The 122,272-nt window shown below is 39.5% G+C and overlaps 1 protein-coding gene across 1 annotated transcript; it reads right to left on the bottom strand.

Moving 5' to 3' along the window:
• Positions 1 to 12,563: 12,563 nt before the first annotated feature.
• LOC149210949 (uncharacterized) lies at positions 12,564 to 69,265 on the bottom strand. The gene is made up of 4 exons (XM_089399149.1): positions 69,247 to 69,265; positions 16,929 to 17,785; positions 14,778 to 16,793; positions 12,564 to 14,558 (listed from the first exon to the last, which is right to left on the bottom strand). Exons 1-4 carry the CDS (start codon positions 69,263 to 69,265, stop codon positions 12,564 to 12,566), a joined length of 4,887 nt encoding a protein of 1,628 aa, XP_089255275.1.
• Positions 69,266 to 122,272: the final 53,007 nt, after the last annotated feature.

The raw sequence follows: 122,272 nt of genomic DNA, 5'->3' as shown, positions 1-122,272 counted from the left end.
TGAGGGAACTCAATGATTTGCTCATCACCTTCGAACACCTACCAATTCGAGATGTTATCAAGCACAGATTGTCTGAAAATCAATTCAACGTAACATTTATTCTTGTTTAGTCTAAGATTAGGCAAAAGTTTTGTAGCCATACCAACCATCAGATCGGCATCTTGGTTTTGCCCTCGAGGTATGTATGTGAAATTAAAAGAATCAAAATTGTCAATTAAGCTCCATACCTCCTGTTGTTATCTTACCAGGTGTGGTGAATTGTAGTGTATCCTTTTCCTTACCTGGTCCACAATTATCTATGAGTCACCAAAAACTTTAAGATTTTTTACCTTCATATCAATGGCTTTTTTCAGGCCCTGCAACAAGCCTTCGTATTCTACCATGTTTTTGGTGCACGCGAACTCCAACCAGTTGGCCATCAGATGTTGGTTCCCTTGTGGGTCAATCAGAATGCTCCCAACACCTGCACCTTCAAGGCAGTTAGAGTGATCAAAGTAGAGTGTCCAGAAAATAGAATCTAATGTTACATTAAATGAACTACTTCCTACAAAATTGGGCTTATCATCTACTATATTACAGGGTGGCTCATTAGTTGGACTATGGGGGAGAGCTTCCAACTATGTGTTTGTCACAATTTCTTCAACTGTCTCTGCATGGAATTCTTCGAAACAAGTTTCGATGGCACAAATTCAAAACTATAATTCCCGAGGATAGAGTTGGTAAACATTATAGGTTCATTGGCGACATTTAGTTCCGTCACCACATACTTCATGTATCTTTCTCGATCAACTCTCAGCATATCACATTTTCCCTTCTGAGACAGTAAGAGATGGGACCAATCAGTTGAAAAATATCCATTCAGTTTTGCTGACCAGTCCCTACTAAGCAGCATTCCATAAGCCTCGGGCATTTCGACTACCACTATGTCAATGACTTGTGTGTACTATGGTTTGGTAGCCATCTGGCTTTTCACATCTTTAAATTCCCCAATTAATTTCACATTTTTTCTATCCAATTGCATAATTTGAGTTCCAATTTTCTCGGGTATCGCATGAAGTCTTTTAGAAACACCGTAAGGCATAACAATGGATGAGGCACCAGAATCTACCAAGGAAATGTGTACGTTCATGTTGAAGATTTCGAATGTGGTAAGGAAAGGTGGAGTCATGGATTTTGATTTCCTTCGTATCATGGCCACACTGACATCTTGGGGTGTTTGATTCATTTTTGACAAAGTGCCTTCCATAGCTGATGGTGTTTGGGCTGTACTGGGGGTACTAATAGGTCTGGATGCTGACTTCTTGGTTTGGTTTTTCAGAATGGTGGGAGATTTGCAATTCTTTTCATGCATAGCTTTCAAGAGAAAATCTCTTTGCTGCATTAATTTTCGCAAATCGAAGTATGTGATATTAGCTCGAGATTTCTTAAGATAATCCAGAATGTTGTAATCAATGTTATAAACAGGGTAGGGTAGAGTAAACATACCGGTTTTTCTCTTAGGTGGGAGTTTACCATTTTGAGTCGCCTTCATTGTAGTCGAATATGTATTATCTTTCTCTCGATAGTTCACAACTGGAGTACTCTTGGAATCACCACTAGGTCTACCCTTCTCAACAAGAATTTTGGGAGCAGTTTCCTTCAAAGGGCGAACATCTTTCTTTGCCTGGTCTACAGGTTTCATCATGCTCGCAAGTGGCCCTTTACCTCGTGTGTGGATTTCATTAGTGTGCGTTTCTACCATACTATCTCCTTCGTCGTCATCGTTCTCATTTGTATAGAAATGCCACAATACATTGATTTGAGATTCCTCATCCAAAGGCTCTTCTACTTGGTATTCTTCCTCATTTTCTTGTTCTGGCTCCAGCTCTACTAAAGGTTATTATTTGGTAAGGAGAGATTGGATAAGAGCCAACTCTTCCATATTTAAATTCCCTTCATTGGGTGGAGTAGGCAACTCAAGTTGACCATGACCACCTTCTGTCTTCTTACGATAGGAAGGTTTGAAGGGTTTTCTGTTGTTATAATCTCCTCCATTCCCATTTGTACTTTCTCCAGAGTTCCTTTTCATATCGATGACTTTGCTCATTAATTTCTTAATGATTCGATGCAAACCTTCCACATCCGTGGTATCCTTTTCTTTGATCTCAACCACTTTGTTATCACTCCCATTATTCTTCTTGGATGATTGAGAGGCTTTCTTTTCTTCGGTTGTATGATCACATGCTGTGAGACTGATCATTTCATTCTCGACTTTTACTGCTTCATCGATAGCACCCTGTAAGGTTTGTGCATTGCTCGTTTTTACCCACATCGCAGTAGGGATAGGGAGAGCAGTGATGTAGAATTCCATGAGCACCTCATCAGTAGGTCTAGCATTAGCCGGGATTCTGTTGAACAAAGTGTTGAACTGGATGTTAAAATCCTTGACCTTTTCTTTGCCTTGCATTTCTAAATGGGATAGTTCTAAAACTAAGGCTATAGGCATCTTATCATCGCTAAACTTGTCTAAGAAGGCCTGCTGAAAGGCACCCCATGAGGTGATCGATCCTATTCTCAAGATAAAGTATCATGTGGAGGTTGCACCAATCAGAGTAAAAGGGAATACGCGACATACTACATCTTCATCGATTACCCCCAACATGTGCACAACTAGGAAGAAAGAGTGAATATGGTTATCAACATTGTCTCGCCGCTCAGGGTCGAATTTAGGCACTACTCTTTCTGCATTCTTCGGTAAGGCATGCTGCTGCCCAGGTACCGCTATGGCATCCTGTGCAAGACAGGGAGGGAGACACTCCTGGAGGAGGGGGGGTTGATTCCCACCTGGAGGAGACGGTAGAGGTGGATTCCCACCTGGAGCAAGAACGTTAGCCATATTATGGATGGGGAGGTTTTGGTTGAAGGTTTTTGCGAGTCGTTCTTTGTTAGGATTTTCCAAATCAAGCCAGGGATTGCCTTTAGAGGGGGAATCCTCAGGAATTTCTTCCCAAGGAGTGTCGATACTTTACAAAGACTCTAGCACAATATCTTCAAGAGAAGGGGTTGCAGATGTCTCTGTGCTTATGGGCAAGACCCTTGGTTTTCTTTTAGATGTCAGAGGTAAAGAGTGAAAGATGGGGAGCTGAGAGAGGGAATGAGCGTAAGCCCGAGTAAGTACTCTGATTAGTTGTTCCTAAGTGATAGGATACTCCCACAGCCTCTCCTCATTGAGTGACCCAAACACGGGGCTTAGAGGGATCTCTGCTTCTTCGAAATGAGGTTCTTCCAAATGGGTAAAATGATATTTTCGTCCTTTACGATCCATACATTAATATTTTTGAATCTGTGCACGACATTTATAGATGAAATCGTGAAAAGCTATGGACAACAGTTTAGGACCTCCTTCTAGCACCAATTTGTTGACGTGGAAAATTTTCGCTATGCCAATGAGGGGAACCATCTCGATCATAGACCCCTATTAGATCTTCTTTCGTTTGGAATGGCTAGTTCCAACGGGTTTTAAACGACCCCGTAAACTATTATATGTGTTGAAAGATTGCTCCCAAGAGGAAGCATTCCATTAAATCAACAAAAGAAACAGCTAACCTATATGTATTAGATCCTATCTATATTGATTCTAACTACTTATGCTAGTCCTAACTATTCTAATCTATCTTGCAGGAGCATAACAAAAAGCGATTAAACATCATATATAGATTCCAAGACCAAATGAATCAATTACTGGTTCACAGATGAACAAGGCTATATTAAATCTTAACTGCAATCTAATTACTCATACAGGAATACACATTCCTTTCCATATAAATAAAACTTGCAGCTAATGTTTAACAAGGTTTTGAATCATCAACCGCTAATGAATTAACCATCGTAACGAATTGTCTGTTATTAATAGGCACAAAAACAAAACATATTTATATTTATGCCAACAAAAACACCCTGATTCTAAACACATGAAAGAAAAGGAAGATAAATCAATAAAAGGCTCCTTCTTGACTCAAACAGTATTGTTTATTAGCACAATAAATCCAAAAGCTATTTTGCCTAAAAAAAACTCCTCTACCCATCTCTGGAGGTAATACTTATGTAGAAAAGACTGACCCTCCATCTTCCCCCCTAGACTTTCCACCTTCTTTCTCTTTTCCATATACACATTAAAATATATAGACGTAGAATCGATCGGTGAAACAGCTGACACGTAGAGGGAATATCTACTGGAGCACTTCATTTCCTGGGGAAATGAATAGATGTTGATTAAAAGAGAATGATTGTGTGTCATCTCTTTGCACTTGTATTGAGTGGACGTTATTCCCTATTATTTCCTGAAGTAAACTGAAGACATTGTGCTCATCATCCCACATCTAGCATGATTGAATGTGTGTTTGGAGGTAATAGAATCTTGATGGATCATCGTTGTCATGAGTGCTTCCTCTTGACATAGACCATGCCTCCATTATGCACTATGGTGGTTCGTATCCCTTTCTTGCAGAGTATGTCTTTGCAATATCGACATCGGTGGTGTAGAGGTGTCATCTTGATATAAATTGCATTTATCCGTTACCGAGTCCACTCGAACTTGCCTTTCTTCTCTTGGTCCTCGCCTGTAGAAATAGTTCATATTAGTTATGATTATGAGAAATATGACAAACATGCCAACAAACAAACCGTGCATTCAGTCACAATTTCTATTTAATCTCACAACACAGAGAAACTATAATTACTAAACCACTAAACCTGTTGTAACATGTATTCTCACTGCCCATAATATTCATTTTATTCAAGAATCGCTTGACAAGGCTTCAAAAGTGGACCATTCACTCTATCGGATTTTATTTTAAAAACTTGGACCACAACACTTTATCGGAACACATGGGAATACACGGGAAAACCCGCAGCCAAACCATAAGGCCAGACTTCAAATTCTATACAGCCAGATCTGTGATTATCGTCGGTTCCACTCATTGCCCCTTCACATATCGCATGTCGCTTCACTTTCTCCAACTTCTGACTGTGATTTGCGATTGGCCATACCCAAAAATATATAAGTTATGTTTAATAGTCCCAGCGGGCCTGCCATATCGCATCACGCCTTATGTATAAACCTTGCGCTCCGCTGATTGCGATTTGCAATAGGCCAGACCCAAAAAATATATGCGCTGTGATTAATAATTCCGGTGGCTCTACCATATCGCATCATGCTTTATGTATAAACATTGAACTCTGCCAATTGTGATTTGTGATTGGAGAAGCAGACCCGAAAAATATGTGTGTTATGTTTAATAATCCTGGTGGGTCCAGTGTTCGCGGTGTGCCTTATGTATCAGCATTGAAAGTGCCAATGGCGATATATGATGCAATCGGAGACTTGATATCATCGCAGTAACTCATCGTAGATAGACGTTAGCCCGTTACCAATGTGAAAAGCGATATGCGATCGAGGAGTGGTCAAGCGATTGTGATAAGCGATAAAGGCATGCATCGAGAGATGTGCAAAGACCGAGGAAGCGTGAAAAGGGTAAGTTATGCATATTTGTATAGCATTTCTATTATCGAAGCATTGATATAGAAATAAGGACATGATAAAAGGTTTTGAGGATTGAGTCCATATACACCCATAGTAAAGAGTGGGGGTTGGTTATATGTGTGGGCATAGAGCACCATGAAGGCTTATGAGGATTGAAAAAGTCTCGATGAAGGATATGAACGAAGGGCTAGACTGGGTTATAAATGAATCATGCCGCAGAGATTTATTCAGGGGGTCTTAACCATTAAGAATTGAATATTTGACTCGGTGTTGTGGCTAGCAACAACCCCCCTTGTTATATAGTTTTATTACTAATACTAAATAAGTGGGGACCCTTGTTAAAAAAATTTTAAAAAATAAATTAGTGCTTGTATTCCCTTTTTGAATAAAACCTACTATCATAAACATAGGAGAATACCCGAAAAATTTAAAAAGAGTTGAGTTTTATGATAAGTTCGAACAAAATCGTTCCCTTAATAAAAAGCATCACATCGCAAAAAGGTAATGGATGCCTTCCTACAAGTGGAATCCTAAGATTGCGAAATCACGATGTGAAATCACGCATCAAAAGACCCTCATCGCATCACATGCCTCAAATATCACTTAAGCTGAAATGCCTCAAACCACCGATATGCGATGGCGCATCTCGCAAATCGCATTTCGCAGAAAACACATTGTAACAGATGATTGCCACATGCAACGAATTTGCGATATTGTGATCTGCGATATTGCAAAGCAAATTGCAAAATTGCCTTATCATAGATCTACAGGGCTTGTTGTTCGAAAAAGATTTTTCCATAAACCGATGCCCAATTATGCGCGTTAATGTTAATTAATGAGTTAGTTGGCAATCATTAATGAAATATGGTTTTGATCTGATCGAAGAGCCATTTCACGTAGGGTGATATATTTTATATGTTTTCGGAATTTAAAGCTTTCCCATCACCTTTTTCTTATAATTACTCTTGCCTCATTTGTAAACTGCAGGAGCGAAGACAAGAGAAGTGTACATACCAGTGTTCAAAATATTATGGGAAAGAAGGGTAAAGCTCCGAGTTCTGAAGATAAAGAGATGACGCCCTTATACACAGACACCACCTGTAACAAAGATGTCAGTATTACTACTTGGGAAGGCATGTATAGTCTACTCGAGGAAGAAACCCCAGAATAATGGAGGTTACATCCACTATTGGCTCACACAGGTCATCTAAGGCATCTATTATAGAACTAGCAAGTTCGTTCTTGCACCGGATAGCGGCGAGGCCCAAAATTCTTCCATACATGGACATGGTCAAATGGGTACTAGATAGTGCTGATATCATGAATAGATAGTTTAAGGCTTAGAGCAAAGAATGTATGAAGTCATTATTTCCACAAAATTTAATGTTTATATCCTCTAACAAAAGGCACGCAAGAGGCGAAAAATAGCACCAAGGAAGCCCAAATCGAGAAAAGGAGGTAGTTTCTGATGTGCGATTAGGAAGCCCAAATCGAGAAAAGGAGGTAGTTTCTGATGCACGATTAGTGTCTAATCGCACATTGCCAGGCAAAACCCTTCGAGAAGGAAATCCTCTAATCGCTCAATCTCCTGTAAGCCCGGAAATTTGTAGGAAAAAGTGCTAAAGGCGAAAGGCAAAACTTGAACTCAAAAACTAGTGGTATTTATCAGGGATATCCTCAAGTGGTATGTAAATATCTATCAAATGTACAGCATCCACAGACAAGCTGGAGACAGAAAGCTCAAGAAAATGCAGAGTCCATCAAAAGGTTAACCAAGTTGAATTGGGATTCTTACTGGACGTACTTGGTGAAGCCACACAGCCAGAGCATGACTCTCAAATGTACCATTAATTCTGCCAAGAAGATGGCGCCAGCTCTTAACGATTCTGTTTTCGCAGGACAGCTAATGTTGGAAGTCGGCTAGGCAACTCTCCTCAATCAAATGCTAAACGCTTGTGACTACAAGGAACAAATACATAGATAGTTAGTTGTTAGTTTTGGTTTTAGATTAAATTTTAGTTTTTGTTTTGTTTTATTTTTACCTAAAATGGGGACGGTCATTTAAACCGTATCCTACATTTTTGTAATAAATTATTTTTAGATTTAGCTAGTAGTATTTAAACCCTTCTCATGCATTTAGAGAAGGGTCCTGAAATTTCTCAAAAACTTGTCCTCAGAACATGCACTTTTTCACCCTCTGAGGAGGTTTTGATGAACGAATGGAACATGATTTATTGATATTTGTGTTTAACATTTACTACTGATGTTGCACTTTTGTACTCTTAGTAGATGTTGGATTAAGAAGAGATAGATAATTATTGCTAAAGCTCATGAGTAGAACTAGTTATAAATGGTACTTTTATCTCTTAACAATTTCTGCTTATGTGTTAAGGTGATATTCATGTTTAGTTATTTATATATGAATGCTTGAATGCTTGAGCTATCATTTGGCACTTCTGTATGGTGATATCTATTTATTTATGCTTTAATATGAGTAACTTATTATGCGATATGTTTTTTACAATTGTTTCGTCTAAAATTTTATACAAAATGGTTTATCTTTATTGAATTCTTTTCTCATAACAGTTGAATGATCTTTATTACCAATTGCCATTTGAAATCATTTTAGATCGCATAACTGAAAGATTAAATCCCAGGTTAGTTTTAGATTTAGATGTTTCTGTTCATTAGACTACAATTACATTATATTTAGAATAAAAGCATTTTACTTAGAAATCATTAGGAAATAAATATCAATTCTCAACACACACACACATAAATTGGGAAACTGGTCCCATATCCCCAGTCAGACCCACTATACCAAACGGAAAAGGAGTTGCTAACCAAGATCCAGACCGGGTGGGTATCCCCCTTGTTGTAGACCCGATTTGTGGGGCTTCAACATATTTGGCGCTAGAAGGAGGGCATCGAATGGTGAATGGAAAGTAAATCTAAATACCATTATGAGAGTAAATCACCCTCACCATCTCCCCCAACTTCCCCATCGCATTTAGAATCTTTAAATCTTGAGCAAGAAGTCGATAAAACAACAACCACTACCACAAACCCAAACATTTCAGAGAAATCTACTATAGAACCTCCTGAAGTCAAATCTTTGATCCATAAAATTCAACGATTTTCTATATCACCCCAAAGATCTAAAAAATCTCAAGGTAGTGTGACTTCGCAATATAACCCTGCTCATCCTCTTACCAGATTGAAGAGCGAAAAGTTTGGTATTGAACCAGCCGAGTTACCTCTACCTACAAGGAAGAGAGTAAGGAAATCACCTAAAGGGTCTGATAGTGAGACTCTTTCATCATCATCATCCATCTCAACCTCTGCATCGTGAAGTCAACCATCCACCCCTCCACTTCAGATAATTGTCCACCGGTCCAGTGGAACTTCCACATCTCCTTCTCAATCATCTGGAACTGTAATATCCTCATCTTCCCAACTGCAGGGATCATCTTCTGCGCTTTCCTCTGTTAGTAGTTCAAAAATGGCGCAAACTCCATGGAATAACCCAGGGGCAGTCTTAATGCCTGTGCCCTTGAGTCAAATACCAGCCCATCCTGAAAATGGCTGCCTAAGTTTAATCCTGAAGTAGGCATGCTAGTAGAAGAACATATTAACAACTTTATGTTATCTATAAATCTCAATGGGGTTACTAATGAAGATGCTGTTGTCCGGCTCTTTCCTTACACTTTGCAAGGAGCAGCCGGATCATGGTATTTCTCATTACCATCCGGATCTATTACTAGTTGGGATATTTTCCAAGAACAATTCTTGACTAAGTTCGGTGATGACAGGTCTACTGCGACATTGATCAATGACCTATCTAACCTTAGGGCTGAGTCAAAGGAACCTATCAAAGATTTTAACTCATGTTTCAATAAACTATTGAACAAAATTCCTACCACTTCCAAGCCTAGCGAAGAAGTTCGAAGTGAATGGTACATATCTGCTTTACCATCAAACATAGCAATCTTCATTGATAGGGCTAACAAAACAACTTTAGCTGACAATATGAAGGAAGCAATAGCAGTAGAGAAATGTATCATAGCCTTAGAAAAGAAAAACATTGTTGATGAACGAAAATCTAAGAAGGTTACTTTTAAAGAAGATCCAAAGAAAAAATCGAAAGACCCATTCAATTTAGAAGGATTGCAGAAAGTTCTGAAAGCCATGTCTAACGAAATGGTTGACATTAAGAAACAACTAGCAGAAACTTCTTCTAAAAATCCATACAAGCCTTATAGAAGAAATCCTTCAATTGATTCAAATCCTCCCAATGCTATTACAAATGCTGAATCAAAAGAAGAAGAGGAAATTGCTAACGAAGAGCCTACCGATGAAGAAGAAGTTGTAGAAGTACAAGGTATGTGGGATTTCATCCTACTAGATGAAGAGGATCAAGAGGCATCACCAGTCAGTACTAGAAGTGGAAATGAACTCGATCCTCCTCAACCTACTCCTAAGCTGAACAGCGTAAGCTCAATGACCAAGGATAAAGTCGCAACTAAGAAAACGTCAAGCAAAGCGACTCAAACAAGCCCAGTCCAAACAGATTCACCAACTCCATCTAAAACGTTGATTGTTTCTGATGAGATGGAGTATAATATCATAGAAGACATGAAGAAAACTAGGGCTAACATCACTTTTTATGAATTGAGCAAGTTAAAACACCAGCAAAAGATACTTTTGAAAGAGTTACACGTAGTACCAGTTGCACCTCTTCACGCCGCTGTAATCTCACAAGCTTCCCATGAGATGGGAATACCTCGAACTACTGTGACTAATAAAGTTGATCGAAACGATATCGCTTGAATTGGAGGAAGGTCAAGATCTCATACTCCCCCATTTCTTCTTACTTACAAAGTTTTCAACAAAAGTTTGCATAATTGTTTAGTGGATTCAGGAGCTTCATCTAATATCTTACCTAAATCAATATGTGCAAAGTTGAACAGTCAACCTCAAAATTTAGCAGTATGCATAGTTCAGTTGGACCGATCACAAGTTGAAGTGATTGGTGAATTAAATCAGGTTACCATAAGGCTGTCATCTAATCTGAAGGTATGTCAAGTTATCGACATTTTAGCTGCAGATATTCCAGAATTTTATGGCTTAATTCTTAGCAAAGATTGTTCTGAAAATCTTCATGGATATTTTGCAACTAATTGGTCGCATATGTGGCTCCCTTACAATGGTAAACCAAATCAAATAAAGGTTGAGTGAGAAAGACATCAAAAATACATAGTAACAGAATTGGAAGGAGAAAATGAACCTGTAGCATACAAAAACAACATAATTGGAAACTATTCTCTTGATTCCTTCTAAGGAAATTTTAATGCTCATAATTCACCTTACTTAGAACATTCTGTTTTATCTCAGGTGGAAAATTTTTCTCAAATAGATAGTTTTAAATGTATTTTTCTTTTGTAGGCTAAGATGGTGCTCATTCTATTACTTCGATCAAAAAGAACATTACATCAGTTCATAAAACAGTATCTGCCCGCCCTCTAGGGGAAACCGGGTCATATTTCCATCTGTAATTCTTAATAGCAGCCCAAAAAAAATATGTCCACAGTCTGATGGAATTTGCTAAATAAACTATGCAGTCCTGAAACTTACTAAAACTATTACAAAAGCTACTGCTTTGTATGATATGCATTCTCCTATCTTTGACAAAAACAAAGCTATAACCACAAAAATTTTTGCAAGTTCTAAACATATCTTGAGTTATTCATGGTCTTCCGCAGGTTGCTGCAACGCCTCTTCCGCTTGCTCCGGCTGGTCCCGAGTTAGCATTTGCTGGATGGTGTTCAGTTTCTCCTCCATCCTCATCATGGCTTCGTCCTGTTTCAGCATGGCTACTCGCAGAAAACTCAGTTCCCGACGGATGTCAGGGCCTCCCTTAGCCAAATTCACCATTTCCTTCGCCACTTGCAGCAACGCCTTGGCCAGGATTCCCTTCATCACCCAGTAGAGGTGAAGGGACTGTTTATATAAGGACATGCGTCCTCTGGTTTGACCCGGGTCGTGCAGCAGGAAAGTCCAGTCTTCTAATTCCTCATCTGACTGATCTTGGGTGGCTTCCTCTTCAAGCCTCTGCATTACCTTGCGAACCGCCTGGTTGGAAAGGCGAAGGAAAGCCTGTTCGGCTTTGCGCACACGGTCCGTAGCAGTCTCTTTCGGCTTCCTGTTCCTTCCCGGCCCCCGCCTGGAAGTTTCCCCAGCCTCCTTTCCATGCCCCTTTCGACCACGGGCTCTCTTGCTGGCCCGGTCATCTCCTTTGTCAGCAACGGTTCCGCGCTTCCTCAACCCATAACGCCGAATCATCATATCCTCAGCACCCGCAGGGTTCTCGATCACCTGCTCGGTTCCTTCCTCAACCAGGTGCTCGTGTTGACGTCCGCTGTCCTTAGCCGCGTCCGGGGCGATGTCTTCCTCCGAGTCGTCCTGTACCTCCCAAACAGAGAAGGAAGGCTCCTCCTGCATGAGGTTCTTGCCCTTTCTATCACTGGTTTCCTCCCCTACGCCCTGATGCTCCATCGCCTGTCGCTGCCTCTGCCTAGTCTCCATAATTCCCAGGGGATCGTCCCTCTTCAATCCCTGGTCTCCAGGACTGTTCGCTGCTGTTTTATGCCTCTCAATGGAGCCCGCCCCTCTTGCCCGGATGATGAACTCTCGCAATTCCTTCACCATCAACCCGCTTCGATTATATAGAGTATTCTTTGCCGCGGGGACGCAGAAGATACCGGTTATCGAATGCCGCCGGTCATTCTCCGGTGAACCACTCCTCCCTGCCATCTTATCATTACTCATTCCCTCTGCTGTGAATCCTGACGAGCCGCCTCCATCTCCAGTCATAGTTCGGGCATTTATAACCTTGCGTTGAGTGAACTTATTCCCAACCGCTTCACCTGCCACCGTAGTACTGTCGCCCCGATCTAAGTCCTTCGTCCTGCTGTCTGGCATGATGCTTTTGACAAATCCCGATTGCATCCTAATCTTACATCTGGCTCTCCACAACTCCCTATTAATCCGACCCGCTGGACCGCGCATTATCCTCCGTGGCTTGAACATGATCCACCTTGATGAGGTCTGCCAGCTCCTTCCACTCCTGATTACCTTCTATGGCTCTCCACTGGCTGTCAATTGAACTACCACGTCCATTGCAGCCCCAATTCGCCAACCAGTCTGCAGCCTGATTCCCTTTTCGACGCACATGGCTTATGATGCTGTAGTCTATACGTTTAATCAAGCTGGCTATTTCTTGGACAATGCCTGCGGTCCTCCAGCTTTTGGTTACTTTCTCCCAACCTTGCCCATTGTTGAGTCTCCTCAACATGTCCACAGCCAACTGCGAATCCCCTGTAATTTCTAGGTTGGTATAGCCATTCCTAATGGCAATTCGTAAACCTTGGTGCAGGGCCCAAAACTCAGCCTCATTATTGGTCATTTGTCCCCCCCATTCGGCATAGATCCACCTAACTTGATTATTACTGTCTCTAAAGATCCCCCCAAATCCAGCTTCTCCCGGGTTGCCCTTCGAGGCCCCGTCAAAGTTAAGCTTGATAAATTGGTCCCTCGGGTACGAGAATTTCTCTGGACTCTGAGTTCTCATATCATTGCTGGCCGAACATTTATAGTGAACCATCTCCAGTTTTAAATTAAGTTTGTTCAGGATTTCTTGTTCTTCTGGAGTAGTCTTCCAGTCATCACTTTCCCATTTATCAACTAGGATGGTCTCCCTCGTATACTCTACCACCTGCGCCCAAACTACATCTGGAGTTTTAGCCACATTCTGGAATATCCTCCTATTCCGTTCTTTCCAGACCGTCCAAAGAATGAAAGTAGATATCAGGTTCCAAGCCCTCTGGACAACCCGGCAATGGAAGGTTTCCTTATTCCACTGAAAAATTGTATCTTTAAATTCTCTAGTGTTGAACCCTGGCTTATTGAACAATCGTTTAGTTGATATCCATAGTCTCTCAGCATATGGACATCGAACCAGCAGATGATCTCTATCCTCCTCGTCATTGTTGCACAGATAGCATTGTGAGGGGCCATTGAAACCCTTCTTACGGATACGATCCCATGTCAAAATTTTATTCTTTGTGGCTAGCCAGACAAAAATAGACACCTTAGGCCACCAATTGGCTTCCCATATAGATTTCCATTCCCAATTCCTGTCTCCTCCATTTTGTGACCCCATTAGAAAATAGGCCTCTTTGGTAGAGAAAGTCCCCTTCATTGAACTCCCCCACCGAAGGATATCTTGCCCATGGCGAACTCTGAGTTTCCTTGATCCCATTTCTTTCCGGTATGCATCTTGGAGATCAGAATTAAGACCCTGATCCCATTCTGTCGGTTCCTCCCAGACCCTCCAACCTTCCGACAGATCATTTTCCTTCCAATAATCCTTTACCTTCGGTCTGTTCCCTGCAATTTTATCACGGACTTGGAGAAGGATTTGAATGCTGTTCAGCCTTTCTCGTTGTTGCCAGCTATCTTCCCAGAAGTTTGCCTCTGACCCTCCTCTGATTTCCCAGAAAGTGTGCTTGTCAATCAGATCTCTGTTTTGAGAGGCTAATTCCCAAATAGTGGAGCCTCGGGGAATTTCTTGTAGTCTTATGATATCAACCGGTGAGTTGGGCATTCTATATTTGGTCCTCCAAATAGTTTTCCATAGATCACTTCCTCCACTAAGCCATCTCCACCATAGCTTGGCTCCCAGGACCTTGTTTAGAATTTCCGGGTCCCTTAATCCCAACCCTCCTTGTTCTTTTCTTTCGGTTAGTTGATTCCATGAGACCAAAGCCCATTTTTTCTTTTGATCAGCTCCACTCCATATGAATTTTCGGATAATTTCTCTGATTTTTGCACAAACCCCAGCAGGGGCAGCCATAATCGATAAAGGATAGATAGGGATAGCCTGAAGAACCGACTTAGCAAGAATAACTCTTCCTGCAATATTCAGAACTCTGAACGTCCAATTGGCAATCTTGTTATTAAGCTTGTCCAGCACTCCCTGCCAGTTTTTCAACTTTTTAGAAGTGAAGTCAAGGATATTGCCCAGGTATTTGGTGGGTAATTCCCCCCTTTTGAATCCAAGAATTCTGATTAGATGGGATCTGACCTGTTCTATTGTGTTGAAGATGAAGATGCAGGATTTATCTTTGTTGATTTCTAACCCCGAGGCAGCTGAAAATAGATCAAGGATCCTCCTTAGATTTTGGACTTCTCTTACCGTTGGTTCCCCAAACAGCATAATATCATCAACAAATTGTTGATGGGTCAGGGGCAAGTTATTTCCCCAAATTTGCAATCCTTTAATTCTATTTGCTGCTCTTTCTTGTTTGATGAATCTCCCTAGTCCTTCAGCAGCTAGGATAAATAAAAAAGGGGACAAGGGATCACCTTGACGAATCCCTCTGGAGGCGTTGAAAGTTTTTGAAGGACTTCCATTAACCAGGATAGAGAAATGAGGAGTGGATATCAGATTGTAGATCCAAGCAATCCATCTTTGGTGAAAACCAAATCTTTCCAGGACTGCAACAAGGTATTTCCAATTTAGTCTATCATATGCTTTGGATAAATCTAATTTTATCATCATACCTCTTTGCTTTTTAGCTTTCAAGGAATGGATCACCTCCTGAGTTACAACAAGACCATCAAGGATCTGCCTGCCTTCAACGAAACCCGTTTGTTCAGCCGAGATTAAGTTGTCTAAGAGAGGTTTTAATCTTTTAGCAATCAAGGACGTGATTATTTTGTAAATGACATTACAAAGAGCTATAGGTCTAAAGCCATTAGCCTCCTCCAGGTTGTCTCCCTTCGGAATAAGAGCATAAAAGGTAGAGTTAAGAGCTGGCCATACCTTTTGATTTATTCTTGATTCCTCAACAAGATCCAGAATTTCTTGTCCCAAGAAGTGCCAACCAGCCTGGTAAAAGTCCACAGTGAAGCCGTCCGGTCCAGGGGCTGTCCCTTTCTTCATTGCCTTCACAACTTCTTCCAGCTCCGCTAAGGTCACGGCCCTCATGAGCGCTTTATTTTGATCCTCAGTGACCAGTCTAGGGATAGCAGAGCATATCTCTTGTATGGCTCTCGTCCTGTCAACTGGAGGTTCAGTTAAAATTTCCTTATGGTGATCTGTCAAAACTTGTTCAATTTCATTCTGTTCAACCACTCTTTCCCCATTTCTGTCCTTAATTGATAGGATTCTGTTTCCCTGCCTGTGCTTGACCATGGCCTGGTGAAAGAATTTAGTGTTTCGTTCTCCCTCCCTTAGCCATTTTATCCTAGATTTTTGGCGCCAGAGGATCTCCTCTTGCTTCCTCCTCTCTTCCAATCTGCCGAGGATTACCCCTTCCTTGAGAATGCTTTCCTCCGTTCTTCCTTCCAGAATTATCTTCTGTTGGAGATCAGCCATTTCCCCTTCCAGATTCTGTTTATCCTCCAAAATGTTGCCAAATTCCTCCTTGTTCCATTTCTTGATTTTGCCTTTCAGCTCTCTCAATTTTAACTGGAACGTTTGCATTCTGCATCTGCCCTGACTAGTACTTTGTTTCCACCAATTCTCAACTTTCTTGATGAACTCTGGGTCCCTTAACCAGAAGGCTTCAAATCGGAAAGGCCTTTTCCCCTGGATCTTTTTGATGTCAATCTCTAATCGAATCGGCCAGTGGTCAGATCCCAGAGATGGAATGATCTTGGCCTCCACAAAAACATCTTTATTCATTATGGCTTCAGACACTAAAAATCTATCTAATCTGGAAGCAATTTGGTTTTTTCCTCCCCTTCTATTGTTCCAAGTGTATATCCCGTTAATGGTCTGGATATCCACTAGCCGGAGCTCTTCTATCATCTCATTAAATCTGTCCATATAGTGATCCCTCCTCCTTATCCCTCCTTTTTTCTCTTCCAAGGATCTGATCAGGTTGAAATCTCCACCAATAATCCAAGCAGCTTCAGGATAAAGATTACGGACCGATTTAACACCGTTGATGAACTGTTCCTTATTCCCAGGGGTCGGAGGGCCATAAACTCCTGAAATAACCACCTGGTGTTTGGTTCCCACAACCCTTCCCAGCCCAGAAAGGATTCCACTCATACTCACCCAGTTATCTATAGTAATGTCATTTGGGTTCCACAGGATTGCGAGTCCTCCTGCAAAGCCTATTGCATCTTGCCCCATCACTTGGTATGGTAATCTACTTTTTTCTATGATTTCTTCAAGTTGTTGAATCAAAATCTTTGTTTCCTGTAAGATCAGAATACTAGGTTTTTCTTTTTTCAGCTTATCCTTCATATACCTTTGTTTACCTCTACTATTCAAACCCCTAATATTCCAACTGACAACTATCATTTAAAACTTTTTATATGAGGGGAAGAATACCTCCGACAGAGGTATCACCTTACCTGAGTTTATCAATATCTCTCCCACCGTCTGGATCGTTTCACTCATTGGTTTCCGGCCTCTTTTTCTGCTGTTTTTGCCCGAGGTGCCTGTTCCTTTATCTTCAGTCCCTTGCTCACTCTCTAACATTGCTGGTGCATCCGGGGGTTCTCCTTTTTTCTCTTTGTATTTCTGGAATACTTCCTTATATAGCTGCCTTTGATCTTCAGGTATGAATCTGCTGTCTAAATACTTCCACTCCTGGATCAGCCTTCTCATGATTTTCTCTTCTTCTGCTTCAGTTTCAGGCTGGTTTTCCACTTCCATCTGAGCCACTAATTCTGTTTCTGTTGCCTCTTCCTCTGTTTTTCCTTTGTTAGTTGTTCCTTTCCCTTTCTCCTCTCCTGAGATTTCCATTGGGATATTTTCTGGATCCGCATCATCTTCCAGATTTACTTCATATTCTTCATCTTCGCTCTGCAATACTTGATATTTGTTCTGATTTCTTGCTTGACTGGGTTGCTTTTGAGATTGAGTCTTTGGTCCTTCTTTATTCGGTCTTCTTTTCCTGACTACCTGTTGAAATCCTCTCTCTGGATCCTCCGCTCTCCCGGTGGTTCTCTGTTGATTCGCTTGACTTTTCCTGCTCTCTTCCTCTTTATTAAGAGGACATTGCCGATATAAATGGCCATACTCGTGACAGATTCGGCATCGGAAAGGGATATGTTCGTAATCAATTGGCTGTTTCCAGATTTCGTCATGGTACTCTACCTCAACATTTTCTGGGAGGGGATCAGCCAGGTTTATGTAAACGCAGATTCTCGCATAAGCATTATACTTACCTCTTTTCGTAGCCTCTGCAATTTTGACAAAGCTGCCAATCGAGTTGCCTATTCCTTCCAAGATTTCCGGATCCCAGAACTCATCAGGAAGCCCGATAGTTTTAAATGTATTAATTTTATAGATAGTCTGTAAATAAATCTTTATTTTGGAAGTTATTTTTTGACGGTTCTAAGTCTAACGAAGGAGCAGGAGTAGGATGCATATTAATCAGTCCAGAGGGAAACAAAACTATGCTAACTCTTAGACTCGAGTTTGATTGCACCGATAATACTGCAGAGTACGAGGCTTAAGTCCAAGGATTATAAAAAGCAATTGGATTAGATATAAAATATCTACAAGTCTTCGGATATTCTAAAATTGTTATCAGACAGGTACGAAATACTATACATTGTCTATCAGGTCATTTAAAGAATTATCAATCTTTAGTACAAGATCTGATTGAACATTTTATAGAATTCAATATTTCATCAATTCCCAAACTCTAAAATGCTACTGCTGACCTCTTGGCAAACGTAGCTTCCAAGCTCATTCTCTCATAAGACTTTAGCCCTGATAGATTTTCAATCGAATTAATCTTTAGACCTTCGATTCCTGATAACATTACAGATTGGAGAATTTTCAACGATGATCCTGATATTGTAAGCTTCCTCACATCATAGGGATCTTACACCAATCAAATAATTGATGAGGAGCAACATGACAAACAATTGCAACAAGATAGCACTAGTAATGCTATGCCAAATTCAGTAGTCAAATTAGAAGACCTATATGATTTAAAAGATCGATTCAAAAGATATACTATTTAAAAACTTCAAAGTTCAACTCTGAACTATTAGTAAATCTAGGGATTGATTCCAATCCACAGAATATCAATCTAGGTCTTGGCCTAGCCCCTGAAGAGAGATTAGCGTATGTTCGTCTCCTGAAACAATACAAAAATTTCTTTGCTTGGAACTACGATGAACTTAAGACTTATGACACTTCTATCATTTAGCATGCCATCCTAATGATAAATGATGAAAATCCAGTCTAGCAAAAGCTGAGAAAGATCCATCCTAACCTAGAAAACCAGATCAAATCTGACCTCAATAAGTTATTGAAAGCCAAAATCATTTTTCCTGTTCGACATTCTAAATGGGTTTCCAATATGGTTCCCGTTAGAAAGAAAAATGGAGACATTAGAATTTGCATTGACTTTTGAAATCTTAACAAAGCCTGCCAAAAGGATAATTTTCCTTTGCCTCCCATGGAGAAAATATTACAAGCAGTTGCAGGGTTAGAATTAATGTCCTTTTTAGATGGTTTCTCAAGCTACAACCAAGTTTTGGTCCATCCCGATGATCAATTAAAAACCATGTTCAGAACCAAATGGGGTACTTATGCATATCAAAAGATGCCTTTTGGTCTAATCAACGCTGGCGCCACATTTCAAAGGGCTATGGACATTGAATTTAAGGGATTAGTAAAAAAATCAGAAGTAATCTACTTGGATGATATAACTGTATATTCCAAGAAATGAGGTAATCATCTTAGAGATTTAAAATAGATCTTCCAACATTGTCTAAGGTATGGAATTTCACTTAACCCGAAAAAGTCCCTTTTTGCATTAAGTGAAGGAAAACTTCTTGGATTTATAGTGTCAAAATTTGGAATCCATATTGATCTTGACAGAATCAAGGAGATTTCTGAAATACCCTTACCTCACAACAAGAAAGCTATGCAATCCTTCCTTGGCCAGATTAATTTTGTAAAGAGATTTGTTCCTGACTTTTCAAGAATTGTATCTCCCTTACAAGCAATGATTAAAAAGAATTCAATATTCAAATGGGGCCGAGACAAATATGAAGCATTCAATCTGATTAAACAAGCAATTCTTAATGCCCCATCCTTAGTAACTCCAATTTTTTCTGACCCTTTCATTTTATATACATTTGCTTCTAATAAATCATATACTGCAATACTCACTCAAGCAAATCAAGACAAGGCGGAAGCCACAATTGCCTTTTTCAGTTCAAAACTACAAGGGGCTGAATTAAATTATTCAGACGCCGAGAAACAAGCTTATGCTATTTTCAAAGCGATCAAACATTTCAGACCCTTTCTTCTTAAAACCCATACAAAAATCATAGTACCGTTTCCAGCGGTGTTATAGACATTTTTGGGACCTACAACCCCCAAGCATGAAATGTCCATAAATCAATGGCTCCTAAGTCCCTAAAAGTGTTGTTCTAACCCCTAAAAGAACAAGGTCAACAGATTACAGCTTCTCCCAGAAGTTCTCCATGAGAAATTGCTCAGAATTGGTCAAAACAGGATCATTGCAACTGCTCCACTGGCTAAGTGCGTTGCATCCCACCTAAATACACTGTGTGGGTGCATTGCATTTCAAAAATCCCTTCTGTGGGGTGCGATGGGTGAGAAATGACAAATGGCAGTGTCATCCCGCAAGGTGGAGAGGCAATGGAAGCTTCCGGAATCTTCTCCTGTGACACTTGCCTCACTAAATTGGACCAAGGATGAGTAAGAGGCCATCAATCTCCAAGTGGAAGCAAGAACTATCAGACAGAAAACACTAATCAAATCACAAGCTGACTCATCCCCCTTACAAATATCTATATATGGATCCCTCATCCCAGAGATCCAGAGGCTGGAATTTTGCATATTATAAGGAATTGCTGTTGGTTTCTTGAGACAAACATCAGATTGTTGGCTGATCTAAGCTTTGTTTGAGGTGAAGAGGGGCTTCTTTGCTGGGAGGTTGATGCTGGGTCAGAACAACTGGTTGTAACTCCTCTTGGCTCTTTTCTTGTTTATCAATAAAAGCTATTTGAGTTTTCCTCCATGCTTTTGTGTCATTGATGCTTGCTACATTTGTATGGTCAATTTACATCTGATCCTAGATTGTTTATGATTATAGATCCATGTCTTTGTATAGTGCTATGCTTCTATGATCTTACAGGTACTTTATGAAGCTGGGCATGCAAGGGAGCAGGTAGCTGAGGACTATCAAAGAAGAGAGGGATCAAATCAGGAGATTAGCGCAAGAGAGAGGTTGGTCTTTCTATTCCTCTCTATCTATAATTCATAAAGGAAGAACGAAAGTAGCTTTTATCTGTTTGTTTCTAAGGTGGTTGTCACACCTTAGTGGGATAGAGCAGTTCTATATAGACACTTTTCCCTGTAACAAAATGGCGACTCCGCTGGGGACATAATTAGTTTGTTTGTTTATCATTCTTTGTTGTCTATTTCATAAACTTCCAAGTAGCATTCGAACAACATTTGCCATAGCAAATGCAAAGTAGATAACTGCTACTTCAATCCATCTACTGGATATGTTTATGATTTAAACAACTGATTCACAAACTATCTGATTGCCCTTGTGATAGCTCTTAGATCCTCCTTAGATCTACCCTTGATTGTTGCATTACTCATTGTTTTTTGCTCGGCCAAAACCCAAGAATTGAACTGCAAACTGTGACCCGGAACCCAAACAGAGTCTCGTTTCTGGTCCAGTGCAGGTACTGTTCAGAGATTCTGAATTTCAGTGCACTTCCCGAGTGGAAAACCTGCGCTGCATTTCAAATTCTCTGTGTTATAGGTGCGCTGATCAGACTAGCTCTGTGCAGTTGTGGCTTATGTGGTTCATTCTTTCCAGTTCTATTCTTGAATTTTGCTACCTGTGATCAGTATATTTCTGTTTGAAACACCTTTTCCTTGTTGTTATTCCGCCTCCTTTGTACAAAAGAACTGTAGATGTTTTTTTGTGTTTGTTGAGTCATTTACAGTTCTCCTTTGCAAAAGTAGCGTAATCATACTGTCGTTCTTTGATTTGAAACTGTCGCAAGTGTCGATTTCAATCGTAGGAAAGAGTTTGATTGTTGTTGATGGTCGATTATCCTGTTAATATTGTTTTTGGTCTGAATTTGTAAATTTTCTAGTGTCGAAAACACGTATTCAGTTCAAAATCGTAAAGTGTTGTGATCGTCTCCATTTTTTATTTTGAAAAGAAACTTGTTGATATTTGTCACTTGAAAAGAGATTCAGATTTGTGCATCAACTTTCTTTTTAGAATTCATATACTAAGAAAGTCGAAAACAAATACATGCATGTGCATTTGCATATAGACAGTCTGATTGGCTTGATTTAGGAAAGTGCATTTAGAGTGTGCTCTTTGCTCTTTGTGAAAAGATTCTGTCTTTCTTTTCCCTAGTAGCTAGGATTTTCATTGAATAAAGGAGATAAAAAGTTTGTTTATCATCTTAGATTGCATTTTAGGAATTACATCTACATCTCGTGGTGAACCCGAAAGGCAAACTTCATAAACAAGATCAACTTAAAATAAATTCAATGAATCTAACAACGCTTTGGAACTTAACGCACAACATTTAGAAGTCTAGGCTAGAGACGTATTCCGGCGTCGTAAAGCCTGGTAACTGTTGTTCTCACTGATGGTTGGGTGATTCCTCCACTTTGAGACGATAAGTGCTAGTACGGACTTGTGCTCCCATGTACCATCGAGTATATTTTGGGAGACCCCAATAGGCTTAATCCTTTATCCATAGGAATCCGTGTCTGCCGCCCTAGCAATCGCAATGCACTGAACACAGCATTCGGGAAGATTGATTGCCGTACCGTAAAAAGTATTCTGCAGTTTTGCGATTGGTTTGGTAATCCCTCTACCTAGATTTCCAGAGCAGTCCCTTTCGTTCCTTTTCAGACTCCTTAATGGAAAAGGTCCATCTGAGCACTTGTCACTTCAGGCTCATTAAAAATCGAAGGAGACTAGAGTCATCTTTTGTTTTTTCTCGACTCTTAAAAATTGAAAAAAAAAGTTGTGTCAAAGCGTCTAAAATTTATTTTAAACGGAATATTCATTACCCTTTCCTACGTTGATCTTGGGTTGAGAAAATGGAATCCACCAACCAAGGAATTCCCCTTGGAGGAAATCCTAGTCCCTTCTCCTCTTGGGGAGATGTTGGTGCACCCCATATGGCCACATTGTTGCTTCCAGGACTGACAATTGGTTTTCCTGTATGGCTCTTCTCAACCTCTGTCGTTCAGAGCACCACTATTCCTGAACAATTGAATCAGCAACTAGATGAGTCCATAGTTACCCACCAACCTTCTACTTCCTCTAATTCTTCCTCTCCTCCTTCCTCTTTGCTTGATGGGGCTGGTAAAGCCAAAAGTCAAGTACCTAAGGAGAATAAGGAAAAGAAGAAGAAAGAGAAGAAGAAGAAGGAGCCAAAAGCGAATGGGGGCAAACGAGTGTCGTCTAACGAAAAACCACACACTGCACCGACCAGGCCTAAATCGCCATGTGTCATTTGCAAAGGAGACCACTATCACAGAGATTGTCCTTGCATCCCTCGGATCGTAAGGGACTGGTCTCCTCGTTTGCACAACCCGGTGTCGTCAACCTCTGATGATCATGTTGAAAACACACCATCAACTAGTGAAAGTGAAGCCCCAGGACAAAAAGGATAATATAGATTTCCTTCTAAACTGTGCGAAGGCGATCATGCCGTCCACCGTTGTCCCTTCTTAGACGAAGCTAAAAGAGTTTTGGACAATCATCCGGTTTCACCGTTACGACTTCCTCCTGGATATAAAAAACTCTTGCCGAGTCCGTCACTAGCTGAAAATCCGGCTGGCCCGCTCAGGTGGTTGGCCAAAGCATCTATCATTGAAGATAAACCATCTGAACCCATACCAGATGAAATTCAAAAGTTCGAGGCGGCAGTTGACCCGATCTTGCGTTTAGAGGTTCCATCTTCAGATGATACAATCACTGAAGAGAACAAGGATGACACCGTCCAAATTCTTTTCATAAGCACAGACTCCAACGAACATGGGGGAAATCTACCCATTCCTTTACCATAGGAAGGAAGTTCATCAGAGTTGTACCCGGCTGTCTATTTGGTACCACCTCTAAGCAACCTAGTTGTCTCCTTCGACCGGAATCAACTAGGCAGACCCCGTTTACCAGCCAGTATACCATTCCGAATCATTGTTCAAATATATAGAATGGTTATGGTTGGTACCATCATAGATGAGGGGGCTTCTGTGAGTATCCTTTCCTCAACTGCTTGGAAAGCACTTGGTTCGCCATTGCTTTTGCCTGAGATGAGAAATCTAGCAGGCTTTGATAAAGGAACCAGTCGACCGTTAGGGATCCTTCCCAATGTGCCCATAACATTGAGAGGGAAAACTGTTCACATGAACGTGATGGTAGTTCAAGGACCCCTGGATTACAATATACTCCTTGGACAAGACTACATTTATTGCATGAGAGCCATTGTCTCATCACTCTTTAGAGTAATGTGTTTTCTGCACGAAGGAAGAGTGGTCAAGCTCATAGACCAGCTTTCATTTCCCAGATCATATAGAGAAAATAGTCATATACCATCCCTAAATGGTCTTTTCACGTAAGAAATGTATCAATCTCCAGTCTGTCCACCCGATGAGCGCGAGTGATTCGGAGGGACATGACTGGAACCCAAGGGGCATGCACGCTGGTCTGCTTCGGCAGGAAAACTTCGGGTATAGGGTAGGTTTCCGCGAGAGAATATGACTAGTCTATACTCCCGTCCGTGATTGGAAGAGGGGGTTATTCTAGAACAAGATTCTCTTGTCAAAGTTATGTGAGTGGAGTAGCCTCCTTCACTCACCTTTGTTTATCTTGGTGGACATCGCCGAAGAAGTGTTTTGTTTGCGCTGTGAATAGAACAATCTTTGGGTTACCTGTAAGAGGTAGGCCTCTCTCGGTAAAACAAATGTTTTAACGGAATAAAGAAGAGGTAACCTCGAAACTCTGTTTTATACCTGGAGGCATGCAAACCTTTTGGAGTGCAAGCAAAGAGTGATCATTTATCTGTTTTTTGGATTGGTCGTTTCCTAACTTGCATAAAGAAAGGATGTGGGGCAAAAATCTAAAAATTGTCGTTTTATATGAGACATTCTTATCACACGACTGGATTAATCGAGCAGTTTTAGCACATAGTTCAAGCTCGTTAAAAAATAAACATAAGACATGAGCAAATGTTCTCCTCTGCGTTTAAGCTCATTAAAAAATGAACTATTACCCAGTAAATAACCATCGTGAATGTAGTACTTCAGCCATTAAAGCCTTGGTCGTGTTTGCACCGTCACCTCCACTTTTTCATTGGCCGATCATTCACCCCCATTTGATTGTTTACCCATTTTGAGGAATAGCTGCGAAGAGTGATCTCACTAGCCATCCTTGTGACACTGCCGTCATTGGAAAATTCCAAACCTTTCCTGGAATCAGCTGCTACCCATATTATCACTTGTTCCTCAAAAGACAAGTCTCCTTTAAGCTCTTTTCAACTGACTCGTAAAATATGAAAAGATTGCTGAGCCATTGGCCTCTCCAGCTCATTAAAGGGACAGGAAGTGCTATCCCTCCTCTAGATTTTAATCTTTTTGGACCTGAGGGATTATTACACAAAACGATCGAGCGCTTGTTTTTTTCGACTCGTTAAAAGTATCGAAAATTCATCCCTTCTGTATTGTTTTAGAATTGGGTGGCAAAGAACCCAGCTTGCTCGAACAGAATATCAGACTTAAGGGATTAGATGATGAAAAAGGAATTTTGGAGTTACCTTTACGTTCCTTTTCAGACTCTCTAAAATTGAAAAAGACTGAGTTATCTTTGTCGTTAAACTCGTTAAAAGATTAATAGCGACAAACTTGTCTATAGACGAGAACGAGTTTCACTATCGCTAGGCTTGTTAAAACATAGCGATGGGTTTGCCCGAAGGGAAAATTATAGAACAAGCATATGTTATCCTCCTCAATCTTGACAAAAATAAAGAGGTACTGGTCAGCAATGACTGGGGAAAATTGGGAAGAAAACTTGAAGAACTTTGTCGGTAGCAAGTCGCTCTTGAACATGACACTTCCACTCCATGTCCGAGTCGGGTTGGGTTGTTTCATTCACCGGTCACATCACCATGGTCACGCCATACCATCCACATTTGGGGTTAATGCTACCAATCCATCACATCAGTGTCACCGATATGTTCAAGAGAAGTCATTCAGAGAATTCACCTGTGTCTCACCCACTACCATACATTTATGCTCCATTCTTTCATGATCGCCACCCTGAACCTTATATCACTAGATCGTTTTCACCTCCATTAAAATCATTTGCTCCGTTCCATGTCATTGATGTGGGATTCATTAAGGCCCTCCTGTGATGGATCACTTCTTGTCGACATCAGCTCATTATCCAAGAAGTTTATCTAGGAACACCTCATTCAGTACTTTGAAGCTTGCATGCCTCAATGGAAAGTTTCTCACTTCCGGCGACAGGTTTACATCAATGACCTTCGACCGAAAGATTTTGAGTGGTGTTTGATGCCAAGTCCTTTATTCACACCACGTGAATTGTATTGCAGTACCTTGAGGGTCATTATCATTATCGGTGATTCCTCTCGTGCTTGTTAACAGTTTACATCATTGACTGGTAATCAAGCGATGTCTTTCCATGTTCGACTTCAGAACATTTCTCACATGGATCGACTTATACTCCGAGTGAACATCGAACGAGATTGAAGACCCCGGATCTAGTTTCATCCATCCGGGCTGCGATATATATTCAGGGAAAATAAAGACATCAAATGTACATCATTTCTGCAGAGATAATCATCCAATCTAAAGGATGATGGCTCTATCAGAATCATCAGTCTACACTCAGACGATTGTCTATCCTATGTACATGAAAATGAATTTATAAAGTTGAGCATGGGAATGCCTGCCACAGCTAGATCATGAGAATATTATGAAGATAATGTATTGTATTGTATCTTATTACAGGTCTCCTCCCAGCATTGAAAGAACTTCAGATCCTCATAATAAAGCATTTCACCCGACATCAAAAGTTTAACGACCTCATGCTTTAGGGGGCAACTGTTATAGACATTTTTGGGCCCTACAACCCCCAAGCATGAAATGTCCATAAATCAAGGGCTCCTAAGTCCCTAAAAGTGTTGTTCTAACCCCTAAAGGAACAAGGTCAACAGATTACAGCTTCTCCCAAAAGTTCTCCATGAGAAACTACTCAGAATTGGTCAAAACAGGATCATTGCAGCTACTCCACTGGCTAAGTACATTGCATCCCACCTAAATACAATATGTGGGTGCATTGCATTTCAAAAATCTCTTCTGTGGGGTGCGATGGGCGAGAAATGACAAATGGCAGTGTCATTCCGCAAGGTGGAGAGGCAATGGAAGCTTCCAGAATCTTCTCCTGTGACACTTGCCTCACTAAATTCAACCAAGGATGAGTAAGAGGCCATCAGTCTCCAAGTGGAAGAAAGAACTATCAGAGAGAAGACACTAATCAAATCACAAGCTGACTCATCCCCCTTACAGATATCTATATATGGATCCCTCATCCCAGAGATCCAGAGGCTGGAATTTTGCATATTGTAAGGAATTGTTGTTGGTTTCTTGAGACAAACATCAGATTGTTGGGTGATCTAAGCTTTGTTTGAGGTGAAGAGGGGCTTCTTTGCTGGGAGGTTGATGCTGGGTCAGAACAACTGGTTGTAACGCCTCTTGGCTCTTTTCTCGTTTATCAATAAAAGCTATTTGAGTTTTCCTCCATGATTTTGTGTCATTGATGCTTGCTACATTTGTATGGTCAATTTACATCTGATCCTAGATTGTTTATGATTATAGATCCATGTCTTTGTATAGTGCTATGCTTCTGTGATCTTACAGGTACTTTGTGAAGCTGGGCGTGCAAGGGAGCAGGTAGCTGAGGACTATCAAAGAAGAGAGGGATCAAATCAGGAGATTAGCGCAAGACAGAGGTTGGTCTTTCTGTTCCTCTCTATCTATAATTCATAAAGGAAAAAAGAAATTAGCTTTTCTTTGTTTGTTTCTCAGGCAACTGTCACACCTTAGCGGGATAGAGTAGTTCTATATAGACACTTTTCCCTGTAACAAGCGGTAAGAAATCTCTTAGTACAGAAAGATGTGGATGAGAAAAGAGCCAATTGGGTTACTGCCTTACAAGAATACGAAACAAAAATTAAACCAGAAAATATTGTAAAAGGTCAAGGATTTTGTAAAATCTTGGTTGGAGCATCGCTTATTTCCGAAATACCATCTTCAGAAGTACAAATGTAAAAGGTAAGCCTTAACGATCTTGAATCATTATACACTGATATCATATTTTATCTAAAGAATGGATATGCTCCTTCAAACCTAGATTATACAAAGAAAAGAGCCCTAAGGTTGAAGGCTAAGCAATATCAGCTCGTGAACGATGTACTTTTTAGGATGAATTATGATTCTATTCTCCTTAGATGTCTTGAGAAATCTAAAGCTGAAAAAGTGTTGCAAGAACTCCACGATGGACTACCAGGTGGACATTATGCTGGAGATGCTACCGCACATAAAATCCTGCATGCAGGATATTATTGGCCTACACTATTCAAAGACACACATAGCTACGTAAGGAAATGTCAAGTTTGTCAAACTGCTGCTAGAAGACAAAAGAAACCATCATTGCCTTTGCAACCAGTCAACATTGAGCAGCCTTTTGATCAATGGGGATTGGATATAATAGGTGAGATCGTTCCTCACTCTTCTAAATAGCATAGGTATATCCTTACAGCTACAGATTATTTTACTAAATGGGTAGAAGCAGTTCCTCTCAAGATAGCTAATGCTAAACACATCATTGACTTCATAGATCAGTTCATAATCACCAGGTTTGGTTTACCCTCTGCTCTAATGTTTGATAATGCATCATATTTGTCTTGCAATACTATGACTGAATTTGCACTCAAAAGAGGTTTTAGACATAAATACTCTGCCAATTATTACCCACGGGGGAATGGATTAGCAGAATCAATGAAAAAAAACTTAGTCAGAATCATTAAGTGAACCATTGATCAAAATCATAAGAATTGGCACAAATCCTTAATATATGCTCTATGGGCAGACCGAATAACGCAGAAATCCTCCATTGGCACTTCTCCCTTTAATTTAGTTTATGGGAAATAAGTGGTCCTTCCAACTCATCTATCGATTCCCTCTTTGGCCTTAGTTCAATATATTGATGAAACACCAACCTCTTAATTACAACTAAGGCAGCTGTAAATCCTTAAGCTAGAAGAGCAATGAGAACAGGCTAAAATAACTCATGCTCATCACCAAGCATTAGTAAAAGCTTCTTTTGATTCAAACATGATATCCAGAAAGGACTTTCAGATTGGAGATCTAGTTTTAAAATGGGATAAGGCCCATGAGGAAAAGGGCAAACATACGAAATTTCAATGAATGTGGCTTGGCCCTTTCCAAATTGCAGAAATCATAGGTCCATCTACTTTTATGTTATAGGATTTAACAAGAAAAAGAGAATCTTTACCTGTTAACGGATAGATCCTCAAAAAATACTTTCCATAGGAGATCATTCTTCTATTTTTGTAAATTATTTTTTCCTTTATTTTGATAATAAAACTAGTTGTAAATGGTTACATTTGGAATTCACGAAAAAAACGAGTATTTCTCTTAGATTTTGTTTTTTCGCTTGTATAAATAGAACTGATTTAGAAAATTGGTCATTATTATCATAAGGTATAGTCAAAGTCTATAAGCCTAAAAATGATACTAGTTCCAACCTTGTAAATTTTGATAAAAAGCGACCTTTAGTTGGAATTTGTTTTATATCAGTCAAATGAAAGGTATCAATAACAAAAAAAAGATTCTCTGTAGAAAATCTCTTTCCAAAAACTCTACCATTGTCATCTAGAGCTATTCTTAAGGAAACAATGACTTCCTCCCCACCTACGGAATTACGAGCTTCAAGGAAAAGTCCAGCGATATACTTTAACTTAAAGAATAAGAGGTCTCATCATGAACCGACTTATCATGATCATAGATATTATAACTTACTGACTTTGCCAAAACTGCATACCACAACAGGGCAATGACTCGAGATTGTTGTAATCAAAAGACAAGGGGTCTCATCACGAGCCAGCTTGTTCAACAAAGTTATAAATCAAGTGAGTGGCACTGTCATAATTTGGCTACCAAACCAAGGCATCGTTCTTTAAGAATTAAAAGAAAATGAAAGCAATAAGTGTGGATATGGATTTCCCTTAGAAAATCGTACATTTCTCCAAGTAGGATATACGATCATTGTTGGGTAACAGGTAACCCTGTCAAGGCTATGAATGCCTACTGGCAGCAGAGGATCTAACTACAAAAAATGAGCATATTTAAAACTGATTTACATAGAAGCCTTTGTTTTTATCTTTATAAACTAAGTAGTGACTGATGTAGATACAATGGCTATCTCTAGGAAGTAAATAACCAAAGTTAACATAGAAGAAACGAACTATCATTGACAGCTGAAAGCATGGTATACTTTCTCTTTCTATAATAAAGTTTGATTTTCTGGAAAATTTCTGTTTTGGAAGTTTAGAAAATTCAAAAAAATAAGAGATAATTGGTTCTTCCAAGTGAATCGCCAATTGTTGTGGCCAGCAACAACCCCCCATCTTATTTAGTTTTATTACTAATACTAAATAAGTGGGGACCCTTATTCAAAAAAATTTAAAAAATAAATTAGTGCGTGTATTCCCTTTTTGAATAAAACCTACTATCATAAGCTTAGGAGAATACCCGAAAATTTTAATAAGACTTGAGTTTTATGATAAGTTCGAACAAAACTGTTCCCTCAATAAAAAGCGTCACATCACAAAAAGGTAATGGATGCCTTCCTACAAGCGGAATCCTAAGATTGCCAAATTGCGATGCGAAATTACACATCAAAAGACCCTCATTGCCTCGCATGCCTCAAATATCACTTAAGCTGAAATGCCTCAAACTGCCGATATGCGATGGCGCATCTCGCAAATCGCATTTTGCAGAAAACACATTGTAACGGATGATTGTCACACGCAACGAATTTGCAATATTGCGATTTGTGATATTACGATCTGCGATATTGTGAAGCAAATCGCAAAATCGCCTTATCGCAGATCTACAACGCTCGTTGTTCGAAAAAGCTTTTTCCATACACCGATGCCCAGTTATGCGCGTTAATGTTAATTAATGATTTAGTTGGCAATCATTAATGAAATATTGTTTTGATATGATCGAAGAGCCATTTCACGTAGGGTGATATATTTTATATGTTTTCAACATTTAAAGCTTTCCCGTCACCTTTTTCTTATCATTACTCTTGCCTCATTTGTAAACTGCAGGAGCGAAGAGCAGAGAAGTGTACATAGCAGTGTTCAGAATATTATGGGAAAGAAGGGTAAAGCTCCAAGTTCTGAAGATAAAGAAATGACGCCCTTATACACAGACACCACCTGTAACAAAGATGCTGGTATTACTACTTGGGAAGGCATGTATAGTCTACTCGAGGAAGAAAACCCCAGAATAATGGAGGTTACAACTACTGCTGGCTCACACGGGTCATCTGAGGCGTCTATTACAGAACTAGCATGTTCATTCTTGCACCGGATAGTGGCAAGGCCCAAAATTCTTCCATACACGGACATGGTCAAATAGGTATTGGATAGTGCTGATATCACGAATAGACAGTTTAAGACTTAGAGCAAAGAACATACGAAGTTGCTCTTTCCACAAAATTTAAGGTTTATATCCTATAATAAAAGGGGTGCAAGAGGCGAAAAATAGCACCAGAGAAGCCCAGATCGAGAAAAGGAGGTAGTTTCCGATGCGCAATTAGCACCTATCGCTAATCGTGCATTGCCAGGAAAAACCCCTCAAGAAGGAAAGCCTCTAATCGCTTAGTCACCTATAAGCCTGGAAATTTGTAGGAAAAAGTGCTAAAGGCGAAAGGAAAAACTTGAATTCAAAAACCAGTTGTTTTTATAAAGGATATCCTCAAGTGGTATGTAAATATCTACCAAATGTAGAACATCCACAGACAAGATGGAAATAGAAAGCTCAAGAAAAAGCAGACTCCATCAAAAGGTTAACCAAGTTGAATTGGGATTCTTACTAGACGTACTTGGTAAAACCACATAGCCAGTGCATGACTCTCAAATGTACCATTAATTCTACCGAGAAGATGGCGCCAGCTCTTTCCGATTCCGTTTTCGTAGGACAGCTAAAGTCAGAAGTCGGCCAGCCAACTCTCCTCAAGCAAATGTTGAATGCTTGCGACTGCAAGGAATAGATACATAGATAGTTATTTGTTAGTTTTGGTTTTAGATTCAGTTTTAGTTTTAGTTTTGCTTTATTTTTGCCTAAAATGGGGACGGTCATTAAACCGTATCCTACAATTTTGTAATAAATTATTTTTAGATTTAGCTAGTAGTATTTAAACCCTTCTCATGCATTTAGAGAAGGGTCCTGAAATTTGTCAAAAACTTGTCCTCAGAACATGCACTTTTGCACCCTCCAAGGAGGTTTTGATGAATGAATGGAATAGGATTTATTGATATCTGCGTTTAACATTTACTACTGATGTTGCACTTTTGTACTCTTAGTAGATGTTGGATTAAGAAGAGATAGACCATCATTGCTAAAGCTCATGAGTAGAACTAGTTATAAATGGTACTTTTATCTCTTAACTATTTCTGCTTATGTGTTAAGGTGATATTCATGTTCAGTTATTTATATATGAATGCTTGAATGCTTGAGCTATCATTTGGCACTTATGTACGGTGATAGATATTTATTTATGCTTTAATATATGAGTAACTTATTATGCGATATGTTTTTCATAATTGTTTCATCTAACTTTTTATAAGAAATGGTTTATCTTTATTGAATTCTTTTCTCATAGCAGTTGAATGATCTTTATTACCAATTTCCATTTGAAATCATTTTAGATCGCATAACTGAAAGATTAAATCCCAGGTTAGTTTTAGAATTAGATATTTCTGTTCATTAGAATACAATTACATTAGATTTAGAATAAAATCATTTTACTTAGAAATCATTAGGAAAGAAATATCAATTCTCAACACACACACACATAATTTGGGAAACTGGTCCCATATCCCCAGTTGGACCCACTATACCAAACGGAAAAGGAGCTTCTAACCAAGGTCCGGACCGGGTGGGTATCCCCCTTGTTGTAGACCTGATTTTCGGGGCTTCAACACTCGGTAGAGAGTTGAAATCCCTGGGATAAAAATAGATCATTCAGAGAGTTATCATTCGAAGAAATGAAAGATCAAACTTTAGGGGACCCATTCAAATTTTCTACGAGAGCAGGTTTTAATAGGGGGGTGGCTGTGGCCACAATAGGACCATGCACGATGTTTCCCATCCATCAAGGTCATGCTGGCTTCATGAATTATACCCTTCAGTATTTGATCCAGCTCCCACGGGGTCTCGCCTGAAAGCATTATGATTTCCTTAAATCTGATAATTGACTCTGTCTCTGATTTTGGCTTGCTAAATTCCCTGTTTAGTGCAGCCTGAATATCCACGATCCCTGCATTTGGATTATCATTGGAATGCTTAATGTACCACTTTGGTGTGCAATCCTATCTTCCAATGCTTCCAGTCTACGCACCAAACTCTGGAGTCCACACAATAGGTTTGTCGAGCCTACACCTTCCTTGACTATCTGCTAGCTTTGTGATCCACTCGTACAACTCAGAGGGGAAGGATGAAAAGAAAATTTCGTAGATATCTGTATATAATTAGAACTCTAACAACTCTTCCTTCAATACTCATGGACTCATGTTTTCCTGCACCATGAACTCATGAATCTTCCTATCCAGCCACTCTTCAATTCATTTCTTTCTTGGATTCTAATGATACGACATCATACATCTCTTATGCAGATTTGGGTCCCAACAACGGAACCATTTTTTGGCTTATTGGGGCTTGACCCAGGTTCAGAGGTGATTTAGCCAAACAAATCCTAGTACTATTGGCCCTTTCGACAAGAGTCCATTGAGCGTGGACTGAGGTCTCACCTGAAGTAGTATGGGAGGGTGTTAGAACCAGGCTTCCACACCCTGGAGATGTTTGATGAGTTCAAGTGGTCTGTGCACAAGTCGCTTTGTGCACTTTCCCATACCTCGCAGCCTGAGACACTGCCTTTGCGCAACCCTACTCAACGGCTGAACGTTGTGCTTGTGTGTTATTACCTAAGACTTTACTGATATTCCAATGTTAGTTTATTATCTTAGCCTACTTTCATGCTTTAAGTTATACTTAACAATATAAACCATTCATACTGGTGCGCGCAGTAAATAAATAGTATATTCGCAAATTATATCAAACATGCATTAACCCAAGAATAGATACATAGAATTATGATAAAACTTCTCTTTATTAATTCCTTCCTCAGTTACAGACTCGAATCTGCCCTATGCACTCAGTTGCAGGGTTCCATGCACTCAGCTGCTGACTATTAGGCCTCTGTGCACTCAGCTGCAGAACCTTCTCCTACTCTATGACCCAAAGGCACACTTTACACTTGGTCACTTAGGCTCTTGCTTCTCTACTATTTATTCTCTTTTACACTTAGAGCCTCGCCCTATTTATACAATCCCATGGTCCGCGGACCATGGGTAGGTTGTCATTACATTACAAAACTAAGGCGGACATCCTTGTGACTCTAACATACTTCTGCACCCGCAATTCGCAGATATTTACAACACAATTCGGTCAAAACTTGGGCTTTGAGCCCCAAAACATGCCTTGGGGGGGATTCTATGCCCAAAAAAGATTGACTTGAAGTCCAATTATCATGAGGTACTGATTGAGCCATCCAATGTGTGGAAGACTTCCTGCAAATCCAAGGAGGGCCTTTTCAAATGGCTAGTCATGCCTTTCGAGTTGATGAATTCCCCCGCAACCTTCATGATGCTAATGGGGGACATATTGTGACCATTCACCAGCTCATTCATTGTAGTTTATTTGGATGACATTTTGATCTTCAGCGAGAGTTGGGAAGAAGACCTCCACCATATTCAACAAGTCGTCCAAACCTTGCAGCAAGACATGTTGTGTGCCAATTTGGAGAAATGCACTTTAGGTATGACCCAGGTTCAATATTTTGAGTACATCATTGATGAGTGGGGTGTGCATGTGGACCCAGCCAAGATACAACTCATTTAGGATTGGCCAACCCCAACCACGTTAACATAGCTCTGCATCTTTTTGGGTCTTGCTGACTTCTACCATAGGTTCGTGTTGGGGCTCTCTCATATAACTTGGCTTTTGAGTAAATTCATTAAGGGAAGATTGAAGTTCTTTTGGTATGAATCCTAACCGAAGGAGTTCGCTAAGTTGAAGCATCGCCTCTACTCTGCACTAGTTCTCACATTAACAGACCTACAAAAACCATTTGAGATCGAGACAAAAGCCTCTTACTATGTTATTGGTGCAGTTATCCGGTGTCGAGCTATGGAAAAGGTATGAATTTGACATTTATTTCCTTATCTTTTTCCTTAATCATATCTCCTTTATATTCTAAGATGTTAATATATCAAATAATTATAGCAAAAACAAGGGATTTATTGGTTATTCCAATTTAGCTAATTATTGTCTTTTCTCATGCAGGAAAAAGATAAAATGGAAATTACCGTTCCGGGGAAAAAGACAAAGTGAAGTAACTGTTATTACTTTACCAGGAAGCCATATCCGAGAAGTAGGTCAATATTGGAGTGCACAGTTAAGGATAGGAACAGAGGAGATCATAGCATCAGTGCAAAAGACAAAGAGTTAACTAAAGTTATAAGATTGAGCGATTCCCTCAGGATCTCTTGATCCTGAGGGATCACTGTTACTAGTCTATCTATTATTCCTATTTTATCCACCTGGCCATTATAAAAGGGACAACGATTGTAAAGAATAGAGATTCATCATTATTCAAAAATCATTGTTGTACTTTTACTTTGATCATCGACTCTCGTTGATTAAAACAGAGTACGACTGGCTGTAACCATTTTTGCATATGATTAATACATAATCTGGTTGTTGTTCTTTCTTCTATACTGAAGTAGTCCAGTGGTGCTTCACTAGCGACTAAGGTCTCGACCCTGGTGGATTCACTTGCTGTTCTTGTACCATTACTTTACAATTTCTGTCGTGTGATGGTTTGGTTTGGTTTTTGGTCACATCGCTTTACTATTTCTTATTTCCATATTTAATGAATTTCTCTATTTTATATGATGTAACTGAATTTCATTGTTGTTCCTTCTCATCATAACAGGATTACTATTTTCTACAAATATATTGTTGTGATGTTCATTTCAATTACTAAGCTTCGTTGTTCATTCCAGTAACCTAGCTTTGCTGTTCATTGCTCTTATATAGATTTGTTGTTCATTTCTACTAAATAGCATTTTTGTTCATTTCCTTTCTGCAATCATTTGGTTTTTCCTTTCAGCATTGTTACAGTTAGAATAATTATCCCATTTCTATCAGCAACATTATTGATTTAATTCATTATCATTCCCAATCGGTTATTTAGTGTGGTGTGTGAGATCAACAAATGTAAAGGACATTGGCTATTACTGTCAAAGTTCTCATATTGAGGATCTTATTTATGTTTGATTTCATTTACATCAGTGAAAATAGGAAAGAGTTATTGCTACTATATCCTTGATTGATAATTGTTGTTAATTTCATGAGTGAATGGTTTAGCTTCAGAGCATTGAGTTTCTTTTAATTGCAAGTAAGTTTTATTTCAAGAATCTGTTTACTCTTGTATTTCAAAGCACTGTACTGCAATTTAGAAACATTACTTTTGAATAAATATCCGCCACAAACTGTGTACACTCTTGAAATAGAAAATCTTACCCGGATTGATAATTAATGTAGGATAAATAGGAGTTAAAAAGACACCTTTTATACCTCAACATTTTGGCACCATTGTCAGGGAGAGTGTAGCCATTTTTTTTAAAAGAGTAGTGTGCATCTGATGAGTGCCTATTAGGAGAGAATTGGGTATTAAAACGGAAGGTAAGAACCTATGTACGGAGCATGTAAAATCCCTACTCCCCTGCCCGCTTTCCAGTAGAATTGTTAAAGAACTTAGGGTAGAAATAAATATTTAAGTTGTGTGTATGACTAAGAAGAAAAAACTTGAAAACAATCCAAAACCACTACCCAAACCTGACAAAGCTAAGGGATCGGTGACCCTTGGTCGATCAACCTTCATAGACGATATCATTAAGAAAGTCGAATATCAGCCATCAATGGGCCGTAGAAAAGTTGCTTATAGACAACCTACTGGCTCCCTTCGGGCCACAGGCTCACCATCTGTATCCTTTCCTGAGGTGCACAACAAAACAAAAGAGACTGAGCAAGATTTTCAAGAAATTGAGAATTTTTTCCCAATTTCTTTACAAGAAGGGAATTCTAGTAATCTACGTGAAGGAGGAGGAGAAATAGAGGAAATAGAAGAGCCGAGATCCCCTCTCGAAATAGTTCAAACAGTCAGCAACCCAAATAAGGGGAGTGTTGTCAAGATCATCCAAAACAAAGAAGAAGAACATGAAGAGCCAAGATCCTCCCAAGTAGTAGTTCAGCAGGGAACACTCATTATCCCAGACCAGGGAAGTGTTGTTAAGCTCATTCCTACTCCTTCTAGTCATCGTAGGAATAACCCTTTGGAAATCCCAGAAGGGTATTAGCACATATTTAATCAAATGGCCCAAAACCAGCAAACACCTCAAACCTCCACACTGCAATATCCCATCATGGACACTGCAGTTAATGCACCTATGAAGGTCATTCCTCTCCAGAATATTCCTACATTCCATGGCCTAACATCAGAGGATCCAGATGCATTTCTGTTTGAGTTTGATGTATTATGCTGGGGGTATGACTATACCACTGATCCCCAAAAACTAAAATTATTTCCCGCCACATTAAATGGAGCAGCTTTACGATGGTTTATGGGGTTAGGTGGAGTTGTTATAAACGACTGGGATTAGATGAAAACTGGTTTTCTAAAGAAATATCAGGATTATTGTAGAAAGGATGAAATATTTCAAATGACAGCAAGACCTAGTGAAACACTGGAGGAACATGTATTATGCTTTCAATACAATCTCTAGAGATCTCCTTATGCATCTTTACACTTTCCTGACAATGTGTTAAAAGCTACACTAATTAAGGGGATGAAAGAACAATTGATTGATACATTAAACATTATGGGCAAAGGTGACATATATCGAGAAATGTTTTCTAACATCATTGATTTGTGTATCAAGAGTTCAAGAGGCAGCACAAGACTGAAGCTAGCAGAACGTGACATGATCACAAGGGATAACAAGATCTCTGATGGAGGTATAACCGAAGCAGAAATCGGCAATCTACTAGAAGATTTCAAAACTCATATTCTAGGGAATCTGACAACACAGTTCGAAATTATGCAAGCTAAACAAAAGCAAGCAAAAGCAGAACAAAATTTGGCGATATTCTGCCCTAGATGAGAAAGAAACATAGCCACAAAGAGTGCCTACTTGACACGGTCAAAATCTACGCTATTTGTATGAAAGATCACGCCACAGAATGCTGCCCATCACTCCCAGGACTAAAAGTAGTCTACAAAGAAGCAGAAGTAGAAACAGAACCAGATTACAGGTTATTACTGGGCTACTATCTTTAAAGATGTTAAAAAAAAATTTCAAGCCTGTGATAGTTGCCAGAGGGCGAGACACCCTGGACAATCTGATGAAATGCCTCTAAACCCGCAGTTAGTAATCAAACCATTTGAGCGATGGGTGCTTGATTTTGTTGGTCCTATTAACCCATCATCAAATCAGAAAACGTACATACTAGTTGTAACAGAGTATGTTACTAAATGGGTTGAAGCTGAGGCATTGCCAAGAGCTACAGAGGATTCAGTAATACATTTTCTTTTCCAATTATTTGTGTGATATGGCCTCCTGAGGGACATAATTATAGATGGAGGACCACATTTTGTAGGTAATAAGATTGCTACAACATTAAAAAATTACCACATTCTGCACAAAATTACAACTCCATACCACCCATAGGAAAATGGCCAAGTAGAAAGCACTAATAAGGTAATTGAGGAAATACCTACAAAAACAGTTGCATCACACAGACGTGACTGGGCTTCAAGATTGTGAGAAGCCTTGTGGGCATACCATACAACGTGGAGAAACACCATGGGATATTCACCATATCAATTGGTATTTGGTAAAGAACCCATCTTCCCAATCGAATTCGAGATTTAAACATCAAGAATAGCGCAGGAGGTGGGTTTGAATTTAAATGAAGCCCAGACCAATACATTACAACAAATCAATGAGTTATATGAAATCAGGCTCTCATCTCTTCAACACACAACATTAATTCAATAACAGAGGGTGAAGTGGCACGATGCCCTTATCAAAATGAAGATCTTCCATGAAGGAGATTGGGCACTCCTATACGATTCCAGGTTCTAGGATTTCCCCAAAAAACTCCAAATCAGATGGTTAGGACCTTATGAGATATAGAAAGTGCATGAAAATGGCACCATTACATTAGCAACCATTGATGGATCGGGATATCCTTTCAAAGCGAATGGTTATCGAGTGCGACTTTATCACAAACCGCTTACCAGGGAATCCTTTTACCAAAAGTTACAGGAAGATTCCACTATGAAAATTCTCGCTGAGGAAGATAACCCCTGCTCAGCATTAATTCACTGAACAATTCCTTTGTTTTTTAATTTTGTATATAAACTTTTCTCTTTAAATTTTCTTGTATGAACTGTTTTTTGTACAGCTTTTAGTGTTGTTCCATTTAAGGAACAATTGTTGTTCCTCTTAAGGAACAAAAGCCATCCCATTTAAGGAACAACATAGTTTTCTTTATTGAATTTTCGTGTTGTTCCTCTTAAGGAACAACAATCCTGTGTGCTCATATTTTTGTTTTTCCTCTTAAGGAATAGTAGTTGTTCCTCTTAAGGAACAGTAGTTGTTCCTCTTAAGGAACAGTAGTTGTTCCTCTTAAGGAATAGTAGTTGTTCCTCTTAAGGAACAACATCTTTGCATGTCCATATATTTTTTTTGTTCCTCTTAAGGAACAATTGCCGTTCCTCTTAAGGAACAACAGCCGTTCCTCTTAAGGAACAGTCGTTTTGCGTATGTTTTATTTTTTTGCTATTCCTCTTAAGGAACAGTTGTTGTTCCTCATAAGGAATAGCAGCGGTTCCTCTTAAGGAACAGCTGTTTGACACCTTATATTTTCTATTCCTCTTAAGGAACAACTACTATTCCTCTTAAGGATTAGTTGTTGTTCCTCTTAAGGAACAACAATCGTTCCTCTTAAGGAACAACACTTTCGTGTGTTTCTATTTTTGTTGTTCCTCTTAAGGAACAATTGTTGTTCCTCTTAAGGAACAGTTGTTGTTCCTCTTAAGGAACAGTTGTTGTTCCTCTTAAGGAACAGTTGTTGTTCCTCTTAAGGAACAGCAACCATTCCTCTGAAGGAATGACACTTTTGTGTGTTTCTATTTTTGTTGTTCCTCTTAAGGAATAACTGTTGTTCCACTTAAGGAACAACAACTGTCCCTCTTGAGGAACAACAACTCTGCGTATTCATATTTTGTTGCTTCTCTTAAGGAACAATAGCCTTGCATGCTCTTATATTTGTTGTACCTCTTAAGGAACAACGATCCGCGTGTATTCTATTTTGGCTATTCCATCTAAGGAACAGCTAATGTTCCTCTTAAGGAACAACAGTCATTCCATTTAAGGAACAACAATATCGCCTGCTTACATTTGTGTTGTTCCTCTTAAGGAACAACTGTCATTCCTTTTAAAGGAACAATAGTTTCATTTTTTTACTTTCTGTCATTCCTTCTAAGGAACAACAGTTTCGATTTGGAGTGTTTTTATGTTGTTCTGCTGAAGGATCAACGCTTTATTTTTCGTTTGTTTTACTTTATGTTCTGCTTAAGTAATAGCAGTTGTTCCATCTAAGGAACAACAGTTGTTCCATCTAAGGAACAACACTTTTTGAGTGCATTTTTTTGCTGTTCTTCTTAAAGAACAACACCTTTTTGAGAGTTTTTGTGAATAATGTTTCACTCTTCATGATCCTTTGAAGGCAAAGATACAAATATATGCAAGGACACAAAAATTAGAGGTTACCGAAATAAGCAAATCAAAGAAAAATTATCATCTTTAATGAGATTTCTTTGAATTGATAAGAAAAAGGAAAGGACACAACTATTGATATCACTTTGTTGTCCTTATCTTCACTAAACTCAAATTGATTGATTATTTTTATCATGTTGGTTCTTCCCTAATTCTCATAATTCTCTTTGATTATTATTATTGAATAAGAATAAGGTCATATTTTCTTCTATTGATATGTTCAAACTTTTTCCACCATCCCTACTCTTAAGGAGTGATGAGCCATCCTCTATATAGAAATAGGAAGTGCAAAATAAAAGAAAAGAAAAAGAAAGAAAGAAAAGAATATATATATATATATATATGATTACTAACAATTCTATCATTTGTCAGACGGAGGATAGGGGGTCTGTCCAAGAGCCAGCCTACCATTATCATCATGAAGCAGTGAAGTGGCATTCCCACTATGGCCACCACACCAGGGATATGATCCAATGGACACATCAGAAAAATAAAATTCCTTGGAACAGGAGGTCTCATCACGAGCCGGCCTATCCACCTTTCACTCCTTCCTGGTGAATGGCATTGTGATTCATCTGGTTACCAAGCCAGCACAATGGCCTCCATTATGACATCACAAGGAACTTTCCTAGGCATACATAAAGGATTATGGTTCCAAAGGGTGAAAAAGAAACTTTGTCAAGGTTATAAACACCTGTGGGCAACAGAGCTCTGTTGATGGTATTGGAGTCATATTTTTCAACATCAATAGTAATTATAAACCCTTTTCTTATTTCTTTATCTTTATTTCAAAAGAGATTATGTTCCCAATTCCTTTTGAACCTTTTATGCATGAAATATCGTTTAAAAATTCAATCATAACGGTTTAAGTGGAATAATGACCGCATAGCATTTTACCTACGTCAGCTGTCCTTTTCCCTTTTTCGCATCACTCCATAGCATCTCCATATCTATTCATGATTTTCATCTTAAGCCTCAATTTCAGCAACTCGATACTTTTTCTGATCTTGTCATGAATATGTACAACTTGCCCTTTTTACATTGTATGATTGTTGTCAAGTACGTCGCTCCTCCATTTAACCGGTCGAGAATGACCTATAATTTTTCAGGGGGCGCAGGTGACTTCCAAAATACTCCTGCATACATGTCAGTCTTTTATTTGGGTGTACTAGACTGCGTCAGATCCCTTAATAGCAAGTTTTAACAGTATTGATGTTAAAAAAAAGGGTATTATCTGATATGCATAGTTTTTTGTTCCATTGTTATCTCTATGTATTGATGTGTAAAAATAACATTGGGTAGAACTTAGACGAAATGGGAGGACGATCAATACATAGTGAGCCACAAGTACTAGCATTTTCTGATGCTGCACGAGAAATTTTAGTAAGGGCTAGATGGGTCACATATTTTACCTGACTGCAACAACCCCATGAAAATGTGGCTATCGAATTTTTGCAGAATTTGTAGGATGATCATTCCATAGTAAGAGGAAGACAAATAAAAGTGACAGATACAATAATAGCTGAGGTATCTAGACTACCGGCAGTCGGAGCCATATGGAGACATAAAAAATTGGGACTTCAAGACGCCATGGCCACCTCTCGGGACAAGGGACAGGACCTGATTATCAAAGGAAAAGGAGTCCAGCTTTCATCTCTAGGAGAACCATGGATAGAACTAGCTAGAGTAGTGAAAAGCTACATTACATGCGATGGAAGAAAGGACGTGGTAAGGCCATGCCCCCTCAAATTACTAGCAGTACTAAAACAAAAATGTGCCGTAAATTTTCCTGCATATTTAATTTTTTTTGCTGCATGATGCTGCTCAGAGCATAAAAAAAATCTCACCATATAGATACTATAGTGAGCCAACATTGTTTAATTCGATTGATAGTAAGTTATAGCCTTGCTCAGCAACAGACCAGTTGGGAAGAATTGGTGTTTTCTATAGACGGGGGATTAGCCTTACCTGCCCCAAAAAGAAAAAGAACCACCAGCACAACAAGCAGACCACAAAAATGTAGACACCCTTCCAGATTAAGAACAAGCAGGGGAACATCTGAGAACCTCTAGGGTAGCAACAACCAACCCTTAGAATTACCTAGCCCTGAAAATGAACAACCCTTACAGCTGGAAGGAAGAGACAACCAAGAATTAGAACTTGAGGAAGAAACAGAGCATACTAGCGAAGAAGAGAGGGAGGAAGCAGAACTTCCCTTAACCCCCAGCGCAAGTCCACCACAAAACCCATTACAGGAGGATGAATTGGCCTAGATTTTGGCCAATATGAGTGAATATATTCAGCCCCAAAGTCCGCTCAACCTTAATATTGAAGCAGAGAAATCACAAGAAAACTCTGCCCATAGCAAGAGTATATCAGAAGAAATAAGTGATGAAGTAGAAGCAAGAGCAGAAGCCACTTAGGAAGTGGCAGACCAAACTAGGGTTACCTCTCCAGAGGAACCTAGTCAGGATAATGTGAACACAGAAGATATGTTCCAAATAGAGGAAATGGAAGCTAGTCAGGGCAAAGACACAGCCCTTAGAGAACAAAACCCAACTAAGCAGCCGAGTCTAGAAAGAATAGAAACGGTTAAGGAAATAGTTGTTCCTCCCAAGAAGAAGAAAAGTGAAATTAAGAGGTTGTGAAAGGAACAACAAAAGTTGCAAAATTTAGTGAAACAACTCAGACAAAAGATAAGGGCACTAAAAAGGGGGAAAATCTCAAGAAGAACCCCGAAAATAGTGAATGCAGCTATTCAAACTAAATTCCATGATACAAGGGCCACGGAGACTCAAACCGAGCCCATACTCATTCAAAACGATAAGGAACAACATGCATCTATTACAGAAGCAGCTGCCCAAACAGAAAATGCACATTTCTGCAATATAGCTATTCAAACGGAGGCACTATCCTCCAACAATGCAGCCACCCATATAGAAAATCTGCTTGTCCATAATAAAACAATGCAGAACTCACGCATTCCATTCCATGATAAGTGGACGTAGACTATAGGCACTCAGTCTTTTAATAAAAGTACCCAGATAGATCTCCAAGCCAAAAATGTTTTGATAGGCAACAACCTTGATATAACAAAGCTCCAAGAGGACCTGGCACAGGCTCAGCTAACTATAGAGAAGCTTGAGGAAGAGAATATTCCTCAGCAGAGATACCAAGAATTACAGAAACAATTAAGGGACATCAACGCATAAGAAAACAAAGCCTTCGATAAATATCAAAGGGCAGAAGAAAAAGTCGAAAAGATAAAGAACAAACTGGAAACAGTCATGTGTCAGATGGATACTCTTTGTTCCCTTTACACATATGTTTTAACATGTAGGTCCCCTGCCAAGAACTATGCTTTATTTTTATTAGAAAGATATTTACAGTTAAAAATTAAGGCTGTTAGGGTAGGGTAACCCATATAAATAAAAACTGTTGAGGATTTTATAAATTGCTGTAAACACCATGGAGTAAAAGTTCAACCATTACTCTGTGAGTTTTATTTGCATAATTTTATATTCGAAGAAGAAATGGAGAAGAATTTGAGTCCTTTTGTGGGTGATGTACAGTTTCAAGCATTCATATCATTTGTTGTTAACCAGTTGAAGTGGCTCAAAGCCCATAACACTTTTCAGAGGCAAGAAAATGCGTTAGACCTTTAGGTTAGGGGTGAACCAGAAAACCCATTACAACTATTGGCTAAACATAAGAGTCTAATGCAAAAGGAGGGAGTAACCCAGACCTTGAGACCCATCCACAAAGGATTGTCTAAAAAGGGATAGAATATTTCCTCTCTATCAAAGACAATTCCTTCACAACAGCTAAATTCAAATGGAAGAATTCCAATCAGAATATATAGGACAAAGAGCCATTCAACTACAAAAACTTTAAATTAGCTGAAGATCGCTTGGTTACCGATAGTAACCTCATCTTGAGGGAAGGCCCGTATTGGCTAGGTTGTAGGTTTCGAAGCCCTATTATCTGGTATCCTGCAGAAGGGTATAAAGCTATATATGAATTTCCTGAAGGGCAGACAAGGCCCATCTTTGAAGTTTTGGCTAAAAATCATGGTTTTAGACCACCTCATGACATTCCCTCTCCAGCCTATTCTTTGACTACTTTGCACACAAACTACATGGTTTTCATGAGGGCATGAAAAAGGGTAAGCAGGGGAGTGTGTTGAGCTATGGAAAAGGTATGAATTTGACATTTATTTCCTTATCTTTTTCCTTAATCATATCTCCTTTATATTCTAAGATGTTAATATATCAAAGAATTATAGCAAAAACAAGGGAGTTATTGATTATTGAAATTTAGCTAATTGTTGTATATTCTCATGCAGGAAAAAGATAAAATGGAAATTACCGTTCCGGGGAAAAAGATAAAGTGAAGTAACTGTTTTTCCTTCACCAGGAAGCCGTATCCAGATAGCAGGTCAAGATTGGAGCACGCAGTTAAGGATAAGAACAGAGGAGATCACAACATCAGCACAAAATACAAAGAGTTATTTGAAGTTAGAAAATTGAGAAGATCCCTCAGGATCTCTTGATCCTAAGGGATCGTTGTTACTAGTCTATCTGCTATTCCTGTTTTATCTGCCTGGCCATTATAAAAGGGACAGCAATTGTAAGGAATAGAGATTCATCATTATTCAAAAATCATTGTTGTACTTTTACTTTGATCATCGACTCTCGTTGATTAAAATAGGGTACGACTGGTTGTAACCATTTTTGCATATGATTAATACATAATCTGGTTCCTGTTCTTTCTTCTATATTGAAGTAGTCCGGTGGTGCTTCACTAGCGGCTAAGGGCTCGACCTTGGTGGATTCACTTGTTATTCTTGTGCCATTCCTTTACGATTTCTGCCATGTGATGGTTTGGTTTGGCTTCTAGTCGCATCGCTTTACTATTTCTTACTTTCAGATTTACTGAATTGCTCTATTTTATATGTTGTAATTGAATTTCATTGTTGTTCCTTCTCATCATAACAAGATTACTATTTTCTGCAAATATATTGTTGTGCTATTCATTTCAACTACTAAGCTCTGCTGTTCATTCCAGTAATCTAACTTTGTTGTTCATTGCGATTATATAGATTTGTTGTTCATTTCTACTAAATAGCATTGTTGTTCATTTCCTTTCTGCAATCATTTGGGTTTTCCTTTCAGCGTTGTTACAGTTAGCATAATTATCCCATTTCTATCAGTAGAATTATTGATTTAATTCATTATCATTCCCAATCGGTTATTTAGTGTGGTGTGTGAGATCAACAACTGTAAAGGACATTGGCTATTACTGTCAGAGTTCTCATATTGAGGATCTTATTTATGTTTGATTTCACTTACATCAGTTAAAAGAGGAAAGAGTTATTGCTATTGTATCGTTGACTGATAATTGTTGTTAATTTCCTCAGTGAATGATTTAGTTTCAGAGCATTGAGTTTCTTTTAATTGCAAGTAAGTTTTATTTCATGCATCCGTTTACTCTTGTATTTGAAAGCATTGTACTGTAATTTAGAAACATTACTCTTGAATAAATAGCCACCACAAGCTGTGTACACTCTTTAATGTATGATAAATAGGAGTTAAAAACACACCTTTTATACCTCAACACCCGGGAGAGGCATCCAGTGGCATATCACAATGAGACAGTTTTAGACACATTCGGAAAGTATCCCACCTATGACAAAGAGATGTATTCCATTGTGTAGACCTACCGACAAAGGAAGCATTGCATTTTGGGGAATTAAATGATCATCCACACAGACCACCGACCCCTATAGTTCATGCAGACATAAGGGAAGTTGCATAACGATTGCCATCAGAAATGGTCCAAATACCTACAACAATTCCATTTGAACATTAAGTACAAGAAAGGAAACACCAACAATGTTACAGACTTCCTTAGCCGACCACCATTCATGGCGTTAACCATTGTGCTTGACTCTTGTGAGCACGACACTGTGGGGTGGACGCATCTTTACAAGAGTGATCTAGAATTCGGCAACACATACCAGATGCTCCTAGAAGGAAAGAAAGTTCCAAATTTTCACCTACAAGATGTACTGTTATGCCAACTGGGACACATTTGTGTTCCTTCAAACGAGCATCCCAAGATGATTTGGGAGGTGCACTATAGTTGGGTTTCTATACATTTAGTGGTAGATAAAATAGTAGCAGTGTTGCAGAATTATTTTTATTGGCAAAACCTTCGACAAGATGTTCGTAAATACATCGAATCTTGCACTTCCTGTGCCATTTCCAAATCGACCATCAAGAAGCAAGGCCTATATAACCCTCTTCCTACTCCTAGTGGACCTTGGGAATCCATCTCCATGGATTACATGGAGGGCCTTCCTTCTACTAAGCATGGAAATGACTGCATTTTCGTGGTTGTTGATAGATTCTCTAAGATGGCCATTTTGACGGCCTACAAGAGGAGTATCACAATAGAAGCCACTACTAAGATATTCTTTAAATGAGTGTGGGTACATTTTGGGATCCCACAGTCCATTATCTAAGATGAGGAAAACATGTTTCTAAGTACATTCTGGTCAAGTCTTTGGTCAATGTTGGATACCACTCTCACTAAGTTTGTGGCTTTCCACCCCAAAACTAATGTCCAAATAGAGGTCCTCAATAGCATGATCGTACACATTCTGCATATGTACAATTCAAAGCATCCATCCACATGGGATGAAAACCTACCCTATGTCCGTCACAACTACAATAGAGCTCTCCATAACTCAATTGGACATAGCCCCTTTCAGGTGAGGTTGGGATTCCAACCACTATGTCCCATTGATGTGCCCATGCAATTTGTAGCTACTCAAGCAAATTTGGCTCATGTCTAGTCTAAAGATGACAGGGCTAAAAAATTAATTGAGCGCATTCATCACATCTGCCAATAGGTCCATGACATATTGGACAAAGCCAATGCTAAGTACAAGCAACGTCATGATCAACATCGGGTGCCACACAAGTTCCAGGTGGGCAACAAAGTTTGGTTACATTTGCAGAAGGAGCACCTCGTTGGGCCCCACCACAAGCTTCACCCACTCTGATATGGGCCTTACACCATCACTAAGGATATAGGGGACAATGCTTTCGAGCTCAACATTCCACCATTCCTTGGTCTGCACCTAGTATTCAATGTGGACCGCCTTCGACCATACTTTCCACCATTACTGGACACATTAGACATGCAGAAAAACTCACACCAACAGAGTTAAACCCAAACTGCATGGAACAATCCACAATTGATCAGATCATGGATACATAGATCAAGAACACTTGCTACTAGAAGATCCAACTGTATCAGGTTGTTAAATTTGGTCAACTCCTGCACCAAGGCAAGTGGCTCACCAGGGACCAAGTTCAGCAAAAGTTTCCCCATCTCATGGAGGCACTCAACATAATGGGGACCATTGCTTCCTAAGGGGGGAGGACTGATCCAGGTGAATATTGGTGGCCACCTTCCTATTCCACTTGGACCCCCACCATTGTTTCTTTTTAGTTTCCTTAATTGTAGCAAAACTTACTATTTTTGGCAGTTTTTCAAGACCTAAACTTCTGGAGCCGTTTTAAGGGATTAAACATGTTTTTAGGGAAAATGGAGAGACCTGAATAGTCCCAAACCAATTTACTATTTTCTTTTTGGTCTCCTCTTTGAGATCTTTGAAACTAGGTATTATGATATCCAAACAGAGATCATATGCCAAAATTACAATCCCGTAACTTGATGTACCAATTTACCCAAATGGGGCCCATACTTTTGGCGCTTCATCTCTTATGGTTAGGTTTTTGGATGTTTATGGTTTTCAATTTCTTATAAATAATAAATAGGCCATTGAGCCTCATTGTAACACAATTGAGAGGCATGTGGCCTCCACATCTCTTCTCAGAGATAAGTTACCATCGCTCGAGCTAGTTTATTTCCATTTCTTTATGTAAGAATATTTCCATTCTTTGATATTAATGAAATGAAGTTTTATTTCTGCTGCATCTCTTTGTTTACATGTACATTTGTATTTTTTTACATTCTTGCATAAGTCTGGATCACTTAGTGTTCCCCATTTCATCCTGCAATCAATCATTGAAATGAGCCAAAAGGTGAGGGAAGGAAAGAATCAACACATAGCCCACCATGGCCTCATCAAGTTAATTGTGATGGATGCTTTGAGGCACTTAAGTAACCTTGTCCTATGGAATGATTTTTTGGATATGGATAGGAAGGTCTTTCTTGAAATCCAAGTGATGACACATGGAGAAACACCAGCCTCTAACATTGGAGGTAGGGGAGAAAAATAGAGGAAGATGAGGCAGGAAAAATAGAGGAAGAAGAAGCAGAGCTTAAGGAAGAAGAAGGAGAGAAACAAGTAAAAGAAAAATAAATCCCTAAGAAGACTTCTATGTGCCAAGGAAAACGGAAGAGAGGACAATGGACAAGTCTCTCTCCAGGGAATGCAAAGCAAGAAGTGGTTTCCACATTGGCCACATTAAGCACACATGTCAGGCCCAAAAGGAGGTAGTCAAGGAAAGGTCCCCTATATTTCAGAATAAGGAAGATTTCCAGGATTAGGGAACGGAAACCATAGCCTCCTTTAGAGGTCCCTATCACTATTGGGGAGTCACCTAGTAAAAAGGAAGAAGTGGGGATTAGTGAAGGAAAAATTGAAGAGATTACCTCTCCTAAGGGAAAAACCAAACCACCTGCCGCATACGAGAGAAGGCCCACCATCAGGGTAATGAACTTCAAGAAAATGTTAGGTCCCTATAATACTAGTGTATCCCCCTTATTCTTATTTTTGTTCCCATGTAGCCCCCATATTGTTATTTTTGTACCCCATAGAAGCCCACTATGGTTATTGTCGTTCCCTTACATTATTATTGTTATTGTTGTCTTCATAGGGGCTTTGAAAGATAACACCCAACATGATGTTTGCCTTTGGGAGGCTGATTCATTGTAGAATGCATTTAGGGTGGCAAGAAAATTTGAATGAAAAATTATGGCAACAAGAAAGTCTACCACTCACAACTATCAATATGGACGTGTTGATGCTCTTAATATTCCACAAACTACAAGGTTGACACCACCACAATTGGAGGAAAACAGAGAAAAATGGCTTTGTTACAGTTGTGATAGTAAATACAAAAGAGGTCATAAGTGTTCCCAGAAGAAATTATTCTACATAGATTATGAAGAGGAGGAAGAAAAGGAACAAGAAATATCAAAAGAGGAAGATATATACCAAGAACCAACCCAAGAGAAAGAAGAAATGAATCTGGCCATATATTATAATGCATTGGTAAGTATTATCACTCCTCGAACTCTTGAGATAGAAGGATATATCGAGAAAGAAAGGTGAGAGTGTTGATTGATTGAGGTAGTACCCATAATTGTATTCATTGTAAGATAGCTGAGGAATTTAATTGCTACTTATATCCAACAATAGAGTGTCAATTGATGGTTGCAAATGGAGGAACTATAAATTTCTATAGAAAGTGACATAATATCAAGCTAACCATGGGGGAATATGTCTTGAATAGTCCAATGCTTTCCATTCCAATGGGTGGTGTTGATGTTGTACTAGGAGTCCAATGGTTACAATCTTTGGGGATGATAGCTTTCAATTTTCAAGAACTTTTCTTAAAACGAATTGCAAAGGAAATGAAGTTGAAGTAAGGGGTATCGCAGGGAAACTAGGAAAGACAATCAGTTCTAATGTCATGAAAAAGATTCTAAAGAAATAACAATGCGGCGTAATTACATAATATGCTCACTAGGGATTCAAACATTGAAATCATTTATTTCTCTAGATCTCCAAAAAGTCTTGGACAATCATTCCAAGGTGTTTGAGACTCCCAAAGGCCTCCCACCTATTCGTGTTCAGGATCATGCAATTCACTTGATTCTAGCAAGTGTTCCTCCAAACATCAGACCTTACAAATATCCTTATGCCCAAAAGAGTGAGATTGAACGTATGGTTGCAAAAATGCTAGAGGTTGGTATAATTCAACTTAGTCAAAGTTCTTTCTTTTCTCCAGTAGTATTGGTGCACAAGAATGATGGATCATGGCGTATGTGTCCAGATTATAGGGAGCTCAACAAGCCCGCTATTAAAGATAAATTTCCCATTCCTATCATTGATGAATTGTTGGATGAATTACATGGAGCAATTTACTTCACCAAGCTGGATCTTCGTTTAGGATATCATCAAATTAGAATGAAGACTAAAAACATTCCAAGCATTTAGAACTCATGAGGGTCATTATGAGTTTTTGGTCATGCCTTTTGGCCTTACTAATGCACCTTCCACATTTCAAGGCTTGATGAATTCCATTTTCAAACTCTTCCTTAGAAAATTTGTGTTAGTATTTTTTGATGATATACTAATCTACAAGTCTTGGAAGGATCATGTTCAGCATGTTGGCAAGGTGTTGAAACTATTGGCGAAGAAACAATTATATGAAAAACCATCCAAATGTTTCTATGGAGTACATAATGTGGAATATTTGGGTCATATTTTATCTCATGAGGGTGTTAAGGTAGACCCTAACCAAATTACAGCCATTAAGGAATGGAAAATCCCCACAACCATAAAGAATCTTTGAGGATTTCTTGGGTTAACAAGATAATATCACAAGTTTGTTAAGAATTATGGGAGATTATCAGCACCTCTAACATTATTACTGAAGAAATACACATTTTCTTGGACTCCAGAAGCAACGAAGGCCTTTGAACATCTTAAAGTGGCAAATCTGTCAAGCACCAGTGTTAGCTACGCCAGACTCCACAAAAATTTTTATTGTGGATTGTGATGCTTCAGGAAATATAATTGGTGTTGTTTTAATGCAAGAAGGAAGATCCATTGTTCTTGAAAGTCATCCAATCAAAGGAAATTATTTACACAAACCTATTTATGAGAAGGAAATCTTCACAATACTACATGCACTAAAGCAATTGCAACCTTACTTAATGGGAAGACACTTCAAGGTAAAACATATTAGGAGTGTCTTAAATACTTTTTGGAACAAGTATTATCTTCAGAAGAGATGCAAAAATGGTTGACAAAGATGTTGGGTTATGAATTTGAAATCATCAAAAAAAAGGGAATAAAAATGTTGTTGCAGGTGCACTCTCAAGAAAGGATGAGGATGTGGAAACATTGCTTTGTTCCTTTTCTATTATCCAACCTAAGTCGATAACCAAATCAAGGGATGAATGGAAGAATGATGAAGAGGTGTGGTCACTCATTCAAAAGTTGCAGCAAGATCCAAGTATATATAATACATTTTGCTGGAAAAATGATTCATTATGGTACACAGATCACTTATATCTTTGTAAGAATTCCAAACTTAAATAGAATATTCTTTTGGAATTGCACACCTCTCCTTTAGGAGGGCACTCGAGATTTTTAAAAACTTACCATAGGGTTAAGAAGGAATTTTTTGGGATGGCCTTGAATATGATATTCAAAAATTTGTGGCAGAATGTTTGGCTTTCCAACAAAATAAAGTTGAGACAGTTAAGACGTTGGGTCTGCTACAACCTTTAGCCATTCCAAGTCAGCGTTGGGAAGAGGTATCAATGGATTTCATCACAGGTTTACCCAATTCTAAAGGAAAGAGTGTCATCATGGTGGTAGTTGATAGACTTACCAAGTATGCACACTTTTGTGCCTTATCTCATCCTTTTAAAGCCAACATAGTTGTTACTTCATTTATGGAAACAATTCAAAAGCTTCACGGAAATTCAAATATTATAGTAAGTGACATAGATCCAATTTTCAATGGAAATTTTTGGACGGAATTATTTTCTTGTCTTGGTACTCAATTAGCTCATAGCTCATCTTATCATCCTCAATATAATGGGAAAAATGAGATAGTGAAAAAATGTTTGGAAGGATATCTTCGTTGCTTTGTATCTGATAAACAAACAAAATGGGTCAAGTGGTTACTTCTAGCTAAATGGTGGTATAACACTTCCTTCCAAACTGCAACAAAAATGACCCCATTTATGGCACTTTATGGATATCATCCCAAATCCATCACATCATCTCTAAGAGAAAATTCTAAGGTTCAAGCAATGGAATATCACATCGAGCATCAACAACAAGTTCTCCATTTCTTAAAGGACAACCTCACTCTGGTACATAATCGAATGAAACAACATATAGATCAGCATCATAGTAAAATCATTTTTGATGTAGGTGAATATGAATTTTTACAGCTACGACCATACAAATAAATGTCTCTCAAGCAAGCTAAGAATGATAATAAATCATCACCCAAGTACTATGGTCCTTACTAGGTGTTGTAAAAGATTCGTACTATGGCATAGAAACTGGAGTTTCCTGCATCTTCTCGAGTACAACCAATTTTCCATGTTTCATGCTTAAAGAAGGTTATACATGACAAGCTTCCAGTTCAAACAATGTTTCCATAACTTGATGAAAAAGGAAAATTTGCATTTGAGCCTGAAGCAGCCATGAAAACAAGAACCCAACAGCTATAGAATCAATCAATTTCAAACCATCTCATTGTGGAGGAACATACCCACTAAAGATTCCACATGGAAGGATGAGAATTTTATACAAAATCATCCATAAATACTCAAGCATTAAGGAAAACACTTTTTTGAAGGAGAGGGGAATGTCAGGTCCCTATAATACTAGTGTATCACCCTTGTTCTTATTGTTGTGCCCATGTAGCCCCCATATTGTTATTGTTTTACCCTATAGAAGCCCATAATTGTGATTTTTATTCCCTTACATTATTAGTTTTATGTAGCCTCTGATTATATTGTGACCCCTTAGTCCCCTATATACAAAAGTGGTCTTGTCATTTGTATCATCCAAGAATTATTCATTTATGTAATGTAAATGAGGTTTCCCCCTCGAAGAGGATAATTTTAAGTCATTTATCTATCTATTTGTGAGTTGGTTTGATAATAGGAACCCAAGACACAAATTTCCCTTTATAAAGTAGAGAAAGACGAGCTATAAGAGAAAAGGGGTTGTTACAGGAGAAACAAGGGATGCTACAAGAGCATAAAAAGGAGCTATAAGAAGGAGAAGCGACTTGAAAAGAAGATGGAAAAGACCCCCAAGAGCTTCAAGAGCTTGATCCACAACCCAGTCTAGAATCCTACTACAATTTTGTTGAAGGAGGTAGGATTATACCCCAGAAGTTCGTCATCCCACTCTTCTTTGAATTAGAAAAGGAAAGAGGAAGGACACATAGAAGGATGAATATTTACAATTCCAAAAATGTAGAAGATGTGGGCCTAATGGAGGAAAAGATCAATGAAATGGGAAGGAGTTAAGTGACCTAAAACTAAGGGATTCAACCATGAGGGAGAAGCTACATGCAAAAAATACAAGACTGAAAGAATAACTGCAAGATAAGGAAACACAATTTCCCACTACGAAAAGTCTCGCTATGGAAGCCATATAATGTAGTGAGCCATCCAAATCCTATGCTATTTTCCTCAATGAGAAGTGACTACAATTTAAAATTAATACACTAGCACAATATGGGTCCTTTCCTTTCGAAGACTACAGGAAATTTATTGAGTTTTGAAAAAAGGTAAGTATGGAGGAGAGGGAAAAACTAGCTGAGTTTTATATGCATAATCTGATCCTAACATATCTAAAATTTTGGGACCCCAATTCAAGATTACAAAAAATGCAACTTATAGCATTAGCATCTTGATTAACACATGAGGAGATAAGGGCCATAGAGGTAAAGAAGGTAATGGCAAGGGAAGAGAATGAGCCCTTATACATCAGAGTAGAATTGGTAAGCCCTGCAATTGTCATCAACAATCACAACCTCATGTCATCTGATTCTGATTTAGCACCTAGGTACATAGCAACCCAAGAGAAATTGATCCTACATTTTTAGGACACTTTTAGGATGTTCGGAACAGAGTGTCTACAAGCTTGTAAGAGAAGGTGGCATACCTTACCCCACATTCTACAAATTAGAGAGTATCACTCTCTTGAAAGGCTAAGGAATGCCTTGGAGAGAACCTGATTGTACAAATGAATTATGAAAATACTAAAAATAAAATGAATAGGACTCAAACTCAATCCACCTTTGTTGTTGGGATTACAAGAAGAAAGAAACAAGGCAGAGGAACAAAAGGTATGAACAGAGATAGAGGCAAATGCAAGTTTTTATCCACAGGAGGGAAAACCATTTGACATGCCTTGGGATGTCAAAGAAGCCACTATGACCATGAATGAGCTGCATATGGGTGACTAAGTTTCTCAGAGGATGAGAAACACCTTCAGCTAGGGGGTGATGATGTGTCCCATTAATAGCTATCTTTTTAGGTTCATTATGTTATCCTTCAGCCCTTGGAATTGTCCTTTTCTCACATTAATTCTCTTTTTTAGTCATAATATGCTTAACAAGAAGATTGAAAGGTGTTTTTCATAGTGTGTGTCCTAATGTGATTAAGTTGCAGGAAAAAAAATAATTTTTGAGGGATTTACTATGAAGGAAATTGATGGAGACAACTAGGAGAGAATCTATGGAGGCTTGTATACCTCCTTAACTCTCTAACTTAGCTTGAGATCATCAAATCCTCACTCACAAGCTCGAATCCACTGCCATTTTAGTAACTCCAAGTGAAAGTGAATCTCAAGGAGGTCCAGATTCACAATTTTCAAGCTATTGGAGGGAACAACTCATATTTTCAAGGCAAATGCAATCCGCTACCTTTTCATCTAAATAAAATAGCTATCATGCTCATTAGGATTCAAAATTTTATTCAGCTAAGAGTAGCTAATGAGCCTAGGGCTTGACATTGTTATTGTTACCTTTAATATGATGTATGAGACTACTATTTTCTTCTAATGAGAAGCTTGTTATTGATTTGCATCTGAGCTAGTCCTAAAGGGCTGAAATCCTTTAGCTTGGGCCTAACCCAGAGGCTTTAATCCCTCTTCTGTATTTCTATCTTATTCTTGTTTCCAATCATTTCATGTCTTTCTTTTGTTGTAGTAGATGTTAAGCTATAAAAAATTGTGATCGCAAGCTTCCCTATCACCTCTCTTGTGGGAAGATTGACTGGAAGGATTTTCATTCTTGATCCAAAAACATTTGTTTCTTATTTCTTGGAAATAGATAGATGTTAGTTATCCTTTTGCATGATTACTTTCTGCAACTTATGAGTTAGTTTAGTGACCTGAATAGAATTTGGAAATAAAATAGATGTTAATCAATTTCAACTCATCTTTTCCATCATGTTTTTCTCACTGTGTTATTGATCATTTGATGCACGCATTTGGTGATTTGCGGGATTATGATTGATCTACAGGGGTGGGAACATCTTTTCATCTCCACTTGGACTTCTCCATCCCCTCCCCTTACCCTTGACATTTGTCTCAACTTTGTTTCCACAGTCATTTTGTTTAGGCATTTAAGGACACCATGGGCATCCACCTTGGTGTAAGACAAACCTCTGAGAGGTCTTAAAATTGGCTAAGAGGCTTCCCCAACCTCAATGAACTCCCTTCTACGTCCATCCATCTTCTCCTGCCCTCAAAACACCATCTCCACCCTCAAAAGATTCCTAGAACCCCACCCATAGTAATATAGGCCCTCTTCTAGTAATACATGACCTCCTATACTAGGCTGGTAGCACCATTTTCATCCACTTAATTTTCTCCCTCTTTCAACCCTAGCTTGTTTAAGATGAATAATGATCCCCAAACTGTGATTTTATTGTTAAGAGAAGCTCTTAGACCTATCCAACCTACTCTTTTTCTCACTGCAAAACAGAGTAGAATTAGTGTTTTTATTCAGAAGCATGTTGCAAGTTAGATTTCTGATTTGCAAGAAAATGTGAAGTACACCAATGATACATGCAAGTAGGTTATTGGTTTAATGAAATGTGAAAAAAATAGTATCTTCACTTCTGCACATAAACTAGCCCTTTCCCTCTCATGCAATGTTTATTAGCATCTACAAGTTGAATTAATGGAATTTTCACTTTCATAGTTAAAATTAGTTCCATCATGAGTTTTTACTGTAGTTAAGTTGGAGGAATGGTCTCTGAACACCTTGATATGTTTTCGTGACTGAGTGTGGCATGAGTAGAACCTAACCTACTGTGCATACTATTGGGTGTGACTTTCTACCTATTTTCGGCACTTTCTTTCCCTAGTTTTGATCCTCTTATCCTCTAGGCCCATGAAACTTCACACGATTAATCACCGTTTTTCTCATTTATACAACCTATTCAACTATCATATTATTTTTTCATGTTTTGTTGAATAAAAAAATACTATATTCCTTGTTGTGGCTAACTGGGGTGAAAATTGGAGGAGTATTTTGGAAGCTCTTCTCTCTTTTAGGTGTTTCTCGCGGGAACAAGGTTACAGAGTAAACATGCCGCACTAATCGGTTTCAGAGCAGGGTAGAGAAGTTTGTTGTTGCACCTTGTATGCTGTTACAGGTTGTTGTTGCACACTGAATGTTGTTACAGGCTGTTGTTACACCACGTGATGGCACAGAGGATCGTTGTTACACCAAGGGTGTTGTCGCAAGTAATTTCCATTACCTCCAAAACCCTTATTCGACCGCAGGATGCTGTTGCACCATAGTTGGAAAAGGTTTGGGTACTATTCCACACAATAGTTGTCGGGTGTTAGAAATTATTTATTTTAGAAGCAACAGACCTAAGTGGTTTCAATCTTAATGAATGTATCTGAGAAGTATTTGTATTTCGAAATAGGTTGTAACTACTTCTATTTTATGATCAACATGAGAAGCACAAGATTCTCATGAATGATATATTCCTAATTTTAAGCATGTAATAATTATAAAAGAAACTCGATTTCCCATGTACAAGGATGGCATATAGAAAAGCATTATTACTCTGCTCTTATAACTCAGGATTATTTTTAATATTAAAATCACTACATTGATGCTATTACTTCCCTTCATCTGATTTGTTAACTAATTTTGTGTTATTCCTGTGCCCCTGCTAGGGAGGAAAGGACCTCCTCTTTAGCAGGGACTACAGCGGTAGAAGTAGTGTACATTATTGTTTCTTTTATTTTCATATGGTTTTCTGTTGTTGCTGTATAAATTTAGAAATACATCCACTTATATTCCATATTATATTATGTTGTTACACTGTTTGATTAAACCGAATGATAGTGACCAGCTGGTGTAGTCATTAGTTTACTGTGTGGCACGCCCTTACTCTGGTAATTGCGAAGTGAAATTTCAATTATGTGGAGTGTTTTAATTTCTACAGGAATTATTTAATTTTTTCAATTGGTTCAATGACATATTTTACAGTTCTTCCTATTTTTCATTTTTGGCTATAGTGTATCGGCACAAATAGTGTGAACTCCATTGAAACAGCAAGACCTACCCTGGGTTAACAATTAAATGTTGTAGTCTCAGTCAATTAGGATTGATTAAAACAACACTAATTTTTGGCGTCATTGTCGGGGATTGCAGTTGACGATACAGCCAGCAAGGTTGTCTACATGATGAGAGAGTATTCTTAGTCCACAATCGTTGGGCGATAAAATGAGAGGTAAGAACCTGCACATCGCTCTAACACACCTGGGCGAGCTCACCGTTGTGATCACTAGGGAACTTAGGGTGTGGCATTTTAGTATTTTTTTTAGCATGTCTTTAACGCTTCAGTTGTTGGGCGCTGAGATGAGAGGTAAGAACCTATGCATCACTCTAACATACCTAAGTGGGCTCACCACTGTTGAAGACTGAGACACTTAGAGTGTGAATCAATACACCTAGGGTCCATGTCCGCAACTATAGGAACTATACAAATACCAAAACTAACCCCACTCTAATTAGTCACAGGAAAAATGGGTCATAAAAAGGAAAGGAAGAGTGTAGATTTGGGTAGGAAAACATTTATCCAAGAACTAATCTCCAAGGTAAAAAAAGAAAAATCAAGCTCTCAAAGGGATGCAAGGAAAACAGGGCCACAAAAAGTTGTTACTCCCATAAAAATGGCATAAACCTATGATTCCTCTATCTTAGGGTCATACCATTCTAAAGCTAGCTACCACACTCCCAAGAATAAGCATCCAATTTAGGAAAAAACAGGGGGAAGCTAATAGCCAGAACTTTAAGACCCAGGGAAAAGGGGAAACTAAGGGGGGACATCAAAAACCTGAGACAGGAGAGCATATGTTGGTTTATCAGTATCTAAATTCGGGTAGTGCGTTGAAACAACTAGCCCTAAAATTACCGAAGCCATAAAATCCTCCTACAAGAGAATCAGAAGAGAAGCTTGAAGAATTTCTATTACAACAAGGGTTAGAAGGATTATAAATGGGAGACAACAGTGAAAACAACGCTAAAACATATGATACTATCACCACCTTTGAGTTCCCAATTAGGGATACCAGAGGCAAAGCTCCCATGAAAAATATTCCTCTATCATCCTTACCATCCTTTCAAGGGATGATTGTGGAAGACCCAGACACCTTCTTATTTGACTTTGATGTCTTATACAGGAGCTATGACTATATCTTAGATGCTCAGAAACAAATTATTTCTTACTGCTTTAAAAGGAGCATCCTTGAGATGGTTCATGGCGTTGGGCTCCACTTCTATTCCAACATGGAGTGATATGAAGGAGACATTCTTATAAAAGTACCAAAACTATTGCAGAACTAGGGACTTGAGGAAAGAAGTATTCAGAATGCTACAGAAGGAGGATGAGAGCTTGGAGGACTATGTAGAGCAGTTCCATTATAATTTGCAGAGGTCTAAACACAGTGATTTAGACCATGAGATCTTGAAGACCATATTTATCAGGGGAATGAGGGACGTCTACCTTGATACTCTGACCCTACTAGGAAAAGGGCATATATCACAGGAACCATTCACTGAAATTGTAAAGATATTTCTAAGATGCTCTAGAGGATCATCTAAGGGGACAATTACAATTCGAGATTCCTCTCCCCAAATACAAAAATTTGCAGGTGGAGGAATAACCAGAGCAGAGATCGGGAATTTGTTCAAAAATTTCAAGACCGATATCCTTAGTATTGTATCTTCCCAGATAACAACAACACAGATCAAGAAAACACAAGCAGAAGCTAACACACCCCTAGCTTCAAAAGAAACATCCCTTCAGGGAATGAGAATTGAACAGCATCAACTTGTGCAATATTTGCGAGCTAGAACATTCAATAGGTTAACGTCTGGAGCTTCCTAGACTCAAGGCAGTACTTAGAGAGTCAAGCAAAGAAGTGGAGTCCTCTTATTTCATCACACCAAGGAGACCATGGCAGCCATTGTTAGGACCTCATATTTTTCCTTTTTGACCATACATTTTGCTATGATATCACCCTTTTCAACTTACATTTAAAAGTCTTTGTCAGTGTTTTAACCCAATTATCCCAAAGGTATGTAATGATTCTTCTTATCACAATACGTTTAATTGTTTATCATGTAATCACGATATATTCATAGTTAATCTTTGAATTATTAAGTGTTGAATAGTTAAAGAATGATGTGCAGTCCGTGTTGCTGAAACAGCCTAGAGTTTGCGAGACTATTTTTGCAGTTGCTGAAACAGTAAAAACAGCACGCGAATCTCAATGCTGAAACAGTTGAGATTTGCGTTCTAAATTTGACAGCAGCAAAGGAACCAGACTGATCACCGAGGAATCTGTTACATTTGATGTAACGCCTATAATCTAAAGACAATATTACTGTAACAACATTCTGTTGACGGGAAATTGATTTCCCTATTTTTGTACAATGGGTTAAAATAATGAAAATATTTTGTAATAGATGTCTCCTCTTTATAAAGAGGATACATCTACATTAGAGGGGAGGAACAGACTGTGGAAGAAGGCTCAGCTGAAGGAACAGGACTAGAATTCTTTTTGTAATATGACATATTGATGGATGAATAAAATTTTGTTCTGAACATCTTTTTCTAGTTCTTGTCTCCTAGGGAATCTTGTGAGAAGGACAGTGCCCATCTTCATCACAAGATTCACCCATTACATTTCTGCAGTGTGTTAAGTGTGTCTTTTATTCATGCCTTGTTAACAAGTACTGTTTGTTCAATATTGTTTATAATACCTTTGCTAAAACTCTGTTTCTTTCTCAATTGATTATTCTATGATTCAAAGTTAATTCATTAGTGTTTCACTGGTGATTAAGTTACAGAGTGAATTGGCACGCTAGCTAATCAGAGGCAAGTGCTGGAGATTCCCGCTCTAGGGATAGGGTCCTGACTCTCTGTTACAACACAACCATTGTTTTCCTTTGAAGGTTGATTCTTTTTCATTATATGACTCTTTGAGTGGAATTAAGCATTCTTTGATAGTTATCTGCAATAGAGTGTAATTGCTGTAATGCAGAGTGGAGCTTCAGTTTGTTAAATTAAGGCATGATTTGTTTGTACTACAACTTTTGTTGCTTGTAAAATTGAGTGCATATAGTATGCAGTTTCCTTTGAAATAACAAGACTTCCCTGGGTTGACAATTAATGTCACACTTTGTTGTTTAATTCAATAAGCAATTAAAGTGACCAACATTTTGGCACCATTGCCGGGGAAGGCAATTATAGATTTTAAAAGTACTGATGAATTTTTTGTAGATACGCAGGATGCATGAGAGGATGCAAGAAAACTAATCCTACAAGTGGCAAGGGTAAAGGAAGAGGAGGAAGAAAAACTTTCATCGATGAGATTATTTCAAAAGCTGAGACATCCCAGAGGCTAAGCTCTCAGAGGCCACAGACTCAGCACTCTCTCCAAACGGACTATCAAATAGAGGAAGTAGTGGGACCTGAAAGGGTTGTAGAAATAGTAGAACATACCGAGGAACCAGTGGATGAAGTTGAAGAACCAGTAGAAGATATTGAAGTTGAGGAACCAGTTCAGGACATTGAGAGTCCAACGAAAGACATAGAAGACTGGGCAAGTGCATCAGGAAAGCAACCAATGGATGGAAACAATGAAGGAATCTTTAGTGGAGGACATAGAGGTGAACGAAGAGGTGAGAATTCTCTCTCCACTTTGGAATTCCCTATTGAGGAACTTCCCAGAGGTACAACTCCTATGAAGAATATTCCACTCTCAGCCCTACCTAACTTCCATGGTTTATCCTTTGAAGACCCTGATGAGTTTCTTTTTGAGTTTGATATATTGTGCAGAAGTTATGATTATGTTAATAATGCTCAAAAGTTAAAGTTGTTTCCAGCAACACTAAAAGGAAATGCACTAAGATGGTTTATGAGCTTGGGAGGTCATGTGATCACAACATGGGATCAGATGAAGGAGAAATTTCTGGCCAAATACCAAGACTATTGCCGGACGAGAGAAAAAAGGGAGGAATTATTCAAGATGGTTCAGAAGGAGGATGAAAATCTGGAGGACTTTGTGGAAAGACTCCAGTATAATCTGCAGAGATCTGAGCACCCTGATGTAAGTAAAGATATTCTTAAAACAATATTATTGAAAGGGGTAAGGGATGATTGTTTAGATATGTTAAATATGCTTGGTAAAGGGGATATATCTAAAGAATCATATGATGAAATCGTTAACCTCTGCAAGAGGTGTTCAAGAGGAGCTACAAATAAATCAAAGAGTAGGGATAGTACTTATTCAAGGGTCCAGAAATCAGCCAGTGGAGGAGCAACAAGAGCTAAAATAGGTAATCTACTTGACGAATTCAAGACTGAAATGTTAATTTATTTTGCTTCACGGATTGATACCTTGCAGGTTAAAAAGAAGCAGGCAGAGGCAGAAGCTGCTTTGGACATTTTCTGCCCTAAATGCAGAGAAAAACACCCATTGAGGGAATGCCCACTAGACAAGGTACCAATCTGTACCATTCGTGAGAAGGACCATGAAACTCAACAATGCCCCTCTTTACCAGGGATAAAGGCAGCGTTACAACCAATTGAGGAGGAAGCTGAAGCAATTTATCTACTGACACAAAGGAGGCAATGGCAATCACGAGAACAAGGTACGAACTCTAGTATGCCATTTAATCGTTGGAATAATTATCCCTCTTTTAATCAAGCAAATTACCCGCTCTTTAACCAAATGCAATACCCACCCCTTAATCAAATGAATTTCCCACCCATGCAGCAAACAAACCCTCCCTTTATAGACTCTGCAATGTGGACTCCCTGGCTTCTACAACAATCCTATTTTAACCAATCAAACCCAAACTAGAGAGCTCAACAAACTCCATTCACAAACCAATTTCCTCAGTTCCAGCAACAACTTTCTCTCCCGTCAGGTACCCCACCGAATAATCAGACCATGAAGCCTCAACTGCCTATACAACCGAACCCTAACCCTAATAATAATAAAGATGTGCAAGTCATTGACATTCAGATACTGCCTACATCTCCTGTGCAGTGTAATGATATTCATTTACAATCTGGGAGAGTAGTTGAGCCAATTATTGATGATATTACCTCTTCCAACTCTGATAAAGAAGAGACAGAAAAGAATAAATCATCTAATAAGGATGTTGAAACAGTTAAGCCATCCTCTAATAAAACTGCTGAAACAACAAAGCCACCATTCCCTGAGCGTTTGTGTTATATACCTAGGGGGGATAATATGGGGTACCAAGGGAGGTACCCAAGGTAATAATGTAATAATGGATGGGCCATAGTAAAAAATAAGGTGGTTAACCCATATCATGTAAGGGACACAAGTAGTTATTAATAATATAATGGGCCCATGGTATTAGTTTTATGGTATGAGAGAACCATGGTAATGACCCATGGTATTATATGTATGAGGCCTATATAGAGGCTAGAGACTCCATGTCAAGGAATTGTATCAAGAATAGTCAAGGATTATTGTATGAACAGGCATATGGCTTGTGGAGTGTTCTCCTTCCTTAAGGAGTGAATGTATGGTGTTGCCCTACCTTAAGGGTTTGATCAATAAAGAAGCATTTCTATCTATTTCTATCTTGTTATTCTTGGGTTATTTCTATTATCATAATATCTTTGGGTTAGATCTATAACAAGTGGTATCAGAGCACTTTCTTAGGCCAAAAAGTGGAGAATTTTTTTTTTTATTTTTGCAAGATTTCGGGGGCGGCGAGTTTGTAAATCAGATCTGTATGTTTTGATGCAAGATCTGCAAAATCTACTTGCATATCTGGATTCTTTGTGAAAAAATAGCCGATTTCAAAAAAAATATCGGTTGAATCGGAGTCTGGATGAAGGAGATATCATTGATCTAAAAATCAGTGGGGTTGCAGACAATTTTCCAGGGCAGCGAGTTTGCGACGCAGATCTGGACGTCCTGGTGCAAGATCTGTCAAATCTAATGGTAGATCTGGAATCTTTGTGAAAAAATACCTAATTTCAAAAAAAAATCAGTCGAATCGGATTCCAGATGAGGGAGATATCGCTGATTTAAAATCAGCTCTTTTTGCTAGCCATTTGTGCTAGCCATTTGGCTCGATGAGAGCCATCAAATTTATACCAGTCCCTCAAACTCCAATCTTGGCCTGCAATAAAATAAAAAAAAAAAAAATGGCGAAAGTTTTAAATGGCCACAATTCTGTCAATATTGCTCAGAATTCGTATTATGACCTGTTTCCGGAAATGGAACAATCATTCTGCATCTGCCCATGTGATAGAAATCTTGATACAGGCATTATAATTTCAGATCTACGCTGCAACTCTCCCGCCGTCACCAAAATTTCTGCAAAAAGAGCCAATTTTAAATCAGTGATATCTCCCTCATCCGGAATCCGATTCGACTGATTTTTCTTTTGAAATTAGGTACTTTTTCACACAGAATCCAGATCTACAATTAGATTTTGTAGATCTTGCACCAAGATGTCTAGATATGTGCCGCAAATTCGCTGCCTCGAAAAATTGTCTGCAACCTCACTGATTTTTAAATCAGCAATATCTCCTTCATCCGGACTCCGATTCAGCCGATTTTTTTTTTGAATCACATAGAATCCAGATCTACAATTATATTTTTCAGATCTTGTACCAAAACATACAGATCATATCTGCAAACTCGCTGCCCCTGAAATCATGCAAAAAATTAAAAAAAAAAATTCTCCATTGTTTACCCAAGAAAGTGCTCCGATACCACTTGTTACAGCTCTGATACCACTTGTTATAGATCTAACCCAAGGATATTATGATAATAAAAATAACCCAAGAATAACAAGATAGAAATAGATAGAAATGCTTCTTTATTGATCAAACCCTTAAGGTAGGGCAACACCATACATTCACTCCTTAAGGAAGGAGAACACTCCACAAGGCATATGCTTGTTCATACAATATTCCTTGACACTCTTGATGAGGAGTCTCTAGCCTCTATATAGGCCTCATACATAAAATACCATGGGTCATTACCATGGTTCCCTCATACCATCAAACTAATACCATGGGCCGATTACATTATTACTAACTACTTGTGGTCCCTTACATGATATGAGTTAACCACCTTATTTATTACTATGACCCATCCCATTAATACATTATTACCTTGGGTACCTCCCTTGGTACCCCATATTATCCCCCCTAGGTATATAATAGTTTGGCTCTCACTAAGACGCCTGAGCCACCTGCTTTTAACCTTTTAGGGGAATTGCAAAATCTGTATGTTAAAATTCCACTTTTACAAGCACTCAGAGATGTGCCAATCTATGCCAGAACCATCAGAGACATTTGCATCAAGAAACCTAGTAGGAAGGCTAAAGATCCCCTTACAGTTCATGTGGTGGGTGATCTAGCTGCTTTAATGTCGGGAAAAGTCCCCCCTATAAAATATGGTGATCCTAGTCACCCCATGGTCACAGTACAAGTTGGAAAAACTATTGTTTCACGAGTTCTGGTAGACCTAGGTGCTGCTATAAATATTATGACCCTTGAAACTGCACAGTTGTTACAGTTGAAAAATGTAATTAGAGAGAAACCAACTATCCTGGAATTAGCTGATTGTTCCACAATCAAACCAGAGGGGGTTATTGAAGACCCGATCATTTTAGTTGAATCCTGGAATTACCTAGTTGATTTTGTTGTATTACAGACTAACGCAAAGTTGGGGGGGCATCCTCTGATTTTAGGGAGACCCTGGCTGGTTACAGCATATGCTTTTATCAGCTGTAGATCAGGTTCAATGACAATTTCTAATGGATGTGAAACTAAGCAACTTACGTTGTACCCTCATGCTACACCTATGATTAACAATGATGATTCTGTATGGTTAGACTATGAGGATAATGATACTCAACCCATTTTGACCATTGGGCAAGACTTAACTCTTAAAGATACCACAGAAGATTAAGTAATTAGTAATTTTATTTCTAAACCTTCCTTAGTTACTTCTGAAACATATAATCAGTTAACTGCAATCCTGGATCCTGAAACACAGCAAAAGCTTAAATCTAAAAATTTACCTCAAACATCAACTACTATCTCCTCTAAAAGCATAACAGTAGAAATTGAATTTGGCAAAGCATTGAACATAAACCCCAATTTATCAGATGCTGAAACACAACAACTAATGAAGTTGCTCCGTGAGAACAAGGAAGCATTCGCATGGGACTACACAGACATGAAGGGGATCTCTCCTGAATTATGTACTCATCGTATCTATATTAAGGAGGGGGCCCGACCAGTCTGTCAACCCCAGCGGTGAATGAATCCCAATTTGAGGGAAATTGTTAAGGAAGAACTTCAAAAGTTGCTTGATGCAGGGTTTATATACCCCATATCTGATAGTGAATGGGTTTCTCCGTTGGTAATAGTACCTAAGAAAAACGGGAAATGGAGAGTGTGTGTAGATTATAGAGCCTTAAATAAAGCTACCCAAAAAGATCATTTCCCCTTGCCATTTATTGATCAGGTGTTGGACAGCTTGTCAGGAAAGAAATTCTTTTCCTTTTTAGATGGCTTTAGTGGATATAACCAAATCAAAATTGCACCTCAAGATCAAGACAAAACCACTTTTACTAGTCCTTGGGGGACTTTTGCTTATATAGTTCTTCCATTTAGACTATGTAATGATCCAGCAAAATTTCAAAGAGCAGTGATAGGAATCTTTTCTGATCTTCTTAATGATTCTTTGGAGATATTTATGGATGATTTCACTCCCTATGGTGTGACTTTTGAAGATGCACTACAAAACCTTGAGAAAGTACTTAAACGATGCATACAAGCTAATCTTTCGTTGAGTACCGAAAAATTTCATATGATGATGAACGAAGGAATTGTACTAGGACACTTCATTTCATTCCTTGGGATTCAAGTGGATCCATCCAAAGTACAGGTAATTCAGACCCTTCCTATTCCTAAAACACAAATTGATGTAAGTTTTTTAGGACATGCTGGATATTACAGAAGATTTATCAAAAACATTTCTAAAATAGCTTCTCCTTTGTTTGTGTTACTTACGAAAAATGCTAAATTTAAGTGGACTGATGCCTGTCAGAAAGCATTTGATGAACTTAAGCATCAATTGTCTACAACTCCTATTCTGAGGGGAGCTGATTGGGCACTTCCCTTTCATATATCCTCTAATGCTTCGAATACTGCAATTGGAGCTATCTTGGGTCAAGAAGAAAACAATCTTCCTTATGTTATTTATTTCATTAGTAAGAATATGACCCATGCTAAGCTTAATTACACAGTTACCGAGAAAGAATTTTTAGCAATTATTTATGCTATTAATAAATTTCGACATTACATTATTGGTTATCCTACTTTTGTTCATACTGACCACTCGGCTATCAAGTATTTAATGAATAAATCTGTTACAAATGCTCGAGTTACCAGATGGTTATTATTACTACAGGAATTTGATATTACAATTGTGGATCAACCAGGTAAAGAAAATGTAGTTGCTGATTTCCTTTCTTGGATAAAAACTAATGATAATACTCCAGTAGATGATTCCTTTCCTGATGAATAATTGTTTGCAGTATCTGCTTGCTCACCATGGTATGCAGACATTGCCAATTATCTGGTTGAAGGGAAGCTACCATCACACCTATCACATCAGGAGAAAAGAAAGATCATTCAACAAAGTGCTAGGTATAGCTGGATAAGTGGGTGTATTTTTCATACAGGACTAGATCAGGAAATCCGAAGATGCATTAGAGAAGATGAGGCTTATGATATATTGAAGGCTTGTCATGAAGGCCCTTGTGGTGGGCATTTTGCTGATAAGAGAATAGCACATAAAATTCTTAGGATGGGTTATTATTGGCCCTCACTTTTCAAGGATGCAAAGAAATATGTCAGGGCCTGCGACAGTTGTCAGAGAATGGGCCAACCCAATCATAGAGATGAAATGCCACTGAACCCTCAGGTAATACTTGAACCCTTTTAAAGATGGGCTCTAGATTTCGTAGGGCCCATCAATCCTCCATCCAACCAAAAATTTTATATATTGGTTTGTACATATTATATGACTAAATGGGTGGAAGCTAAGGCACTTATTAAGGCTAATGAAGAATCTGTTTTAACCTTTTTATTTGAAGAAATTTTCGTTAGATTTGGGGTGCCTAGAGAACTAGTCACAGATGGAGGACCTCCTTTCAATTCTCATGGTTTTAAAGTTATTCTTCAAAAATATCATATCAATCATAAAATGACTACACCTTACCACCCCCAAGCTAATGGTCAGGTGGAAAGTACAAATAAAGTCATAAAAGCTATTTTAACAAAAACAGTAAAGGAGAATAGGAAAGATTGGTCTCAAAGATTGCTTGAGGCATTATGGGCTTACATAACTACTTGGAGAAACACTACAGGTTTTTCACCTTATGAATTGGTTTATGGTAAAAGTGTTGTTTTTCTTGTGGAATTTGAAATTAAAACATTAAGAACTGCTTTAGCTGTTAACCTTGATTTGACTGATGCACAGATAGCTAGGTTACAATAGCTGCAGGAATTGTATGAAAAAAGGTTGGATGCCATCCATCAAACAACTATGATTCAGCAACAAAGAATCGGGTGGCATGATAAAACTATTAAGCATAAGCAGTTCCAAAAAGGCAATTGGGCTTTATTATATGACTCCAGGTTTGAAAATTTTCAAGGGAAACTACGAACAAGGTGGCTGGGACCTTATGAGATAGATACTATTTTTCCCAATGGAACAGTAAGGCTCCTAACAATTGATGGTTCTAGAACTTCGTTGTTAGTAAATAGGTATCGGCTTCATCTGTACCAGCAACTAATTTCTAGGGAGCATTTTAAGGCCACCTGCATGGCATATTCACATTATATCTTTTTGGGGGAGCCTCTTGCCCCTCATTGCACTTAATCTCTGCATTATATATTCTTCTATTATTATTAGATTAGATTACTTAACTAATAGCCTTTGTCAAGGGCTGCCATATTACAATTTATTTTGTAGGTCTTAGATTCAAAGGCTAGTTGAAGGAACATTTTCATTACAAGAAGGATCAGGTTTAAGTTTGGGAAATATTTCCATTCCACTTCAATTCATAATCCATCCCCTCATACTACCCTTCAACAACATTTTCCTATTCTTCTTTAACAGCAGCATCTTTTTTTTCCTGTTGCTGAAACACCAGTTTCGACCGTTGTTGAAACACCAATCTTTGCCCATTTCCCCCGTTGCTGAAACACCAAATTTTCCCCATTCTCTCCATTGCTGAGACACCAATTTCTCCATTTCCGAAACACCAACTTTTTCCATCTTTCCGAAAAAGCATCAATTTTCCCATTTTTCCGTAATTGAGGCATCAATTCCTCTCAAAAACGACCAATACATATCATTTTCCATTGAGAGAATCAGCCATTCATCTTGATAATTGTGTTCCTTCACTACTACCTCTTGTGAATAGAGAAAGCCTTTCATATAAATACCCTCATACCTTACAACCCTTTCCCATAACCATTGGTAATCTATTAAATGACGAGATTATACTTTCAGCACAACGATCAAAGGTAAAATGTGAGGTATGCGTGTTTATGTGTAAATATTAAACTATAGTTAATGAGAAGATTCTGATATGATTACCGAAATCGTCGTACATTAAAAAATTATCATTTTAGCTGCAGTTTGGGGGAATATCAAAATTTTGCAATCATTACCCAATATGCCAATCACCGTCGTTTTTTATTACGATCGTGTCTCGTCACCCTATCCCTGCCTTATAATGTAATAACCTCATTTGCAATATCTTACTCTGTCTCGGTTGTGGTAACTCGGCTCTGTATTGTGCATTTTACTAAACCGGTAACTATGGGAGGTAACGCTATTCGAAATGAACCTGGTTCAACGGCTCTATTGGAATTACACCCAGAAGCATATCAAATTTTTCTGCAAGCAGGCTGGGTGGATTACTTCCGAAGGCTCCAGGAATTTGATTCTCAGCAAGTCCTGGAATTCGCACGTAATTTAAAGGAAGGTTATTCTACTGTTTGGGGAGTGCGAATTCCGGTAACAGAGGAAGATATAGTGCAGGTTTCAGGATTACTAGCCGATGGCATCTATTGGTTCAGCTGTAAACACATCATTCTGAACGCACAACAAGATTTTCTTCTACCTGGGGAGCGGGTCAAACCTAAAGGCAGGGGTGTGGCACTGCATTCATTACCACCTCCATGGCCAAAGGTTGCAGAGTTTTTCAAGCACTACCTCACCTGCGAAGGACGTTACCAGGTAGTGTACCAGCATGACTTTATATTGTTGAATCATTTAAGACATGGTCGTTTATTGAATATGCGATACTATCTGCTTGGGTGTCTAAAGAATATGTCACATTATTCCACGAATGCAAAGTACCCACTCCTCTCCCTCACTCACCATCGCCTGGTTCAGCTTTTAATCCTTAGGGGCTTTACCCTACAGAACCCTCCTCCCCTTAACAACCCACCCCAGGAAGCTGCTGAAATCCCTCAACCAGCAGCTGGAAACCCCTAGAAAGCTACTGAAGTTACTCAACCAACAGCTGAAAATCCTCAAGAAACTGCCGAAATTTCTCAAGCAGTAGCCGAAACTCCCCAAGTGAATGTTGAATCCCTAGCCATCCGTGATAGTTAGTCCAATTGACCCCGCCATTACATCGACCCCACCCCATAATTTACGTGGATCATCCACTCCCACTATCGATATCCCCAACGATGATTTAGATGACGACATTCCCCTGGCTATGCTAACAAGGAAAAGGAAAAGGCAAGAAATGGTTATGCCCCCATCAAAAAGACGAACAAGGGCCTCAATTAAAGAAGCTATTACTTCTGATGTCCCTCCTACCCGAAAGAAGGCCACCCATAAAATAAAAACCATTGTTTTTCCTGCCTCCTTACCTCAAAGATGAAGGAGGACGTCTTCTGAAGCAGCAACAGAGACCTCCACCCCAAATTCCCCACCCATTATCCTAAAACCCCATACCCACCGACCCCGAATCCTTACCTTCCTCACCCTCGGGTACCGAAATGCAAAATGTCCAGGATTTTGTGACATCATTCCTTTCAAAAGACGCAGCTTCTTCACAATAACCAACTGCTAATTTATCAAAAGTAGACACCCAAGACGATGTACAACATGTAGCTGTCCCACAAGAACAAGCTACTGACTCAACATGTGTCACACAAGAACCACTTGCTAAGAAGCAAAAGATAGATGACCTAGAGGTAGTTGTTACATAAGAACCAGCTACTAACTCAACAGGTGTTACACAAGAACCACTTGCTGAGGAGCAAAAGATAAACGACCTAGAGGTAGCTGCCCCACAAGAACCAGCTACTAGTCCAGCAGGTGCTACATAAGAACCACCTACTGATAATCATGATCAGGAAATAGATCAAGACGTAGTAGCTACTGACTCAGCAGGTGTTACACAAGAACCACTTGCTAATAAATAGGAAATAGATAATCAACATGTAGCTATCCCATAGGATCTAGTTACTAGCTTAGCAAGTGTCACACAAGAACCACCTACTGATGACCATGACAATAAAACAGATCAAGACTTGGCTGCTACTGGCTCAGCGGTTGATACACAAGAACCACTTGCTGATGACCATGACCAGAAAACAGACCAAGACTTGGCTGCTACTGACTCAGCGGCTAATACACAAGAACCACCTGCTGATGACCATGACTAGGAAACAGAACAAGACTTGACTGCTACTGACTCGGCGGTTGATACACAAGAGCCACCTGCTGATGAGCAAAGTGTAGATAACCAGGATACTACACAAACTATAGCTGTTTCAGAAGAACCAACCACTTTGTTGGCCGATATGCAAAAATTCACATGTTGAGGAGGATATAGTTGTTACAGAACTAGTTGATGACCAAGCAGTTGTCACACAAGAACCACCTGCTGGAGATATAAATAATGAAGCTGCCACCAAACAACCATCCTCCCATCCACTTGAACCAGCTACAAAGACTGCAACTCTATTATATACCTAGGGGGGATAATATGGGGTACCAAGGGAGGTACCCAAGGTAATAATGTAATAATGGGATGGGCCATAGTAATAAATAAGGTGGTTAACCCATGTCATGTAAGGGACCACAAGTAGTTAATGGGCCCATGGTATTAGTTGATGGTATGAGGGAACCATGGTATTGGGTGGCGAATTTGCAGATCATATCTGTACGTTTTGGTGAAAGATATACAAAATCTAATTAAATATCTGTATTATTTGACAAAAAATAGCCGATTTCAAAAAAAAAAACGGTTGAATCGGAGTCCGGATGAAGGAGATATCGCTGATTTAAAAATCAGTGGGGTTGCAGACAATTTTCAGGGCAGCGAGTTTGCAGCGCAAGTCTAGATGTCCTGGTGCAAGATATACAAAATCTAATTGTATATCTGAATTTTTTGAGCAAAATTACCAAATTTCAAAAAAAAAATCAGTCGAATCGGAGTCCGGATGAGGGAGATATCGCTGATTTAAAATCAGCTCTTTTTTGCAGAAATTTTGGTGACGGCGGGAGAGTTGCAGCACAGATATGGAATTCTAGTGCCTGGATCAGGATTTCTGTCACATGGGCAGATGCAGAATGGTCATTCCATTTCCGAAAACAGGTCATAATAAAGATTCTGAGCAATATTGACTAAACTGTGGCCACTTTAAATTTTCGCCAAGTGAGGAATTTTTCTCAAACCCTCTTCATGGAGATGCTATATTTTACAGGGAAAGATGATGGTCCTACTATTGAAGAATTCATACAGAGACACAAGTCCATACATGGGAGATATTGGAAGGTTTCAATGACGCTTAATCTGAGAGATGAGGCTGAAAATTGGTGGTCATCACTTGACCAAAAGCAGTTGACCAAACTTTCAGATGCAGAATTTGAAAAAGTCTTTTTGGACAAATGGTCTAGGGCTAGAAAAAAGGAGAATGCGACACATAAGGGATTATTTGCTACAGGTGTCTCCTTATTGCAGGTTCATGGATTGATTCAGAAAGAAAAGATCATTGTTTCTATAAATCCTATATGCAAGCATAATTTCATCAATGTTAATTTGGCAAAAAAATTGCAAGTTCCAGCAAAACAAATTGAAAATACATAGGTTGATGATGAGGCTATTCAAATTTATAAGGATTTGAAGCTTTCTATGGATAAGTATGTGTTGCATGGGGATTTTTACGCTTCAAATAAGGATAACATGGATGTTGTTTTGGGATACCCTTGGATGGAATCAGTGGGTACTATCAATATTAATGTACAGAAGAAATTCCTGAAGCTCTAGTATAAAAAGAAGAAAATTACATTACAGGATATTTCCATTAATAAACAGGTAGAGTCCAAGGAGGCTGAAGCAGAAGATGTTCTAGGGAATGACATATCAGATGATGAGCAGTTGATGGTCGACAATCAAACACAAACAAAGGCTGAAGACGAAAAGGTAACAGGTGCTGACACATCTGAGGAGGGCTCAGTGGTTGAAGTCATATTGAAAAAGAAGACACCACAATAGGGTGAAGTAAAGAAAAAGCCATCGTGGGTTAAAAATTCAACATATCATCACCCACATCACCCCGCAAGACAACCATCAAGATGGAAACCAAGTAGTCCCATGACGGATAGCGAGGAGAGAAGATCCACCCACTACACATCAACACAGAAGAGCTACCACGGTCAACTTCCATATCAAGCGAGCGAGGCAACAACGAGATCGAGGGTTCACCTTTCTCTTGGATGGCTAGATGCACGTGCATGGTATCAGTGGACTACGCTTTTGAGTAGATATTATTATTTGTGTTCTTCCCATGTTTCGGGGACGAAATATGCTTAGGGGGTGGAATGTTATATACCTAGGGGGGATAATATGGGGTACCAAGGGAGGTACCCAAGGTAATAATGTAATAATGGGATGGGCCATAGTAACAAATAAGGTGGTTAACCCATGTCATGTAAGGGACGACAAGTAGTTAATGGGCCCATGGTAATGACCCATGGTATTGTATGTATGAGACCTATATAAAGGCTAGAGACTCCACTTGGGAGATAGTCAAGGATTATTGTATGAACAAGCATATGGCTTGTGGAGTGTCCTCCTTCCTTAAGGAGTGAATGTATGGTGTTGCCCTACCTTAAGGGTTTGATCAATAAAGAGAATCATTTCTATCTATTTCAATCTTATTATTCTTGGGTTTATTTCTATTATCATAATATCTTTGGGTTAGATCTATAACAAAATGCTACAGAAGGCCCTGTCACGTTAGCCTCCCTTCAACAAGAAAATGAGTTTCTGAAAGCTGAGATTCAGGTTTATAAGCAGGAGTTAATGATGGCAAGGGAAGCTTATGAAAAAGAACTTAATCTGTATACTTTATCTCACATAGCATCTGCAGCAGAGAAAAGTGTAAAAAAGGATTGATACAATGAATACATGTGCAGCCAATGTGGTGATCTCTATTCTCAAGCTGGTTAGAGGACAATTGAATTCCCATTGCCTGGACCCACTCCGGCATTTACTCTTGTTATAGTTAAAAAGGAACGCCTTGCTGTTACATAAGAACTAACAGGGCCTTCAAAGATTTCTGAAGAAGAAGAGAAACTGCAAGTACCCCGACCTACCCTAGTTGTTAAAGCTGAAAATCCTACACCAAAGTCTGCAAAGACGGTGTTTACCCAGACTGAACCTCCGTGTGCAGAGACTGTTTTCACTCAGACCTTAAGCATTCAAGAACTCAGGAATATATGGAAGAAAGAGTATGCCCTGTCGCAAGAAAAGGAATTGCAGGAACATAAATCATTATGGCAAAATCATGTATATAGAAATTGGGCAGTCCTAGAACAATTCCATGCACAGCAGAAGGAAAATAAGGAGTTGAAAACTACACTGTCTCTTATATTTGAGTTAGTACAAAGACTTTTGGCCACCAGGAAACCATCCTTTAACTATTCTGTGTTTCTAGCAAAACGCCTAGCATTCCTCCAAGTAAAATCAGTCAGAGATGATGACCTTATGAGGTGTCTACACCCCAATAGTTTATTGAAACCTTTGCAGTGGCGTCAACCAGTGAATATAATCTATTATGTGAACTCTATCTCCATAATGAAGCCATGCCGGAGTATAGAAAGCTTAATTTGATTCATGTGGCTGGTGACATTCATATTAGAGCCTTTGTCTCTTTTATGGCCAATCAGCTCACATGGCAAAATGTTTTCCTGTCAGTGAAACATAACGAAGAAAATTGCCTTCTATGGATCCAAGCTGAACCACAAAATACTGTTGTTTTCATTGCTGAACATTATCAAGTTATAAGAGAACTAGGAATGACTGAGCATATCAGATAATTACAGGCAACAGTGTTAGAGGAATATCAATAGTATGTCAAAAAGAAAGGACCTCTTGCCATACAGGCAAACAATCTGTTCTGGGAACATTGCCCTAAGGAGAGAAGGGAATACCGTCCCTTTAACCCTCTTAATGTTCATGCAGCAATTTCATGAATGCCTAATTATGTTAAATGTGTTCAAAAGTGTGGTGAAAAATGGTTGGGTTATCATTTTCATTTCCCACTTCTCTGGTTGCCAGTACAGCAATATAACGCCTACTTCAAGGTGTCCAAAAAGGAGGAGCTTGCAGCATCGCAGAGATTACAGAGTGTCCAGGGATTCAGAGATTCGACTGATAGCACCTTCTATACTTACTGTATATGTAATTTGCACTGTACATCCCAGTACTCCAATTCAGACTCAGAGTAAATGTTGCATGGGGACATGCAACTGCTTCAGTTGGGGGGGATGTTAGGACCTCATATTATTCCTTTTTGACCATACATTTTGCTATGATATCATCCTTTTCAACTTACATTTAAAAGCCCTTGTTAGTGTTTTAACCCAATTATCCCAAAGGTATGTAATGATTCTTCTCATCACTATACATTTAATTATTTAGCATATAATCATGATATCTTCATAGTTAATCTTTGAATTATTAAGTGTTGAACAGTTAAAGAATGATGTGCAATCTGCGTTGCTGAAACAACCTAGAGTTTGCGAGAATATTTTTGCAGCTGTTGAAACAGTAAAAACGGCACGCAAATCTCGATGCTGAAATAGTTGAGATTTGCATTCTAAATTTGACAGCAGCAAAGGAACGAGACTAATCATCGAGGAAGCTGTTACATTGGATGTAACGCCTATAATCTAAAGACAATATTACTGTAACAACATTCTGTTGACGGGAAATTGATTTCCCTATTTTTGTATAATGGGTCAAAATAATGAAAATCTTTTGTAATAGATGTCTCCACTTTATAAAGAGGAGACATCTACATTAGAGGGGAGGAACAGACTATGGAAGAAGGCGCAGCTGAAGGAACATGACTAGAATTCTTTTTGTAATATGACATATTGATAGATGAATAAAATTTTGTTCTAAACATCTTTTTCTAGTTCTTGTCTCCTCGGAAATCTTGTGAGAAGGACAGGGCCCACCTTCATCACAAGATTCACCCATTACATTTCTGCAGTGTGTCAAGTGTGTCTTTTATTCATGCCTTGTTAACAAGTACTGTTTGTTGAATATTGTTTATAATACCTTTGTTGAAACTCTATTTCTTTCTCAATTGATTATTGTATGATTCAAAGTTAATTCATGAGTGTTTCACTAGTGATTAAGTTACAGAGTGAATTGGCAGGCTAGCTAATCAGAGGTAGGTGCTGGAGATTCCTGCTCTGGGGATAGAGTCCTGACTCTCTGTTATAGCACAACCATTGTTTTCCTTTGCAGATTGAATCTTTTTCATTATATGACTCTTTGAGTGGAATTAAGCATTCTTTGATAGTTATCTGCAATACAGTGTAATTGTTGTAATGAAGAGTGGAGCTTCAGTTTGTTAAATTAAGGCGTGATTTGTTTGTACTACAACTTTTGTTGCTTTTAAAATTGAGTGCATATAGTACGCAGTTGCCTTTGAAATAACAAGACTTCCCTGGGTTGACAATTAATGTCGCACTTTGTTGTTTAATTGAATAAGCAATTAAAGTGACCAACAACCATGACCTCCAGGTATGCCCCAAGATTTTTCTTCTTTCAATTCGTGAAACAATGCATATAATACTCAACAATATCCATGGAAATATCCTACTCCTTCTTTAGCAAAATTTCCTTCACCCTGGAACCAATGGCCCCCATTTCCCTCTATCGAGTATCCTCCATCTCAACCGTACCCTTGGAACCAGAACTAGAGAGGAAATTCCTAGAATATAGATTTACCTAGATTACCAATGCAGCAACAGCTACAATTACCTCCTTTCCAAACTCCTGCTCCTACACCGCTTGTGTGACCCCAACTACCTGTGCAACCTAACCCTAAACCGAACAATAAAGCAGCTCAGGGCATAGAGGCTCTGACTACCTTCTAGACCTACCTTATTAACCCCGTGGGGCTTAGTGAATTTTGAATTGCGGTCGAGTAAGATACTTAAAGCAAATCACTCCCATATCATTACTGAGGAGGAATGTGAACCTTCTAGAGGAGATACCGTAGGTCCTAAGGCGGCTACTGCACCTATAACATCTGATATAGAGAAAATTGTTACGTCTGTAATAGCCAACGTGCGAAGGACTATTACTCCTGTAACAGCCAACATAGTGAAGGTTGATACACCTATAACAACAAACTCGACTGCTATAGCTTAGAATCCTCTGTATCCTCAGTGATTCACTGATCCTAGAATCAGGGAAAATTTTAAGAACCCCCCCTAAATTTACATGTATAATAAATGGGCAAATCTCCATGGTATATAGGAAAAATGGAAGGCGATTTTATCAATAATATGATATGTATATATAATTTTTTGGCGAATCTCTCACCAAGCATGGCGAATATTTTACTCAATTATAAAATCTTGTGTTTATTGAATACACAAATCAAATCATTGCATTTCTTTAAAATATCTTTTGAAATCAAAATTACCAAAATTACATATCGATAACCTAGTGGTTGTAGGATAAAATTCACCTGTGCCATTCACAGAAAGCATGAGAAAAAAACTAATACTATATATAAAACCAAGAAAAATTCAAACTCATCACTTCTAGGGACCTCATAACCACCTTGCCAATACACAAGTATGTTCCTGTTTGCAATTAGAAAAATTACCCAAATTACAATCTCTTTACTCCAGCATATGTTGGAAAGTTATAGAAGGATGACTAGTGCAATCAATCCATTCCTTTTAGCCCTGGATTTGTTTCAGTTTAAAACAGAAATATACAAATATACTTGTCCAATGTCTATGCTTTAACCATTCACCTTAAGATGCTTTTAAAATATAATTTCCTAAGTCTATTTAATATCTTCATTATCAAAAAAACCAACCTATATCCATCTTAACTCCACATCTACCACTCTTAGGGGGATGAAATCTATTTATCCCTCTGAGCACTTGGTAGACCGAGAATTAAGATGGATCTAAGATGATAGAATTTCCCCTTTAAATAGTCTATGCTCACATGAATACCATGGTATTACCAGGGGTCAATACCATGGGTTATCATAAACCTGGAGCTTAAAAATTACTATTAGTAATTTATAAAAATTAATAAAATTAATAGTTGATTTTTATTTTATTTTTTATTTTAACAACCTAAAATGTTTAACATACATTAAATTACAACATCCATTTTTACTCTTGATCGGATCAAATATTTTTTCACTCTATGCTAGTTTGCATATCACAATATTTAATACCTCTCGGACATTAGTAGATCCAGAGTAAAGATGGATCTATGCTGGTTTAATTCCCCCATTTAAATACCATGGGTCAATACCATGTGCCATTCTGGTGAATACCATGGGTCAATACCATGTGCCATTTTTATTTTTATTAATACTAATATTAGGGTTAATAATGTTTTTTTGCATGGTATTAATAACAATCTAGTCCATGGTATTTGTCCCATAGTATTTTGCCCATAGATTTCACCTAAATATAACGCATTTTTGAGTGTCCTTAAATATAAGGTGACTTATGGAGTAAATATAAAAAAATGTTTTATTTGTTTACCATACCTCTTGTTTATTTATATTTTTATTAATTTACCATACCTCTTTTACAAATATGGTATTTGGCCCATAGGATTCACTTAAATAAAACCTCTTTCTTGAGCCTTCATAAATAGAACGAGGGTTATGGAAGAAATATAAAAAGAGGTTTTATTTATTTACCATGCATCTATTTTATTTATATTTTTATTTATTTACCATACCTTTTGAGTAAGTATAAAAATATTTTTTATTATTTATCATACCTCCACTTTACTTATATTTGTATTTGTTTACACCCTTGCATATATATAAGGTGACTTATGGAGTAAATATAAAAAATGGCTTATTATATTTACCATACCTCTCATTTATTTATATTTTTATTAATTTACCATACCTCTTTTATAAATATGGTATTTGGGCCTTTGGCCCATAGGATTCACTTAAATAAAACCTATTCTTGAAAATGGTCAAATGGAAGGTTGTAACTCCTAATTTCAAGGGCTAAATTTACCTTTTTTACCCTCTCCCTTAAAATAAGGTGGGATATTTGAGGTGATCTATAAAAATGTACTATGATACAAAATATTTGCCCACTAAAAATCTAAAACCCCTTAATTTCGCCAAAGGGCGAACATCCGCCCCTAAAATTTTCTATTTCCAGAATGGCCTCACAACCCAAATTTGATTTTCTTAGGGAGTTGCAAAATTTGCATGCACGAATCTATGACCAGAATGGCCTCACAACCCAAATTTGATTTTCTTAGGGAGTTGAAAAATTTGGATGCACGAATTCCTCTACTGCAAGCTCTTAAAGAAGTACCTATTTATGCTAAAACAGTGCAATACTTGTGCATCAAGAAACCTGGGAGGAAGTCTAAATACCTTGCTGCCATACATGTGATGGGGAAATTATCGGAAGTAATGTCTTTTCAGCCTCTTCTAACTAAGTATAATGATCCAGGAAACCCTATGGTTATTGTCTACATTAATGACCAGCCCATAAATAACACATTGATCGATCTTGGGGCTACCATTAATGTGATGACAAAGGACCTCTTTACCACCCTAGGGCTACATGGGCTTAGACATACTCCTACTGTACATGAATTAGCAGACAGATCTCATGTTAAACCCGAGGGGGTGTTAGAGGACATAGTAATCACAATAGCTTCCTAGAGGTATCCGGCTGACTTTCTTATCTTACAGCCCAAATCCAACTTGGGGGGACATCCTTTGATCTTAGGGAGACCTTGGCTGGCCACTGCAGATGCATTTATAGGATACAGATCTGGATCTATGGTGATATCGGATGGCCAGGCTACAAAGAATCTTAATCTTTACCCCCCAAAACTAAATGTGGATTTATATAACCCTCTATGGGATGCTTTGAGCTGGAATCGAATCTTTTCCTAACACTCCTCACTCTAGGAAATCCCAGTACTTCAAGGATGAGACAAAAGATGACATCAATAATGGTTTCATTAGTAACTCGTTTTCTGTCGCTTCCATTAAAAAATCGAATGAGGAAGAGGAGGTAGAAGATATAGATTTTGAACACATGAGAACCACTGAGAATATTAACAGCAATCCAATTGAAATATAACCAGGAATGATTTTGAACATTAACCCCAACTTGACTACTGAGAAAAACCAACTGTTGTTATAGCTGTTACAAAAATAGAAAATGGAATTTGCATGGGACTATATAGATATGAAAGGGATCAACCCTAACCTGTGAACTCACCATATTTATTTGAAGGATGGCTGAAAACCAATGGTACAACCATAGTGTTGCATGAACCCTGCACTAAAGGAGGTAGTGAAGGAAGAATTACAAAAACTCATGAGTGCTAACTTTATTTATCTGATATTCGACAATCAGTGGGTGTCTCCTCTTGTAATCATTCCTAAGAAGAATGGCGAGTGGATGGTTTGTGTGGATTATAGAAAACTCAATAAGGCCACTCAAAAGGACCATTTTCCTTTACCATTTATAGATCAGGTCCTTGACACCCTTTCTGGAAAAAAAATCTTTTCATTTCTAAATGGGTTTAGTGGCTACAACCAGATACAGATTGCCCCAGAGGATCAAGATAAAATGACCTTTACTTTCCCTTAGGGAACTTTTTCATATAGAGTACTCCCTTTTGGAATCTGCAGTGCACCAGCAACCGTTTAGAGGGCAATACTGGAAATTTTTTCTGATTTGTTGAATGACTGCCTTGAAATCTTCATGGACGATTTTACACCTTATGGAGATGCTTTTGAAACAACATTAGCTAATTTAGAAAAAGTATTGGAACGTTGTGTATAGACTAATGTTGCTCTGAGCACTGAAAGGTGTCACATGATGATGACTGAAGGGATCATGCTAGGACACTACATTTTTGCTGACGCGATCAAGGTTGACCATGCTAAAACAAAGGTAATTATAAGAATTCCGAATCCCAAGACGTAAAAAGAGGTACGTAGTTTCTTGAGGCATGTAGGGTAATATAGGAGATTTATAGAAAAAATTTCAAAAATTGCATCGCCATTATTTTTTTTTTCACATGAATGATGTCAACTTTTTGTGGACAGGAAAGTGTGAGCAAGCCTTTTTGAAGCTGAAATGTTGTGTATCAGAAGCTCTGGTTTTTACGAGGACCTAATTGGGAACTTTCATTTCACATAGCTATAGATGCATCTAATATTGCTTTAGGTGTTGTTTTGGGCCAACTGGAGGACAGGAAACCTTATGCTATTTACTACATAAGCAAAATTTTAACTCTGACTGAGCTCAATTACACAGTAACCGAGAAGGAACTATTAGCAGTTGTGCACGCCATCAATAAATTCCAACATTATATCATCGGGTATCAAGTATTTGTACACACTAACCACTCTACCAGTCATTTCTTAATCAATAAGCCACTTACCAATGGTAGAATTACACACTGATTATTGCTGTTATAGGAATTTGATATCAAAATTGTCGATAAACCTGGAAAAGATAATGTAGTAGCTGATTTTCTTTCTAGGTTGACTATTGATGAAAATTTCATTCCTACTGAGGATTCTCTCCCTAATGAATATCTCTTTGCTATTTCTACTTACTCACCTTGGTATGCATATATAGCCAATTATCTTGCTGCATGGAAGTTTCCACAGTATTTGCCCTTCAAGGAGAAGAGAAAGATCATACAATAAAGTGCTACCTATACCTCGATAGATGGGAATCTCTATCACACTGGACCAGATTTCCAAATCAAACTTTGTGTTAGAGAAGGTGAGGTCTTTGACATTCTTAAGGCCTGTCACGAGGAACCTTGTGGAGTGCACTTCGCAGACAATCGGACAAGGTACAAAGTCCTTTCGACAAGGTATTATTGGCCAAAAGTATTTTAGGATGCCAAGAAGTTTGTGAAAGGATGTGATAGTTCCTAAAGAATGGGCCAACCACTGCAATAAGATGATATATCATTACAACTCGAAATCATCTTAGAACCTTTTGAGAAATGGGCCCTAGATTTTGTGAGACCAATTAATCCTTCATCCATACATAAATATTACATCTTGGTCGGAACTAACTATGTCAAAAAATGGGTTGAGGCAAAGGCAATAACTAGAGCCATGGAGCAAGTTGTTTCAGACTTTCTATTTGAAGACATCTTTGTCCATTTTGGTATACCCAGGGAGATAATCATAGATGGATGGCCCTAGTTTACATCCCATATGATCTAGAAGTTGGTTGAAAAATATAAAATCCATCATAGAATCACAACACCTTATCATCCACAAGCAAATGGCCAAGTGGAAAGAACTAACAAAGTCATTGAGGGGATTATTACCAAGATCCTGGCCATTCGCCAAATAAATTGGGCCGACAAACTTCCAGAAGTGTTGTGGGCATATAGGACTACATGGAGGAATACCACGGGATTCTCACCATATGAACTTGTGTATGGATTTGTTTTTGGCTATGGCTCACAAACACCTTGGTCAATGAGTGGTCGCTACGTCCACGAAAAAATGTGGGCTGATCGACCCCGAAGGGAATCTAGTCCTGGGGCTCACTATCAAGGCCTAACCCCAAGGGCTTCGGGCATAATGGACCTTGTGACCTCTCGAACGATGAGGCACTGATTTTGACCAACTGAGCTAACCCTTGGGGCTTGAAATTGTGTATGGTAAAAGTCCCTTTTTCCATATTGAGTTCAAAATCAAGACACTAAGAACAACATTGGAGATAAATTTGTATTTGGCTACAACACAAAAGCAGAGATTGAACCAACTCAATGAATTGGAGGAAAAAAGGATAGCTTCTATCCAATAAACAAAGATTAACCAGTAGTAAAGAGCTAAGTAGAATGATAGATTCATCAAGAAGAAGAAGTTCCAGAAAGGAGATTGGGCTCTCTTATATGACTCAAGATTCAAAGACTTCAAGGGTAAGATCTGCACCAAATGGCTAGGTCCGTATGAGGTAGATGCAATCTTTGACAATGGGAATGTAAATTTGGTTACCATTGACAGTGCGAGGAAACCATTTCTTGCAAATGGGCACCATCTTCGGTTATATCACAAACCTGCTTCAAGAGATTCATTTGTCAACATTGTCACAAATTCAGATCTTCAGATTACAGGAACAGGGAAAGTCCCCTTGTGCTGCCAAATTATAATTTTTCAATAAGTGTAATAGCTGAAAACCAACCGTTGTTGGCATTTTTTACACCTTCAAACTCTTAAAAAAAAACATAATAAAACAATATGGCTATGAAAACCTTTTAAGGCGCAAACAGACAATTTTTGTAGTAGTTGAAAACCACTTTGTGGCGGTTCTTACACACTCTGTAAAAACATTTGTTATTTCAAGCATATTGTATGATAATGCTATTACATGACCTTTTTCTTCTTTTTTTTATCTTTTTTGAAAATTAATAATATATAACAGTCATCTTGGCTATTACATCTGTAACAACCGATGAATTCTAGATATAATCTGAGTAAATTATTTATTGCAACATACAACATGCATCATCATGGTTTGGAAAAAAGTTGCCTTGACTGCCAGAGTTAAGTTTGCACACATTGCCACCAACGTCTTCTCCCCACATCACCGAGGTGTGTCATACAAAGGTAATATTGTTATCTGCTTTTATTCAATATTTATGGCCGAGGTCGGTTATCACATTTAAGCTGGGTGGGGGGGGTGAATTATATGGTGACATGACCTTTGCATGACCTATGAATATTTAAAAACCACAATTAAAGCATGGTGATCTAGTAATCATTGTCACTTAATGATCGATCATACCAAAAAAGGGAATTGTACCTCTGACTAGACCTCCCATAACCTAGCATTAATAAGGTAACATTATTGCACAATACGAACCATGATTGAAAATATTAATTTGAAATTCTCACCTATGCCACCCTACCATTTACCCCTTGCTAGAGCATTGCATCCCCATTCAGAGTGCTCAGAGAAGTGGAAAATAATAGTTGCAAGCTAAAACAACTAAGTAGTGTGTCGACTGCTCCGGAACTTCTAAAGAAGGGAAATATTGAGGACAAAATAGAATTTGTGTAGCGATGGGTGGAGTAGAAATTCGGCATGAACCAGGGTCAACAAAGGCTTTAGAGAATTGCCCTGAAGCATTTCAAATTTTTAAGGATGTAGGCTGGTTTGAGTATTCAAGAGGCTAGAGGGATCAAACGAGGGAGTGGCCCTCGAGTTCACAAAGAATTTAAAGATAAATCAAATGGATTTTAAGAGATTATATCTAGAGGTTACGAAAGACGTGATTTCCCGAGTGACAACATTACGAGTGGAAGGAAAAAGGTGGTTTAACAATAAATTTAATGACCCCTCCTTGAAGGAGGATTTCCTCCAAGAGGAGGAACAACTGGTGAAGAAAGGGAGGGGGATTGATAGGTTTTCACTTCCCCAGCCATGGGATGATGTTTCCCTTTACCTCATCAAGTACATCACCTATGAGGGAAGGGAAACAATTGTGTTCAATTACCACTTTCCATTTCTAAACCACCTTCAGCATCGACAACTAATAAATCTTCCCTACTTTTGTGGGGAAACATCAAACATATGGCTGTGACCATAAAAGTATCTTCGCATCCAGAAAATTGTGTCACCAACCATGGCCTCATCAAGCTCATTGTGTTGGATGCCCTAAGTTTCCAGGGCAGGAGTTGGAAGGAATTCATGAGAAAGAAGGCCAAAAATACCCGCAGAAACAAACTGGGACATCTAAGGAAGCTCTGGCGGAAATGAAGGAGAAGCCCCAGCCTTCGAAAGTAAGGGTTGGCAAGAGGCTAGTTGAAAAGCCAATTGATGATAGATGGCCAAAGCAAAGAATAAGGGTTAGTGGGCACCCAGAGTCCCCATTCATGTCTAAGAAGAACGAGGAGGCAGTAGAGCAGAAGGACGAGGAGAAGACTCAGCCGAAGGAACCTTCCTCACTTGGTAAGAGTGAAAAAATAAAAAATTGAAAATTTGGAAAAAGAGAATAGAGAGCTAAGGAAAAAAATAGCAGAAGAGAAGCTAGAGGCAAGAGCCTCGAGGTTAGACACTTTGGCAGAGGTCGTAGACAAGGCCAGGAAGGAAGATGTCCCGGGTGTTGTATGCATGACCTGTGCTGAGAAGCTAGTGGCAATATGGTATGGAGTCTATGCAGCGGACACCATCTCGAGGGAAACACAAACCAAATCTTGGGAAGCTGACACAAAAAAACTCCTTGAAGACGTTGTTGTTACACAAGAACCAATAGCTGAGATGGTGCAATCCACAGAAAGTAATTTGGTAGTGGATACATAAGAGCCCTTGGTTGACACTGCTGTTACACAAGAACCAGTAGCGATGACAGAAGTTAGGCAAGGAAAGGAAGAAGAAGTTGATATCCATGAACCTGCGGTTGATAATGTTGTTACACAAGAACTACCAGTGGAGACAGAAGCCTACCAAGGGAAAAATGATACACAAAAACCTGTGGATGACACTATTGTTACACAAGAACCAACATTGGAAATGGAAGTTGATTAGGAAGAGAAATAAACTGTTACACAAAAATCCATTGATGACGCTATTGTTACACAAGAACCAGTAGCCGAAATGGAGTAGTTTCACCCTCAGGAGGTTGTTACACCCTCGATTGTTAATGAATGTGGGAGAACACCAGGTCTTGATGAAGGATGGTGTTCTGAAAAGATGTTGTTACTAGAGCTACAGAAATGGAAGCAGTAAGCGCTCTCTCTACAAGAGGGGGTGATCTTGCTCAAGGCACACAAAAGGATGATGGATTCCATCAGGGAAAAGTGGTTAAAGGAAGAATGGGAGAGAGAATGGGTAGCATGGAGACCTAAGGAAGACATGAAGAAAAAGGACGAAGAGCTGCAACTGTTACAGCGGAAGGTTGTGGATCTCACAAATGAAAAGACAAAGCTTCGTGATTTTGCCTTCAACCTGCTAGCACGAAGGCGGTCATCCCCATTGTATCCAGTGTTCCTCTCAAAAATAGATTATTTATTTAAGTTAAATTCAGTTTTTGAGAACACTTCTTATTTGGGTTCTTCTACCCTATTCGGCAGTGGATCCCCCCATAGCATGTTTTACGATCTTGAAGCCCGAATTTTGGTCAAGTGTAATGTAAAGACCGCGCGAAATGCTGGTGCAGAGCATGAGAGTCTAGGGCTGTCTGCCCTAAGATAATGTAATTTAATGTAAAGTGTGTCAGCCTACCCATGGTCCGCAGACCATCGGATTGTATAAAGAGAGCGAGGCTCTAAGTGTAAAGTCAGTCTTAGTTTTGAGAAGTACCAGATAGATGCGAGGGCATGGTTAGAAGATAGAGATGAATATGAAGTGTATTTGGTCATAGTAGTAGGTAGAGGCTCTACAGCTAAGTGCGCAGAGGGCTAGTAGAGTCCACAGCTGAGTGCAAGAACCCCTGCAGCTGAGTGCACAGGGCAGAGTCGGGTCTGTAACAAAACTTGAGTATTAATAAAGATAAGTTTGATTTAGATTATTGTGCATCTGTTTGTAGATCCTTATTTCTATGTTTTGGTTATCTTTATGCATTTATATTGTTTTCAAGTACTCGCGCTAATCTAGAAGTTGAATAAGTAATAAGAATATTGGGCCCGCACAAACTAAGTTAAGCACTAATATAATAACATAGTAAGGATCAAATCAGAATAATACGAAGGTGCACATGGGTTGTGAAGAATAGAAAGCTGCGAGGAGCAACGCACCGCGCAGATTAGGATCGTGAAATTCCAGAACCCTCATCAAGACATCCCTAGGGTGCGGAAACTTGATTTCAGCATCCTCCCATACTAGTTCAGGTGAGACCTCAGTCTGCACTCCACGGACTGCTGCTGAAAGGGCCATTAGTGTTATAGACATTTTTGTGCCTTACAGCATTGAGCATGAAATGTCCATAATCTAAGGGATCCAAATTCCCTAAACATGTTGTTCCTACCCCTAGAGGAACAAGGCATACAAACCACAGCAATTCACAGAAGTTCTCCACCAGAAACTGCTCAAAAACAAGTCAATTCAGGATCATTTCAGTGGCTACACTAGCTGTTTGCGCTGAATGTCAAAGCCAACACTGGCTACCTACGTTGAATGTCAAAGGGAACACTGGCTACCTGCGCTGAACGAGAGTGGACATGTGGCAAACTCATTTCTCAAGGTGTCAGAACCCAAGAAGCTTCCAAAATGACACTTTCCTCAGGGAATTCGACTGGTGATGAGTAAGAGGTTCCAAATCTCCAAGTGGAAGCAAGAACCTCCAAGTGGAATTAAGAACTGACAGAGGGAGAGGACACTAGTCAGATCTCAAGCTGACTCATCCTCTCTCCAAACATCTATATATGGATCTCTCCTCCATGAGATCTAGAGGCTGGAATTTTGTTATTGCAAAGAATTGTTGTTGGTTTGAGACTGTAATCATTGGGTGCTTAATGCTTTAAAGGGGGTGAAGATAGGAATTCCATTTGCTGTGAAGGAGATGCTGGATTGGAGCCCTCTGGGTTGTATCTCTTCCTGAACCTTGTTATTCATCAATAAAGCTATCTTGGTTTCTCCTATATACTGATGTATTTTTGATGTATGATTGCATTAGTATGTTTAGTTTATTTCTAATCCTGAACTAGTTATGAATATGAATCCATGTCTTGTGTAGTGTTCTCTTCTTGTGATCTTGCAGAAACCTCTTGAAGTTGGGCGAGCAAGAAGGCAAGTAGCTGGGAACCCTCAAAGAGAAGAGAGACTGGATCGAGGGACAAACGGAAGACAACAGTTAGTCCATCTATCTCTCTTCATTCTTAATTCATAAAGGAAGAATACTAGAATAGATGTCTCTGTTTGTTGCTAAGGCACTGTCACACCTTAGGTGGATAGGATCGTCCTGCATAGGCATTTTTCCCCACAACAAATTGGCGACTCCACTGGGGAAATTTGTTTAGTCATTTTATTTGTGTTTCCATCATTGTTTGTTTCATAGACTCGACAGCAACAAATCGAACTGCATCTGCTTTTCCCGGATGCAAAGTAGACAGTTGCTACTTTGATCCAATCACTGGACTTGTCTATGATCTGAACAATGGACTCACAAATGATTTGATGATCCTTTGTGATAGATCTTAGTACCCCCTCAAAGCATCCCTTTGATTGTACCTTGCTTGTTGCTTTTATTTGGCCCGAAACAATGAATTAAATATCAATCTGTGACCCAGAACCTGTGAGAAATGAGAGTTTCTCCTTCAGCGCAGACCCAGTGAAGGGATTCTGCATTTCAACGCAGGTCTCGTGAAGGCTACCTGCGCTGAATGTCAAAACCCCTGTGTTGAGGTTGCGCTGAACCAGTTTGCCCTTGTGCAGCTGGGGTTCTCTACTCTGTTTTGCCTTGTTTTGATCTCTGATTTTTGCAGCCTGTAACCAGCATAGGTACCAGTCTGATAACTCCTTTTCTCTGCTTAGATTCTGCCTCCTTTTGTACAAAAATACTGTGAGTGTTTTTATGTGTTTGTGGTGTCATTTACAGTTTTCCTTTGCATGAGTGAAATAGTCATCCTGTAGCCCTTGATTCAGATCTGTTGATTGTGATCTTAGAAGAGAGTTCATTGGCTGTTTGCAGATTGATTATACATTTGCTTTTGCTTATTGGTTTGAGTTTGTCTCTTTTAAGTGTCAAAACAAGTCTTCATTTCGAAAATCGTTAAGTGTTGTAATCTCTTCTACCCTCTCTGATTTCGAAAAAGTAAACTTGTTTGTATTTGTCATTTAAAAGCAAATTCAAAGTTGTACAAAAAGCTTTCTTTGTAGGCATCAATACTAAGAAAGCGGAAAACAAACACCTGCATTGTGCATTTGCATCCTAATAGTTTGCATGTCTGATTTAGGAAAAGTGCATTAGAGTGTGCTGATTGCTCTTTGAGAAAAGATGGTGTCTTTCTTTTCCCTTGGTAGCTAGGATTTTCAAAGTTGAAAAGATATAAAGCTTGCTTATCATCTTTAGACTGCATTTAGGAATTGTATCATACATCTCGTGGTGAACCTTGAAAGGCAAACTTCTAAAAAGATCAACCTAAAATAAATTGAATGAACTTAACAACGCTTTGCAACATAACACACAACATAGAGGTCTAGGTTAGAAACGTGTTCCGGCGTCGTTAAGCCTGGTGACTGTCGATCTCGTGGATGGTGGGTGATTCCTCTTGAGGGACGATAGCGCTAGTACGGATTGTGCTCCCAGGTACCGTCGCGTATATATTGGGAGACCCCTATAGGCATAAAACCTTTATCCTTAGGAAACTGTGTCGGCCGCCCTACTGATCGCAATGCACTGAACACAGCATTCAGGAAGATCGACCGCCTGTACCCTAAAAAGTATTCTGCGGTTTTGCGAAAAGTTTGGCACACCCTCTGCCTAGAACTCCAGAGCAGTCCCTTTTGGCCTTTTTCAGACTCTATAACGGAAAAATTCCATCCGAGCATTTGTCACTTCGGGCTCGTTAAAACATCGAAGGAGACTAGAGTCATCTTTAGCTTTTTCTTGACTCTTTAAAAGTGAAAAAGCAAGTTGTGTCTAAAGCGTCGTTAAAAATTTATTTTAAACGGAACAATCACCCCTATTCCTGCGTTGATCTTTAAGTTGAAAAAATGGAGCACACCAACCAAGGAATTCCCCTTGGTGGAAATCCTAGTCCCTTCTCCTCTTGGGGAGATGTTGGTGCGCCTCATATGGCCACATTGTCGCTTCCAGGACTGACAATTGGCCTGCCAGTCTGGCTCTTTTCAACCAATGTCGTTCAGAACACCACCATTCCTGAACAGTCGAGTCAACAATTAGACCAGACCAGAGTTGCCAACCAGCCTTCTACTTCATCTAACTCTTCCTCTCCTCCTTCCTCTTCGCTTGACAGAACTGGTAAATCAAAAAACCAAGTTCTTAAGGAGAGGAAGGAAAAGAAGAAGAAAGAGAAGAAGAAGAAGGAGCCAAAAGCGACTGGGGGCAAACAAGTGTCGTCTGACAAAAATCCACACACAGCACTGACCAGGCCTAAATCGCCATGTGTCATATGCAAGGGAGACCACTTCCACAAAGATTGTCCCTGCATCCCTCGGATATTAAGGGACCGGTCTCCCCGTTTGCATAATTCGGTAGCATCAACCTCTGATAGCCATGTTGACTGCTCACCGTCGACTAGTGAAAGTGAAGTCCCAGGACAGAGAGGGAAAGCTAGATTTCCCTGTAAACTGTGTGAAGGCGACCATGCCATCCATCGTTGTCCCTTCTTAGACGAGGCTAAAAGAGTTCTGGAAGATCGCCCGATTACACAAGCGCAACTTCCTCCTGGATATCAAAAACTCCTGCCAAGTCCTTCACTAGTTGAGAACCCGGCTGGCCCGCCCAGGTGGTCAGCCGAAGCACCTATCATTGAAGATGAACCGTCTGGATCCATGCCTGATGAAAGTCAAAAGGTTGAGACGGCAGTTGACCCGGTTTTGCCTTCAGAGGCTCTATCTTCGAATGATACCATCACAGAGGAGAATAAAGACGACACCGTCCAAATTCTCTTCATCAACACAGACTCCGACAAACACGGAGGCAATGCACCCATTCCTTTATCGCAGGAAGGAAGTTCGTCAGAGTGATATCACGTCGTCTATTCGGTCCCACCACCAAGCAACCTAGTTGTCTCGTTCGACTGGAACCAACTACGCAGACCCCGGTTGCCAGCAAGAATACCATTCAGAATTATCGTTCAAATATACAGAATGGTAATGGCTGGCACTACCATTGATGAGGGGGCATCTGTGAGTATCCTTTCCTCTATTTCTTGGAAAGCGCTTGGTTCGCCAGCGCTTTTGCCTGAAATGAGAAATCTATCAGGCTTTGATAAAGGAACCAGTCGATCTTTAGGGATCCTCCCCAATGTGCCCATAACATTGAAAGGGAAGACCGTTCAAATGAACGTGATGGTCGTTCAAGGACCCTTGGATTATAACCTACTCCTTGGACGAGACTATATATATTGCATGGGAGCCATCGTCTCCTCACTCTTTAGAGTAATGTGTTTTCTGCATGAAGGAAGAGTGGTCAAGCTCGTGGACCAACTTTCATTTCCCGGATCACGCATCGCAAATAGTCATATACCATCCCTAAATGGTCTTTTCACGCAAGAAATGTCTCAACCCATGGTCTGTCTTCCTAATGAGCGCGAGTAATCTGGGAGGATATGACTGGAACCCAGGGGGTATGCGTCCTGGTCTGCTTCGGCAGGAAAACTTTGGGTATAGAGTAGGTTTCCGCGGGAGAATATGACTAGTCTGTACCCCGCCCTTGCTGGAGAGGGGTTATTCTAGGATAAGATTCTTTTGTCAAAGTTACATGTTTGGCACTAAGGTCATTCACCTTTGTCTATTTCGGTAGATATCGCCGAAGAAGTGTTTTGTTTGAAAGATTAACGAGACAATCTTTGGGTAGCCTGAAAGAGGTAGGCCTTTCCTGCTTAAACAAATGTTTTGGTGGACAAAGTAAGGGTAACCTTGAAATCATATTTTATGCCTGGGGGCATGCAAACCTTTTGGAGTGCAAGCAAGGGGCGGCTATTTATTTTTTAAATTTTTAGGTCCTTCCCTTTAAACCTGTAGGTCTAACCCTTTAAACTCGTAGGATTAGTCGTTTCCAAGCTTGCATAACGAAAGGATCCGGAGCAAAGCTTCGTGAGATGAAGCTCCATAAAAAATAGCATCTTCACTGAGACATTCTTATCATATGACTGGGTATTCGAGCAGTTTTAGCACATAGTTCATGCTCGTTAAAAAATAAACACAAGATCCGAGCAGGTTTAGCACATAGTTCATGCTCATTAAAAAATAAACATAAGATCGAGCAAATGTTTCCGCCCGCGTTTAAGCTCATTAAAAAATGAACTATCCCGATAAATAACCACAGTGAATGTAATATCATCACCCATTAAAGCCTTGGTCGTGTTTGCACCATCACCTCCACTTTTCATATGGCCGATCGTTCACCTCCATATGATTGTTTACACATTTTGAGGAACAGCTGCGAAGAGTGATTTCACCTAGCCATCCTTGTGACACTACCGTGATTTGAAAATTCCAACCTGTACCTGGAATCAGCTGCTAACCCTGTTTATCACTCGTTCCTCAAAAGACGAGTCTTTTTTAAGCTCTTTTCAACTGACTCGTAAAATATGAAAAGATTGCCGAGTCCTTGGCCTTCCAGCTCGTTAAAGGGACAAGAAGAGCTATCCCTCCTCTAGATTTTAATCTTTTTGGACCTGAGGGATTATTGCACAAAAAGATCGAGCGCTTGTTTTATTCGGCTCATTAAAACTATCGAAAACTCATCCCTTCTGTATTGTTTTATACTTTTTCGGACTTAAGGGATTAGATAACGAAAAAGGACTTTTGGAGTTAACTTTATGTACCTTTTCAGACTCTCTAAAAATGAAAAGGACCGAGTTATCTTTGTCGTTAGACTCGTTAAAATCATTAAATAGCGACAAACTTGTCTTTAGACGAGAACGAGTTTCACTATCGCTAGGCTCGTTAAAACATAGCGATGGGCTTGCCCGAAGGGCAGGTTATAGAACAAGCATATGTTATCCTCCTCAAGCTTGACAAAAATAAAGAGGTACTGGTCAGCAATGACTGGGGAAAAATTGGGAGAAACTAAAGAAAACTTTGATGGTAGCAAGTCGCTCTTGAACATGACACTTTTCCTCCGTACCACAAATGGGTTGGGTTGTTTCATTCACCGGTCACATCCATGGTCTCGCCATACCATCCATATTTGGGGTAATGCTACCGATCCGTCGCATCATTTTCGCCATATGTTCAAGAGAAGTCGTTCAGAAAAGTCAACCGTGTCCCATCCACTGCCATACATTATCCTTCATCCTTTCATGACCGCCACCATGAATCATATGTCACAGATCGTTTTCACCTCCATTAAAATCATTAGCTCCGTTCCGTGTCACTGATGTAGGATTCATTAAGGCCCTCCTTTGACAGATCGCTTCTTGTCAACATCAGCTCATTATCCAAGAAGTCGATCTAGGAACAACCCCTTCAGTACTTTGAAGCTTGCATGCCTCAATGGTAAGTTTCTCACTTCTGGCGACAGGTATACATCAATGACCTTCAACCGAAAGATTTTGCGTGGTGTTCGACGCCAAGTACTTTATTCACACCACGTGAATTGTACTGCAGTACCTTGAGGGTCATTATCATTATCGGTGATTCCTCTCGCGCTTGTTAACGGTTTACATCATTGATCGGTAATCAAGCGATGTCCTTCCATGTTCGACTTCAGAACATTTCTCACATGGATCGACTTGTACTTAGAGTGAAGATCGAACGAGTTTGAAGACCCCGGATCTAGTTTCATCCATCCGGGCTGCAATATATATTCAGGAAAGATAAAGACATTGACATGTACATCATTGCAGCAGATAATCATCCTACTCAAAGGATGATAATTTCATCAAAATTATCAGTCTACCATCAGACGATTGTCTGTTCTATGTACAGAAAAATGAATTTATAAAGCTGAGCATGGGAATGCCCGCCTCAGCTAGATCATGAAAGCAATATGAAAAATAATGTATTGTATTGTATCTTATTACAGGTCTCCTCCCGGCATTGGATGAACTTCGGATCCCCCTGATGAAGCATTTCACCCGATAAACAGCCTCATACTTTAGGGGGCAACTGTTATAGACATTTTTGTGCCTTACAGCATTGAGCATGAAATGTCCATAATCTAAGGGATCCAAAGTCCCTAAACATGTTGTTCCTACCCCTAGAGGAACAAGGCTAACAAACCACAACAATTCACAGAAGTTCTCCACCAGAAACTGCTCAAAAACAAGTCAATTCAGGATCATTTCAGTGGCTACACTAGCTGTTTGCGTTGAATGTCAAAGCCAACACTGGATACCTGTGTTGAATGTCAAAGGGAACACTAGCTGCCTGCGCTGAACGAGAGTGGACATGTGGCAAACTCATTTCTCAAGGTGTCAGAACCCAGGAAGCTTCCAAAATGACACTTGCCTCAGGGAATTCGACTGGTGATGAGTAAGAGGTTCCAAATCTCCAAGTGGAAGCAAGAACCTCCAAGTGGAATCAAGAACTGACAGAGGGAGAGGAAACTAGTCAGATCTCAAGCTGACTCATCCTCTCTCCAAACATCTATATATGGGTCTCTCCTCCATGAGATCTAGAGGCTGGAATTTTGTTATTGCAAAGAATTGTTGTTGGTTTGAGATTGTAATCATTGGGTGCTTAATGCTTTAAAGGGGGTGAAGATAGGAATTCCATTTGCTGGGAAGGAGATGCTGGATTGGAGCCCTTTGGGTTGTATATCTTCTTGAACCTTGTTATTCATCAATAAAGCTATCTTGGTTTCTCCTATATACTGATGTATTTTTGATGTATGATTGCATTAGTATGTTTAGTTTATTTCTAATCCTGAACTAGTTATGAATATGAATCCATGTCTTGTGTAGTGTTCTCTTATTGTGATCTTGCAGAAACCTCTTGAAGCTGGGCGAGAAAGAAGGCAAGTAGCTGGGAACCCTCAAAGAGAAGAGAGACCGGATCGAGGGACAAACGGAAGACACCAGTTAGTCCATCTATCTCTCTTCATTCTTAATTCATAAAGAAAGAATACTAGAATAGCTGTCTCTGTTTGTTGCTAAGGCACTGTCACACCTTAGGTGGATAGGATCGTCCTGCATAGGCATTTTTCCCCACAACAATTGTACTCGGATTTTCTTGACTAAACTCACTGTTGAACCTAGGTCAAGGCCCACGTAGCCAACAAATGGTTCTTTTGCCAAGATCGGGATCTGCCTACGGGATGTCTGATGTCATGCCACTGGAACCCAACAAAGAAGGAAATTGAAGAGTGGTTGGACAAGAAGATTCACGAGTTCATGACACAGGAAAACAGAACTCCGTAGGTATCTAAGAAAAGGTGTCTGGATCGCTACATGTATACGGAAATCCATGAGATCTTCTTTGCATATTTTCCTTCTGAATTGTACAAGTGGTTCGTGAGGTTAGCTGACAACCAGGGAAGGTGTAAGCTCGACCAATTGATAGTGTGGACTCTGGAATTAGTGCACAGACTAGAGGCATCAGAAGATAAGATCACGTGAGCTGTGCACCATTGGCTCGACCGGATAATAGGGGGATTTATCTTTGAGTTTTTGAAAGACACGACCATGAGCTACAGTGAAGCAAAATGATGTTTTCTCAAGGGACCGCAAGGTAAGTACATTAAATCTTTGAATACCTGGATTAAGATGTTGTTATGTGAAAAGTGAGTTATGCGAATACATTAATGTTTGGAACGACGCAGAGCGGAAAAGGTAGCGAGGAATTAGGAAATAGTCCCTTAATTTCACCTTCACGAGAGAGCGAGGAAGAGCTCGCTCAAGTCTCTCCGAGAAAGTGCAATCAGTTTGATAAGGCAACGCATTCCATAGTTACCACCCCCACCCACGCCACCACCCACTTCACCTCCCTCACCTCCATCTCCACCCACTCCACTTCTACGACTCCCATAGTTTAGCATGGCAAGCACGATCAAGCTACTTATATTCAGAGGAGTAGGGAATGAGGATCTGGACCAGTTTTGGTTCATGGTAAGAGGAGTGTGGGAAGTGCAAGGGGTCACGGACAACAACATTAAGAAGGATACATTGGTGAGCGTGCTACAGGATCGAGCGTTGACATGGTATATCAAGCACTCCAATGATCACCCAAATGCAGGAATAGAAGAGATCCAGAATGCCCTGAACGGAGAATTTAGCCAGCCGAAATCAAAGACACAGTCAATCATTGGGTTTAAAGAGATCGCGATGATTCTAGGCGAGACCCCCTAGGATCTAGATCAGCGACTAAAGAGTACGATCCGCGAGGCTAATATGACGCTCACGGATGCATAGCATTGCTCATCGTTTGTGGCATCTCTAACACTACACCTGAGGATGGCGTTGTTGTAACAAAAACTGTCTACCTAGGCTGAAGCGTTGGAAATGGCGATGAGGTTGCATGAAACACCAATATAGGATCCGGGGCTAGAAGTTCAATAAATCCACGTGCAACTACAGAATCTCTGCCTGGAAATGCAGAGCTTGAAGCAGGATAGGGCACCATGGCCAGAGGTGCGCGAGGAAGTGTGGTGCATAAAATGAAAAAGCCAGGGCCATGACAAGGACGATTGTCTAGTATTCATGAACTAATTGGCAGGTGGGGGGCCAATGATGTTGAGACCAGAGGCATAGGAAGGGCCAAGTGTGACACCCACATTATGGTGTGCGACCTATCAGATAGGAGGAAAACACACGACGCATAATTTTCATTTGCTACAGAAGTATACACAGGCTCCCCGGTAGTTGTTTTGTAATTTCTGTAGGTCAGTAGGCCACAACGAGCATACTTGTCACAACTACAAATTAATGATGGATCAGACCCCAACCTATCGGATGTAGACAGAAACACAAGCCCTTGACCCCGTGGTAGGGATGGTGCGCACAGGATTTTAGGGGCGAGGTCGAGGATGAGAAGGAATGGGGCCAGGAAGGGGCCGCAGACAATTAATTTGTTACATTTGTGGAGGACTAGGGCACTACGCTCACGATTGTACCAACCCAACGAGAATATCTTGTTCGTATTGTGCTCAGTTTGATCATGAAATTGTAGATTGTCCTACGTTGATCACACAAATGTGCGAGAAGGGGGTACTCTAGCCTCCTCCGACTCAAAATATTCAAATGATGAGGTCTGAACCATGCGAAGAAGACCCAAATGTGAAAATGATGCTCAGAAGCGGTGCGACCGTAGGGGAGCATAAGGGGAAGAAACTCGAGGGAGATACATGGGTTAGCAAGGCTCCTACAAAATAACCTGAGTTTGACTTAGAACGTGCAAAGGAGACGTTCATGGAAGCTAAGAAGAGCTTCGTGAAGACCTCCACTTCAGATAGTAAGGATCAACCAGAGTCAGGGATGCATCCTTCTATGCTTACTACCTTTCTAGAGACATGCATGAAACTTTTGCACGACAATAAGCTCGTTACGGGACTATAGGAGTTGTTCACCAAGTGCGTAGGGTCAGGGGAACCACACATAGTCTAGAAACTCGGAAATCATGCATTACGCACCGGGAGGGAAATGAGATTGACGGTGCAGATTGGCGAGTATGAAATGGATCAGGTAATCCTAGACCTTAGTTTGGATGCGAATGTGTTACCAAAGCAGACATGGGAATGCATGGGTAGGTGCGCGTTACAGTGGTCCCCTATTCAATTACGAATGACGAACCAACAAAATACTTTGCCCATGGGGAGGTTGAAAGGAGTAACAGTTGATACTGACGGTGCGAGCACACAGACGGACTTTGAAGTGATAGAGATTGTCGATGACAGCAATCCTTATCCCAAATTGCTAGGAATAGACTGGGCCACTAATATGAATGGAGTCATCAACCTGAGGAAGCGGAAGTTGATATTCGAGAAAAAGTCCCTTCACGTAGTCATTCCACTAGACCCAGCCGAAGGAGTGTGCTACATCGAACCTGTGTGCGACAATGGAAGCAACGATGAGATCAATTGTATCTACAAGATAACTGCACAATATTAGGATGGAGTGAATCTGACTACAGATGGAAGGATCTCGTGGGAGCGTGCATGTTCCTGCGCCACGGGTTTAGATGAAGAAGATGAATGCTAGCACAATCGCTTAAACGAAGTGACAACGCTAAATTGCAACATGATCATTAGATCACTGTGTTGCATAACAACCCAGGCTCGAGATCTACCAACATATGATGGATTGACAGTGGTGGATGAATTCTTGAGCAAGTTTGAAAGCACAGTACTGGAACAATAGTGGTTCGATGCGTTGAAATGGGTGCTGCACGTGACACCTACGCGTTGGTGTGGAACACATCAAGGAAATTTTGAAAACTGGCGTGACTGCAGGAGGATGATACACTTACCATTTGGAAGTCCCCAGCATCAAATGAGAGTCGGGCTGCCAAGACGAAGCAGCTTGCATGCCCACCTATGTTGATGGGTGCAGACGTGTGTTGTGCAAGCAAATCCCAGACTAAGGATCGAAAATCAAAACCAGACGCGATAGTAGGAAAAGCGATGCACACCACAAATATTCCACGTTGAAGCATTCAAAAAGCTATGCGGAATCATGAACATAGTTTATCAGGCAGAACGAAATGATTGGGACCTGCACGTACCAGTGGTCTGATGGGCCTATAGGGCCATGCACAAGAACTTGAGCGCAAGAATTATTCTAAAGACGACGAGCAAAGTCGAGGCCATAGCTTTGGAAAAGAATCCTCACACAATAACTCCCATAATTGGGACATCACGTGAAGACTAGAGCAAAAAGATTTTGTAGTCGCGCGAGGATGAACATATGCACATTTAAGAAGCCATTCGACGAGGGAACCTTGAACTTCATGAACTCGAAGAAGATCGGGTACCACTGAAGTAGAGAAGCATGTTAATGGACGCGGAAATCAGAAAACTAGAAATAGAAATTGCACAAGCATTACGCGTCGACAAAAGGACAGGACAACATATGGGCAGCCATAACACCGCACTAGAAGATTGTCACCAATAATTCTTTATTCTGCTACCATGGCTGCGACCGGACCTTATCAGACAAAGTAACTAGGGAAGCGCACCACATAAGGAAGAACGTGAGGCATTGACTGGCATGAGGGTAACTAAGGAAGGCCTGCGGACTAGGTTGGAAGGTCACCTGAAGCCTCACACCTGTGTTATAATCACCTGACTATCCATAGGAAGCACAGTCTTAGCGCTCCAAGTAGTTGGAAGGGAGTGTGGGACTATAAAAGACTTTGTATGGGAGCTATGTGACATGGGAGCTGCGCGCAGGTTCTGTATGATGCACGGGTCACGTCCACCCACAATGGGCTGCGCTGTCGTGCGGGTAGGCTGGAAAGTGAACGTTGGTGTCACTGTTCATGACAAGATGTCCAATTTAAGACAACGAGGAGTGGACGGTGGCCAATTAAGACACAAATTTAGAACTAGGTTTGGGACTATCTGCCCCGAATCTAACATTAAGGACAACTCACACAAATGAAAGTGATGCATGACCTGAGACAGGGATTTTACGCTGAAGATGAGTATAAAACCAAGCGAGTAGAGCGGATACAGCGGATAGCAGAGCAATGCGCTACGGATCTTCACATGGCACAGGCACAGTTGGATGGCCTTGGCGCAAAGATCGCTGCACCAACAGAGTGACTTGGGACAAGTCACGATGACTATGTTGGGGGCCTGTTGGGCAGCGAATCCCCCCATAGCATGTTTTTGGGGCTTGAAGCCCAAATTTTGGTTAAGTATAATGTAAAGACCCCGCGAAATGTGGGCGCGGAGCGCGAGAGTCTAGGGTTGTCTGCCTAAGATAATGTAATTTAATGTAAAGTGTGTTGACCTACCTATGGTCTGCGGACCATGGGATAAATAGAGCGAGGCTCTAAGTGTAAAGTTAGTCTTAGTTTTGAGAAGTACCGAATAGATGTGAGGGCATGGTTAGAAGATAGAGGTGAATCTGAAGTGTATTGGGTCGTAGTAGTAGGTAGAGGCTCTGCAGCTGAGTGCGCAGACCCCCGTAGCTGAGTGCACAGGGTGGAGTCGGGCCTGTAATAGAACTTGAGTATTAATAAAGATAAGATTGATTCAGATTATTGTGCATATGTTTGTAGATCCTTATTTCTATGTTATGGTTATCTTTATGCATTTATATTTTCTTTGAGTACTCGCGCTAATCTAGAAGTTGAATAAGTAATAAGAATATTGGGTCCGCACAAACTAAGTTAAGCACTAATATAATAGCACAGTAAGGATTGGATCGGAATAATACAAAGTTGCACACGGGTTGCGAAGAACAGAAAGCTGCACGAAGTAGTGCAGCGCCAGATTAGGATCGCGAACCTCCAGAACCCTCATCAAGACATCCCTAGGGTGCAGAAACCTAGTTCCAGCACCCTCCCATACTACTTCGGGTGAGACCTCAGTCGACGCTCTGCGGACTGTTACCAAAAGGGCCAGTAGTATCCAGATTTTCTTGGCTAAACTCACTGTTGAACCTAGGTCAGGCCCCACGTAGCCAACATACCCAAACATTTCTTAAGATTCTTCGCACTTGCAATTTTGATGAACATAGCTTTATTTGTGAGCTATTTTTGCATTAGATCATGTGTGATTATGTCAGCACAAAAATGGTAACAAGTGTCTTCTCCTATATGGATATTTTCAGTTGTGGGCTTTTCTTTCGTTTATGGGAAACCAAATCGAATGGCATTTGGCCATGAAATCAACTAAAACTAATGAAGAAAGGACAATGTTATGGGTCAAAGAAGAACCAGGGACGGTTAATGAATTCAGGCGTGAGTTTAAGTTGTTCTTGAGAACCCTAGAGACCAGGGAACAATCAGCCATCTATAGGAAGAGGATTGTGAGGATTTGCCTCAATTTGCATGCACAGATGAAAAGTTGAGCACTAGCAGGATGCCTTAAACGCACTGAAGCCTATAGCGTTGAGTTGCAAGAAGGGGATCCTTTTGAATACAATTTTTTTTTTGCTGTTGTTACATGGGTGCCTAAATATACTCGGATCGTGAAGACACTGGGGGCATTCTGGATCGGGCTCAAATTTAAATTTCCTTTGATTTGGTTACCAATAGAAGAATGTCATCCGAACTACCACCTATGTGATTATGAAGAAGAATCCTGGCCATGATAGTTGATGGCCACTCAGGGGTATAGAGCTCCGGGTGAATACACATTGGTGCTTAAAGTTTTATAGACTTGCATTAGGGGTATATCAGGAGAAGATGAGGTCCTACATGGGGACATGTAGTTGCTTCAGTTGGGGTGAGATGTTGGGTGTGACTTTTTTCCTATTTTCTGCACCTTCCTTCCCCAGTTTTGATCCTCTTATCATCCAGTCCCATGAATCTTCACATGATTAATCACCCTTTCTCTCATTTATACAACCTATTCCACTGTCATCTTATTTTTCCATGTTTTGTTGAATAATACGATACTATATTCCTATTTTGTGGCTAACAAGTGTGATCATTGGAGGAGTTTTTTGGAAGCTCTTCTCTTTTTCAAGTGTTGTTCACAGGAACAAGGTTACAGAGTAAATAGGTCACGCTGATCAGTTTTAGGGTAGGTGTTGTAGGGAAAAGTATCCGACTCGGATGACCCTATCCCACTCTAAGGGTGACAGTTCCTTAGCAACAACTGTAAAACAAACTACTTAAGGTTTTCTTCTTTATGAAAGCAAAAGAGAATGGAGAAATGCACTAACCGTTGCCTTGCGCTTAATGTCGAATCCAAACTCTTCTCTTTGGCCGCTTACTCCTAGCTCCTTGTCCTTTTGCTTGTCCAGCTACAATGAGATCCTGCACAATAACAAAGAAGGAAACTACAAGAGGCATGCAATCATAACTGGTTCATGGATTAGTGTAAACCAAACATGCAATCATCGCAATATATAATTGAAACAAGAGCACATAGAAGAACCTCAATAGCTTTTATTAATGAAGAAGTAAAGGTTCTGAGAGTATTACAACCATTGAAGGCTCCAACCCAGCAACACCTCCCAGCAGAAAGAATTGCTCTTCTTCACCTCTCTCAAACAATCACCCAATAACTCAATAGTGAAACCAACAGCATATCATTACTTTGCACAAAATTCCAGCCTCCTGAGCTCATAGGAGAGAGCTCAATATATAGATGAATTGAGAAAGGATGAGTCAGCTTGCAACTGATGTGTAGCTGCCTTGTGTCCTCTCTCTCTTCAGTTAATCTTTAGTTGATCTTCAGTTCTTGAGTCCACTTGGTGAACCTTGCTTCCACTTGGAGAAACAAAGCCTCTGACTCATCACAAGGCGAAATCCCTGATCCAAGTGTCATTTTTGGAAGATTCCAGAGCAATGACTCAGTGTGCCACATGTCCAAACTCGCTCAACGCAGGTGGCCTTTGTCTTACCTGCTTTGCAACGCAGGTACACCATGGAGGAGTTGTGTTTCAGCACAGAAGCCTAGTGGAGCACCTGCTTTGATTTCAGGATTGCTTGTTTTTGAGTGTTTTCAGGTGGAGAACTGATCTGAGAGCTGTTGGTTTGCTGACCTTGTTCCTCTAGGGGTAGGAACATCATGTTTAGGGAACTTTGGATCCCTTGGATTATTGACAATTCATGTCTGTTGCTGTAAGGCACAAAATTGTCTATAACAGATGCCCCCTAAAGTATGAGGTCGTTTATCGGGTGAAATGCTTTATTGAGAGGATCCGACGTTCATTCAATCTGCTGAGAAGTGTCCTGTAATAAGATACAATACAATACATTATTTTTCATACATTTTTCATGATCTAGCTGAGGCGGGCATTCCCATGCTCAGCTTTATAAATACATTTTGGTACATAGAACAGACGATCGTCTGATTGTAGACTGATAATTCTCTGCCGAAGTTATCATCCTTTGAGAAGGATGATCATCTGCTGTAATGATGTACATATCAAATGTCTTTATGTCCTGAATATATATCGCAGCCCGGATGGATGAAACTAGATCCGGGGTCTTCAATCTCTTCCGATCTTCACTCGATGTACAAGTCGATCCATGTGAGAATTTCTTGAAGTCGAACATGGAAAGACATCGCTTGATTACCGGTCAATGATGTAAACCGTTAACAGGCGCGAGAGGAGTCACCGATAAGGATGATGACCCTCAAGGTACGACAGTACAATCTACATGGTGGGAATAAAGGACTTGGCGTCGACCACCACGCAAAATCTTCTGGTCGAAGGTCATTGATGTATACCTGTCGCCGGAAGTGAGAAACTTGCCATTGAGGCATGCAAGCTTCAAAGTACTGAGGGGGGTGTTCCTAGATCAACTCCTTGGATAATGAGCTGATGTCGACAAGGAGCGATCCGTCAAAGGAGGGCCCTAATGAATCCCACATCAGTGACACGGAACGGAGCTAGTGATTGTGATGAGGTGAAAACAAACTGTGATGTATGATTCAGGGTGGCGGTCATGAAGTGGATGAAGGATAATGTATGGCAGTGGGTGGAACACGGTTGACTCTTTACAGAACCACATCTCTTGAACATATAACGACACTGATGTGATGGATTGGTAGCATTACCCCAATTGTGGATGGTGTGGCGAAGACCATGGTTATGAGACCGGTGAATGAAACAACCCAACCCGATGTGATACGGAGGACAAAGTGTCATGTTCAAGAGCGACTTGCTACCATTAATGCTGTGAGGTTCTCCCAATTTTTCCCCAGTCATTACTGACCAGTACCTCTTTATTTTTGTCAAGCTTGAGGAGGATAACATATGCTTGTTCTATAACCTGCCCTTCGGGCAAGCCCATCGCTATGTTTTAACGAGCCTAGCGATAGGGAAACTCGTTCTCGTCTAAAGACAAGTTTGTCGCTATTTAATCATTTTAACGAGTCTAACGACAAAGAAAACTCGGTCCTTTCATTTTTAGAGAGTCTGAAAAGGTACGAAAAGTTAACTCCAAAATTCCTTTTTTGTCTTCTAATCCCTTAAGTCCGAAAAAGTATAAAACAATACAGAAGGGATGAATTTTCGATTTCTTTAACGAGCCGAACAAAACAAGCGCTCGATCTTTTTGTGTAATAATCCCTCAGGTCCAAAAAGATTAAAATCTAGAGGAGGGATAGCTCTTCTTGTCCTTTAACGAGCTGGAAGGCCAAAACTCGGCAAACTTTTCATATTTTACGAGTCAGTGAAAAGAGCTCAAAGAAGACTCGTCTTTTGAGGAACGAGTGATGAACAGGGATAGCAGCAGATTCCAGGTATAGGTTGGAATTCTCCAATCACGGCAGTGTCACAAGGATGGCTAAGTGAAATCACTCTTCGCAGCTCTTCCTCAAAATGGGTAAACAAACATATGGAGGTGAACGATTGGCCAAATGAACGGATGGAGGTGATGGCATATAAACACGACCAAGGGCTTTTAATATGGCTTTCAAAGGTTACATTTCTCGAGGTTGTTTACCGGTTCATTTTTTCTGGGTGAGCTTGAACTCTAGGGGAAGATTGCTCACAACTTATGTTTATTTTTTAACGAGCATGAACTCTGTACAAAACTGCTCGATTCTTGCGTTTATTTTTTTAACGAGCATGAACATTGCTAAAACTGCTCGATTATACCAGTCTTAATACAAGGAATGCTTTAGGTGAGGTAATCTTATTTAAGGAGCGATACCTCACTAATTACTCCAATTTGGCAGGTTTTAACTTTTGCCCTTCATCCTTTCTTTATGCAAGATGGAAACGGCTAATCCTACGAGTTTAACGGGTTAGACCTACAGGTTTAAAGGGAGGACCTAAAAATTTAAAAAAATAAATAGTCGTCCCGTGCTTGCACTCCAAAAGGTTTGCATGCCCCCAGGTATAAAGTATAATTTCGAGATTCTGTCCTCTTACTTATTATCCGAAAAATGGTTTTGTTTGCTGTCGCAAACTAAACTCTCTTTTCGGCGATGTCTATCATTAGGTTGCTAAGGATGGTGACTACTTGTTGCAGCAATTTCCTCTCTTTCTTTGAAGACTGCCCCTACTTCTCTTTTAAAACATATTGTTTTAATGGGTGAGGCTTGACATTCAAAGATGGTGCCTTCTTGCTGCCACAAATAGATCCCCTCCTTAGTAGAGCCCACTTCTTTAGACAAAGGGAGCGATTCTTCCGCTTCAACATAACTTTGACAAAAGAATTTTATCCTAGAACAACCCTCTCTTCCTTTTTTGGACGGGGTACGGACTAGTCCATTCTTCTGCGGAAATTAACTTTATACCTAAGGTTTTCTCTGCCCGAGGCAGGCCAGGGTGCATGCCCCCTGGGTCCCCATTCTTTTCTTCTCGAATTACGCGCATTCATCGGGAAGTAGAACCGGGGGCGGTGGCATTCCTTGAGTGAATAAACCATTAAGGGATGGTATTTGACTATTTGCAATGCGTGATCCTGGAAATGAAAGTTGGTCTACGAGCTTGACCATTCTTCCTTCGTGCGGAAAACACATGACTCTAAAGAGCGAGGACACTATTGCCTCCATGCAATATATATAGTCTCATCCAAGGAGTAAGTTATATGCCAAGGGTCCCTGGACGACCATGATGTTCATATGAACTGTCTTCCCTTTCAATGTAACTGGAACATTGGGGAAAATCCCTAACGGGTGACTGGTTCCTTTATCAAAACCTGATAGATTTCTCATCTCAGGTAAAAGCGCCGGGCAACCCAGTGCTTTCCAAGCAACAGAGGAAAGGATACTCACAGATGCCCCTTCATCAATGATAGTTCCAGCCATCACCATTCTGTAGATTTGGACTATGATTCTGAATGGGATACTGGCTGGTAACCGGGGTCTGCCTAGTTGATTCCAATCAAAGGATACAACTAGGTTGCTTGGTGGTGGGATAGAATATACGACCGGATACGACCCTGACGATGTTCCTTCCTGCGATAAAGGAATGGGCGCATTGCCCTGATGCTCATCAGAGTCTGTGTTGATGAAAAGAATATGGACGGTGTCATCCTTATCCTCTTCAGTGAGGGTGTCATTTGAAGATGGGTCTTCAATGACGGGGTCATTGGAGGATGAAACCTCCGAAGGAAGAACGGGGTCAACTGCCGTTTCGACCTTTAGACTTTCGTCTGTTCTGGATTCAATAGGTTCATTTTCAATGACCGACACTTCAGCTGACCACTTGAGCGGGTCAGCTGGATTTTCAACTACCGAGGGATTAGGCGCGAGTTTTTGGTATCCAGGAGGAAGTCGTAACGGTGAAACCGGACGATCTTCTAAAACTCTCTTTGCCTCATCTAAGAATGGACATTTGTGGATGGCGTGATTGCCTTCACACAATATACAGGGTGATCTTGGTCTCCCTCTTCGTCCTTCACTCTCGCTAGTTGACGGACTGCAATCAACATGACTACCAGAGGTTGATGCTACCGGATTGTGCAACCTTGGGGACCAGTCCCTTAGTATCCGGGGAATACAGGGACAATCACGATGGAAGTGGGCCCCCAGTCGCCTTCGCCATAGGCCCCTTCTGCTTCTTTTCTCTCTTCTTCTTTTCCTTCTTCTCCATGGGAGGCCGACTTTTGCCGGCTCTTCCTTGTGAAGATGAAGGATCAGAGGAAGAATTGTCAGAAGTGGAAGGCTGGTGGGTAGCTCTAGACTGTTCTGGCTGTTGATTCGACTGCTCAGGATTAGTGGCGATCTGGACTACATTAGTTGAAAAGAGCCATACAGGTAGGCCAATTGTCAATCCTGGAAGTGACAATGTTGCCATATGAGGCGCACCAACATCTCCCCAAGAGGAGAAGGGATTTGGACTTCCACCAAGGTTGTTTCCTTAGTTGGTGGGCTCCATACTTTTCAACTGAAAGATCAACGTGGGAATAATAGGTGATTATGTTCCGCTTAAAATAAATTTTATTAACGACGCTTTTAGACACAAACTTGCTTTTTCATGTTTTAAGAGTCGAGAAAAAGCTAAAGATGACTCTAGTCGCCTTCGATGTTTTAACGAGCCCGAAGTGACAAATGCTCAGATGGACTTTTTCAGTTATAGAGTTTGAAAAAGGCCAAAAGAAACTTCTCTAGAGTTCTAGGCAGAGGGTGTGCCAAACTTTTCGCGAAACCACAGAATACGTTTTACGGTACGGGTGGTCGATCTTCGTGAATGCTGTGTTCACTGCATCGCGATCAGTAGGGCGGTCGACACGGCTTCCTATGGATAAAGGATAATTGCCTATAGGGGTCTCCCAATATATACGCGACGGTACGTGGGAGCACAAGTCCGTATTAGTGCCACCGACTCTCAGGAGGAATCACCCACCTTCGTAGAGATCGACAGTCACTATGTTTAACGACACCGGAACACGTCTCTACCTAGACCTCTATGTGTTTGCGTTATGTTACAAAGCGTTGTTATGTAAATTGGATTTATTTTAATGTTGATCTTGCTTATCAGTTTGCCTTTAAGGATCACCACGAGATGTATATAACAAATTCCTGAATGCAGTCTAAGATGAGAAGCAAACTTTTCAATCTTTCAACTTTGAAAACCTTAACTACTGAGGGAAAAGAAAGGCAAATCTTTTCACACAGATCATAGAGCACACACTAAAAATGCAAATCTTTCCTAAATCGTCAAGCACACAGTCAAATGCAAAATGCACAATGCATGTATTTTCTTTTCCCTTTCTTAATGTCGATGGATTACAAAAAGAAAGTGGTTATATAACTTTGATTTCGATTTAGAGTGAAAACAAACAAGTTTGTCCAAAATCAAAAGACACCTTAAGATTTACTTGCTTAATCACTGGAAATGCATGAAATCAAACCATACTGACGAAAGTAAAATGACTAATCAGCTATGGACAGCAAACAAGCTAACTCTTTAGACCAGCAAAATGCCTAACACAGGTTCAGATCTAAGAGGCCAAAAGCATGACTAACTTACTTTTCGTTATGGGAAATTGTAAATGAGTAAGAAATACAAAGAACAAGTACAATTTCGTTATATAACAGAGGCAGAATGATGGCAAGTAATATTGGTTTCAAAACAGGCACAAGACTGACACCTAGCAGCAAAACTAAGTGAAAACAGGCAAGAGAAAGGAGGAAACACCAAATGCACTAGGCAAATTTGGGCCAACGCAGGCTCTGCACAGCCAAACTGGCTCTCAGCGCAGGTAGCCCCTTCGGGACCCGCGTTGCAAAGCAGGTAGCCTGTGTACTACCTGCTTTGGAAAACGAGAATTGCGTTTTCACAGTTTCCGTGTCATAAGTTTCTCAAAAATGCACGGTTTTTGCTCAAATCAGAAGCAATCAGTCAAGCACACTCAAAGGGATGATTAAGAAGGTTCAAAGCTATCACTAAGAGCTTACAAGGATCCTTGTAGATCAGCTCTTCAAATCATGAATTTGCTCAGAAAATGAGCAAGAGTAGCTGCCCTCTACTTCGCTTTTGATATAGTCAAAAGCTTTTCGATTTGGTACTCTTTTGTTCAGGAAATGAATAGCAAAATACTACAAACACAATCAAATGGATACGATCCCCAGCGGAGTCGCCAGTTTGTTGTAGGGAAAAGTATCCGACTCGAATGACCCTATCCCACTCTAAGGGTGACAGTTCCTTAGCAACAACTGTAAAACAAACTACTTAAGGTTTTCTTCTTTATGAAAGCAAAAGAGAATGGAGAAATGCACTAACCGTTGCCTTGCGCTTAATGTCGAATCCAAACTCTTCTCTTTGGCCGCTTACTCCTAGCTCCTTGTCCTTTTGCTTGTCCAGCTACAATGAGATCCTGCACAATAACAAAGAAGGAAACTACAAGAGGCATGCAATCATAACTGGTTCATGGATTAGTGTAAACCAAACATGCAATCATCGCAATATATAATTGAAACAAGAGCACATAGAAGAACCTCAATAGCTTTTATTAATGAAGAAGTAAAGGTTCTGAGAGTATTACAACCATTGAAGGCTCCAACCCAGCAACACCTCCCAGCAGAAAGAATTGCTCTTCTTCACCTCTCTCAAGCAATCACCCAATAACTCAATAGTGAAACCAACAGCATATCATTACTTTGCACAAAATTCCAGCCTCCTGAGCTCATAGGAGAGAGCTCAATATATAGATGAATTGAGAAAGGATGAGTCAGCTTGCAACTGATGTGTAGCTACCTTGTGTCCTCTCTCTCTTCAGTTAATCTTTAGTTGATCTTCAGTTCTTGAGTCCACTTGGTGAACCTTGCTTCCACTTGGAGAAACAAAGCCTCTGACTCATCACAAGGCGAAATCCCTGATCCAAGTGTCATTTTTGGAAGATTCCAGAGCAATGACTCAGTGTGCCACATGTCCAAACTCGCTCAACGCAGGTGGCCTTTGTCTTACCTGCTTTGCAACGCAGGTACACCATGGAGGAGTTGTGTTTCAGCGCAGAAGCCTAGTGGAGCACCTGCTTTGATTTCAGGATTGCTTGTTTTTGAGTGTTTTCAGGTGGAGAACTGATCTGAGAGTTGTTGGTTTGCTGACCTTGTTCCTCTAGGGGTAGGAACATCATGTTTAGGGAACTTTGGATCCCTTGGATTATTGACAATTCATGTCTGTTGCTGTAAGGCACAAAATTGTCTATAACAGTAGGGTAGAGCAGTTTGTTGTTACACCATGTATGTTGTTATAGGTTGTTGTTACACATTGAATGTTGTTACAAGCTGTTGTTACACTACGTGCTGATACAGAGGACAACTATTACACCAAGGTTGTTGTCTCTAGTGATTTACGTTACATCCCAAACCGCTATTTAACCGCAGGATACTGTTGCATTAGAGCTGGAAAATTTGTGGGTACTATTCCACACAACAGTTGTCGGGTGTTATGAATTATTTATTTTAGAAGCAACAAACCCAAGTGGTTGCAATCCTAACCAATGTACCTGAGAAGTATTTGTATTTAGAAATAGGTTGTAACTACTTCTATTTTATGATTAGCATGAGAATTGTGAGATTCTCATGACTGATGTATTCCTAATTTCAAGCATGTAATAATTGTAAAAGAAAATCAATTTCCCATGTACAAGGACGACATATAGAAAATCATCATTACTTTTCTCTTGTAACCTGGAATTATTTTTAATATTAAAATCACTACAATGATGTTGTTACTGCTCTTTATCTGATTTGTTAACTAATTTCGTGTTATTCATGTGCCCTTGCTGTGGAGGAAGGGCCCTCCTATTTAGCAGGGACTACAACGGTAGAAGTAGTGTACATTATTATTTCTTTTATTGTCATATGGTTTTCTACTATTGCTGTATGAATTGTGAAATTCAACCGCTTCTATTCTAGATTATATTATGTTGTTACACTAGTTTGATTAAACAGAATGATAATTACCAACTGGTGCAGTCATTAGTTTACTGTGTGGCGTGTCGTTACTCTGGTAATTGTGAAGTTTGATTTCAATTTTGTGGAGTGTTTTATTTTCTACATGAATGATTTATTTTTTGTAATTCATTCAGCGACATCTTTTATTGTTCTTTCTATTTTTCATTCTTGGTTGTAGTGTATCGGCAAAGATAGTGTGAACTCCATTGAAATCGTAAGACCTACCATGTTGTAGTCTCAGCCAATTAGGATTAATTAAAATAGCACTACACATACAACACTGTAACCTTTCAGTTTGTACGAACTCCCGGTTGATAATTTATGTTGAGGAGCCCTTGGGAGTTGTAACACTCTTGGTGCAATACCAAGGCTCACAGAATATCTTTAGTTTCCAAATGCCATTTTCATATGGTGTTAGGGTTATAAAATGTTATCAATAAATGTAAAAATTCTACCACCCGTTTCCTTTTATTATTAATTATTTAAAAGATTGAGCATGGGTTTCTCTATGGCCTTCCATGGTCGCTCACACAGTTCATCCTAGAAGTAATTTGGAAATGTATTCTTGTTTTCTTATTACATGTTGGATTGTAGCCTTATGGGGTTAGGGTTCATTAGAAAAGAACAAAACAGCCATTTCCTTTTGATATATTTATTGACATATTTACTTGAACAGTTTTTTTGCAAATATTTTCTTGGAAATTAACTGATACTTGGCGTATTTCGTCAAAGGATTATTTACTCAAGCCCCCAAAGATCTTATCTATTTTTGAAGAACTATCACATTGGTTTTTACTTCATAATTACTTGTTTAATTTTTATTTATTGTAACAAATAGAATTTCTCTTACATCTTTTCTATAATATATAAAGAAAGACTTTTCTTGTTCTCCCTTCAACAAGTTATACATAAATTCTTGGTCACCTATAAATGTTGGGTCTGCATTTTCTTTTACTTTTTTTTGCATTACATACATAGTTATAATATTTTTCTTTTATTTTAGGCTTGTAAACTTAAGCAAGTAGGATTTGTGTGTTCTCTTTATATACAAGTAAATATAGATATATTTTATACCAAACCATATACATATATATTTGTCTATATCATCTTTTTATTCTAGGAACTCTATGGTTACCTGTAATGGGAAACCATTGTGTGTTCCCTATGACCTAGTCTACATAACTCAAGACAAACTCTATGAAACCCTCAGGGTGATATATTCCACCGAGGGATTTAAGCACTCAACCTAAGTTCAAAACCCCGAAACTCATGTTATAGTATTCAGTGGTTTTTCTATAATTTAATTATATATTCAAGGACAAAACAATACTATTTTTATTTAAAATAGTCTTTCAACATTGAAACATAATTTTACACCTTGTTTCTATTTTTTTTCTACAATTATAGACATAGGTTTCCTAAGGTATGTTTTCCTTTCATCTAATTTTATTTCACATAATAGTTTCTCTACTAATTAAATATACACAAGTTCTTATTTTCCTATACCTTCACCTGTTAATATAGGTTTACAAATTTTTTACATGTTCTTGTCTCCTGACATCTTGCAATCACGATATCAGCAGAAATAATTAATTCTAGTTAATTGTGTTAAATATTTATTTAACCTCAAAACTCTACTTACCTCAAGTAGAAATACTTATCTAAAATTATTTCAAAATAAGGTAGAGGGTTCCACGTTCCTCCCAACCTCAAATTATCTTATACAGGGAGTTCCAACTGAGCTCTCCCTTTCACTATTAGCTAAAACGAGGAAGATCTTTGGATATGTGTCCTCCTCACCCTATGAAACGTCTTGCAGAATACTTATTGGGTTTTCCAATATTTCTCTTCCACTAGTAACAGTTATGCAAATACTGTATTTATCTCCCTTGGTATCTTATTTATATTCCATCATATGGTATTTCTCTCCCACCTTGTATTATTAAGGTGGTCTGCAGTCTTTGTATAATCTCTTTTCTTTTCATTTTCTTTGAAAAATCAAATTTCAGCTAAAAAAGACAAAAGAGAATTATTTTATTCATGTTTTAGTTTTTCCTGCCACCCTAGGCATAACTACTTCAATTTTTTTCCCTAGAAATTAGAGGTTAATCTATCATGCTAGACTCTAACATATTGCTAAGGGAATTAATTATTCTAACATAAATTTCCATAACTTATTACTTTTATTTATGTTAGAAAATATAACAATGATTTATCACATGTCTTTTCAATTTTCCCAAAATAAATAAGAGTCACCAAATAATTATTTCAAGGGGTATTACAAGATATTAGTGACAAATTTCTAGTATTTGTATTCTTTCAACATGCCTTGCTAAAATAAAAGAATGTTCTAGGGATTTAGGTTCAAGGAGAGACGCCTCATTTTTAGTGCTTTCCTTTAAAGTTCATATAAACAAGTATAAAAGAATATCCTTTGAATTTCTTTTTCCCTGAGACTCAGATTTTGGAATTATTGAATGTGCCCTATCATTAAACATTTTTTCAAAGATTTACAAATTAAGTAAAGAATGTATTTCTCTTAATATACCCATAATGTGTTATCAATTCATCTATAAAATGGATCAAGATACAACTGAATCATTTTCCCTTTGGCAAATCCATTAATACCATGCATTTTGATCTTTCTCTAAAAATGTCGATGCAATATTTACATTTTGTAAGACTACCATTTGGTGTAGAAAAAAGTAATTCTCGATCTAAAATATCCATGTTATAGGATCTTTACCATCAAAATTCCTCATATCGATCTTCAGAATGTAGTAGTTTGTTAGGCCCCTAAAATACTAGTGTAGTCCCAATATTATTATTGTTGTTCCCCATAGAAGCCCACTATTTTTATTTTTTTTCTCTTACATTATTATTATTTTGTAGGCCCTAATTATATTTTGGCTCGTGGACTCCTGTATATACCAAGGAGGTCTTGTCATTTGAATCATCTAATAATTGTTGATTTATGTGATGTAAAGGGAGGTTACCCCCTCAATGTGACTTATTAACAAGTTCTTAATCTATTTGTTCTTATGTTTTTGTGTTATTTTGATATGGATAAATAACATTTGGTATTAGAGCTCTTAATCCTAGGGTTTTTCTCTTTCAAATAGGCCATCATGGCATTTTCACTATAAATTTTCTTCTATGAAGCTTTAGACAGTGAAAGTATTGCAACGTGGAGGTGAAACCTTGATTAAAATTGGGTTATAATTTAAGATATTTGTCACTATATTTCCGTATATATGGTCCAAAGAAGTTAGGGATTTTATATGCTCCATAATTCAGTCTTAAACACATTTCCCGGGGGACATCGTCATAACTTTCTCTTCAAGCATCGTATTTGAATTTTGTAAAAAGTGACTAAAAGTGCAAAAACTTTGCTTTCATTGGTAGCTATTTCAGGTTTTAAGGTTAAAACAATGACGTGTGACATGCCGTACAAGTTTTATCTACTGAACTAGTCTATAATCAGGGCATCGTGGGGTATTTGGCATAACTTGATGTTGAAGAATCCAATATTGGTCTAACTAGTGGGGTTGGAAACAAGACACATAGGGATACCACATAACACAATGTTATACCATGGGAGGCCTAAATAACATAGATACAAAAGTTTTAATTTTAGCGTTATCAACAAGCTCAAAATCAAGCTCTAAAAGGTGTGTATTTTTCAATTTGCATAACTTTTGTTTGGAAAATCAGCTTGAAGTGATTCAAAGGGAATAGTGAAGCATATATATCATTAATTTGATCCAAAATTCCTCCCAAACAAAAAAAAAAAAAATTACACCCATTAATCCCTCGGAAAGCTCTACTATGATGCATGAAGAAGAAGAAATGCAACAAACAACGTAAACTTTGAAACATGAACTGATATTGTTACCCGTTTCGTAGAGATAGAAAAAAAGTGACCTGATTTTAAAAAGGGGTGATGCAGAAAACACATGTTTTTTTAGAGCATAGTTTTTGGCACTTTAATTTTTTTATGTACATTACGTTTTAAAATGATAGTGATTTTCATGCTGATTTGAAAAAGTGGGTATTCTGCATCAGACCCTTTTTTTAAAAGACCTATTTTTTGGCTTTAAATTTTCTAATGTATAAAATGTAAATAATTATTTTGTAAATTTGATTATTTTTGAAGTGGTCGTTTTCTTCATATTTTCTTGTTTATTATTTTAATTTTAATTTTTTTGTAGTGAGGTTTTTATTGTTTTGCATTTTTAAATTAAAAGGTCGATATTTTGAATTTTCAATATTCTACATATTTATACATCCTTAATTAATTTTTCAATCCACATAAAATAATTTTTTCTAAAAAACGATATTTTTTAACAATGGACATAAAAATAACCATTTTTAACATAAATATAACTAAAAAACTACACGTTTTGATAAATTTTTGCTAGAATTGACATGTCAAAATCACAATTTTTATACAAAAATTTTAACTAAAAGTTGTTAAATAATAGTTTTTTTTTTATGATTTTCATGTCAAAAAAAAAATAGTAATCACTTTTTAAAAAAAAAATAATGATTAATTTAAAAATCAATGCGAAAATCACATATTACAAATATTGAACTCATAACAACCTTAATTGAGTGTTTATTCTTATCATAAAATGTCAAATTCAAAACATTGCAAAGCTTGATTTCCAAGCATAACTTAATTTTAATCAACAATTTCACGTAATCCAAACTCTTCGTCCTCTAGAGTTTCATCATTGTCTTCTTCCACAGTATTTTCTACTTCCGTTTGTTCATTTTCCTCTTCTAATGGATCTTTAATGTCTGCAAATCTCCCAATGTATGTCTTTCCAAACATTCCATGTAATGGTGGTTGGGGTTCCTTTGCCTTTTTTGCCACACGTCATTCACTAAAGTCCCCTTTCTTCAACCCAATTTCTTGCATTGCATCTGGAAGAAATTGAAGAGCATTAACTCTTTGTTGAATGAAATTGCATTGTACTGGATCTTTCTCAATTGCAATGCAATTTCTTCCTTTTTGAAGGCAACATGCTAGTGTTGTACCTAATTATCAAGCACAAAATAAATAATGAACTAAATTAGTACAATGACATATTAATTAAAAAATAACATATTGAAATTCAATTCCATATAATAAAACTTACCTGAGCCAGAAAATAAATCCAAAACCCAATCTCCTTCATTTGAACATATGTCTATAAGATAGTTAATCAATAATTGTGGTTTTTGATAAATGTTAACTATCTCTCCTTTTGCTTCTTTGTCTTCATATGTCAATTTTCTCATAACAGCATCATAAGTCAGTATTTGGCTATGACTCTCTCCGTCTACCCGATTAAAAAACATAGACATATGGCTATCATCTTTTGCCCAACTATCAATATGAATGAACTCATAATCATTTATAAATTGTTGATCTTCATTGTTAAGAAGACTTGACTTTTGCCTGTAACATGAAATAGTAAAAGTTCAATTAACTTGCACATAAATGATTTTTTCAACATTAATCAAATATACATTTTGAACGTCTTACCGTGTAAGCTACATCCTTGAATTTGTTTTCCCCTTGAAGCTTGACAATATCATTGCCAATTGTATGTCTGAATGAAATGTCACAAATCTCCATAATGGTGATGACGTGACTTCTACAAATCCCACAACCACTTTACTAAGAGCTTGATAAGTATAAGGGTAACTATCATAGTCAATGTTTGGAATATTGAAACCATGGGGACTATCTGCAATGACTAGGGCATAATCCCTTTTAGGTATGAGTTTAGCAATGTCTTCACAGTCGCCTTGTATTACTTGATATTGAATAGTGTCTAGCCCATTCCAAATGAAATGATTAAGAGTTGGATCAAGTTCAACATTCTTAATACATTGCTTACTCAGTCTTTTGATCTTTATTTTTCAATAAAGGTTTTGAAACTATCTGGCACTCCATTATCATCCTTCCTCATCTTTTATAAAATAAACAAATATATGTGTAAGTTATAAATTAAAAATAGTATACAGATGAATAAAAATGAATGTATAAATCAAGATAACCTTTTTAAATGCAAGATAAAAAGCTTTTAATGTTGATGTAGAACTTGAATCTGGATAGTTGCGTACAACATCATCCCAACTATCTTCATTCAACAATCTAACCATTTGTTCTTGAATTTTAACGTAAACTTTTTGACTGCATAGATAAAGTAACAAAAAGTTAATATAATGATTTGTATAACAAATACTACCAAGAAAAACATGTTTTGGATTTCAGTGATCTGTGGTTTGTGCTTTTCGAATTTTTGATCGGAGAATCCACAGTAGTCGAGTTTTTACACCAACGTTTCGAATCCCAAATGGGATCCATCATCAGGGTAAAGAGAAAGATGATAAAAAGAAGAGCCAGATAGAGGAAATAAATACTCATGAGGGATGAGGATTAAAAGCAAAGCACAGGTCGGCCAGAAAGAATAAAACCTAAATCTAATATTAATTATTATAAATTAATATTATTTATTTAATATTTTTAATTTAATATTATTTATTTAATATTTTTAACGAAATTCTTTAAACTAAAATCTAAATTAATCATTTAAACTAATATGAATGTTAATATTTATATCTATATCAAAAAGTCTATATCTAAAAACTAATAAATATATTAATATTAATAAATATATTATTAATATTAATATATTTATTAGTTTTTAGATATAGACTTTTTGATATAGATATAAATATTAACATTCATATTAGTTTAAATGATTAATTTAGATTTTAGTTTAAAGAATTTCGTTAAAAATATTAAATAAATAATATTAAATTAAAAATATTAAATAAATAATATTAATTTATAATAATTAATATTAGATTTAGGTTTTATTCTTTCTGGCCGACCTGTGCTTTGCTTTTAATCCTCATCCCTCATGAGTATTTATTTCCTCTATCTGGCTCTTCTTTTTATCATCTTTCTCTTTACCCTGATGATGGATCCCATTTGGGATTCGAAACGTTGGTGTAAAAACTCGACTACTGTGGATTCTCCGATCAAAAATTCGAAAAACATGTTTTATTAAAAGATAAATACAATCTAGAAATAAATAAAAATAATTCAACAAACTTACTTTTGAAATTTTTCAGACATTTCCTCCAATGATAATTCCCCTGACCTCACACGAGATAATATTGTTTTGACAATTTTTTCATCTTTCACTCCTTGCATTGTCCTCCAAGGTGTGATAGTCATATCGTCTGGAAGCTGCTTCATTTCAGGAGCTGATTTACTGTTGCTACATATCAATGGCTTAGACTTTTTGACCCTCTGGATTTTAATGCCAATGTCTTCCCACATGCTAAAATCTCATCAATCAACTTCCAAACATCTCCAATTCTAAATGCCAATTGGAAAATGTTATCAACACCTCTGAATAAATCATTATTTTTGTTGCCTTTTCCACCTTTTGAATTGGTTTTCTCTTCAATTTGATATCCTATTTCTATACAACATTCCTTTCGGAAATCTGCAGTAACATTTATCCTATCCCCACCACATTTTTCTTGAAATTCACTATGAATAAATCTAACCCTTTGGATGAAATTCATAGACATCCTATATTCATTATCTGAATTATGATCCCATGCCACTAACTTTGCTTCTATCTCTGATAAACCAGCATAAATGATACATTTCATTGTTTCAAAACGTGGGTTATTAGGATATTCCTCCATCAATTGTCTTTGAGCTTCTACAGAATGGTTCTCCCCAAGCACATAATAATTGTATTCAAAACATTTTGACTTATCAGATGCTTCTTTGTTGGGAACTTGAAGTGGATCAAAAAGAAGAACATAACTAACAACATGAGCATATGGATTGTACCTCATCAATGCCTTCAAGTTGTGAACATGTAGATGATGTGGCTTTCTGACTTGATATTGACATTGTCCTTCACTTGCCTTATAGGTTTTTCTGATATTAAGCTAAAATGTATGACCACCCTCAATTAAGTTTCTCTTTGTCAAATTCTGTTGAATGGAATTTTGTTTTGTTTTGATAATGCCATCCTCTAAATCAGCTCCTAGTGTAATGATTTCTCTGCTTTCTTTTGAAGTTTCACTAGGTTCTTGATTCCTGGTAACGACTACCTCAAAATCTTCAACTTTACTTTTCTTCGTCATAACATTCCCAATAGATTTATTCTTGGCCATTATTAATTTTGGTCTTTTACGACTCTTCTCAGTTCCAATGTCATCTTCAGTAATGGCAACATATGCTTCACTGTCAGTTTCAACTTCATCGTCCTCAAAAGTAACTTGTTTACCCTTGCTAGATTTATCCACCAGAGGCCTTTTCTTATAATTCTTTGGATGTAGTTTTATAGCATCATCAATTACTACATTTTTCTTGTTTTCCATATCTTCTTCTGACACTGAGTAAAAACTGCTGACAACTTTCATGATATCATGCTCTATGAAATGAATGCCTCCCAACCAAATTGAACAACTTTCAACAAAATTCTGCCAAACAAAATATCATATATCAATAAAAACAAAGTTAAAAAAATATAGAGACACTTTCAAGAATGAAAAATATAAATATAAATAACAATACTTACGATGTTTTGTGTCATCTCATTTACGATTTATTTACACAACTTTGTAGATACCTCTCTTGTGTCATACAATGAATATGATAGTCAGTATTTAATCATTTCATGTGACTTGGGAGCTTTTGTAAGTATGTAAACAACTTCAGTGTCCAGTATCGAACACATATCTATGACTCTTCCCATCACCTCAAATATCATTTGGTATATCAATATATAGATTTATATTGATAATTTTTACTTTCTTTTTCTTTCACATACCAGATTATTGATGGAAATTTCACCTCTTTTGAATTCTTCCAGTCTAAAATCATCTTCTTATCACTTGAGGCACTTGAAAGATTTGTAGCCATGAGCTCAGGTGGAGTTCATTCACCAATGTCTCTTGAAGATGCACCTTTAAGAGTCTTTGGTCCATAAAGATTCACAGAAATATTCTTTGATGCCATTTTCCTAAAAAATAGAAACACATAAATTAGTAAATAACAAAAACTTACTAACTTAAATTAACAACGAAAATGTATAATAAATTTTTTATTTGTAGGCGAGCGAGCGAGGGCGGGCGAGCGAGGGCGGGCGCGGGTAGGTGGGTGGGTGGGTGGGTGAGGGCGGGTGGGGGGGGTGGGCAAGGCAAGTGGGCCCTCACACCCTACCCCTGCCACCTCACACGCGCCCTCCCGCCCCCGCCCCCACCGCCACCCCACCCCCTCACAACCCCGCTGCCACCCTGCCCCCTCACACCTACCCCCGCCCCCTAAACCCCCTCGCCACCCACTTCCTACCCCTACTTACCCCTGCCCCCTCACATGCACCCTCCCCACCCACTCACACACTCACGCCCCTGCCCCCTCCTTACCCCCACCCCCTCACACACCTAACCGCCCCCCTACCCATGCACCCCCTACCCCCGCCCCCTCAAATGCACTCTCCCCACCCCCTCACACACTCAACCCTCGTCCCTTCCCTACCCTTGCTGCCTCACACGCACCCACCCCACCCCCTCACACCCGCCTTCCCTGCCCATGGCCTCCACCTCACTTGCACGACCTCCCTCGCCCCTCACCTGCCCCACCCGCTCCACGCCCACGCCCTCACCTGCCCCCTCACTCGCTCTTGCCCACGCCCACCCTACCCCAGCACCTGCCCCCTCACCCACCCTTTCCCACGCCCACACCCGCCCCACCCCCTCACCCACCCTCGCCCATGCCCATGCCCGCCCCACCCCCTCACCCACCCTCCCTGCCCACGCCCACACCCAGCCACGTAACCTCGGCGGCCCGCCCGCCCGCCCAGCTGGTAGTTGGGCGATTCCCAGAATCGCCCAGCCACCAGCTAGGCGGGCGGGCGGGCCGCTGGGGTGGTGCCACCAGGAATTTCCCAGCCACCAGCCGGCGGGAGGGCGGGTGGGCTGCCGGGGTGGCGCTAGCCCTGGCCGTGCCACCCTGGCGGCCTACCCGCCCACCCGGTTGGTGGCTGGGCGATTCCCAAGATTGCCCAGCCACCAGCTGGCCGGGTGGGCGGGCCACCGGGGTGGCACGGCCTGGGCTGGCGCCACCCTGGCGGCCCGCTCGCCCGACACCAGGCCGCGCCGCCACCCCGACGGCCCGCCTACCCGCCACCAGCCCGCGCCACCCCAGCAGCCTGCACGCCCACCACCAGGCCATGCCACCCCGGTGGCCCGCCCGGCTGGTGGATAGGCAATTCCAGGAATCACCTAGCCACCAGCCGGGCCAGTGGACGGGCCGCCGGGGTGGCGTGACCAGGGCTGGTGCCACCTCGGTGGCCCACCCGCCCACCAGGCTGGTGGCTGGGCAATTCCCAATCGCCCAGCCACTAGCCGGGTAGGCGGGCAGGCCGTCGAGGTGGCACGGCCTAGGCTGGTGCCACCCCGGTGGCCTGTCCACCCACCCGGTTGGTGGTTGGGCAATTCTGGAAATCGCCCAACCACCAACCAGGCGGGCGGTCGAGCCGCTGGGGTGGCATAGCCAGGCATGAGTGTGGGTGGGGAGGGTAGGTGAGGGGGTTGGGTGGGCGTGGGCGTGGGGGAGGGTGGGTGAGGGGGTAGGGCGGGCATGGATGAGGGTGAGTGAGGGGGCGTTGAGGGGGTGGGGTGGGTGAGGGCGTGGCCGTGGAGCGGGTGGGGTGGGTGAGGGGGCGGGGGAGGGGGAGGCCGTGGGTAGGGAGGGCAAGTGAGGGGGCAAGCAGCGGGTGGAAGGGTGGGTGGGGGTAGCATGAGGGTGCGCGGGGTGTGAGGGGGCGGGGGTAGGGTGTGAGCGGGGTTGGGTGGACGGGTGTGTTAGGGGGTGAGGGGGTGAGGAGGGTGCATGTGAGGGGGCCGGGGTAGGGAGTGGCGAGGGTAGGGAGTGTGAGGGGCTGGGCGGGTGGGTGAGTGTGTGAGGGGGTGGGGAGGGTGCGTGTGAGGAGGCGGGGATAGGGAGGGGGTGGGCGTTGAGTGTGTGAGGGGGTGGGCGAGTGTGTGAGGAGGTGAGGGGCTGGGGAGGGTGCGTGTGAGGGGGTGAGGGTAGGGAGTGTGAAGGGTTGGCTGGGTCGGTGAGTGTGTGAGGGGGTGGGGAGGAAGTGTGTGAGGGGGTGGGGTTGTGAGGGGGTTTGGGTGGGTGAATGTGTGGGGGTGGGCGGGTGCGTGTGGGGGGAGGGGGGTTTGGCGAGGGTGCGTGTGGGTGTGAGGGGGTGTGGGTAGGGGTTGGGGGTGTGGTTGGGGAGGGCACGTGTGAGGG

Source organism: Pinus tabuliformis, chromosome 1_2 (genome assembly GCF_031772625.1).
Source record: "Pinus tabuliformis cultivar Carrire ecotype Pingquan chromosome 1_2, CPIR1, whole genome shotgun sequence".
NCBI lineage: Eukaryota > Viridiplantae > Streptophyta > Pinopsida > Pinales > Pinaceae > Pinus > Pinus tabuliformis.
Note: the sequence above shows the minus strand (reverse complement) of the source record. Positions and strands in the feature narration are given on the sequence as shown.

Excerpts from the sequence above, each read along its gene's own strand:
- LOC149210949 (XM_089399149.1), bottom strand. Across the intron at positions 16,794-16,928 it reads AGGTGATACCTCTGTCGGAG|GAAACAAAGATTTTGATTCA; the intron begins GTATTCTTCCCC and ends CTGATCTTACAG. Across the intron at positions 14,559-14,777 it reads TGCTGTTTGGGGAACCAACG|GGAGTGCTGGACAAGCTTAA; the intron begins GTAAGAGAAGTC and ends AAAAACTGGCAG.